This window comes from Equus quagga, chromosome 7 (assembly GCF_021613505.1).
Source record: "Equus quagga isolate Etosha38 chromosome 7, UCLA_HA_Equagga_1.0, whole genome shotgun sequence".
Classification (NCBI taxonomy): Eukaryota; Metazoa; Chordata; class Mammalia; order Perissodactyla; family Equidae; genus Equus; species Equus quagga.
Genome location: NC_060273.1, coordinates 69,268,077 through 69,412,255, shown reverse-complemented (window position 1 = coordinate 69,412,255; position 144,179 = coordinate 69,268,077). Strand labels below are relative to the sequence as shown.

Here is a 144,179-nt window from a genome sequence, read left to right as displayed (position 1 = left end):
GTGAATAAAACATTGTCCATCTCATTATGGACTTACGTTCCAGTGCATGAGCGTGGGGAGGATAAAGCATGGAAAGCAGAAACAGTAGCTACATATATGGTACAACTATGAATCAGGTACTATGCTTGTTACTTTTGGTGCATTATCCCTAAGCTTTACTGCAACTCTGAGATGTGATTTTTGTCCACATTTGAGTAATAAAGGCTGGAATAGGGCTGGGCAAGCTGGACTGTTCTAGGTAAAATAGGGTAGTTCTTCCTAGTAGGAGGGGAGTTTGACCTGGATACCAATGGGGGAGGTTTGGTGAGGAAAACAGAAGGGTAATTAAGCCATGATTTAAATTCTGGCTCCACAGCCCGGCCCTGTGGCTGAGTGGTTAAGTTCACGTGCTCCGCTTTGGCTGCCCAGGGTTTCGCTGGTTCAGATCCTGGGCTCAGACATGTCACCGCTCATCAGGCCATGCTGAGGTGGCATCCCACATAGCAGAGCCAGAAGGACCTACAACTAGAATATACAATTATGTACTGGGGGACTTTGAGGGGAAGAAGAAAAAGAAAAAAAAAGATTGGCAACAGATGTTAGCTCAGGTGCCAATCATAAAATAAAATAAAATAAAATAAATTCTGGCTCCAAAAAAAGCCTGTGTGTGACTCTCCAGTGCAAGAAAGGGAAAAAAGCACAGAGTGCAAGCTGCAGACAATTTCACCACACACCCCTCAGAATGGCTATAACTACCAAGACAAGAAATAACAAGTGTTGGAGAGGATGTGGAGAAATTTTCACTTCAAAAGCCATCAGAGTCGATTTTATATTGTTTGTGAAAGGTAATCTCTTTGAAAAATGTTTCCATTTTTTTCTGCCCAGAATCAGAGTAAATGAGTAGTCAAAAAATAATTGTATGTATGGTTAAGTTAGGGCACAATAAACTAATGTTTGCATCTTCTCATGTCCAAAATACCACTATTATGATGCAGAAATAAAAAAATATTAATAAATCCTTAGAAGGGCTAGAGAAGAGAGAAAATATTCCATAGAGATTATAAAATTCATAAGAAGATATTAGGAACTACTTTGACAATAAATTTGACAACTTGGGTGACATGTACTAATTCCTAGAAAACACAATTTGCCAAAACCAATTCATGAAAGAAATAGAAAATCTGAACAGGTCTATGTATTAAAGCAATTAAGTGAAAAATTAAAAATCATCCCACAAAGAAAGCTACAGGTCCAGATGACTTTTATGAAGAATTCTTCTAAACATTTAAAATGGAAGAAATAAAAATCTCCCACAAACTCTTCTAGAGAATAGAAAAAGATGGTACACTCCCCACTTCATTTTATAAGGGCGGCATAACTTTGATACCCAAACTTGATAAGGACATTACAAGCAATGAAAATTGTAGGATATCATGTTAATCGACTGAATCAATTCGTCTATCTGTGTATCACACCATATCAAGTTCATTTTCAGAATGCAATGTTTACGTTTGAAAATAAATTGTTTGAAAACCACCACACCGTAAGACACAAAGGAGAAAAAGCATATGATCATATCAATGGGTGCAGAAAGAGCATCTGAGAAAGACGTGGGTGCAAGTACTCATTTGGAAGATGATCCCAGGAAACACAGTGAGGAAACTGGGAAAGTGAGACAAAAGTGGAGGAGAAGCTGAAGAGAACGCACTACTGAGTGGGTGAACACTGTGGAAACCGGGACCACCTAACTAGGAACTCTCTGACGCCTCCGAACCACACTAGCAGAGGATGGGGATGCTGGGCCATTTATCCACCGATTGTCATTCCCGGCACTTCTGGGTGCTCTTCCCAGCAGCTGAGCAAGCTTTCATGGTGCTTGAGAAAGCTCTCAGGCGGACAAGAGAGGTCGAGGCTCCAGATGTGGAAGGGGAAATATCTACTGTGGTTACTGCTGAACTCAGGTGGGCTCAGGGGATGTGGGGCAGAGCATCGAGAACACACGCTACAGAATCCAAGAGGATAATGGAAGAGACAAGAAAAAGTCATGCACGAAAATTTGGTAAAATTTTTAAGAGCTAACTAATTCTTCCTTGTCAAAAATAAATACAAATGTGAATCTAAATTGTCAGAAAACATTGATATGGAAGATGGCAGGGCCTGGCAGATGCAGCTCCTACTTTTTTTGTCAGCATTTAGCTATGAAAATGTATTAGCTTTAGAAATTATGTTTATTGTGAACAAAATAATAGGTAAGATTAATATGAAGGATACAATATAAGCATTACTATTGTTTTTTACCTGTGACTTTTAAAAACTAGTTCTCACAACCATCCCATCAGGTAGTTATAATAATTGCTATTATTACCCCACTTTACAGTTAAGAAAATGAAGCTTACAGAGGTTCAGAAACATGCCTAGGGTCACCTCAGGAAGTAGTTGAACTAGAAATGCTCCCGCACAGCCTGTCTCCAGAACCAATGCTTTTATCCACAATGCGATCTTAGGGTTTGATGTTTAAAAATTAAGTGTAACTACACAACAGATAAGTGAAATAGGAAACAAAGATTAAGATGATAAAGCTAAACCAAAATATACCATTGATTCCATTGAGTGTAAACAGACAATTCTAATTAAAAGATGAAAATTGTTAGGTTGGATAAAATACTGAGCTACATGATCCTTATATGAGACACAACTTAAATATAAAGACAACTAAAAGATGAAATTAAAAAGTCTGGGGAAAAGCACCATAAAAATCTAACAAAAGGAAAGCTATGCTAAAATTAGTCAAGTAGACTTTACAGAACAAAGAATAACTACACATAGGTAGGACCACTTTAGAATTATAAAAGTTCAATTCACCAGGAATATATAATAATTATTTCAGCAACAGGTGAATAGTGGCATGTTTCTCTGTTGTATAACAATACGCTCATTTTCATTTCTACTATAAAAAAGAGAAAATATCCCCGATTGGGGAAAGATGTCTTCGTGTCTTGAAGCAAGGTGTTCTATCACGCAAACTCTCTTCTCTCGCTTGAGTTCTATGGCTCCATGATTCTGCGTTTCCATGGTGTCTGAGTCTCGAATTCTAATCCACAAGTCAGTTGCTGGGGCAGCTAATGTCATTCTCACTGTCCTGTCTGGGAATTCCTATAGCAGGAATGGACTCGTATGGGCGTCACTGCGGGAGAATTCATCACCCTAACAGTTGGAGACAACGCACCTGTAGCGTGCCAGGATGACCAATGTGGAAAAAGAAGAAGATCTGCCAGCATATCTGTTTTCTCCAGAGCACTGCCATATCCTGATTTAAGGCACAAAATTAAAACAGGCTTTGAGAAGTTTTAGAAGATTGGAATGTGTCCCTGTGGCTTAACTCAGGTAACCTTGCGGTGAGGGATGCAATTATGGGTGAATTGAATAATGGTAAACTTTGAAGATGAGGCACGATTGTCTTTTTTGTTAATCAAATTTGATTTTAAAAAAAAAAGAGCTTGACAAAGATACTGCTGATAAACCAATGGAAGCTTTATACAGCTCTTTACAATCAGTCTGTTGGAGAGACTGTGGCCAGGCTCAGACTGAAGTCGGCTTTAGAGACGGAGGGTTTAGCGTGGCCATCAGGTTTCAAGGGCAGGGCTTTGGCTGAGCAACGCTGATCAGACCTGACATCTGACTCCTTGCACGGCGCCCCCCACGCCCTCCAGACTCACCCCTTTGCATCCCTTCTGTTTTCCCTTCTGCTCTCTTTTCTCCCCCTTCCTCACTTTTGCATCTCTGTTCCTCTTCACCCATTTCCCTCACCCGTTTTGGCTGCTAAGTTTCCGTCATCTGGGGCCTGGGGAGTGAGGGCACAGCAAGCAGTTTGGGGTCTTGTTTCACTTAGTCTGTCCTGCTTCTCCCAGAACCCTGAATGGAAGGTTCTGAGAGCTTTTCATCAGGGTAGCAGGTTCCAGCCCTGCCTTTGCCATTTATTGGCTGTTTGACTGTCTCATCAAGGAACCTCATTTCCACATGTATGGGGCCCCAAGGGACCCAGAATAGTCAGAGCAATCTTGAGAAAGAACAAAGCTGGAGGCATCACACTCCCTGATTTCAAACTACATTACAAAGTTATAGTAATCAAAAGTATGGTACTGGCATAAAAACAGACATATGGATCAATGGAACAGAAAAGAGAGCCCAGAAATAAACCTACACACATATGGTCTGTTAATTATGACAAAGGAGCCAAGAATATACCATGGGGTAAGGAGAGTCTCTTCAATAAATGGTGTTGGGCAAAACTGGACAGCCACATGCAAAAGAATGAAACTGGATCACTATCTTACACCACACACAAAAATTAACTCAAAATGGATTAAAGACTTGAAGGTGAGACCTGAAACCATAAAACTCCTAGAAGAAAACATAAGCAGTACGCCCCTTCACATTGGTCTTGGTCATGACTTTTTGGATTTCACACGAAAAGCAAAGGCAATAAAAGCTAAAATAAACAAGTGAGACTACATCAAACTGAAAAGCTTCTGCACAGCAAAGGAAACCATCAACAAAATGAAAAGACAACCAAACTGAATGGGAGAAAATATTTGCAAATCATATATCTGATAAGGCATTAATATCCTATTCACTCTTTGTCCTTCTTCTCTTAGAAACTTACAAAAAATTCTGTGCATACACTGGTACATCTAATTTATATCATAGGAAGCATTATACTTCAGGCAGAACATAGATTCTGGAGCTGCATTGCTCAATTTGGAATCCTGACACCGTCACTAATTGTGTGAACTTGAGTAAGTACCAGGCTCCACTGGGCCCCTCTTTCTGTGGTAGGCAGGCTGTAAGATGGCCCCCAGTGATTGCTACCTTCTGCTATTCACAGTCTTATGTAGTCCCATCCTTTTGAGTAAGTTGCTTCTAACCAATAGAAGCAATGATGAGGAGATATCACTTCCATGATTAAGTTCCAAAATTCTGTGACTTTTATCTGGCTAGCAAATTCTCTCTTTTTCTGGCTTTGAGGAAACAAGATGATGTGTTGACTAGGCCCATGTGGCAAGTAGCTGAGGGTGGCGGCCAGCCAACAACCAGCAAGGAATGGAAGCCCACAGTCCAACAGCCCTTGAGGAACTGAATCCAGCAACCACATATGTGAGCTTGGAAGCGGATCCTTCCTCATCACATCTTCAGGTGACTCCTTGGAACTGGCTGACACCTTGATTGCAGCCCTGGGTGACACTGTGAGCCAGAGGATCCAAGGGAGCCAGGCCCAGATTCCTAAGCCTAAAAACTGTGAGATAAAAATGTGTGTCCTCTAAAGCTGGTAAATTTGGGGATAATCTGCTATACAGGAATAGATTACCAATAACATTTCTCTCCTACATAAAAAAGAGACAGCACTAGTTACCTACCTCATAGACTGGTTATGATGATTAAAGACAATATTTTAAAGGGTATAAAACAGTGACTGGAACATAGTAAGCATTATGTAAGTGCTTGTTAAATAATTTATATGTACATCAAAAAGAGAGAAAAAAAATGTAATTCTTCCCCATCCAATTCCATGGGCTCCCTGAATTCTACCCACAGACTCTCCGAGGGCCCAGTGAACCCAGGTTAAGAATTCTTGTGTCGAGAACAAATGGAGGACATTAGATGAAGGCTTCCTCCCTTGTTAACCTCCAAATTGTTTTTGCTCACACTATTCCTTCTTCCTGTATCAGAAGAAGAAAACTCCTCTTTAGACCTCACTGTCCCTCTGTTCTGGATCCCAGGCCGTCCCACTTCACTGCGGACTTGGTGCAGTTGAGCACCCTCCGATTCTTGTCCACAGCTGTGCTCCAAGACACAGAGCCCTCAAAACCTTCCCATACAGCACGTACTCATCAGTTTGTGTCCACGCATCATGGAGACACCAGGACCTAAGTGGGGAAACGGGCTGGCAGGGGCACCACCACCAGTAACAACTAGCATTACTTCATGACGACGAGGTGGACTTTGGCCTGACCCAGAGATGAAAGGAAAACAAAGGTGATCCCCAACACTGGGAGGGAAACCCCATAGTGAGCTAACCCATTTTCCCTCATGGATGCCTGCACCTACCTCTGCACTGGCCTGGGCTGACTCTGAGGTGACAGTGGCAAATAGAAAGGGCCCCGAGTGATAAACATGGAAGATAGCCATTGTGTGTCCACAATTTCAGAGTCAGCCAGGGCACCAGCAAATAAAACGGTTTAAACTTTGAAGGAGACAAGGAAGACATGAGAATGACTGTGAGCGATCACCTAAATGTGAGCCATTTGAATACAAGCGGCTGACATCTGGATGATGCTGGGTGATGTCAGCCTGGGGTCACTGTGACTTTGGCATTGCCAAAATTGAGGCTATTTTTTCAGCTCTTGTGTATTTAGAACTTTCTTGCTGTGTTTGATGTGGCTGATCACTTTCTCCTTCTAGAAACTCCTCCTTGGTACCCATGACAACACACTCCCCTAGTTTCCTCCATTCTTCCTTAACTGTTCCTTCTCTGTTTCCTTCCTGAGTTCTATTTCTTCTCCCCCATCTCTAGTGAACTCATCTGTCTCCCGGTTTCACCTACCTCTATTCTGAGAACTTCCCAGTCTCTACCACCAGCCCAGCTTCTCCACAGGTCTTCAGACACAGCCAATCATCTGCACATTTGGCCACCTCCACCCAACGTGCCTCAGTACTTCCAACTCAGCATGTCCTAAACTGAGCTCAGCCTTTGCCCCACAAACCTGTTCTTCCCCATTGTCTGTCTTGGAAGGCAACAACACCATTCTCCAAGAAGCTCAGGCCCCAGGATCCACGCTCTCCTCACCCCACCTAATCCTCACCATGTCCTATTGATTTAATTCCCTCATGATTCTTGAATGTGGAACCTCTTTTCTGTCTCCCAACAATTAACATCCCACATCAGGCCACCACCTCTTGCCCAGACAGCCTCCTCAGGAGTCACGCTCCACAGATGTTCTTCTTAAAGTCATCCTCCAAGAAACTACTCGAACTCTCTTCTTAAAACCTAACTATCATTTATCATAGCCTTGCTTTAAATTTCTTCCGTGGTACCCTTTTGCCTCTAAAAGTCCTCTGTGGCTTGACACCGCTGACTCCATCCTCCGCATATCCTCCAGCCTGTGGAACATGGTAATTTCTAGCAACATCGCACAACTTTGCCTCTGGCCCCACAGCCGCCGGGGTAGTGAGGAAGTGTGCCTCCTCAAACCCCTCCAGCCCCGTGCTCACCTCAACCAACCCTGACCTAACTGATGGATGTGTGACTGGCAGTAAGCCTGCTTCTCGTGGTGGACCCCAGTATGTGACACATCTACGAGTTTCCTTTATATCCACCTCCTCTTACAGCCTTGGCAGAATTGACTCAGGGCTCACAAATCCCTCCGCAGCGTCGCCGGTCTGCGGCGGGGCGGTGTAGCGTTTGGCAGGAAGATGGCGTCCTTGGCCCGCGAGGGAGGCTATTGGGGAACAAGGACAAAGGAATGTGTGATGGTGACAGGTCACAATGGCCTGGAGAGGATTAAAAGCAGCCAGGCAGGGTGGCGTAGGCCGAGGTGGAGGGAGGCTCCTGAGAGAGCTTAGCAGGTGTAAGATTGCTGTTGGCTGTTCATGTTGCAGCAGCAAAATGCAGAGGCTGAAGGGAACTGGCGTGTCGGGCGCCGGAGGCCCTTCAGCGTCCTGACGTCTCCGAGTCCTCCGCAGGGGCGGTTTGCGTCCAGGGGCCAGATCATCTCAGGTACGACAGGCTGAGCAGTCGGTAATCGGTGACCCCACGGCATCCTCAGTCCCTCTGGAACTGTCCCTCAGTCCGGGGGTACTGAGGCAGAAAGGGGCCTGTGGAGGACGGCAGTGGTAGAAGGTGCCTGGGAGCCTCCAGGAGGTGAGTGCAGAAGGGGGCGGTCTTAGAAGGACCCAGACCCGAACTGGGAGGAACAGAATGGATTAGGGGGATCCTGGACGGTGGAGGGAAGGTGGAGGAAGTTCCAGCTTCCTTTGCCTCTGGCGCAGATCCGTAGACACTCAGGGATCTGATATCAAGTCCCCCATGTGCTTCCAATAAAGTAAGATGCTGAAGCCCACTCCTATTTACTTATCATTTGGGTCTGCCCATCTCGGAGCTGTGTGTGTCAACTCGACTAATCTGCACAACGACTACCATCTCCATCTTACACCTGAGTGAAGCGAGGTTCCCAAGGTTACAAGGCTATAAAGGAGGGAAGCTGGACCTCACACCAAGTAGTCTAGCCCCCAGAGCTGTGTCTTAATGAGCACAGGTTCTTGCATGGGTAGTTTGGAGGGAAAAACAGGGACCAACAATAAACAAATAGGTTCTCAGGGATAATCTCAAAAACATGGCAACGTTGGGGACTATTTTGGTGAACTGAGATCCAGACATTCAAAGATTTAGGACTGAGTGGGCAAACTTTTTCTGTAACGGGCAAGATAATATTTTAGTCTTTGTGAAACCACGTGGTCTCTGTCACAGCTACTCAACTCTGCCGTAGTGGCACACAAGCAGCCACAGACAACATGTGAAAGAATGAATGCAGCTGTTCTCCAGGCAAGCAGTGGGCTGGATGTAGCCCATGGTTGGCTGACCTCTGGTCTACAGGGAAAAGCTGCTCGGGGGCATGAGCAAGTGAACGGCAATAGGCCTGGGCAGGGAGAAGTGGGAAAATTCAAGTCTGAGGTCTGTGAGACGGTCTGGGGCCAGCAAGGCTGTCCCATCAGATGGTACAGGTTCATGCACAAGACCATCTGGCTGGCAGGTGAGGGTGAGAGTTGGAGAGCCCAGCCTGCATTCCTCCACCCAGCCGTGCACTCAGCCTGGTGCTGGTTTGCCTCTCACTGAAGGGAAGAGCATCTGTCTACTAGCCAAACTGGGTTAACTGTCTGTACCGGGTGCTGGGCTTGTAGTTGCCAGGGTAACAGACCCTTATGAGGTTATTGAGGAAACTAGGACAAGAGATAATGTCTTTCCAGCTGTCTTCATAAAAGATATCCTTAGGCGGTGGGTCTATGATACCGTGTTACCTGGTTCAAACATCTCAAGGTTACAAAGACCTTAGAGCTGACCAGGTGAGCCCAGGTGTTTCAGTCCCTCCCTTTAAGAAGTGTGCAGCAGGAACAAGACAGTGATGCCAATTATACACTCCAACATGGAACCCAAGCTGTCAGGGGCCTCCATGGCAGGACTCCCAAATATGGCATGGATTCAAAGGAAACAGCGCAGTGACTCAGCCCCAGAGGTTCACAGAGGCTTTGTGGGGGAAGAGACCTTAGGCCTAGAACATGAGGAGGGCTATGGGAAGTCAGACAGACAGGGAAGTTGGGGAGGTATAGTGGGCCTTGCGTGCCAGAGGGAGGGAGGGATTTGTACATACTTTTTTTGGTAGGTGGTATGGAGCCATTAAGGGATTTTGAACTGAGGCATGACGAGGTCAGTGATGTACTCTATTCATCTGAATTAGGGCTGGACCTCTCAATAAGAGTTGGAAGTAGAATTGAGGAAGAATGGACAGGACTTGGTAACTCATAACAAAGGGAGTGGAACGTGGCTGGGCCAGGGGGCTAACAGGGGCCATTTTCTTCCAGTATTTCTCCACCCAATCTCCCACTCCTTGCTTCCTGGTAGGATACTGTCCTTGAACTTAATAAAGATGTCAATTTATAGTCCTAGAAAAATGACATCTCCATCTGAAGCTTGCCACTAGCTAATCTTTTTGTCTTCAGCTATGCTGCCCTATAGGTGCTAGAGATCTTTTTGTTTATTAGGAAAACCTTGTTCACCTCCTGAGACCCCCAGTGGAGAGTTCTAGCAGTGCTCAGGGCATCCTAGTGGGGAGAGAGTGGACATAGCTATCTTTGAGGCAGAGGACAAGAGGAGCCCAGAGGCAAGACTTAGCAGAAACCCTAGAAAATGGGACCAGGGTGCTTTGTTTCCTGCAAAGCAGTTGGTGCTCTGAGGGTCATTTGAAAAATGAACTGCATGTGGAAGGGCTCAGGGCCAAATGAGCCACCATCTGGAGGCCCTGCCGCAAGAAGGAGGTTCCTGGTGCTTCTCCAAAGTGTTTCCTAAGGATGAGTTTCAGAGATTCCTTAGATGCCAGCTCCTCTCTTCTCATACCCAACATTGTGATGTCCTGTAAAGCATAGTGACCATCCAATCCATTCTTGGACGCTTACAGTCCCAAAACAGGCAGTCTGATCTGTTGTGGGGCATTTTTAACTAATACAAAGTCCTTCTTTTATTTGAGCAATAGTCCATCTCTCTGTGACTGTCACACACCGATCTTTGTATCCATCAGAGCCAGTACAACAGGCTGTGTGCACGTGCACAGTTTGTGAACAGCTATCAAAATGTCAAATGTGCATACTCGCTGGCCAGCAGACTCACTTCTAGGAATCTATTCTGCAGATATATCAACAAAAGTGTATAAAATAAAGCCGTATGAGGAAGTTCACTGGTGAATTGAAGCAGTGCTCTGACACTGGAACCCTTCAAGCAGAACTTGAATCACCATGATGTGGATGCTATCAAGGGGATTCCTGCATTAAACAGGAGGTTGGACTTGATGACTTCAAAGTTTCTTCTAATTACAAGCGCTCGAGTTATTCATCTATAGGAAGAAGGGGAGCAGATCTTTCTAGTCTCATTCATTTCCCCTTTTTCTTTCTTTTCCTTTTCAGCACAGATCATGAAGATCCATGGAGAAAGGCACCAAAATCAGGTCAGAATCAGGAGACCCCACATCATCCCTGAGATCTTTAAGGTCATCTCTTCTGATTATGCTTAGGGGGCTGAGGACGAATCCAGCAGTCCTCGCAGATGTACTGTACACACTCTTGCAGTCACGAAACCTACAGTGCCTGACAAAGGGGCAGCAGCAGGGGTGGCAGAGATAACAATAGGAGCCACAGCAGGTGCTGTGGATACTCAGGACAGATCGACTTGACACCGGCAGGAGCAGCCTTCATGGATCCAGGAGGAAGCAGAGCCAGCATGCCCAGGGCGGGTGCTTCCGGCGTGTCCCCACCATGAGGTGAGGACTTAACATGTTTGTAGCAAGTAATTCCCGCATGTCAGCAGGAGCTGCCAGTCTCTCTCCAGAGGGCAGCATGAGTGTGGTGCTCGCAGGAGCAGAGTCGACTGACAAGCCTGTTTCAGAAACCGCTGAAGTTCCAGTAGCGGGACCACTCATCTCAAGTGTGCAGACTGAAAGCTGCATTATTAAACAGGAAGGAAGCCAGAAGGTCTCCAAACCAGTGCTGAAGCCTAGAGGGAAAGAAAGGAAAATGACAGAACTCCCGAGAGAGGGCATTCCCATCACCATCCCGTCCAATGGAGAGGACAAATCAACCCTAACATCGTCCTTCTGCTGGTCTGTAGCCTGCTGTGGAACCACTAGGGGTGGAAAAGAAGGAAAAAGTCTGGAGCAGCCCAGGAAGCAGAGGACACCGCTCCTCCTTCCATGGGAAAGAAACACATCAGCTTTCGCTCCACCGCAGAGGAGTCTGGGTGGGTGGTCAGATTTTTCTTCTCCTCTTACTTTCTATTGATGTCAATACAATTCTGAAAGGCCGTGGACTCAGGTGTGGGTGGTGAATCAAGAGCAATGAAAGCACTAACCTTCTCAAGGAGCTCACAGTGCATTAGAGCGGATTGTGCACTTTTCTCTTTTTTTTCTTTGCCTGCTCATGAGAATCCCAAATGCTGAATCACAGAGAGTGCAAGGCAGATTGATGAGTGTCATAGGAGAAGAATCACGTAAACTTGAAATGATCTGAATGTTTTTTTCACTGTAAGGGTAGAGACGTGGCACACAGGTCAACTCAATCGTGCAGTGAACTGAATGGGAAGAGAAACTTAGTCTTGCTGCTTATATTACAGAATAAGAATAATGCATCTTTTTTCTCTTTCGGGATTTTAGATTTTCCCTTTTTCACTGGATTTAAGCTGTTTGATTATGGTGCGACTTTGTGTAGTTTTCTTCAGGATTCTTATGCTGTGGGTTCGTTGAGCTTTTTAGATCTGTGAGTTTGTACTATTCATCAAATCTGGGAAGTTTTCAGCCAGAATTTTTTCAAAAAAATCTTAGCGCTATCTCAATACAATGCACAACAGCTAATCTACAAGCAAAGTCAAAGATGGGTGGGCAATGCTGATGAATACAAGGCATTTAATTTGCTCACTTAAGACGCATCACTCAGACTGATGCAACAATGGTGATTCATCACCATGAACTGCGAATCCTGATTACTGACAGCCGTGGTCTGGGAAAAACCAGAGACAGTGACTAAAGAAGCAGATGATTTATGCTGCATTGTTTTGATATTAAAAAGTGTATTGCTTTCAGACCTATTTTTTGAGCTGCTGTATTGGTTTTATAGTTTTCCTCCAAACTTCTGCACCCTTTATAGAAAACTGGGAGTTTTTGCATCATGAAAAGGGGTTTCTTGGGACACATGACTTTCATTACTAAAACCAGGCTAATCCCATATAAACTGGGATGATTTATTGCCCCACGGCCAGCTCTCTTGAAGCCTTCCTGGAGAGCACCAAGGCTACCACAGTATGTTTTCACCCACCTCCCGAAGTGGAGCTGGTCCAGCTAAGGTGAGCATATGGATGTGGATAGCAGGAATCGGGGGCCTCACAGGCAGTGGGAGGAGATCAGTGAAAGAATCCAGTAAAGGAAGGAGAGAGAGAAGCAGCTAGGACTAGACTCAATGGTGATGAAATTTTGACCATAGTAGTGGTTTCCATTGTGATTCTGAAAATATGATGACCCTTTCCGTGGAATTTATTACTACAGTGACATGGAAAACGGTCAATATCAATTCTATTCTCAAGCAGACTTGTAGCCTTCATAGACTTCTAGGAAAAAAAAATAATAAAGATAAAAAAATTTAAAAACAAATGAAAAGAATCTATATTTTTCAACAACAAGAGAGACAGAGTTTGAATGGGAAGATCAGAAAGCATCCAGAGGTTCAAATCATATTTCTACCAATGTTGGCCATATAAACTGTTATGGGTGATAAGACTATGCAAATATGATAACAGGAGGCCAAAGACTATAACAAAAAAGGTCTGTCAGAATTTACCGTTTCAGATCATCAAAACATGGTAGAAACTCATTGTACCGAAATGTCTGTAATTTTACTTTAATTAAAAATAACCATATTACAAAGATTGATGAAGAGTAAGAAGATGAAGTTACCAATTTTCAGACCAAAGTCAACTGTGATGATGACATTTCTAGCAAAGACCATGGAACTTCAGAAGACACAGAGAAGGAAGAGACAGAAAAAAAAACTTGGCACACAAGTGTGAATAATTACTAGATCTCTGCTACTACAGTCAGCAAGGAAAGGAGAGCACACTCTGTGAATTCTTGGAAGTGGTCTCAGGAAGTTCCATGGAGAAATCTATTTTGACTATGTCTTAAAAGTTATAAAATTGTGAATCCAGGCATCAAAATGGTAACACTGTTCATGAGAAACAGATGATTATATCATGAATTAAATGTGATATGTATTCAACTGAGTATGAGATTAAAGGGGAAATTGGCTCTTTCATATTGACCCAGGCTGTGATGCCCGGGATGGCAGTGGATGAGAACAGGTGAGAGGAAGGAAGGAAGGGAGGGAGGCAAGAAGGGAGGGGAAAAATGTTTTTTAAAAATGTTCTCTATAGTTTACATGAGATAGACTATGAAAACAAAGCATTTGAATAATCTAAAATATGAAGGCCGTAGGAAAAATGTAAAGAAAATATTGGAAGTGAAGAAACTTTTCAAGTGTTGGTTCTGAAATCACTGATAGCAAAAAAAAAGGTTGGAAAATTTTGGAGACTGTGTGTTGGATAAAAGGAGAAGCTTAGAGAGGGTGGGGGAAAATAAATGCTCTAATCCATTTGGAGCTTTCCAAACACATCCGGCCTTGGGGTCAGGCAACCCGCTCCATGGAAGATGTTCATGTCCTCCAAAATGGAAGAAAAAGAACTAGGGCAAAGCCAGAGAGAGATTTGCCCCAAACTTCCCAGAAATCAAACTTTAGGAAGATGCTACGGAAGATCTGCTTTGGGTAAAAGGATCAATCTCAGAACAAACATTACAACTTTTAAAGAGTTTTGAGTCTTTCATTTATTGCAGAAATTTTTCTCCCTATAGAAATAAGTGTGATAGGGAAACAATCGCTATTTACTCCATCACTATTCTAAAATATGTAATAAGTTTTGCTTGATATGAATTATTTAGCCATATTGGACAAATTAAATATATGAAGCCTCCCTCAGTGGGTGATGAGTGCCAATGCTAAGCCATGTCCCCCTGGGTGACTATTGAGTATGACTTCACCTATTTTCTAGTTGTCACTCTAGACAACCAAATCAGTCCTTTCAAGTGTATGGGTCCACGGCAGGTGCATTGGATTGAGGAGGAAGTGGGATTAGGAAAATGCAGCAGCATTTTGAGGGCAGGTTTACTTAGATCAAGGAAAGAAGAGAGTCCCAACTGGCACTTGTTGTACACAAATATTGCCAACATGGTATTTTAACTCAGAATTGTCCCTGCCTGGGACAGACATCAGGGCAGAGTCAGGAAGTACAAGACTGGAAGTTGGATGTTCAGGGTCGCCATCTCAAGTCTGTCACTAGGACTAAGTTATCCTCAGAATGCCTCCTGACCTCAGTTTTCTCACATGCAAAACGAGGGATTGGGTTCAATATGTAACGCAATGCAACATTAATCAAATGCCTTTTATGCTCCAGGAATTTTACCAGAATAAGAAATTGTTAGGATTCCTACCATTTGGGGACTCCTCCTATGATTCTGTGACAAGAAGATGGACTGTTGTTTGTTGCTTTATTCACTCATTGGGTGAAAAGACTGTAAATCTAGCTCCCCGTGCATGCTACCATTCTTTGGTTTCCATGCTATAGACTTTAATTGCAGAGGAAGTGGTCCGGGATAGGAAAAGGCAATGTACTGGCCACTGCTGGTCATGTGAAACAACTGGACCAAACCACAGGAGAGAAACAGGTCTGTCTTGAGGAGAGGGGCTTCTGTCCTTCCCCATCCACACCTTGCCCTCCCAGTGTTCCCAGGTGATCCTTCCCGGTGGGTCTCCTCAAAGGAAGGAGAAGGCAGGGACCCAGCAAGGAGGTCAGAGTCTGTAGAGAAGCGTGGCCCAGCAGAACATCCATTAAATGATGTTTGGCTTGCAAGTGATCCACCATTTTCCTTAAAGGGGGATCCTCACCTTACATCTGATTAAGTGATGAGCATGGAAAGGATGACTGGAGAAAAATCAGAAGACTATTTTTTCTAAACTTTTTTTTCAGACTATTATACATTCTTATTATGGAAATTGGGAAGATTAGAAACACACATAAAACAAAACAAAGACCATCCATGGAAATTTTTTAAAACCCTCTAATTCATTCCATTTTATTTTTTCAAACCGTAATTTACTTTATAAAATTTGGACATTTATATATTTTTAATTTAATATTTTCTGAAATATTCTTCCTTGAAATTAAATGCTTTTAGACATTCATAATTCATATTACCATTTAACATCTCTGTTAATATTTTAAGTAAAAAAATTTTAACTTTATTTAATCTAGTATTTCCCAAACCTCTCCTAATTAACCTCTGGGGAAACTGTGGAGAATGTTTAAGAAAGTTTAAATTAAATTATCTTTAAGTTATCCCCTTATTCTAAAATGGGTTATTTCCGTACTTTGCCTTCTTTCTAATAAACTTATTTTGATAATTTGTTCTTCTTTTGCTGCAGTGCACGTGGTGAGGTCCCACATTTTGCTGTTGGACCTTTCACCTGCTCCGTTATGGGAACCAGGTTCCTCTGGGCAGTAGACCCGAGAGTAAGAGCCCTAAATCATTCCTCGCTGAAGCCACACTGAGGGGGGCTGAAGGGTGAGGGTCCATGAGGGCTTCTATTGTGTTGAGCAAATAACATCTTTTCCCCAACAGAAGGGCTGAGAATCACACTCCATTCAGTACCAAGATAAAACCAAGATTCCCAACTGAAATAACGCTACCAAACAATGGTCCTTCCTTCGCATTCCTGCTTCCCAAGCTTTCAGTCTCTTTTCTGTACAGATCATTTAACTCTTCTAGACAACCATCTTACTCTTCCAGGTCACCATCTTTCTCCACCAGGTCGCAACAATGGACAAACTCAAATGACAGCCTTCACATCGCTCCAACCCACTTACTTTTAGATTTTCCTTGCACCGTGATGAAGAAAACAATCACGGGAATGCAGACCACAGTTAAAATAATACTCAAAATTACCCACATAATATTTCTGTTGAAGAAGGAAAATATTGACATCAGTTCGGGTAAGTGGCAATGTCTGTCAGTACATATTCCATTTCGAAAAAGAGCCAGTATCTAGTTCATGCTGACCTTAAAGCATCTCACCATTTCTCTGTGTCTTTTTTCTGATAACATTTAAATTCTCCTCTCTTGTAGCCCCTGTCTACCATAGAGGGCGTAGGTTCATCCTAATCTCATCACTCCACACACGCCTACACAGTTTTTAAAGCAACCAGTAAAATAATACAAATCACTTCCCTGGTGTCCTACAGACAAAGCCATCATTTCAATGATTTTAATGTAATTCAACTATTCATTCTGTCATTGCATAAATATTATGAATAAAAGAACCTCTTAAGGATAAAGGAAAAACTGCAACTTCACTGTGCTTCCAGTCAATTTGCTGTTGACAATTATTATATTCATTATCTAAAAATCAGATTCTGCTAAGAAACCTAAGCTCAAGAAAGAATATTGTGAATTTTGAATTTCGCGTCACACTTCACCTAGCAAAGAAATGTTGGCAGCTCTAGTCCAAGTAGGAGCCTTGAACACCACAACTCATTTTGGTGTTAGAATGTTGCCTAAAAAGTACAGTGCAGAGACTCAAAATGATTTTCCTTTCTATTAGAAATTCAACAATATACAAGAAACACAGCTTTTAAAACACTTCTCAAGGCGATGCGACGTAGTAATATAGAAACTACCCTGCCAACAGAAATAGTTATTTCCTCCTTCTGGTTGAGCCGGAGGTTGAGGAACAGAGTGCAGCTTTTTTAGTTTAGTTACTAGGACTGAAGATGAAGTGGAGAACAGGCTGTTTCCATCTGTTCTGCTGTTTTCAGAGTGTGGCTTTAAATTCTGTCCGTTAGGCATCTCACCAGCTTGCCTCAGGCTCTGGGTACCACCTTGCAGCCTCACACACCAGATGGTCCACTCTGGCATCACTGTTCTTGAAGAGAACACGCGGGGAACTTCATAATCCTGTGAAATGTAAAGGGGACAAGGAGCTTAGTTAAGAAATCAACATCTAAAAATTGTTTTGATCCTAAGTTTTAGTATGTTTAACCAAATAGAATGACTGTCCATCTTTTGTGCAACTTAAGTAGGAAAAAAAAAGATTCTGTGAATGATTTCATCAGAATGATTACCCTAAGAGATCAAAGGTAGCAGGAAAGGGCAAGAACAAGATATCTTGAAGGAATGAGATATTAACAAATAGTCAAGAAAGGAAGGTAATAAGGAGAAGACAAGCGTTAGGACTTATAGTACGCTCGGAGGCTTGTTGAAGGGCACAGTTCTGATTAAGTCATTACTCTCCCACAAATGTTGAATTGTCAAAGAGGATTCATAGCAATCACACACTTTACCTACCAAACTTTACCGTTATTACTGAAAGATAGAAAAAGTAAGGACAGAGTCAGCAGCATCCACCTCTGAAATGGTTCAAAACCATCAGAGGTACTTTTCCAAAAAAGTTATTTTTCCACCATGGGATGTATTTTGGTTTTAGATTAAGAAATGAGTGCTAACAATGTGTATAACACACGTGATTTAAAAGTTAGTCTGAGGGAGTCATTTTAGATTCTTAGTTTTTACACTCCATCAGTCACATAAGTAGAGAAACTACATGACTAACTTTCACTTTCCAGTTGAGCCCTATAAACCATAAACCCCAGTTTTATGTACAATAAGCAATGTAGAAAGACCAAGTATACAGAGAAGCTGTTCACTCTTTCTTTCCAAGTTATGTGCGGGTGGGTCAATACTGCACCTGCCTTTTGTGGGACGTGCATGAGTCGCAGCCCTAGCAGTGGCAGGGCATTGAATCTGCACACGGAAGATCATCACCCATTCCCTGGACACTCTGTTGTGCATCGGGGAGCCTGGCTTCTCTCAGGACTCCTGATGGAAGACAGTGACAGATTTCTGAGCATCTATGAGACAGACCTTGGGCTCCAATGTGAGTGTCTCTAGCCCTCTAGTCTAACTCTCTCCTGATCTTAGAATTATTCAGTTTAGCCCTTCTTTTTATACATTTTCCAGGTCTGCATCTCTGATTCACCTTGAGGGCATACAATGCTAAGTAGGGAGCAAGGCTACAGGCAGCAGGAGAGAGTGTGAATGAAGGAACGAGTACATTGGAAACAGTAGACTGATTCTTGGGATGCTCTACTTGGAATCGTGGTGGAGCTGCCCACTAATCAATGCCCAGTGGTTTGGCAGACTAAAAGGTAGTGGACTTTTCTATATCTCAACACAGTCTTGAAAGCACACAACACACAGAAGCACCCTTCGTGGTTAATGTTTTTGGTGAAATCAAGTATTCTGTATCTGGAGTAACATTTTGCAAACTAGTGAAAGCTCCTGAGGAAAAACAAATTGACCATCATACTGAGCTCATACTAAAATCCAGATGCAAGTAGCAAATTTGAGCTTTAGTTTGTAAACATGGACGTATTTGGGGGAGGCTGTCGGACTTTCATATGTATTTTGGACCAGAGGTTCAGGGCATTGTTTATCGTAAATGTCAAGGTGATTGCTGCTGATATACCAAGGCTAGATAATAGTCATCAGCAGCATTTACTGTGCACTTACTATATACCATGCAGTGCACTAACTTCTCTGCACTCATTTTTATTATTTTAATTACATAATACCTCAATGAATTACACACTAGTATTTTCCTCATATTTGTTTAAATAATGAAAATTTAAAAAGTCAAGTAACTTGCATAAACGTATATTTCTAAAAAATAGTAAAGCATGGACTTCTTCCCAACTCTTTTTTGTTTATTTTCTTCTTAGTTACAAAATAAGGAATGAATGTTGTCTTCTCAGAGGTGACTTCATGTGAGTCTGTCTGTGTTAATTCTTTTCCCTGCTCCATCCGGAAGGCACGAAATTTCACCTTGAAATGGTAAATAACATAATCTTAGAGAATTTAATCCCCGGAACTATATATTTTGGGCCTGTGTCCAGTTGTTCAGCCCTACTAAAATCCTCTGTGCTGACTAGGAAGAGACGTTGTGCTACTTCCTACTCCCTTGTGACAGGCTCCTGCAGTGTTTTCAGGATATGCATTTATTGATTGGAATCATTAGTTAAGCAGGAATGAAAATAAGAAATGTAAAGTAAATCACTTTGATATAGATATTTGATTTGAGAGTGAATTCATGAAAACATTTTTGGAAAGATAATTGTAGACTCTGAGAAAAGTAAACTAAAGACAGACAGATGAGTTACATAACATTTCAATGGCCCAATATAGTGCGTTTGTTTATGGGGCTATCATCTTGACTTGAGGCAGGGGTAGGGGCACTGTGGTACAAGAAAATTGCATAGAATGGAGATACATGGTGCAAAACCTACCAGGAGCAGATGAAATTCCATTTTCTCTAACCAGTTCTCTTTGTATGTGAGTAGAGCTGTCATGTGCAGAAATGACAGGTCTCATCCTAGAACTCAGCCACACAGACTCCTACCCCAGGGACTCACCTGCCACATACACTTGGAAGTAACATTGCTGTGACGGGACAAATCCTCAAAGTTGCATCTGTGCTGCCCTTCACCGGAAGGGTGTTATCTTGCAACCCGAGATGAACACTCCCCATGGTGACGTTCTTCAGGAACTCAGTCCTCCTTCTGAATTGTGTTCCCTGATGATCAGACATAAAAACTGTCTTAGCTAAGGGGCGATCTTGAGTCCACTCACTCCATGGATTGGGCATCCAGCGGGGGTCTGAGGTGACAGGAGAGTGTAGCTTTCGGCCCCATCAGGGCAATGACTGGCTCAGTTGGCCCCATCACTGAGAACTTCCTGGGGAAAAAGAGCTTTGCCAAGAAAAAAGAAAAAAGAGCTGATTACTGGAAATCTCTTAGTATGGCTAAGACTTAGATAAAAATTCACTCAAGCGAAACAAGATTGTATTTCCTACCAATCACACTGAGAGGGGGATGAGAGCAATGCCACTTTTTCATGGTTATTTGAATAGCCTGTGGTATTTTTCATAGAAAAGGTACTCGGAAAGTAAAATTGTGTTTGAGGACGCTTTATGTAATAGATATGAACCCCTGTTGTTACTCTTCAGCTATAACTCATACAGTCATGACTTTAATTGGCCATTTTGAAAATGTTTAAAATAGTCTAAGTATGGATTCCACCACAACTTTATTAAAATCAGCATCCCTCTTCTACTATGGGTATCACAAAATTTCACAGGGGTTTTGGTTGTACAGCATTAAAGCAAGGGTAATTTCCTTTAAGCCACGTGATGCTACGGTTAGAGACGTTACAGTTAGTGTGAGAGAGTGAGTCTTGTGTTCTAAGAAGCTCTATTTGTCAGAGAAGAGGTATTTATCTTGTGATCTATTATCATTCAATAAAGGTCCCTCCCTTGCAACTATCGCAGGGAGTATTAAGCCATCTCATGCTTAATCAAGACATGTTCCCACTCACAACTTAGGGGCTTTCACCGGATCTGCAAAGAGAAAGTTCAGAATTGCTCTGAAAATTTTTGTTAAGATAAACTTTGTGAAGGACTCTGAGCCTGTGCTTTAAGAAGGGTCATAATTTGAGCTCACATATTTGATGAAAATAGAAGTAGATAAAACTCACCAATTAGTTGCTGATGTTTTTCTGTTAAGTAAGCAGAACACACAGGTATTACAGGAACTCCAAATAAAATTATTCTCAACAATTTCCTTCAATACCCAAGACAGAGTTAGCTAATAAGATTTTGGAAAGATCTGAATAAACAAATACAAAAATCTTATATAAGTATTTCTATAAATCCCTATCTGTAGTAGGGGACGTGGTGAGTGAATTCTGTCAAATAGTTGCCAATTTTGAATGTAGTTAATTCATGACTGCCTTCTGAACACAATCCAAATGCCTGGTCATTAATAAATATATTCAGTTTGTGGAGAAGCTTAAATCAAAGTTGGTAAATAGGAATGACCAAGCAATGGACCACATATTCCTAACTGAGAAAGTTGACAAATACTTTTCCATGAGGTGATTATTGCTGGGAGATATGTAAGAATTCAGAGACATTGATTAGATGTCTTGAATAACTCTCCAGCTAATAAGCTTTGCTCAAAACTTATAACTGAGGCAATTTTCCAAAATGACCCCATGGGGTGGGGGAGTGAATGTCTTTAGAAGTAGAGGACGTTGACGTGGGAAGGATGGGATCAAAGGATCCCGGCACGTGAATTCCTCTTCAGTGTCCTAATAAAACCTGTGGGGAAACATTAGAGGAATAACACTTTTTTCCTCTTTTCAGAGTGGACATCAGCTGCAGAAAAAGAAGCAAGGCAAAACAAAATCTGTTAGTCCATTCCTTTGTCTTTTTCCCATGTATGAATCCCTTGGATTAAATCTAACTACAAATTTCCACAGTAAAACCTTAGAAATAGTGCCACAAACTAATTTTAATTGTTACTTCCCAGCTCAAAAACTTTCAGTGGCTTGGCATTCATGATAAACGCCAAGCCTCCAACTCTTTTCCAAGACCATTCCAGTTTTCATAAATTCCACCCAGAACCTGTTGTCTCATCGTGACATCTAAGCTCCTCCTTGAGTTGTCTTCTAGTTGTTGCTTCCTCAAATCCTTGCCTATCCTTAATAATTCATTTTCTAAACAGCAATTAAATACAAATTCTTTCTTGAATACTTTGGTGAGTTCAACATGCCACACATGTAAACACACACACACATGCGAAAAAGAGAGGATATTTTTATTTTTGTTTATTTCAGGCCAATACTTTCAAAGAGTCATCCACAGAATATGTGAACCCTACCCCTGGTGTCGGCGTGGCCCATAAATCTTTGTTCATTCAGCATATATACAGAAGTTAGTAAACCGTAGTTCTAAGTGCAAATCTGAATTAAAGATAATATTCAAATAGAGTTACTTACTCTTGTTTATAAACTAGAAATTTCCAAATGCCAAGTCATGTAACTTGGCTTAGTTTAATTTCCACATAAGATACTCCTAGCATATTTAATTGTTATGTGATGATATTTTACTTTTGCAATCTAAAATCTTGACGATATTTATATTTAGAAGTATTTGTACCAAGTAAAATAACTCCATATAAAGTAAACAAAACTTGAGAAAAAATAGTCACGTGGATTATTGGGAACTCTACATAAACCTTAATAATTTCAAAGAGAAATGAATTATCCTATAACAATACAGGTTCAAATTACTGGATGAAAGTCACTGGGGAAGTCAGCGCTAAAGGATTAGGAAGTTAGTTACGCTCACCTCCATTTTCCTTATTATTCATTAAATTCTGACGTTAGATCCTGGAACTTAACCTGAGCCACTTTCCTGGGTTGTGTAGCTGAATCTGAGTAAAGGAAACAAGTCACCTGCCAGGCCTGTTAGGAACTTTGACGATTTACAATGGGAGAGAAACACGTTGTGCGAATATTGCACTTTCCTGAGCCAGGGCAGCACCAGAGGAGGGCAAGGAGCACAGCGGAGCCGGAGCCCAGCACAGGGGGCTTTGCCTCCAGCTCCCGGAGGCCCCAGGTCATGTCAACACCATCAGAACCAGCCAACATGTGGAGAGAAGTTTACAGGACACAACGACCTTGAGAAAGAGAGAAAATTATAAGAAATATAATGCAATAGGGGTGATTATGTTGACAGACCCTGCATTTATACACATTGACAAATTAGAATTATGTGCTCACAGAGGTGAATATATATAAGACAAGCAAACTTCCATTGGAGTGAATTAAATTCTAACTGTGCCTAAATTTTAACTATTGTGTGAGCGCTTCTTATATCAAACACCTTTCCTAAGCTACTTAAAATACTCATTCTACTACTCAAAGGGACAAGGTGGCTGGATAACAATCTTTTAGGAGGGCCATTTGCAAAGAAGTAGGAAGAATAAGATGGAAGGCTTTTTCCTCTAGTCTTGAAATTGCCCGCTTCCCATTAAGTGAGTACGGTAGCTTTCAATCAAGATTGTAAGTAAAGGAGCACTTTTTACTATTCAAAAAAAAAGAGGGTTTCTGTCGGGCTTCTTCACTCTAAAGTTAATATATTGCCCTTTGTAGTTAACAAATATTTTGGAGGAGATAGTACAAGTCTCTGCCAATATATTTCTCCCCAAATTTTCACCTATTACATTTAGCATCCATCAGTGGATCTTGTCTGGTTATTCCTGTGGTATGGGTCTAATGGTGATTTTCTATTTTTGTCATTCCTTTTACATTCGTTAATTGGAATTCTACAAGGAAGAGCTATCCCTTCTCCCTCATTTATTTATTCAAGTTTTTATATCAGTATGGACTCATAGATAAGAATCTGAAATTAGACTGAATCCAGATTGTCAAAGGTCTCACATACTACGTTAAGAGTTTGCCCTTCATCCATAGGGCAATGGGGAGCCATTGTGGCTTCTTTTTTTTAAGCAGAGGAATTATATGGACATTATTAGGCTTTTGAGTCAGAATCCACCAGTGAATTAGTTGAGGATCAAAGAAAGAACACCTTCCTTCCCTTGTCGTCCTTGTAGCGCCATCATTGCTTATGGCTCTGCCTCTTTTTTTCCAGGGCTTCAAGTAAAAGCACCACACAATTGGTTCTCTCTTTTTTTAAATAAATTTTAAAGCCTACCATACTGCATAAACAGTAGTCCCAGGCTCTGCAAGTAAGAGATCCAGCAGTTTTGGCTCATTGCTAAAGAATCTCAAAGCCCACACTACCACACAGTGGCCCCAGGTTCTGATAATAAGAGACTCAGCAGGACTGCCTCTGCTGAAAGCTCAAAGCTGACCCTATTGCAATGACAGTAATTTGGGTTCAAAGCAAGTAAGAGACCCAGCAGGATCGGTTCTTTATTAAAGAACCTCAAAGCCTGCTGTCCTTCACGTGATACAGAGGTGGGCATCATCAGGTCTAAAGCTGTGGAGGAAAGCAGCAGGGAACTGATCATGCAAACAACAGAGGGTAGGGAAGGGCTGGTGATCACTGCTGCCATCATATCTGAGATCAAGGAGACAATGACTTTTTCTAAAGCCCATCAGAAGAGCCAGAGCATGAGACAAAGCTGATTTCAGCTTAGCTTCCCCTCATTTTAAATAAATAAAACCATACTTTTTCAGAATGAATTGCTGTCTTCTTCTTTCACAGCACAGGAGTGACCTCACAGTGGATTCTGTGACATCAAACAAGCTATAGCCTGAGACCCTAGTCTCCAGTCAAGTGGAGCCCCACCTCACCCCCATGCTCAATGGAGCCAAGAGAAGTGCTCCATCTTGCATCAACCACTGCCTGCCTTTGGTTCCCCAAGGTTATGGAGGAAAGTCATCTCCTGTGGGCTGGGGAGCACCACAACCTTCTTCTCTTCTTGCTGTTCTTCTCTCTGAAGGCCCTGAACGTAGATACAGTACTAAGTCTGGTCTGTAGATTAAGCAAGAACAGGACTCATGTTTCCTCGGGATATTCATTGGCGGGGAGGAGGGGAATGGCAGTGTTTGTCAGGCTATGATCTAGACTTAGCAGTGTCACTTCTAAGTATGTACCCGAGAGAAACTCTCACACATCTGTTCCGGGAGACAACTATAAGAATGTAGCACAATGTAAGAGCAAAACATTGGAAATAGCCCCAAATGTCCATCAACCGGGGAACTGATACATTATGGAATATGTATACTGTGAGATACAACGGGGGCAGCTATGCACATCGGCATGGATGAATCTCATCTACGTTAAAGTCAAAACAGTCACAGAACACATGCGCTTGAGCTCAATGTACAAAACAGTTAATCGCAATACCAAACTATGAATTATTTAGGGTAGATATTTGGCAAAATTAGAAAAACAGCAGGTAACTGTCAGGCGTAAAGGAGGGAGATGTCATCAGGGAAATTTACTCGAGCTTCAATAGTGTTGGCAATTGTTCTATTTCATAAACAAGGTGGTGGGTACACAGATGTTTATTTTTGAATATATTCACGTTTCTGAGAGCTGGATGGTCTTAAGATGTGGTTATCATTGTCATGGATATATCTTAACCAATTTCTCTTAGTACATTTTACTTTTTATGTGTTCACAAGGGTGAAAAATGTCAAAATCAAATCTGAAAGATTTTTTTAATGAGTATAAAACATTCAAATAAACAAGAAATCATTGTATCAGTTTAAGTAGTATCATTTTTTCTGTCTTAGTGGTAAGTAAAATATAATATGTATTATACTTGATGACATCTTATATTTAATGGAATACTGAATTTTTCTTTAACCCATATATATACAATGTATACACAGTATTGCAAGTATAGTATATTTTATAACGAAAATCTCTTGTCTGTCATCACATCTCCATCTTACACGGGAGCAAGAAAAGCCTCAGATACCTCTCATTTAAGGGTATGTAATTGGGGAATATGGCAGATACTGCTATTTGACTACCCAATATCCGTTCTTGTCTTCCTTACTAACAGAACTAATTTCGTTGGGACCAGGGAGGGCCCTCATAGCTTTGGCTTCTTAGAGTACTGGGGCAATTAGAGAAGAAAGCTGGCATAGTTTGTTGACATTATTGCTGAATGGCCCTTAATCTTTTTTTATTTTTTTGCTGGACCTTTTTTATTTGGATTACCATGTTTAATTTTTTTGAATTTACATACATCAAAAATGACCTTTTTGGTGGTATGATTTTATGAGTTTTGACACCTGTATAGATTAATGTAGATACTGGCACAATCAGAATACAGAACCGCTCCATCACTGCATAAAATTTCTCTTGTGAGGTCTCTTTTTAGTCCAACTTCCCCCCAGTCCTAAACCCTGGTAACCACTGTTATGTTCTCTGCTGTTCTAGTTCTGTCTTTTACAGACGTCACGTAAAGGAAATCACAGAGTATGTAACCTTTGGAAACTGGTTCTCTGACTCAGCATAACATCCTTTCATGCATCCTTCGCTGTGTGTCAATAGTTCCTTCCTTCTTATTAGAGTAGTCCCACACATTGTTTATTTAGTCAGTAGTTGAAGGACATTGGGATTGTTTCCAATTTTTGACTATTATGGATAAAGCTGCTATAAATATGTGTGTGCAGGTTTTTATTACAAACAAAAGTTTCCATGGGAATGCTGGGTCATATGGTATGTTTATGAGACCACCAGACTATCTTCTAGAGGGGCACAACATTTTTGCATTCCTGTCAGTGATCTATAAGAGTACCACTTGCTCAGAATCCCCATCAGCAGTTGGAATTGTCATTTTTTCCCAGTTCTAATAAGTATGTGGTGATATCAGTTGTGGTTTTAATTTGGTTTTCCTTAATGGCTAATAATAATGATCATCTTTTCATGTGCTTATTTGGCATCTGTATACCTTCTTGGTGAAGTGTCTAAGTCTTCTGCCCATTTTTAAACTGAGTTGTTTGTTTTCTTACTGTTGAATTTTAAGAGTTCTTTATATATTATGGATAAAAGTCCATTTTCTCTATGCGATTTGCAAACATTATTTCCCAATCTGTAGCTTGTATTTTAATTTTACTAGCAACATCTTTCTCAGAGCAAAATTTTTAATATTGATGAATATATTGATTCTTTTCCCTTGTAAGACATCAAGATTTCCCTGGTTCTTCATATGTTGGGTAATGTTGAACCATTCTCTGGACATTTTGATAGTATGAGCCTCTAAGTCGTGTATAAATCCTATGAGAACGTTGATTTCTTTGTTTAGCATGCATTTGACCTGATTAGATGCAGCCAAGGTTTACATTTGGTTCCAATGTCAGTTTAGTTTTCAACATTTTGCTGTGCAATTTGAACCTATCCCACATGTGCACCTCTCATGGACAGTTGGGAATAGGGTGCTGGCCTACCCCATGGGTCTGCTCTCAAAGCCTTTGGGAGGCTCTTTACAGATTCACGCATCTGCAGCTCAAGGATGGGCCCAGGAATTCCCGTCTAACTTTGTGGGATTGTTTTCTTGGGCTCTCTTCTCTCAGCTAACTCCTCAACGCTTTCCTACTCCCACCCGCCCTCTTCCCTGGTCTTCTAAAAATCAGGACTTTCGTTTGTCCATGCTGCTGTGCACTGCCTCCTACACTAAGGAATGAGAGGATGCCTGACCCCACACTCTGAGGATTACGATTATTCTGGTCAAAGAGAAAGGTTCCCTTTTCTCCACATTTTAGCTGCCTGCCTCACCACTGCTATCACTGCGCTACTGCAAGGTTACTGCAGGCTGGGCAGGAGAGAAAGCACAATAGTGGCATTTCCCCACTCTCTTTGGCTATGGAGTGGGTCCTTTCCCCACTTCTCACTCCAGAAGTAGCTGACATCTCTCGGGACTCTTTCTGTCAACACTCAGTGCAAAGGTCTAGGTTTTGAGCTGCGTTTGAGTCTAGGCTGGGAGAAAGTGTAAGGAAAAAAAACTGAATGTATGCCTCTTTGGTGATGTTTTGAGAGAGATCTATTTTCCTTCCCAATTCTCACGCTACCATTTATTTTTTAGAGCGCTCAGATTACTGTCCCAGGAATCCTGTCCATGGTGTTCAATTGTATTAAATACCTGCAGAGACAGGCTGGAACATCCTTACTCCATCTGATCCAGAACTCTAACCATAACTCTTAAAATTTTTAAACATATGTTATAAAAATTTAAAACATACGAAAAAGTAAAGAGACCAGTACGAGGAAGACCATGAACTTATCAGCCAGCTTCAACAATGTTCAACTCTGGCTAATCTGGTTTCATCTACACTGCCACTCAGCCCCAAACTGAGCAATTTTAAAGCAAATCCAATACATAGTATCATTTCATCTATAAATATTTCATTATGATATAACTTTTACAAACCACAGTCACAATACCATTACTGGCAAAAGTTAACAAACATTCCTTAATATCATCATTTCAGTAGCTATTTACATTTCTTCAATATCTCGATTTTTTTTCAGTGGGTTCGTGCCAACCAGCATACAAATAAGGTCTACACCGTGTATTTGGTTGGTATAACTCTTAATTTTATGGCACAGATTAGGGGCTATCTTTGTAAATGATCTGTGTACACTTGAAAAATGTGTATTCAGCTGTTTTGTGAAGTGTCCTATAAGTGTGTTAGATCAAGTCAATTGCAAGTTTTGTTAAAGTTTAATATATCTTCACTGATTTTCTGCCTAGTCTTTCTATCACACATTGTGTTAATTACTTAGAAATTGGTACTGAAATTTCTGACTACTACTGTAGCTTTGTCTGCTTCTCCTTGCAAGTATCAGGTTTTGCTTCATTTATTTGTGTTTATTTATTTATTTATTTTTGAGGAAGATTAGCCCTGAGCTAAGATCTGCCGCCAATCCTCTTTTTTGCTGAGGAAGACTGGCCCTGAGCCAACATCTGTGCCCATCTTTCCCTACTTTATATGTGGGACACCTGCCACAGCATGGCTTGCCAAGCGGTGAGTAGGTCCACACTCAGGATCCAAACCAGTGAACCCTGGGTTACCGAAGCAGAACATGCGAACTTAACCACTGTCCCACAGGGCCAGCCCCTGCTTCATGTATTTTGGATCTCTGTTATTTTGGTGTGTACACATTTAGGATTATTTCACCTTCTTTACAAATTGATCTCTTTACCATTATGAAACTATCCTCTTTGTCCCTGGTAGTATGCTATACTCTGAAATCTAATTTGCCTGATGTTAACACAGTCACTCCAGCTTTCTTTGGGTTAATGTTAGCATGGTATTTTTTTTTCCATCCTTTTCCTTTAATCAAATTGTTTCTTTATATTTATAAAGAGTTTCTTATAGATAGCATATAGTTGGGTAAGTCTTGCTTTTTTTATCCCATTTGATAATATCGGTTTTTTATTTGGTCCAACCATTTATATTTAATGTTACTATTGATATGTTTGCATTTAACTCTACTTCCTCGCTGTTTGTCTATTTGGCCTATCCATTCTTTGTTTCCTTTTTACCTCTTTTTTGCCTATTTTGGATTTATTATTATTATTATTTTTGTGTGTGAGAGGAAGATTGGCCTGAGCTAACATCTGTTGCCAATCTTCTTCTTTTTTTTTTTTCGCTTGAGGAAGATTGACACTAAACTAACATCTGTGCCAGTCTTCCTCTATTTTTTTATGGGATGCTCCCACAGTGTGGCTTGATGAGCAGTGCTAGGTCCACGCTTTGGATCCGAACCTGCAAACCCTGCGCCGCTGAAGCAGAGCACGTGAACTTAACCACTAGATCACCAAGCTAGCCTCTGGATTAATTATTTTTTGTGATTATATTTTATGTCCTGGTATATTCTTAGCTTAATATTTATAGCACATACTTTAAACTTATCACAGACTAACATCAAGTAATATTATATCACTTCCTGTGCAGTTTAAGAACCATGCAGTAATACTTTCATTTACCCTTCCTGGCATTTGTACTATTTTTGTTACACATATTACTTCTACATATGCTATAAAACCCATATTACATTCTTATTATGTTTGCTGTAAACAGTCAATTCCCTTCTGAAGGGATATAAGTATTAAGGTAAAAATGTTATACGTTTCTACATATTTACCATTTTACGTGCTTTTCATTCCTTGTGTAGATCCAGGTTTCCATATTCCCCTTGTGATTGTAGGAATGCGTTTAATATTTCTTATAGTTCAAGTTTGTTGGTAATGAATTATTTTGGCTTTTGTGGGTTTGAATGAGTCTTTATTTTACCTTTATTTTTGAAATATGTTTCCACTGGGTAAAGAATTCTAGACTGACATTTGTTTGGTTTTCCTTTTCTTTTTTTTTAATGTCAGGTTTTTTGTGGTTTGTTGCCTTCCTTTTCCCTCTGTATGTAATGCATCCTTTTTTCTCCTTCTGGAATTTTAGGTTTTCCCTTTATCACTGATTTTACGCTATTTGGATACGATATGCCTGGTATAGTTCTCCTCATGATTCTTACGCTTGGGGTTCATTGAGTTGGATCTGTTGGTTCATACTTTGTCAAATTTGGAAACTTTTCAGGCAGAATGTTTTCAAATATTTTTTCTCGCTCTATCTTGATGCAAAACACAACAATTAATCCACGTGCAAAGTCAAAGATGATGGGTAATGCTCACAATTACAATGTACTTAACTATACACATGTCCCATTATTCAAAGTGATGCGACAACAGAGTATTCATTCTTGTGAACTGAAAATCCTGATTACCAACGTCAGCGGTCGAGGGGAAAAACAGCGACAGAGACCATTAGACATATAATCTATGCTGTATCTATTTGACATTAAAAATGTATTGCTTTCAACCACTGTTTTTCTGGTCACTATATTGGTTTTATATTTTTCCCCCAAACTTCCACATCCATCACTGAAAACTGAGACTTTTGGTATCACAGGTGGGTCTTCCTGGGACACAGGAATTTCATTACAAAAACTGAGACAGTCCTGGACAAAGTAGCAAGATTGGTCACTCCATGGCCAAGCTGTTAGAACACCTTCTCATTCACCTCCCCAAGCCAGACATGGTCTGGCTGAGGTGAACCCGTGGATGGTGGCAAGCAGGTGCTCTGCAGATGGGGGAGGAGCTCAGTAACACAGCCCATGCAGCAGAGTGTGTGTGTGTGTGTGTGTGTGTGTGTGTGTCTGTGTAACAGAGAGAAACAGATGCAGAAGCAGCTGCATCACTGACTGGATTCAATGTTGATCAAAATACTCATTATGTACATTCAAAGTTAGGTTTCTATTGCAATTCTGAAAATCAACTATATGATGCCCCTCCCATTGGAATTTATTGCTACAATGACATGGAAAGCTAGCAATGTCGATTCCATCATCCAGTAAAGTTTGCAGCTTTAACAGACTTTTAACAACAATAAGAGCATCAACAGCTGAGTTGCTGCATCAATAAAACTGAGCAAAGATAAGAGATTTTAAAAGAAATTAAAAGGATCCACACTTTTCGTCAGGAAGTGAAAGGATTTGAGTGGGAAGACCAGAAAGCATCCAGTAGTTTTGGTCACCTTCTCACCAGTGTTGAACATAGAAATCCTTGAACATGTAAACCTTGGGGTCAGAGTTGTTCAAATGGGAAAAAAGGGGGACAGAGTCCATAGCAAAGTAGTCTGTCAAAATTCACTGTTGCAGATGGCCGAGACTTAGTAGAATCTCATAAAAAACATATACAAGACTGATGGAGAACAAGAAGGTAAAGTTACAGATTTCAGACCAAGGTCAGCCGTGATAAAGATTTTCAGTGAAAATCATGAAAATTCAGAAAACATTGAGAGACAGAAAAAAACAACTTGATTATGAGTGTAATGATTAGATCTCTGCTACTACAAGAGCAAGAAAAAGAAGTGGAGCATGCTCTGTAAGTTCCTGAAAGTGGGCTCAGTAACCTCTATGGAGATGTTTCTTTTTTTTTTTTTTTTTAAAGATTTTATTTTTTCCTTTTTCTCCCCAAAGCCACCTGGTACATAGTTGTGTATTCTTCGTTGTGGGTTCTTCTAGTTGTGGCATGTGGGACGCTGCCTCAGCGTGGTCTGACGAGCAGTGCCATGTCCGCGCCCAGGATTCGAACTAGCGAAACACTGGGCCGCCTGCAGCGGAGCGCGCGAACTTAACCACTCGGCCATGGGGCCAGCCCCGGAGATGTTTCTTTTGACTGTGTCTTTAAAAGTTCTGGTCTTGTGAAAGTAGGCATTGAATAGGTACCGTGGGTCATGGAAAGCACATGATTTGACCCTGAATTGAGCGTTCTATGCATTCCGCTGAGTATGCAGACGAAGGGAAAATTGGAGCGGCAGTGTTGCCCTACATAGTCACCTAGACAGTGAGGCGAGGGATGTCTGTGCACAGGGGCAGCTGAGAGCTCACCTGTCTGAGGAGAAAAAAGTGGAGCTTTGACTTGTCCCTGATCAAACAAGGAAGAAAAAGAGTAGGAAAAAAACAAATGTCCCAAAATTAGTTTAAACAATAAATTACATCATATGGACTATTAAAAGAAGTCTTTGAAAAATCTAAAATATAAAGGCAATAATCATGGGGCCGGTCAGGTGGCGCAGTGGTTAAGTGCACACGTTCTGCTTCAGCGGCCCAGGGTTCATCCCTTGGGATCCCGGGTGCGGACATGGCACTGCTTGGCAAGCCATGCTGTGGTAGGTGTCCCACATATAAAGTAGAGGAAGAAGGGCACGGATGTTAGCTCAGGGCCAGGCTTCCTCAGCAAAAAGAGGAGGATTGGCAGCAGTTAGCTCAGGGCTAATCTTCCTTAAAAAAAAAAAAAAAGCAATAATCAGAATAATTCAATTAGGAGTAATCATCTGTATCTATATATACCTAATTATAGTGATTTTGTAAACATTTTAGAAAAGTGCATTTCAAATTTCTAACTCACATAAATACTTTTAAAATAGTATGAAGCAACATATATCCAGAAAATTAACTCAAATGTAGAAGAAAGAATGTGCTTATATTATTTAAATTTTTCTTGCCAGTCTTTAACCTCAAGCCACATGGTTACTGTAGTTTTTGAGAGCTGTGATGTCTGTTTGTTTTTCAAAGCATTCAGTCCAGTGTCTTCATAATGGCAATGACAACTTAAGAACTTCTCTGAACTTTTCTCTATAGACTGTCTCTTGAATCATATGCCAGATAAATCCTCTCATAATCCCACTCCGTGGAATATGGCTGCCAATGTCACAAGAGCCACCATACTCAGCCCAGCAGCAGCAGGTCAGATCCACGGAGCTTTCTGGTCAATAATGGTGGGAAGGGGGTAGGTACCATGAACACAAAGAAGTCATCATACATCATACAGATACACTCACCTCTCCTAATTACTGGTTGATTTAGTCCTCACACAGTTGCTGCTAGCTTATCATAGAATCCACCTCATTGCTCCCAACCTCACCTGATGCTCACCAACTCTTACATTACTCTCTCTGAGCTTCCAAGCCAACCTTTCCTCCAACAACCACCTTGTCAGCTCCAGGCAATCCTGTGTCATATTCTCTGCCCCTACAGAATATGTGTTAAGTAGCACTTAATAAGCTGAAGAGCTGCAGCTAATAAATCTCCATTTTTCCATGCACAGAATCAAGAAATTTTTTATTCAATTCATCCAGCAAATATTTATTTATTGCACATCTACTCTGTGGCAGACATTGTTCTAAGCTTTTGGGACATTTCCATAAACAGCAATGAGGCCAGAGTGGCTGGAGCAGTGGGATCAAAACCAGGGTAGTGGTATTGCTGTTACTTTTCCTTCGAATAATACAAATCACTGTCACTGTTCCTTCAGGTACAGCTAAGATACAGCTGTAGTCCACCTAAGCGTAATGTTAAATATTAGGATTCTTCTTAAAGGTATGCAATTGTATAAAATGCATCATCATGCAAACCAACTGAAAGGATATTAAAACAAACTACATATGGCATACGAATGAAAATTTAATCATAAAACAAAAATAATTGAATAAATAGGAGTGTGTGTAACATATTTTATTACCTTAGGTCCCATTGCAAAATGAAAATATGGGGACCCTTGTTCAAATTGAAAAGAAAGGACTACTAAAGATACTAAAATATAAACATTTTACCTTTACAAATATTTTATTACTTATAAAATAGAGCAAATAGCTATTTATATATAAAAACATAAATTACAAAATTGCAAAAATATATTATTTTGGTGTTGTAATTTATATAAAATAATGAATAAAATATTATATTATTGTGATATCTTGATTGATTATAGGGTTTTTTGGCTTACCTTTCTCCAAATTTATTTATTATTTCATCAAAATTTACACTTTTAGCAATTTCATTTTCAAATTAAGATATTGAAAGCAAAATGAGTTGCCTTGGCAAATGCAAGATTGCAGCCAATTTTTGATAATTTTTAATTTTGAGAAGAATGTTTCTGCTGATGCAATGGTTACAGGAGCCGTTAAGAGTATTTTATAGACTGTGACAACACTGGGACATATTTCTGACAAATTATTTAGCAGTATAAATTAGAGTACATGTAAAGTTAATGAGTCTCACTTAACACTTTTTCTAAAAAGATTTAACTCTTCATACAAATGAGTCTCCTGCCTGAATTTAATTTTAAACGTCATGCAAGGGCAATTATACAATGGCAATTTAAGCTTCATATAAAAATAGTGGGTTTTTCTGTTGAATTTAATTTCTATTTATAAACCTGTGGGTATTTGCTTTGCAATGACCCAGCAATTTTCAAAACCAGAGATTCTGAACGCTTTGAAGAATTCTAATAACTTCCTGATATGCTTTATTGCAATGTCGATGTATATGCTGTTGTTTAGTAATAATTTACTGACAATATTTACTACCTGGCCGCCTGCAGTACCTGTCCCAGTGCTCAGGCCAGAGAGTTAATAATTACTGTAATTATTAGGGTCTAAAGATGGTCAGGAGGCTGGCCTCCCACCCAGGTTCCTGTGCTGTCCCACATGGAGTCCCTCTTCTCTCCTGGGGCTGTGCCCACTGTCTCTTCTGCTGCTGCCTTGGGGCCTCCCACCTTAGCACCCCTGCATGCATCCAGACACAGCCACTAGGCCAATTGCTCAGGGCCTATGCTACCTGCCTTTCTCACCGGCTTCAATCAGCAACAACCATTTATCGCTGCTCACGAGTCTGTGGGTTGGTTGGGTTCACCCGGGTAGTTCACCTGATATAAGGGTCATCTGATATCAAATCTGAAGTTAGTTCACTCGCCAGTTACACAGTAGTAAGCCAATCTCTGACATTGGGTATAGTGGAAAAAAGTAGGAATTTTATTGCAAAGCACTGAGCAAGGAGAAGAGGCAGCTAACACTATAATCCCAAACTCCTCAAAAAGGTACAATCAAGGGTTTTTATTTAGGGTTTTAGGTAGGAGTTGGGGAGCATGTCGCCTTGGGGGCAGAAGTTCTAAGAGTCCTCTGCACAGGCATGACTGTCTGTTCTATGTGTTGCATGGTGGATTTTTAGTCTTTGATGTGTAAAGTTGACAGTCTTTTTAGCTTCTCAATGTTCCTGCAAGATGCTTACTCAGGAGGAGGCCTGTCAGCAAATTCCTCTCTTATCAGCCGTCCTCCTGCTGTTCTGCAAGGCAAGCTCAGAAGCTTTGGTTATTTTGTTTCCCACGTTAACCTTGTGGGTCAAAGGCACAGTTTCACCCTAATCCAGGGAAATTTTAACTCCTTCATCCTCAGTGTCAGTTCTTCTCCATGTGGTGTGAGCTGTGGCTGCCGTCATCTGAAGTCTCAACCAGTTTGGAATGTCCAAGATGGCTCATTGGAGGTTCAACCGATTTGGAATGTCCAACATTCCAAACTGGGATCTCATGCGGGGCTGTCACTTGGACACTTCAGTTCTCTTCCCTGTAGCCTCTCCAGGTGACTCGCTTAGGCTTCCTTAAAAGTATTGTCGTTTCAGGATAATCATACCTCTTCTCCATGGTGGTTGGATCCTAGGAGTACAAAATTGGAAACCGTCCTTTTAAAGGCTTAGGACAGGAATTAGCACAAACTTACTTCTGCAGCATTCTCCTGTTTAAATAAGTCACAAGGCCAGCTTAAATTCAAGAGGAGGGCACTAAATGAGGGGAACACCAGAAGGAGTTGATTATTAGTGGCCATCGACATCAGAGATCACCACAGCCTCCTATTCCTTCTCTTTCCAGATGGAAAAGTTAGTTGTGGTTATCCTGTCTCTGTTCTCTCACTGAATGTTGGTGTGGAGGGCAGATAACTTGTGATTTTTAGTTTACAGGTCTCTGAATTAAGAGAAGGTACAGCTGAAACTTACATAGAAACTATCAGGAGATCTTGGATTTTGAGTGTTAGACCAAAGTGTTAGAAACTTTGGTTGCCTCTTTTTGGGAGGGGGTGAGGATATTTCACATGCTAAGTTAAAAGAGGTAAATATCTGTGGGCAGAAAAGTAGACTATGACAGATTGAATTATTTTTCAAAAATATTTTCTATGCTTTCGTATCAGAACCCTCAAATATGGGCATATTAGTTAACTATTGTTGCATAACAAATTACCACAAACTAGTGGCTTAAAAAAATACACGTTTATTATCTTATAGATTTTGTGGATCAGGGGTCCAGGCATAATTTAACTGGGTGTTTTGCTTCAGTGTCTCTCACAGGCTATAATGAAGTTGTTGGCCAGGGCTGGGGTCTCATCTGAATGTTCAGCTGGAAGAGGATGTGCTTCCAAGCTCACTCAGGGTATTGACAGAATTTATTTTCCAATGGGCTTTTCTCCTCGCCAGCGTCAGCTGGAGCCACCCTCGTGTTCCTTGTCATGTGACACTCTCTCCATAACAGAGCTGTCAACATGAGTAGAATTCTTCATCAAAATCAGCAAGGAAGAACATCCACTATTAAGAGACTTTCATCTTCCATTACATAATAACAGAAGTGACACCCTGTCATCTGTGCCATAGTCTATAGGTTAAAGGCAAGTCATGGGTCCTGTCTACACTCAAGGGAATTACACATGGGGTGAATATCAAGATGTGGGTTTAATTGGGGACTATCAGTCTGTCTGCCACTCCAGGCCCCTCACTGAGGGATAATCAGACTTTTTGAACCATACATTTCAGACCTGAACATGTGACTTATTTAAGCCAATGGAATGTGAGTGAAAGTGATATGTGCTCCTTTTAAGAAGGAGCTTTAAGAATTAGGGGCTGGCCCGGTGGCGCAGTGGTCAATTGTGCACATTACACCTTGGTGGCCCGGGTTTTGCCGGCTCGGATCCCGGGTGCAGACATGGCACCACTCGACAGGCCATGCTGTGGTAGGCGTCCCACATATAAAGTAGAGGAAGATGGGCACGGATATTAGCTCAGGGCCAGTCTTCCTCAGCAAAAAGAGGAGGACTGGCAGCAGATGTTAGCTCAGGGCTAATCTTCCTGAAAAAAAAAAAAAAGAATCCTCATGCGGTCTGCCACCTTCTCTTTTTTTCTCTCCACAAGACTAGCACTATTCCAGATATTGATCAGCCTGAATCCTGGAGCTGACTCACTCTAGGTATGTAAAAGGAGTAAGAAATAAACTCTGTTTGTTGAAAGTCACTAAGATTGTGGGAAGGTTTTTAACTGCAGCATAACTTAGCTGAAGCTGCCCGCTACAGCTGATCCGGGAGATACACCCTGGGGTGAAGCATCCTGGAGCTAGCAATAGTGGAGAGCCATTACTTCCCTAGACCAGGAGGGATGGGGGAGGAGGTAAGGAACCTAAGGAGTGAACCAGCTGGTCTCACTCTCCACTCTCTGATCTTGAACTGCTGCGGCCCACTGGCAGAGAGGAGAGGACTGAAAGGCAGGTCCTAGAAAACGCTAGCCTTTCTGGGACAGACGAAGGAAGGAAGAATAGCTTACAGGGGAATAAAGGGAAATGGTCAGAGAGGAAAAAGGAAAACAAAACAGTGGCGAGGTGGAATAGAGTGATAATGGATTGAACAAGTGGCCACATTGAAAGATTCTTCTCAGGGTTGCACTAATTTAAGGTTAGTGTCTATTAAATTTGGAAAATAAAATTTCATATGTGACTTAGAAAGAGAGATGTGCAATCGGCACAGACAGAGCATGAGAGTACAGTCATGAGCTGCATAATGATGTTCCGGTCAACAATGGACCACCTTTATGACGGTGGTCCCATAAGATTAGTACCAAACAGCCTAGGTGTGGAGTGGACTATACGATCTAGGTTTATGTATGTACACTCTATAATGTTCGCACAACGGCAAAATTGCCTAATAATGCATTTCTCAGAACGTATTTCCACCATTAAGTAATGCAGGTCTGGTATAACACAAAGAAATGACTAGTCAATAGAAAGTAAAATTGTAGAAAGAAGTTCTAGACTACCTTTCAAAGAGGCTTGGTTCTGCAGGAGAGATAAGTAATAAGAAAGTAGTTAAGGAAGAGGTGGGCTCAGAAGGGTGCTTGTTTTAACATATAAGAGTGTAGAAATATTTTTTATAAGTTCAATGGAAATGTTCTACTGGGGACTGATGATGCCAGAGAGAAGTGGATTTGTATACAAAATTAGGTCCACAACAGTATGGGATGAGATGTAATGATTACCTTTGGGTAATTTTGAGACTAGAGAGCAAAGTAAATCATTGGTTTCAGACAATTTTGCAAGTTAGAAGTCAGGAAGTTGATGAATTTCATACCTGAACACTTCCATTTTCTTCCTGAAGAAACAAAGTAGACCATCTGCTGGATGAGGTAGAAATGATATCTCAGAAACTAAATTGAAGAGGAAGTATGTGGGAGTGAGTTATTGTGACAGGTGGAAAGTTAGAAAGATGTGCTCAGAAAATACGATGCCGGGGCAGGCCCCGCGGCCTAGTGGCTAAGTTCCCGTGCTCCGTTTCGGCGGCTCAGGGTTTCAGTGGTTCAAATCCTGGGCACGGACACGGAACTGCTCATCAGGTGATGTTGAGGCAGTGTCCCACATGCCACAACTAGAAGGACCCACAGCTAAAAATACACAACTATGTACCAGGGGACTTTGGGGAGAAAAAGGGAAAATAAAATCTTAAAAAAAAATGATGCCATAATTTAAGATGACAGATGTGGAGCAGTGGGGTGACTGATAATATTTAGAGCGTGGCCATGAGAGTGGGTGGTTCAAGGTGAGTTGAGACAAAGATCATTGAAATTGAGAAGAAAGATAAGGACTCGGGTACACTTTCAACAACACTGATATTAGTCATGCTAGTATTTTTAATGGTAATGCTAGTATTAATAGTAAATAATGCTAGTATTATTAATGATAATATCCAACCCTGTTGAATGCTGCTTCTGGCACTAGGCACTGTACAAACAGATTAACATTTATTATTCAATTAAGTCTTCATAATGTCCATAAAATTAGTATTATCCCCATTTTACAAATGAATACATTGAGATTCAGAGACATGACAAATATACCCAAAGCCTTATAGCTAAGATAGAAATAGAAAATACTAGAAATAGAAAATAGAAATAGAAATAGAAAAGCTAGCATTTAAGACAGACATGTCTGTCTGATTATAGAGCTTAGGATATAAGTGCTAAACTAGCCTTCTTTCTAACACTGACATTTGATTTGCCTTGGGTGATGTTGAGCCTACCAGGCTAGTTGAAAATGTCACCAGGTAATGTGGTGACATAATTTGGAGACTGGTGGATGGCTGACAAAGTGTAATATAGGATACAGAGCTAGGCTGCGTACGCTGATGCAGAAAGAAAGTTTCTGTGTGAGTCTGGAAGACAAATATCCTGAAAAGAGTTGAGGAAAGAAAGGAGAATGCAGACACTTCTTCCCTCTTTCTGGTACATGGAAAATGGGTGCAATTCTAGTATCCATTTTAGGTGAGAAGCCACAAGAAAAGGTTTCTCCTGTTGGAACCACCTAGGTTTCAGGTAAAGTAAGATGAGGTTTTCTGATCTCAGAAATTCTGCCGTAAACCAAGAGGAAACCCAATTTATCAACAAGAGGCTTAGATATATAGGTTTCTTTTGGCTTCTGTGTTCCAAGCTGACTGCTAGTGAAAAGTTGTTTTCCTTTCTCTGCAAGGTCCAGTTGTAGATAATAGCTGTGGGGTGGTCAGAAGCTGAATCCTTTCGGTCCTGGTGGAATCTGATTAAATCTATTTATCTCCCACAATGGAAGACTGTTCTTCTGGCAGGCTAACCTTTGTTACCATGCAAACAACAGATAGGTTCTGGATGGATTCTTAGATGATTATTCTTTGTAAAACTACCACATTGTGATTTTTGAGGAGTAGATGTGATCATGGGCTGCATGTGTGATGCTGTGATCCTCTGGGGAGGTCAGGAAGCAATAGCAAGGTTCAAACGAGTATTCTTCATGCAAAGAATAACAAATCCCAATTCTGAAGCTCCTGATAGGTGTGAATATATAGGCTTATAAATTTTTAAAAATATGCATTACTAAGAATTTTAAATGAATAATGATAACTTCTCATACTACCTAAATGTGCCAGTTTGGAATTTATAAAGGACATTCACACTCATTTTCTCATTTGGTATTCACAACAGGGCATGGAGTTGGCATTATGGAGCCCATTGTACCATGCAAGAAATAAGATTCAGAAAGCTCGTAATTGCAGAGACTACACCTAAACCCATGTTTTCTGTTCCCAGGTGCAGTGCAATTCTCAGTTAGTCTAATCTTCTATTATTTTCTAAATGTTCTTGACAAGTAATGAATAATCAGGCACTGCTTTGGGAAGGCTAGTTTTGAAAGGTTCTTTATTTTGAGGAGAATTATGATTTGAGGAGGAGATCTGGAGATGCTTCGTACCAAGCAGCCTGTTGAGGACCTCACAGTGCTCAGGTTGCACAGCACACTCTGAGTGTCTCTTCAACTTCATCTTCAGCCCATAGGTAACATCGAGGACCTGGTTTCTCTTAGCCTCTGGCACTACCTCCTACACGAATGCTAACATCCATTCCTTTTCCAGTTGTAGATCTCAGGGGCTGGAATCTAACTAGGGTCCTGAGTAAACAAAGAGGGCTACAGCACAAAATGCTACATTGGGGCTTTTAGCCGTAGATCACTCTAGCCCTGACAAACCACTGACCTTCTGCTCCGGCCAGCCAGATGCCTGACCTTCCTCCAGAACCTTATCTTGCCATCTTTTACCCTTACGGATACATCTTCCACTATCCATTTTTCTATTATTACATTTCTCTGTATTCACCCTCCTCATTAAAGTTAATTTCTCTAATTACAGAAAAGAGAATGATTTGCTTCTCAAGTTTTCCTTCCACGTGGATTTCCTTCTCTCCAGTTCCTGCACCTCTTCTTTCCAAAGTCTTGCATTTCTGATTTCTCCTTTCTTTTGCACATACCAGACTCCTTCCTAACTTCTGTTTAATCTCTTCCTTGTTACAAGTCAACCCTTTCAAATCTCTTTTCACTTTAGTCTCCCACCTGAAGGTCCCGGGCTTTCTTTCTTCACCATCATGTCCAGAGCACACCCTTGGGGCTAAGCTGAGGGCTCTGGTTCACAGACTAGGCAAATAGCAGACAGCAGATCATGTTATCTGCCAGTCTGCTCTTCTCCCATCACAGCTGGGCCTGCTCAGAGAGCTGTCGTGATCCATCTAAACTCCTATTCTGTACATTGGCTCAGCCCATCCCTGGCATATTTTCTCGAGAATGGAAACCATTATTGTAAACACAGTTTCAATGGTTGTTTGGTGGAGGAGGCAGGTTAGTGTGCGGGATGGCCGATGATAAGCATGGAGCAGAGGAAACAGAGCGGCAGGGACATGAGAAAAATGTGGATGAGAGACCAATTACTGATTTTTACTATGGGAGTGTCCCAATGCTTCACAAAAACCAAAGGAACCAGAGCAGTAAGGAGTCATAGGAATAAAGTTGCACAGATCATTTCTCTCCCGTATATATACATATATATAGCGTATATACATATATGACACTATAAATACACAGCAACATTAGAACATAAACTGATTTCATAATGCATAAAAATATCATATCACTATGTTGTCACCTGAAACTAATATAATATTGTATGTCAATTATAATTCAATAAAAAAATTTTTTAAGAGGACATAAATTGGAAGGGGAATAAACAGAGTTCAATTGTTCTAAGTATCTACATTTGACGAATAAATGGAAACAGCATTAACATATATTAGAGCTGAATATTAGAACTGAATACGTACAAATTTCACGTTCTGTTGTCTAGGGTAACCACAAAAAGATTAGTAGAGAACTGTATAACTAATAAACTAAGAGGAAGGAAAAAAGGAATATTAAAAAATATTCAGCCAATTCAAACATATATAAGAAATAAGGAACAAAAAACAGGCAAGAGAAATGGACAAGTTGTAAGATATCAAATCTATACACAAATATGGCAACATTTCATTAACTGTTAATAGACTAAATATTATGCAAAAGGCAAAGATTGGTAGAGTTTTTAAAAAACAATACGCTTATACCAGATATACAATTTAAATATAAGGATACAGAAATATTGAAAGTAAAGGAATGAAAAAAATATATATCACTCGAATGCTAATGGAAAGAAAGCCGCCATAGCTTTGTAGTTCTGGCTCTACTAACCCTGGACAAAATAGACTTGGGGAGTGGCTAACAGCAATAAGGAGGGAAAATCCACCAATTATTTTAATTTATATATCAGTAACAAATATTGACGTTTGTCCTTTATATGAAAATGCAGTCCTCCATATTTCTAAACTAAGGATATATATGAAATAAAGTATTCTCCATTATCAGAAAAGAACATCTTTTTAACATCAAAATAAGAAATTACACTATGTCGGCTCCACTGTGCTCTCAGTTCCAAGACTCCATGGTTCTGTGATTCTGAGTTTCCATGGTTTTGCAAGCCGCTGATTCCAATCCAAGACAGTCCAGATTCTGGAGGATATGAAGCCATTTTCACTGTTCTGACTGGGAATTCCTGTGGCGATCTTTTGGTGATACTGGTGTGGGTCCTGGTAAAGGAAAGAAAGGTGACTTTCAAAGGAAAAGTAGCAAACAGTGAGCCAGCCCTGATGGCCTAGTAGTTTAAAGTTCGGTGCTCTCACCACTTCAGCGGCCCAGGTTCATTTCCCAGTTGCGGAACCACGCCATCCATCTGTCAGTTGCATACTGTGGCAGCAGCTCACACAGAAGAACAAATGGACGTAAAACTAGGATGTACAACCATGCACTGGGGCTTCGGGGAGAGAAAAAAAAAAAAGAGGAAGATTGGCAACAGATGTTAGCTCAGGGTGAATCGTTCCCTGCAAAAGAAAAAAAAAGTAGCAAGCAGCACATCTGAGACATGTGAGAGAGACCAGATTTAGGGAGAACAGAAAGAAGAATCAGCACAATTGTTTAGTCCAGGCACTGGCATATTCAAATTTAAAATAAAATTAAAACAGCCTTTGGGAAGTTTTTGGAGAAGATTGGAAACTTCCCTTGTTGCTTGGCTTGGGTACCACTGCAGTGACAGATGTCATGGATGGATGAGATGGCCTCAAATTATAAAGATTATGAAGCAGGAAAATCCAATGCATCCTTTTGGGGGAAAAATCAATGCCTTAATTCAAAGGACTTAAGAAAATATGTCAGTATAATTCAGTTGAACAAACTTGTCAACCTTCAAAATTTGAATGAAACCACCATCTGAGTTTCTTATTTGACATGAAATGATAATGTTGATTAATAGAATTGTGATTATTTGACCAAATCTCTTAACTACGGAAAAAAAATCCTGAAATATGTAACACAGAAAAGAAAAAAATAATTGACTCTGAGCAAGGTCAATGATGAAAGACAAGACACCAGAATAAAGTGGGGTAAAAACTGAGAAAGAGTAGAGAAGGGGAAACAAGCACTGTGGCACCTGGAGAATCAAAGTAAAGAAAAGAGATGTCAACAGAGGAGGAATCGTAGAATGGAAACATCAGGAAATGATATTAGGAAATATTTTTATCATAATTGGAGCCATTGACACAAATTTAAATTTCAGTTTTATGTGGACCAAAAAAACCGTTACGGTAGCAACAGATTGGAATAAAAATATTATAGCACCTATAAAGGAGAGTGTGGCAATATTTAGCAAAATTACATATGCAATTACTCTCCTGAAGCCGTAGTCTCACCTTTTGGAATCTATCCCCCCAAAACACTGGCCTATAGATGAAAAGATGTATGAATAAGTTTGCCATTGTTACAAAATTTATAACAGTAAAAATATGGAAATAACCCAGATGTCAACCAAAAGAGGCCTTGCTGAAAACAATTATGGTATGTCCACACAATTATGCATTGACAAAACAGAAGGACATCATCTATATACTATTCTAGAGTGACCTCCAGCAAAAAATTAAGTGAAGAAGTGCAAGGCAAAAAGAGAATCTATGATACAAAGGCTTTCGTGCAAGAGATACATACAAACACATTCAAAAGACTGTTTATATTTGCAAGATGAAACACTAGAAGGACAGACCAGAACCTATAGCAAAGAGAGAGAGCAGGTTGGAGGCAACAGGGATAAAGTGAGGTTACAGTTTTCATTAATCCAGAGTTATTAGAACAGTGGAAAAAGTCCTAAGAGCCTAAAAGCACTGTAATAAGGGACAAGGGAATATACTGACAATATTATAATGTTGTAAAATAGCATAAAATAGGCTAAAGGAGAAATATTACTTATGAATAATATAATAGTTGAAGTTAAAGAAAAAACCAGATTGGTTAAATAGTAAAATGGACGCATCCGCAGTGAATTAGCAAATTAGAAGACCACAGAGTTAGGAACTGTTCCGTGTGGGCACAGGGAAGAAAACTGTGGAAAAAGACTTTTTGAAGTTAAAGAATATGGAGAATAGAGGAGGAAACGCTGACATCAATAAGAGAATTCTCAAAAGAACTGGAAAAATTGGAAATGAGGAGACTTCTCAAGGAATAACGGAAACATATTTGCCAGAATTAAAGAAAGACGACTCAAGATTTAAATGGTAAAATAGGAAAAGAGGAGTGAGAAGGAAAAGTTCACACCTAGACATTTTAGAATGAACTTTAATAAGATTAGTGACAACAAAAAGATTCTAAAGCTGCTAGAGAGGAATAGCAGATCACAAAAAGAAGACGAATCAGAATGCCATCAGACATTTCAATAGCAACACTGGATTCAAGACAATGGAATACTATTTTCAAAGCAGTAAAGGGAAAGAAGTTTGAACTATACTTTTGTTTCCGCCTGTCACTCAAAGGACACGATAAAGTTATTCCAAGACACTCAAGTCCTCAGAGAATTTAACACACAAATATCTCATTACAAACACACTCAGAAAAAGTACTTAAATTTGAAGAGAGAAATGCCATGAAAGTCTAAAATTCTCTTTCAGAATGGTAATCAAATATGTAAGAAGATTTTCAGAGAGAGGAATAAATGAAAGCTCAGAATTAAATTTTTAAATAGTTAAGAGGAACTTGGGGGGAGAGGAACCCAGAGAATATTATAACTTTTATCTGGTTAGGAGAAGATATAGATAATTTTAATGATTTCAATGAATGCAAACAGATTAAACTCACTGGTTAAAAGACAAAGATTGTTAGTTTAGATAATCAAACAAAATCTAGCTATAAATCATTTACTAGAAATGCCTTCAAATGTGATAGAAGCATAGGAAAATCTTACTAGACAGGTGCTCTCAAACGAAGTTAGTGTAACTATAGTCACATCATTTAAAAACTAGGCTTTAGGGGGGCTGGCCCCGTGGCCGAGTGGTTGGGTTCCCACGCTCCGCTGCAGGTGGCCCAGTGTTTCATTGGTTCGAATCCTGGGTGCGGACATGGCACTGTTCATCGAACCATGCTGAGGCAGCGTCCCGCATGCCATGGCTAGAGGGACCCACAATGAAGAATCTACAGCTACGTGCCGGGGGGCTTTGGGGAGAAAAAGGAAAAAGAAAAGAAAATCTTTAAAAAAAATTTCTAAAAAAACTAGGCTTTAGGGCCAAAGCATTGGTGGGATATATAGTGTCATTACCTAATGATAGTATATTGAATTGATCAAGAAGATATAGCAATTCTAAACGTTTGTATACATAATTTATAGTTCAATGATTTAATAAAAAAAGAATGACACTAATTCTTTCCCCAGCTTCAAGAAGATGAGAGGTTAAATGAGGCTGCTTATTAATAAGTGGTAAGGAGGACGTTACGGGAATCTGGTTGTGCAGAGGAAGTGTGCCATTTGACCTCGTCCAATGCCCAGCTTATGTGAAGGGTGTGAGAAGGTCCCCTACAAGATACATCATTCCCAAGCCCATTGCCTTGGTTGGCTCTCCCAAATGTGAGCATCCTGCTGAAGTGTCATTTCTTTATCTTAGCAAAGGATGCCACTGACTCTGGAATACAGTTGAGAAAACAGCATCAATAACTTTTCTAGGAAGCAGCTTGAGTGCAGTTACCGTCTTGGCCTGGAAGTAGAATCAGGCTTAGGAATTTACATTTCAGTTAATGGCCCAGTAAATCAGCTCAGACCTGCTCACTGCAAACAACAATGAATACAGCCAATTGATTCTTTAGGAATGGGACAGTCTCTGTGGAAATGAAGTCCTTCTTTTCCTAGCCAAACTTCTCTTCCCACCCAGCCAAGATGAATCTAAATACAGAGAAGGGAGAGAAAATGGGATGGTTATCTCTGGAATCTGGAGTATTAGTCCTGGGGCAATAATAAGATTGTATCTCTCTTCCTATGTATTATATTTTCTCCAGTTTAGAGTGAGGTAATTGATTTATGTGAATAATAGGGCTCTTGGGGCAATACGGTATAGTACAATTGTTCTTAACACTGGCTTCACTTAATAATCATCAGGGGAGCTTTGTTTATTTCTTAAATCTTTTTTAAGGTACGCTTTTTGGTGAGGAAGATTGGTCCTGAGCTAACATCTGTTGCCAATCTTCCTCTTTTCTTTTTCTCCCCAAAGCCCCAGTACATAGTTGTATATTCTAGTTGTGAGTCCTTCCAGTTCTTCTATGTGGGACGCCACCACAGCATGGCTTGATGAGCAGTGTATAGATCCATACCCAGGATCCAAACCAGCAAATCCCAGGCCACCGAAGTGGAGTGTGCAAACTTAACTGTTACACCACTGGGCCAGCCCCAGGGAGCTTTTAAAAATAAAATTGCCAGTGCCACATTCCAAAGGAATTCTCAAAAGTTTGTTGAAAATTTATATTTAAAATATAGTAATATTATGTGGTGATTCTGGATATCAGATTCTCCAGGGCTTGTTGTTGTTGTTGAAGTTTAGTGCCTTTGAACTAATTTTAGATAATGAAGGCAAAAACACAACATACCAAAACTTACAGACTGCAGGTAAAGCAGCACTTAGATGGAAATTTATAGCTATAAAAACCCACATCAAAAAAGACAGATGTTAAATCAATAATCTTCCACCTTAAACAGCAGAGGAAAAAGAATAAACTAAACCCAGTGCAAGCAAAACACAGGCTATAATAAAGATTACAGTAGAAATAGAGAACAGAAAAACGTTAAAGTCAATGAAACCAAAAGTTGGTTCTTAAAAAGATCAACAAAATTGAGAAAATTTTAACTAAACTGACAAGAACAAAAAAGAGAAGACTCACATTACTAAAATCAGGAATGAAAGTAGGGATATTACTACTGACTTTACAAAAATAAAAATGATTATAAGGGGATTCTATGAGCTACTGTATGCCAACAAATTAGATAACCTAGATGAAATGGAAAAAAATCTTAGAAACATGCAAACTACTGAAACTGACTAAAAAACAAAGAGAAAATTTGAATAGAATTATAACAAGTAAAGAAATTGAATTAGTAATAAAAAAAATCCGCATAGAATAGTTTAGGCTCTGATGGTTTCATTGGTGAGTTCTACCAAATGTTTAAAGAATTAATACCAATCCTTCTCAAGTTCTTCTAAAAATAAAACAGGAGAGAACATTTCCTAACCCATTCTATAAGGCCAGTAGTACCCTGATACCAAAACCAGATAAAGACAGCACAATGAAAGGAAACAGACCAGTATCTCTTATGAATATAGATGCAAAATCCTAACAAAACACTAGCAAACTGAATCCAGCAACATATAAAAAGGATTATACACCATGATCAAGCGGGATTTAACTTAGGAAGGCAAGCTTATCTCAACATAGGAAAATCAATCAATGTAACACATCATATTAATAGAATAAATGATAAAAATCAAATGATCATATCAATAGATGCAGAAAAAGCATTTAAAAATTCAACTCCTTTTCATGATAAAAATACTCAACACACTAAAAATAGGAGGGAGCTTCCTTAACCTGATAAACGGCCTCTAGGAGAACCCCACAGCTGCCATGATGCTTAACCATGAAAGAATGAAAGTTTTGCCCCTAAGATCAGGAACAAGGCAAGAATGTCTGCTTTCACTACTTCTATTCAACACTATAGTTAGGGTTCTTGCTAGGGCAAAATACTAGCAAACGAAGATATAGGACCTTTCCAATCATAAATATTTCACTATATATCTCTAAAAGATTTAGAGGGCTTTTAAAAAAAGTGACCACAATACCATTATTGAAAAAGTTAACAATCATTACTTAATATCAGGGTTTTAGTACCTATTTATCTTTTTTTACTTTTATTTTTTATTTATTTTTATTTAATTTATTTTTTTTAAATTTTTTTTTTTGAGGAAAATTAGCCCTGAGCTAACATCTGCCAATCCTCCTCTTTTTGCTGAGGAAGACTGGCCCTGAGCTAACATCCATGCCCATCTTCCTCTACTTTATATGTGGGATGCCGACCACAGCATGGCATGCCAAGCGGTGCCATGTCCGCACCGGGATCCAAACCGGCGAACCCCGGGCCACCGAGAAGCGGTACGTATGTGCTTAACCTCTGTGTCACCAGGCCGGCCCCTAGTACCTATTTAAATTTCCTCATTTGCCTCTTGATTTTTTTTTCAGTAGGTTCATGCTAATCAGGATACACATAAGGTCCACACCTTGTATTTAGATCTCTCTGTTAATCTTATGACACAAAAAGTGATTTGTCTTCGTAAATGTTCCATGCACACATGATAAAAATGAGTATTTTGGCACGGTTTTGTAGAGTGTCCTATAACTGTCAGTTACATTAAGATGGTTGAGTGCTTTGTTTAATTCTACTATATTCTCACAGAATTTCTTTCTACTTGTTCTATCAATTACTGAGATATGGGTATTGAAATATCTAAATATAATTGGGGATTTGTCTATTTCTCCTTGCAGGTCTATCAGTTTTGTGTCATGTACTTAGAAGCTCTTATATTTGTGTGTAAAAATTCAGTATTGTTTCATCTTCTTGATAAATTGACCCCTTTGTCAGTATGAAATGACCCTTTTTATCCTTGGTTACATTTTATGCTCTGAAGTATAATTTGCCTGATATTAATACAGCCACTCCTTTTTTGGATTAGTATTTGCATGGTATATCTTTTCGTTCCGTTATCTTTAATCAATCTGTTCTTCTAAAATATTTATAATGAATTTCTTATAGACACATAAAATTGGATATTGCTTTTTATCCAGTTTGAAAATCTCTGACTTTTAACTGGGTCATTTGGACCATTTATATTTAATGTTATACTAATGATATGTCTGTGTTTAAATCTACCAACTTGCTATTTATTTTCTTTTTGGCCCTTCTATTTTTTTCTCTTACTTGGCCTTACTTTGGAATAATTCAATAGTTTTTATGATTCTGTTTTATTTCTTGAAGCACATATAGCGTGCATGTTTAACTTATTTCAAACTATGTCAAGTAATACTATACTACTTTAAGCAGAGTTTGAGAACCATACAATAATATGCTTCCATTTATCTCCCCCTTGCCTTTGTACTATTCTTGTTATGCACATTACTGACACAGATACTAGAAAATCTTCACTACATTGTTATTGTTTTTGCCTTAAAGTCAATTATCTTCTGAAGAGATTTTTTTAAATAAAGGGGAAAAGTCTTGTATTTATCTATATGCTTTTCATTCCACATATAGATCCAGATTTCCACCTGCTGTATTTTCTTTGTGATTGCAGGACTTGAACCTTTCTTGTAGTGCACATCTGTTGGTGATAAATTCTTTCAACTTCTGTAGGTCTAAAGACATCTTCATATCACAGCTGTTTTCTAAATATATTTCTGATGGATCAAGAATTCTAGATGAGGGGCCAGCCTGGTTGCCGAGTGGTTAAGTTCGTGCACTCTGCTTCAGCGGCCCAGGGTTTTGCTGGTTCGGATGCTGGGCATGGACATGACACCATTCATCAGGCCACGCTGAGGCGGCATCCCACATGCCACAACTAGAAGGACCCACAACTAAAATATACAACTATGTACTGGGGGGATTTGGAGGGAAAAAGCAGAAAAAAATTCTAGATGAACAGTTTTTCTTCCTTTTTTTAAATTTCAGTACTGTAAAAAGTTACTCCATTGTCTTCTGGCTTACATTATTTCCATTGGCAAGTTTTCTGTCTTTCTTACCCTTGCTCATCAGTACGTAATACATCTTCTTTTTCTCTTTCACAGTTGTTCTGCTTGTGTATCCAACGTTATTTTCTCACCATTAAATATATCTAAGTTGGCCTTGTCGACAGTCATGCAAGATTGATGAAACCACCCAACACTAAGAAAGCATTCAAAGAAAGATTGTCTCAAAACTCATCAAGTTGTATACTTTAAATATGTACAGGTTTTTGTACATCAATCATACTTCAATAAAGTGGTCTTAAAAAAACATTATTTTTCATTTCATTTATCTTTTGCAAGGGAGTAAGAAAGAGCTCACTGATATCCTAAATCAGTATCAAGGGAAGAGAGTTCAACAAAGACAGTACATAGGGAAGAGAAACAGAATGTATTGATGGCACCTTTTGTGCCAGCTGTAAGGCAAATAATAAGATGACCTTATTTAACCCAACTGTCATTTTGATGAGCAGTCATATTATCAACACTATTTCACAAATGAAGAAGGCAGGGCCCTGAGAGATGAAGTGATCCATCCAGGCTGTGCAACTAGTGAATTGCAGAGCTAGGATTTGAACCCAGGTGTGCTGATGGAAACCCTTATGTCTCACAGCACTAAGTGGATGCCATTCACTCCTGCCCAAAGGTGGCTGTAGGATGTAAGGACAAGTCAAGTATCCACGAGTCACTTCTACTAGACCCCCAAATTTACAGAGAGCCTCTGCCCTGCTGATCCTTTGCCTCACTCATCTCCCTAATTCTCGTCTCATTTTCCTACAGCATCTCCCTAATTCTCCTCTCATCTTCCTACAGCATCCTCTCATCTTCCTACAGCAATCTGGGAAAATCTCCTATCACCTGCATGAGTGCTGTCGAGAACCCAGACTCCCCCAAGAAGTCTGAAGAGTCAAGTTTCATCTAAATATTCAGTCCAGAGACAAAGACTAATGAGGACTTTGTACAAGTTTAGCAACAACCACATGCAGAGTGCTGAGCTGGACCAGCTGGAGACAGGGCACTGTTACTCATTTAACCTCTCCTGACCTCAGTTTCCTCCTGTCCTCTGAGAAATGGAGAAGAAAATAATGTACCCTAATCTGTTGTGAGCTCAAATCTGTCTCTGCTTTTATCAGTTGTGACCCTTGGGCAAGTCCCTCCTCTCAGAGCCTCACACCTTCCCACAGAGTTCTGAACCACAAGTGAAAGGATATCTGTTAGAAGAGTAGTTCAAAATCACGTGCAAAGTGATAAATGCAGGTAAGTGGTAAGTCTTCAACACATCCAATTGTATTGCTTCGGACTGTTGATCCAGCCTGGCGTGATAGTTTACACAGCACAGTTTGGTGGTAAAGAATATGATTTTGGAGCTAGAGTTTCCAGGTTGGATACTGGCTCTGCTATTTACTATCAGTGTAACCTTGGCAAATAGATCTTATGCTCCCTAGTTTCCTCATATGTAATATGATATGTAATATCATAGGATTATTGTGAGGATTAAGTGAGCACATACACGCAAAAGGCATAAAAGCATACCTGGCAAAAGTAATCAGTTCTGTTAGAATGCACAAGAGTGGCCACCTTTGGAGCACAACAGGAGAGGCGATCAGAGGAGTGACTGGAAGGGAGCACCAGGGAAGATTCTAGATCCTGGGGGAAAGTCTGCCTCTTGACACGGGTGCTAGTTTCACAGTCTATTCAGTGTATGAAAATTCATCGTACTGTCTGCTGAAAACATTTGCCATTTCTCTCTTTGTATTATACTTCTTAAAAGGTTGTTGTTTTAAATAGTGCCTGGGAATTTGTACAAATTCCTAGGAGGCCTTCAGACCTCCAAAGGCTGCGAAATTGGTAGAGTCCAAGCCTATATCTCCAGAGAGGAAAGGGAAACAGCTAATTTCTGGGTTGCAGATAGGAGTAAAGAGAAACTTGCCCTGAGGTATATATATAGACACACACACATATATACATAGGATAAGCTGAAAGGTTGTAAATAGGAAATGGAAGAACCAGGAGGGATCTAGAGGCCATGAAGGGTGATGGGATCTGCTAGGCTGGATAGTGGGGAATGGGGATCGGGTTCACCTTCCTCATTTCCCCCCACCCCCACACACCAGAACCCTTTGTGACTGTTCCGTAGCTCTGTGATGCAGGTCTGGAGCTCTAAACTGGAGTGGGTATTCTCTGTGCTCAGTTCCCTGAGGTAGCAGTGCACTTTAGAGGATAGAGAACTTTGGCTGGTTACTTCTGCTTTTCGGTGAGTCCTGGGATATTGGTTCCATCTTTTACTTTTGTTCAGAGTTGGGGTCACCTTTCTGTCTTGTTACTGCCTTCATTGGTGTACATATTCATCAGTGTTTGAAGAGAAGAGACATCAGGCAGGTAACAGAACTCCAGGCTCAGCCTACAAAAGAGATTGACTTGATTATTATTTTTCCTTTTCCTACTCCCACTATTCTAAATCAATTATCAAAATGGAGACAAAACAGGAATGGGAATTCTCAAGAGAGTAGTACATCATTTGTCTAGGAGTACAGGTTGAGCCGGCAAGTGGTAAAGTGGAGACTCAGTTATCTATCCAAAGTTCACAGACCATCGATCTGGATGTGGTAAAGAGTTCCAGGGTAAAATCCCAAACACAGTGATTCATGGCCCGTGGACTGGTTAACAAAGAGAGTTCAGGGCACCTGAGGAGAAGAGGTCTTCAGTGCTTGTTCAGCAGCTGCCTTCCCATTGTGAATGTCTGCAGGCCAAGCCCCTCCTTTGTGTTATGGTCAACCTGGAGAGCAATGCTGAGCCTCTGGTACAGATTCTATTCATGGAGCAGAATCCTGTAGAATGGAGCATACAAGTTCCAGAAAATGTGAGTTTCTGTGCCCCTTTATAGTAGAGGACTACTGTCTGAAACATCAATTGAGGACCTTGGGCAGTAAAACTTTTCTTTGAGTTTGACAAAAAAGAATCAGTAGAAGATATATCTGCTTTTAAGATGAATAACACGGAAGCAAAACAGAACTCAAACCAACACAGAACGTCGCTTTACTCATTAATAACGAATGTCTGCTTCTTGCTTAGAATGAGGAGCATGAGAAATGGGTCCCACCTCTCATTGTTTTCTTGTCTTTCAGCATCAACTCAGTGACAGGAAGAGAAACAGACTGGGGACTTTAAGATTTTGCTTTCAACCAAGGCCTCTCTCAGGGATAACCTTTTTTCTCCTTTCATGAGGTCTCAGATCCACAATTGCTGGGACAACAGTTCCTAAAGCCAGTTCTCAAAAAACACAGCCCTCTGAGGAGAGCCCATTGGAAGTAAATCGGAATCTGGGATCTTTCCAATCCCTTCTCTGTCGCTCCATGGGAGTTAAACACTGATGGAGCTGGGCCGTGGGTTGTGCCTGTGGGGTGGTGTCATGTGATGTAGCAGAAGCAAGATTGGTTGTTTTGGAGGCAACGTTTTGGCGCCTGACTTTGTTCAAGTTGTTAATTTCCCCAATATTCAGACTCAGCCTTTGAGAGAGCATCTGGCTTGCCAAGCTCCCTAAGATGTTGCGATAATCAGCGAGGACAAGGTGCACGGAAGCATTTTGGAAATGACACAGCATTGTACCTACATTAGCCTTACTGTTTTGTCATTGACCTTTTGACATTAAGTCCTGATTTCTGGGCTCTCAGGGTCAAATTTTGACGTAGTCTTTCCCCAGTTGAACGTTCTACAAAGCCTCCTATTAGACCCCTTGCTTCCTCCTTCAACTGATAAGCTCTTCTCCTAACTTGAGAGCTTGCCTGAAAGGCACCAAAGTGGCAGCAGGCCAGCTCTCTCTTTGGAAATTATTAATCTCTTCCATTTTTCCACATCTCCCTCTTCCTGGCTTGTCCCTTGGAATTCCAGGATCCCATAGCAGGATGGGAACAGTATGAAAAGGAACCCATGGAGAATGAGATGTGAAAGGAAGCCTTAGGTTGAGAGCTAAGAGGGGCATCATGAAAAAGGAACGTGGAGAAACATGATCCTTGCCAGGCCTGCTGGCTTAGCCCATCCCCATTCTGCTCCTGGATGACCTTTTTAACCTCTTGTCTCTTACAGGTACCTGTACAGGCTCTCTTTTGAGGGCAGCTTTCCAGAGCAGTTAGAGCAAGATCTGAGCTCTGAGGAGTGTAATAGCACAACCACGGAAGCAGACATTCTGTTGTGGGAGGAGATGGGGGAAAATGCTGTTTGACTCCATCACCTTTGGGATTTGCTGAGTCATTCATTCTGGCCTCCAACTTCCCATTGAATTGAGCCACTTTTTCACTTTCCTTGTTTTCACCATCAACACTGGGTGCCCTTCTTAACAGAATCCAACATTGTTCATGTACCTTCTTTCATACCACCTCTTCCCTTTTCCTTCTACCCCTAGAGAACACTCAGATACTAGGCCCTATTTCCCAACTAGACCCACTTTATCTTTGGACCCTAACTCCTCACCTGACCCCACACTTCTGAATACACCTTTCCCTCTTCAGCCACCCATGTTGGGCTGACTCCATAACTGAAGCTGCAAAGCCCCTTGGAGGAAACCCTCAATCAGATTAAGGAGAAGAAAAATTCAGTCACTGGCCTGGATACCTCTTTTCCTGCATGATCACCTGTAGGTACAGAAGGCCAGATGGCTATGAAGCCAGCCCCCTAAAATTTTTCTAATAGCTTCATGGGCTCAGGATGAGGAGGAGCAAACAGGACAAGAATCTATTACCAACTTAGGAAAGAAAAGAGCCTAAGAATCCTAGGAGACCCTTAGCTGGAGAAGATCGAATAAAGAATGCAGGATTGAAGACCATCTACCCCAGGGAGGACATCTATCCACTTAGAACATCCTCTTAGCAGAGTCTCCTGGGAACAAGCCATCCTTTTGACTACCACAGGATCCACCAAAGAGGACTTAGAAAACAGGAATAAGTGTGTACTCCAGGGGTTTCATCTACCAGATAGAAGAGACAAAAAAAGATCAGTGGCACAAAACCAAGACAGTGTCAGCTTCTGTGCAGAGCCCAAAGCCACTAGAAATCAGAGCTGCCTCTGTGGGCAAAGGGGATATTGAAACTCAGAAGACCAAGTCAGTCATTGGCTAGATCCTAAAAAAAAAAAAAGGTGGTATGTACAGAATTAATGCAAGGAAAGGAAGTCCACCTAAGGAGGAACTCAAGGCCCAGGGTGAGTTCAAAGATGTTTTCCTGTGATTACAAGGCTCCCTGCATTCCTGAGGAAACGAAAGGGCTGAGGACCACATCTCGAGGCCTTCAGATAGACTCTAGTTGATGACTGCTCCAAACAACAATAAGCAGGTCACAGTTAGAATCATAAAACTCATGACAAATGTGAGGTTCTAGAATGAGCCAATGTGTTTGATGCTCCTGAGGGAGCCTGGACCAAGGACGCCAGGCCCAGCAGGCCACCCTGACACCTGTCTCTGGGGGTGGGGGGGGGTTTCTTCTGATCAATCATATGGTCCTCCTGCATCCCAGCTGCCAGCAAAATTTCTCTCAAAGAAATGTTTCCATACAATTAGACAAGATGAATTCGTTCTCTCCTAGTAAATACTACATCCTCTGAAGAGAATAGGTTGTTTTTCATAATCAGAAGTATTCTTCTCAAATATATTTGTTTCTTCTAAAAGAGAATGGTGTCTTTCATCTCTGCTGCATTTTGGGGAAGTTTAGAGTATCCCAGGAACTGGGGTTTAAAGAGGAGGTCAGTTTTATCTCTTATTGAGAACTGGCTTTGACTTCTTGAAGCTGTTCAGGTTTAGGGAGGGCCAATGATAGAGGCATTGCACCCCACGACCATCTCAAGTTGCTCCATTTATCTCTCTAAGGATATCCTATTTAAACTTATTATAATATTGCCCTTATAAAAACCAACAAACAAAAACATTCAGAAGCTTTAAAAAATGAGAGAAGCCATTAATACCATGCCCCGGGACCTGGACTTCTCAGCACTCCCCTGTTCTATCATTATTTTGGACCGTACACTGCCATGGTTGGAATGGTGGGGGTCACACAGGCATCATAGGGCCAAAATTTCCCACTGAGCCTCCAGGAATAATGAGACAAGAAATTTCATACATTCCAAAGAGAGTGAGCACTGCTCCCCACTTCTTAGCTTGTCCTTAAAGAAACTGTGCAACGGACCACCAACTTCCCTTTCCTCTCTCCATGGGATAGGCTCCAGAGCCACAGACACAAAACCCCTGGATGTGTTTTAGTGAATGGGAGATAGGAGGAAGGCAGAGCAGGGTTAACGTCTTAACAAACCTGAGAGTTGAAGGAGAACATATTTTTATCAGGCTTGGGAAAGAAATCTTCATATGCCTTCAAGCGGCACTCAGCTTACTCTCCAGCCAGTGGAAGAGAGCTGGATTCAAAGTGAGAGACATAAAAATTGACGCGTATCCTGGGTCACCTTCTCCCATCCAGCGGAAGTCAGTCCCACTCTGAAAGTGTTTGGGAACGAGACTGTTTTCCAGAAAATGGTGGCTTCTTGAATGTTAGAGAAATGAGTCCCTAGTCCAGTGGACACAGAGCAGGATGAGCTGGAAGGTGGCAGATGTTTGGGGGTTATGTTGAGATGGATCATCAGATGGATGTGACAAGGCGAAGGAACAAAGTGAGTGCTGCTTAAGGACCTGCTGAATCTGTGGAGTTCATTGGTCTCAAAACAAACTTTGAACTCAACAATGAATTCCCCCTGCTCAGTGGGTGTCCTGGGGAAGGGGAGTCCCTCTCTCTGGTGCTTGACTTGGTGACATCATTGCAGGGCAAAGGGATCTCACAGCCTTCAGTTGTGGGATGGTTCATGGGGCATGAACCATGGGGCATATAGCACCTACAGAATAATGAGGGCAAGAGTGGGAAAGGAGGAAAACCAGCGAAGAGGAGGAAAAATTACTCAGCTGGTGGGAAGGAATGGGAATGCGTTCGTCATCACTGATCATGACACTCCCTACCCCACCACCAAACAACACACAAGTGCATGCACACTCACACACACACACACACACACTCTGGCCTGTTTGTGTTTCAGATGCCACAGAGCGTGCCTTAGAGCTTGGAGTTAGTGTATCACAGAAGGTTGGGCAGGGAATTTAGGTTTTTCACAAGGAAACAAGCATTTTTCTCTCTCTATGTTAAGTTTAGAACAGCAAACTTCTAAGCACTCCATTTTATTAGGTTCCAAAGATACATTTTAATTTAATCCTTAATGTGATGATCACATTAAAATTATAAATGTAAAAATTACACAATAGACTCACCTGGAAAAGAAAAGCAGTGCCCAGCAGTGTGCACAAAGACCAGGTACTGTCACAGCAACAGGGGAACCAATGAAACTGGTGGTAATTGTTCACAATGCCCACTTCAAAACAGTAACACGGAAAGGGCACAGTGAAGTGAGCTGGTCTCCACCGCTCTGGGCAGGAAGGCTCCTAGCATTGAAGCTGAGCGGCAGTCAGATGTGACAGCAGCCCCTCCTTGGGGTTCCGCTGGGTCTTTGCGCACAGACAGCTGTAGCACGTTATTTTTCAGGTTCTTCGTCTTCATTCATTCCAACCCAGTGGTGGTGACTTGGAGAAAAACTTTGTGCCACCCACTTCCTTCCCTGTGGGGCTGATGCACATTTTCCGCGTGAGTTTCTCACGGATTCACACTGGAAAACGACAGGCCGTTGTGTGGATCGACAATGTACTCGGTGCTCCCTTGAACCTGGGGGCCGAGGCAGAGGCTCACGGGTTTGAAGATCTCAATGAGCTGAGTTGCAGCCCTCCCGGTGGCGCGTGGTCCACGTGTCGGTGGCGATGCCGCCGGAGCTGTTGTAAGCGCTGCCCCCGCTGGTGACGTTTTCTCTGGGCTGCCTGCTCCCCAGCCGCCGTTGTTTGGCTCGTTCTGGGTCCCTCATCGCCAGGAATCCTCTCGCTGCCACCCGGCGATGCCAGCAGGTGAACCTGCCCATCTTTATCAAGCTGTGGCATTGGCACCTAGAGCCTGGCCCTTACTTTTCCTCTGGTGACGGCGTTTGTGACCTGTACCCAGAGAAGGCACGTTCATTTTCAACCTGCTGTGCTTGAGAGGCAGATTCTCATTCGTGTCAAACTCGTCGGCACAGTCAGATTGCCCTTCCTCAAAGACCTGGTTGAGAACAGGGGCGCTTGTCCTAGATGTCAGGTCACAGTGGGCTAGTGGCGCAAAACCACTTGTGTTGAGAGGGACATGGGTTTCTTGTCCTCCTCATCTTCCTCTTCCTCTTCTTCCACCCGAACAGGCACTTCCGCCCACCGGCCGTGGGTTTCAAGTTTGCGGACCGTGCACAGCGCTGGCCTGGCCAGCTCAGGCAGGTCTGACATTCTCAAGACAGGACACAACCATTGCCTTTGTTTTTGTAATTGTGTGTGATCTAAGAAAGCTGGAGGAGAAACTTTTGATACACACCAATGGAAAGGACACTAAGTTTACAGAGATAAGTGGGAATTCTAAAAAGGAGGAAATACGGAAATATCCAACAAATACAATACTAAAGCAGGCTTTCCAAATAATGTCATTGCTTTATAACTATAGTTAATAACATAAAGATATTTTTCCAAGAGACCAGGACCTCCGAACACTTTGAAAACTATTATTTAAAAATATAAAGTATGTTGCACCTTTCATATTCTGTTCTCTCACTGAAATAATTTTTATTTCTAATACTACATTTTTTGGGGTTTGCTTTATTTACAATGCGATTTCTTGTTGTCTCGTTTCTTCCATTGTGGTATAATTAACACACAGTAAAGTGCAAAAATTTTAAGTGCATTGTTTGATGAGTTTTAAGAAATGCATAGCCATATCAGAATACAGAACATAGCCGTCAAATGAGAAATTTCCTTCATGTCCCTTCCCGGTTAGGCCACTCATTGAGACAACCACTACTCTGATTTCTTACACCATAGATTAATTTACCTATTCCAGAACATCATATAAATGGGGTCATATAGATTTTACTAACTTTAGGCGAATACCACAGTCTTGATACTGTAACTTTACAGAAAGTATTGGAATTATGTCATAAGTTCTCCAAGGTTATATTTCCTTTTCAAGAATTGTTTCGCTATTTTAGGTCTTTTGCATTTCCATATGAATTTTAGAATCAGTCTGTCCAATTCTCTAAAGAAAAAATAGCCTGCTGAAATTTGGATAGGGAGAGTGTGTTGAGAATGTATAGCCCAATTTAGGGAGAATTGATAACAATATTGAGTCTTCCAACTAACAAACCAGATATATTTTTCCATTTATTTTAGTCCTTTTTATTTCTCTCAAGAGTGTTTTATAGTTTTCAGTGTATAGGTCTTGCCCATATTTTATTAGGTGTATCCATATTTCATATTTTTAATGTTATTGTATATAGCTTTTAAAAAAATTCCAATTTCTGATTGTTTGTTGATAGTATGTAGATATAAATTTGATTTTTGTATTTTGATCTTGTACACTATGACTTTGCTAGACTCACTTTTTAGTTCTAGCAGCTTTTTTGTAGATTTTTTGGGATTTTCTACATAGATGAACACATCATCTGAAAATAAGGAGAGTTTTATAAATTGGATGTCATTTCCTTTTCTTGGATTATTGTACTAGCTAAGGCTTCCAGTGCATTGTTTAATAAAACTAATGGAAGAAAACATCCTTTCCTTGTTCTTTATCTTAGAGGGAAAATGCTCAGTCTGTTACCGTTAAGTATAATGCTAGCTCTTGGTTTTTCACTTGTTCTTATCTGATTGAAGAAGTTAAATTTTTCCAAGTACTTTTTCTACATCTATTGAGATAATCGTATGGTTTTTCTTTTTTAGTTTGTTAACCTGCTGACTTATGTTGACTGGTTTTCAAATGATAACCCAACCTTGTGTTTCTGGGATAAAACCTACTCGGTCTTGATGTATTATCCTTTTTATACAATGCAGGAATAAATTTGTTAAAATTCTGTTTAGACTTTTTGAATCTATATTAATGAGGGATATTGGTCTGTAGTTTTATTTTCTTGTAGTATCTTTGGTTTTATATCAGGGTAATGTAGGCCTAATGGAATGAGTTGGGAACTATTCCCTCCCTTCAATTTTCTGGAAGAGTTTTTGTAGAATCAGTATTATTTCTTCTTTAAATTTGGTTTGGTTCAGTACAGCTCACCAGTGAAGCTATCTGGACCTGGAGTTTTGTTGTTGTTGTTGTTGTTTGTTTTTTGTAGTGAGGTTTTAAACTACAAGTCCAATCTCTTTAATTGATAAATGGCTATTTATATTATCTATTTCTTCTTGAGCGAGCTTTGGTAGTTTGTATCTTTCAATGGATTTGTCCATTTCATTTAAGTTATCAAGTTTAGTAGCATTAAGATGTTCATAATATTCCCTTATTATCATTCAGATGTCTGCAAAATCTGTAATGATGTCATTTCTCTCATTTCTGATTCAGATCGTTTGTCTTCTTTTATCCTGATGAGCCTGACTTACATCAATCTTCTCAGAAAGCTAGTGGTTTCATTTATTTTCTCTATTTTTCCATTTAACTTCTTATCTGAACTTGATTATTTCCTTTCTTCTGTTTATAATTTTTCCCCTTTTTTCCCTTTTTTCCTTTTTCTAGTTTCTTAAGGTGGAAACTGAGTCATTGATTTACAGCCTTTCATTTTTTCCAGTATAGGCATTTAGTGCTTTACATTTCCCTCCAAATACTGCTTTAGAGGCATCACACAAATTTAGATATGCTGTGTTTCCATTTTCATTCCATTCACAATGCTTCATTTCCTTTTTAAATTTTTTTTTGACCAATGCATTATTTAGAAGGATGTCATTTAGTTTCCAAATATTTGGGAATTTGTCCAAATAGTTTTCTGTTATTGATTTCTAACAATTTTGTTGTGACGGATAACACACCTTACCATTTAAATTTATTGAGACTTGTTTTATGACCCCAGAATATGATCTACCCTGATAAATGTTCCGTGTGCTCTTAAAAAGAATGTGTATTCTGCCCTTTTTGGGTGGAATGTTCTACACCAATGTCAATTACATCAAGTTGGTAGATAGTGATGTTAAGTCTACCATATCCTTGCTGATCATTTATGTCTTTGTTCTATTAAATCTTAAGAGAGGCGATTGAAATTTCCAACTACAATTGTGAATTTGTCTATTTTTCCTTGCAGTTTTTGCTACATGCATTTTGAAGCTCAGCTATTAGGTGCATAAACTTTTAGGATTACATCCTCTTGATAGACTGATGCCTTATCATTATGAAATGGTCTTCTTTATCTCTCATAATTATTCCTTGTTCTGAAATGTATTTCGTCTGATATTAATAACCTCCTTCAGCTTTGTTTTGACTTGTGTTAGCCTGGTATATCTTTTTCCATGCTTTTACTTTTAACCTATTCCTGTCTTTATATTTAAAGTGTGCTTCTTCTAGGCTGTTTTATCCAATATGTCGATCTCTTCCTTTACTTGGCATATTTAGATCATTTACATTTAATGCAATAATTTATATTGTTAGATTAAGTGTGTCATCTCAATTTTGTTTTCTGTTTGTCCTATCTATTCTTTGTTCTCTTTTTCCTTTTTCTGCCTTCTGTTGGATTAATTGACTATTTGTTATGATTTCTGTTTATCTCCTTTTTGGATTATTAGCTATAACTCTCTCTTGTTTAGTGCTTTACTTAGCATTTTTACTATATACCTTTAGCTTATCCCTATCTATCTGCAAGTAATATACCACTTCATGTATAGTATAAGAACCTTACAATATGTTCATGGTCATGTTCTGCCATTCTATGACCATATGGCCCCTCCAATGACTGTCTTGGACTACCTCTGACAGGTATAATTGTGGATGGTGTGACCCTCTTCAGACGGCCATATCTAGGAGCTATGCAAGAATTTCCTTAGATAAGGAATCCCAAAGCAATCAAAGGCATTAAATCAGACTTCCTCAATCATCTCAACAAAATGCAGAGCCTGCGTCTGCTGGTAATTTTTTGGCACCACCTGCAACCATCGTCAATCAGTACACACCTCCCAAGGGACTATATTTTTACATGATCCAATCTTAGAGAGCCAGAGCTTAGGGGGTTCACTGAATGTGTAGCATCAATGATCTCCCCAATGTTCTTTACACACTGATTCTCTTAGCTCATTTAAAAATCCAACCTGATTTACAACAAGCTATCTCATCACTAGGACCTAGGAGAGGTTGTTTTTGAACACCAAAACATAAGGATTAAGATGAAATTTTTTAACTAATTAAAATAGTGATTTAAAAAGTTCTTTAGGGGCCGGCCTGGTGGCACAGCAGTTAAGTGCCCATGTTCTGCTTCAGCAGCCCGGGGTTCGCCGGTTTGGATCCAGGGTGCAGACATGGCACCACTTGGCAAAAGCCATGCTGTGGCAGGCATCCCACATATAAAGCAGAGGAAGATGGGCATGGATGTTAGCTCAGGGCCAGTCTTCCTCAGCAAAAAGAGGAGGATTGGCAGTAGTTAGCTTAGGGCTAATCTTCCTCAAAAAAAAGTTTTTTAATGGGGAATTTTTTCAATAATAAAGGTTGGCTAAATAGAAGGAGCACATTTGTTCAGGTATCACATATTATGAACAGTTCAAAGAACAGTCTAGAAGGGAGAGCGAGGTAGGAGGGGCAGCATAGCATAGTGGTTAAGAGTGTGGACTCTGGAATCAGAAAAACTAGGTTGGAATTATGACTTCTGATGAATGGAAACTAAATTGCTCTTTGTTTTTTTGTTTTTTGATATCTTGATTTTCTTCTGGGTATAAAGGAAAGGAGTTAAAGACAGTTTTGTGTTTTGTTTTGATGATGCAAAATGTGTGCTGACCTTAAAAGCAGCTTTCTGGCTTTAAAATATGGATATCAGCCTTTGTGTGAAGATGCTCTCTTGTTTAGTCTGGTGAAAAGATTCCAAGAGGAGGGTATGGTGACATGAGCATTGATATGCTGAAGAGATAGGCCGTATTGGGTGTGCTGCCTATTACAAACAAGGTTATGAAGCTCCTAGTGGTGTGAAAGAGATATAGTCCTTTAGGAGACCAGAGAAGATTCGAGAAAACCATCTCAAAGACTACCTGAGATCTCTCACAGCTCCAGGTTTGCAAGACTAGTTGCTGGAAAGTAACCAAATGACTTCCTAGAAAATTCTGTGACCTTTCAGTCTCCTCATCAAGTCAGAGAAACAATATTTCCCTGTGGCAGGAATGTATCAAAACCTCTCTAATCCAGTTAAAGCATAAGTCATTAGAATGTAGAATCTTCAATTTGCATCACAATATGATGCACAGGAAGTCCTCATTAAGATGACTGAATGGGTTCCTCTGGGGCTACTGCTTATAAGAACCCAAACATCAAGACTTTCAGTGGCACAAGAGAAAGGTGAAATTCCTAACTATAACTACATGAATAGAAGTGATGTTGGGGCTGGCCCCATGGCTGAGCAGTTAAGTTTGTGCACTCCACTTCAGCGGCCCGGGGTTTCGCTGGTTCAGATCTCGGGTGTGGACGTGGCACCACTCATCAAGCTATGCTGAGGCGGCGTCCCACATAGCACAACCTGAAGGACCTACAACTAGAATATACAACTGTGTCCTGGGGGTCTTTGGGGAGAAGAAGAAAAGAAAAAAACCAGAAGATTGGCAACAGATGTTAGCTCAGGTGCCAATCTTTAAAAAAAAAAAAAGAGAAATGATGCTAACTCGGCTATGCCTGGTGTATAAGCATTATAATATAGACCTGGCAATGAGAAAACAAAAATGACACCTAGAATATGAAATTAAGAATCAACATGGGGATGAATATGCAGGATGAATCTGGGCTATTGTAACTAGGGCATTTTCTTAACAGTGCATTTCAAAGAGCAAAAGTTATCATTATAATGAACTCTAACTTAGAAGTTTTTAAGTTTATGCTTTGTGTTTTTTGTATCTTGTCTGAAAAACCTTTGCATAACAAAAGTCACAGGTATTTTCTGTTTTCTTCTGGAACTTTATATTTTCTACTTTTACATTTATGTCCATGACCTATTTCAAGTTAATTTTTGTATATGGTGTGAGCTACAGATCAAGTTTCTTTTTTTTGCAAATGGATTTCCAATTGTTCCAGCATTATTTGTTGAAAAGACTACCTTTTGTCCATTGAGTTACCTTGACAAATTGTTAAAAATCTGTTGTCCATATGTGTGGTTTGATTCCTATATTCTATCCTGTTCCATTGACCTGTCTATTCTTATTCCAATACCATAGCCTTGATTTCTCTAGCTTTTTAATTAGCCTTGAAATCAGGTAACATGAGTCTTCTTGGTTTTTTTCCAAAGGTGTTTTGTTTATTTTAGGTCTTTTGCATTTCCATGTAAATTTTCAAATCAGCTTGTCAATTTCTACAAAAATGCCTTCTGGGATTTTTTTTGTGGGTGACTGCACTGAACATAAAGATCAGTTTGAGGGGAACTGATATCTTAGCAATACTGAATCTTGGGCCAGCCCTAGTGGCCTAGTGGTTAAGTTTGGCACACTCTGCTTTGGCAGCCTGGGTTCAGTTCCCAGGTGTGGGCCTACACTGTTCTGTTAGCAACCATGCTGTGCTGGTGGACCACATACTAAAAAAGAAATAGAGGAAGATTGGCATGGATGTTAGCTCAGGGCAAATCTTCCTCAGCAAAAAAAAATATATAAAAATAAATACTTAATCTTTCCATCTGTAAACACATTTATTTAGATATTTTTCAAAATCCACTTACTAGGTCTAGTAGATATTTGGTAGTTTTGAGGTCTTCTATGTGGAAGACATGTTGTCTGCAAATAAAGACAACTTTATGTCTTCCTTTCCTGACTGTATGCTCCATTACCACCAGCACCACCCTTTTTGTGTTTTCCCTACTACACTGACTAAGATCACCAGTACACTGTTTGCTAGGAAGAGCAGAGCAGACATCTTTGGCTTTTTCCCAATCTTGGGTAAGAATTTAGTCTTTTGCCAGTAAATATGATAACTGTAGATTTTCTATAGATGACATTTAACAATTTGAGGAAGCTGCCATTTATTCCTAGTTTGCTGAGGTTTTATTCTAAATGGATGCAGAATTTTTGTCAAATAATTTTCCTGCATCTACTGAAATGATCATATGCTTTTCAGGCTATTCATACAATGAATTACACCAATTGGTTTTTGTATACTGGCTCAATCATGCATTCTTAACCTCTGCTTGGCCATGATGTACTTTCCTTTTAAAATATTGCTATATTTGTTTTGCAAATATATCCTGTTAAGGATGGTTGTGTCTACGTTCAGCAGAAATATTGGCCACTAATTGTTTTTCTTGTAATGTCTGTGGCTTTAGCATCTGGATAATGCTAGCCTCATAAAATATGTCCAGGATCCTTCCTCTTCTTTCTCGACTAGATATTGTAGAATTGACATGATTTTTTTACTTATTTAGTTGTATTCAAATCTTTTAAATATCTTTTAAGTATCTGTAGTTTCTGAAGTGATGCTGTTCCCTTTTGTTGCTTATAATGAGTATTCATGCCTTCTTTATCTGTACTGTCATGGGATTACTGATGGCATTAGTCTTTTCAATCAACAATGTTTCTGTTTTGTTGTTCCTCCCAATTTTCTCCCCTTATTTTTCATCTTTTTTTTATCATTTCCTTTTTACTTTCTTGTTTAATTTACACTGTTTTTTTATTCTAACCTATTGAGATGGATGCTTACATATTTTCAGGCTCTTTTCTTGCCTGATCTGTATATATATATACATACATATATATTTCCCTTTCTTACAGGTTTAGGTGGAATCGATTTTGTGAATGGTATGTGGTAACTTTAAGTTTTCATTTTTCGTTTTACCCATATGGATAATTGAGCCAGAAACATTGAAATACCACTTTTCCTCTGTTGCTCTACAATGCCACCTTTGTCATAATTCACATGTCTATATGTCATTCGTTTCTAGATTCTCTTTTACCATTGGCCTATTGGACTACCCATGTGCAATATCACGTTGGCTTAATTACTATTGGTTTATAGGAAGCCTGAGTCTGGGAAATTCTCTAAATTTGCCCTTCATAAGTTACATGTCTATTCTTGCCTTTTAGCATCTCCATATGTAATTTTAGAACTAAATTGTGAGATGTCAAAAAAAAAGCTTATTGGGGTTTTGATATGGAATATATTGAATATTGTGGGGAACTGATCTAACTTTATCGAGGAATGTTGAAGGATGTGGCTAATCATATGTACTAGAAACAGTGCCATGAGCAACCATCGGAGGTACTGATAGAGAATTATGAAGAACAGAGTATCAGAGTCAGCCTGATAAAGAATTATGCATAACAGGACATCAGAGCAACCTCAATTTAACTACTGATGAACATTGACTATATGCTAACAAGAGGATGATTTACAACAACTATAGCTGACTTCCATATAAATAGAGCTAAAAATCCATTAGAAATTTTTAGCCAATTGCTGGCTGTCTGCATATGGTATTTTGTTGTTGTTCAATGATAAAATGAACTAACTCAATATTAATGAATGGGTTGTTCCCTTGAATTTCAATTTCTTTCCTCATCTACCCAACAATATATAAATCACTTTGGGGAAAATTGGCATCTTAAATATTGAGTCTTCCATCCAACAAACTTGACAAGTCCCTTAATTTATTAAACCCTTAATTTTATTCAGTAATGTTGTATAATTTTCTATGTAGAGGTCCTGCCCTTCATGATTAGATTTATTTTAGGTGTGTTGTATTTTTGATGCCAATGTAAATATCTTTAAATGTTCACTCTTTGCTGGTATGTAGAATGAGGTTTTTAAATATTAAAATTGTATAAAGTAACTAAACTCCTTTATTTCTAATACTTAGTATATATTTTTTCTTTATACACAATTATATCATCTGAAAATAGGGTCCACTTTACTTTTTCCTTTCTAATCCTTATGCCTATTATTTTTTTCTTTCCTCATTGCACTAGTTAGCTCCTCTAGTAAAATGCAAAAAAAGTGATGAACTGTTAAGCAAGTGCTATATTTGAAGAGGGATTTTTATAGAAACCCATGATCAGATCAGTTAGGTTGCCTGGGGGCTGCAACAGTGGAAGGACCATTTGGGAGGCCTGTAAGGTGGGAACTGTGAATCTTTGTTATATCTGCACCAGTTTCACAGCTGTCACTATATAGAACTCCTTCTTCGCTAAATTTCTGTGTTCCCAGTATGATCTCTTGTCCTTCTCGTGCTTTCCTAAGGGCCAGCTGTAACATCTTCCATGAGAAACCCTCAGAATAGCTCAATCCATAAGATGTACCCCTGGGCCTTCTTTCTCAGGTCTGAATGGTCAATAATATCTGATGTCAGTGTTCTCAGTTCACTCTTCATAATGAAAACAGGAATTTGCCCACACAGGTTCCCACATCCGTCAGGTGTGGCCTCTGCCCTCCAGAAGTTCTCACCTAGAGGGGACCCATCTTTTCACAGTAGACAGTTCAGCCATGCAGGAAGGGGCTCTGGAGGGCAGGAAATGTGAAGGAATCAAGTGGGAACTATGTGAACATGGGTAAACCATGTTTATCCACACAGACACCCTCACCCCTGCAGGTATGCTCTCCTGCAGGGCAGCTCCAGCAGGAGGGTTCATCTAGAGCTGCTCACGGAGGAATAGGTGAAATCACAGGAAGGAGGGCAGAAGATATTTTAGCAATATCAAGTTCTAAAATCTATGGCCAGCAAGACTTCTCACCCCAAGAGTTTTCCTCTGTAAGGGTCCTTAGTTCCCAAGGAAGGCACCTGGGGCTACAGGGCAGGGTTCAGAAAAGAAGTGAAGAGACATTAGACAGGGTCCTTATGTGCAATCACCACAGTTTATATAAGTGTCTGTAAAAAATAATGAAAGTTTAATAAAATGTCACTTTAACATACCAAGAATCAAGGCCATGAGGGTCAAAAACGGTAAAATGAAACAGTCATAGGAATGGGATATCAAAGTGGGAACCAATCACAGGAATGGGAGGTCAAAGCAGAGTGTCTGGAGTACAAAGCAAGTGCAGATGTGGCTTTTAACCATGAGTCTCAGCATCCTGTTGCAGGAGGATACAGAGGAAAGATAAAAAGAACTAATATTACCTGAAAATGTGCTCTACATTGTACTTTTATTTACCAATAAGTAAAAATATTCAGATAGGTGAAGTAGGTTTGCCTGAAGTCACACAATCTGTACGAGCCAGGATTAAACCCAAGATCATCTGGTTCAGTACCAAAGTCTTTCCACCATACCAAATTCTCAGTGAGGGCAAGTAAAGGGGAGACCTGGTCAAGAAGCATCAATTTCAAGGTCCAGGATCTTTCCATAGAGACAGGTCAACTTATGATGCTTGAAATGGGAAAACACATAAACATCACTTTTACTGAATCTGATCAGCCTATCTTTCCATCTTTGTACAAGAATTTTACATGTATCTTTAGGGGTCACGCTAAGCTCCTCCTTATAATGCAGTTTCTAAGAACTGATTTTTTTTACTCAAGCTTTCTTCATGTCCTTTATAGGGAACTACTGTATGGTCAAAATTATGCCAAGCTAATATTAACAATTTCACAACGTCTGGTTGTTATATGGTATAATAAGGAATACATAACTTGACAATAGTCTATATAAATGATTTCTTCTACTGACCATTCAGTTCATAACTTTAAGAGCTTTACATGCCATGTTGAAAGTATCCTTCACTTATATAATTATTTTCCATCGTCTTTACTGAAAGAATTAGGTATCACCACACTACAGACATGAATTCTCTTGTAAAATTCTATCTATAAAGATGTGTTTCACAAACTTATTAGGTTTCTAGTATTTATTAAGGCTTCAGCTAATATTGAAGGCTTTTCTGTGTTCAGTTCATTCTGATTTTACACTGCTATGAATTCTCTGATGTACAGTGAGTTGTGATTTCTGGATGAAGGCTTTCCCACATACAGCACACTGATAGGGTCTTTCCCCAGTATGAATTCTCTGATGTAAAACAAGGTCTGATTTCTGGGAAAAGGCTTTTCCACATTCAGCACATATGTAAGGTTTCTCTCCTGTATGAATTCGCTGATGTCCTGGGAGGTGGGACTTCTGAGAGAAGGCTTTCCCACATTCAGTGCATACATAAGGTTTTTCTCCTGTGTGAATTCTCTGATGTCCAATGAGATGTGATTTCTGACAGAAGGCTTTTCCGCATTCACTGCATTTATAGGGTTTCTCTCCAGTATGTGTTCTCTGATGGATGATGAGCTGTGACTTCCGGGAGAAGGTCTTCCCACAGTCAGTACATTCATAAGGCTTCTCCCCAGTATGAATTAACAGGTGTGTAATGAGTTCTGTTTTCCTGCTGAAGGCTTCTGCACATTGAGCACATTTGTAGGGTTTCTCCCCAGTGTGAATTCTTTTATGTATGATGAGATGGGACTTCTCACAGAAGGCTTTCCCACATTCAGTACACTCATATGGCTTCTCTCCAGTATGAGCTCTATGATGTATAATCAGCTGTGACTTCTGGGAGAAGGCCTTCCCACACTCTCTACATTCATAAGGTTTCTCTCCAGTGTGAATTCTCTGATGTATGATGAGGGGTGATTTCTGGGAGAAGGCTTTCCCACATGCACTACATTCGTATGGTTTTTCCCCAGTGTGGACTCTCTGATGTATAATGAGGGATGATTTTTGAGAGAAGGCTTTTCTACATTCAGAACATTCATAAGGTTTCTCCCCAGTATGGGTTCTCTGATGTACAACGAGATGAAACTTCTCGCTGAAGGCTTTGCCACACGCACCACAATCATATGGTTTCTTTCCAGTATGAATTCGTTGATGTACAATGAGTTGTGACTTCTTAGCAAAAGCTTTTCCACATGTCATACATATACAGGTTTTCTCCTTAGTTTCAACATTCGGAAGTTGAACAAGGGACAGTTTATTGCTGAAAATGTTTCCACATGGATTATCATCACAGGGTATTACTCCATTGTGAATTTTCCCAAGACTGGAATTGGACACACCATGGCTAGATGATTTTTCATATCCAAAACTCTCATCAGGGTTTTTTCTTGCATTGCCCTTATTACAACTAGGAAGGTCAATATTAGATTTCAAGGGTTTTTTTAGTGCATGATAGTTATGGGGTCTTTGTCTTGAAATATCTGGCTCTATGCACTCTTGAAATATTTTTCCTAATGCATTGTATTTATGGTCTGACTCCATAGTCATTGTTTTGTTGTTGATGACAGTTACTTGCCTGAAAAGTTTGTCTTGGTTTTCTTGATATCTCTGCAGCTGGCCATCACCTTGATAGAATTTTAAAATGGAGTACAATGAATCATCCTTTGTGACTCCTTTCAGTATCTTATTATGGAAGGAAACAGACCCCAAAATACATGATTCAGGGTTCTCAAGGTTACTCTTCCTGTCTAGAGGAAAGAAAGATAAAAGTCATAAAGAACAATTAACAGAATGCAGAAGAATGGAACAAATGATTGATCCAACGTAGCTGATGAACTCAGAAAACAGGGATGGAGACAGGTCATCTTCTAAGACAGTACAGCATATAGTATGATCAGCTGAATGAAGAGACAAGGATGTTAAAGAGAAATATTCATAGAAAAACTAGACCTGAAAGAGGTAGAAAAAAGTGCCTGGGTTGCTCTAATCTTGGATCATTCCTCTAGAATCTTCCCAATTCCCCTGTTTTCTGAACAGAGATGCTTTTCACCTTTTGAATTCACTTATTTTATAAACCATTTGCTATATATTTACTTAACTAGTATTATCCCATCTCTTCTGTAACTCAAAATACTTTAACTCTCCTCAGTCTGCTTTCCTAATTAACAACTAACACAAACGACAGAAAAATCCAAGATCCCACTATGGATTCAGTATTAGATTCACAGCAGGAATCCAAGCTTGAATTCCACTCCTCCCTATACTTTCTATACCTATCAAACAAAACTAGCAAAGCTCTCCTGGAAAAGCCCTATTTCCCTAAATACAAGGTTTTGTTCATATACTTTCTCTTCAGCCAACAGTCTGCCTTCACCCTCCTCCTTCAGCATCATCAACACTTAATATAACTTTCAAAGCAGCTACAGCTGCATGCTCAGAAAAATGCCTTCTCAAATGCTGTTGCATCTCTTTAGACTCTAATTTTCTCTGAACTTTTAAAAACAGTAACTGTATTTGACATTTAATTTTGTACAGCCATATATCTGGAGGTTTTACCTTCTATGTTCTTGGAAGGAATCCGCCTTCTATTGCCTATTAGGCCTTTTCATAAAAGGCATTTTATATATATATATATATAAACATGTATAGAGAGAGTATACATATATATTTGTGTGTATGTGTGTGTATAGAGAGAGAGAGAAGATGAATAAGAAATAGCTCTCCCCTATAAAGGCCCACAATATTTAATTGATTATTTCCTGAATACCTACTAAATTTTCAACATACGAACAAAGAACAAGAAATTTCAATAAGGATAGAAACATAAGCCTCAGGCACCAATCAATTAAAAAAACAAAACAAACAAACTGATATTTCACTTCCCTTGTCTCCCATCTGCCTGATTTTCATCTGGATAGATCCAATTTGATATGTCTCTCTTTATGATCCATGGATCTTCTCCTTGTTCCAACTTGGAGATGACATCTGGTTTGGAAACTGGATGTCCTATTAAATGGAAATCAGAGGAATTGGGATTGACTGCACTGAAGGAAGAAAAGATGGTCAGTTTAAGGAGGTCTAAAAAGAAGCAGTCTAGCTGACCCTCAGCAAAGTAAAGACCTCCATTTGGGAAGGTATAAAGATCACTACACATGGCAGGAACCATCTAACCATAGCAACTGATAAGGAAAGGTACCTGATGGGACAAGTCTGAGTTACGCAGGGAGCCATCCTTACCCATTGAGACCAGGTGGCTGTAGTTCTCCAGCATCACATCCCTGTACAGGGTCCTCTGAGCAGGATCCAGTTGCTGCCACTCCTCCTGGGTGAAATCCACAGCCACATCCTTGAATGATACTATCCCCTGCAACAGTATATTCCTGTTCAATCTGAAGTGATTATGCTCATCATCTCTACTATACTATGCAAAACTATACCTACACCTCATTTTGTATCATAGTATTTGGGAGAAACAATGTAAAATCCTGTCTTTAGCAAGAAGAATCCAATAGATCAGCAAAATAGCAGAGGTAAATCATAAAATGCCTATCTAATACAAATAGGAATTTAATAAATGATAAGGCTAGCAATCAAATAACTGGAAGGAAGAGAGATTATTCAATGAATAGTATTGAAACAACTGGATGGTCAACTGGAAAAGAATAACATTGAATCCATGTTATAGGCTGAATTGTATCCCTGAAAATTCCTATGTTGAAGTCTTAACCCCCAAGACCTCAGAATGTGACCTTATTTGGAAAGAGGGTCATTGCAGATGTAATTAGTTATCTGAGGCCATTAGGGAGGACCCTAATCCAACATGACTGATGTCCATATCAAAAGGAGAAACCTGAACAGAGAGGCAGACACACATAGAGGAAAGATGATATGAAGAGACATGGGGATAAGACGGTCATCTAGAAGCCAAGGAGAAAGGCCTGCAATAGGCCCCTCCCTCACAGCCCTCAGAAGGAACCAACCCTGCTGACACCTTGAGTTTTGACTTCTAGCCTCCAGAACTGTGAGAAAATAAATTTCTGTTGTTTTATCCATCTTGTTTGTGGTACTTTGTTACAGCAGTCCTAGCAAAGTAAAATACTATATCTTATGTCTTGGAAAACAGAAAACATACATTCTGGAAGGAGCAAAAATTTAAACTCTAAAAAATATCCAAGACCATAAAAGTAACAAAACAAAACATGGGAGTATTTTTATTAATAATTATAGAGCAGAAAAGGCCTTTCAAAGACAACATTAAAAAAGAGAGAGGGGCTGGCGAGGTGGCATAGCAGTTAAGTTTGCTTTGGCAGCCTGGGGTTAACCAGCTCGGATCCCAGGCACAGACCGATGCACTGATCATCAAGCCATGCTGTGCCAGGCGTCCCACATATAAAACAGATAGGCATGGATGTTAGCTTCCTAAAAAAATAAATAAATAAAAAGACAAAATGTGGGGCTGGCCCCGTGGCCGAGTGGTTAAAGTTCACGTGCTCTGCTGCAGGTGGCTCAGTGTTTCGTTGGTTCGAATCCTGGGCGCGGACACGGCACTACTCATCAAACCATGCTGAGGCAGTGTCCCACATGCCACAACTAGAAGGACCCACAACAAAGAATATACAACTATGTACCGGGGGGCTTTGGGGAGAAAAATAAAAAAATCTTAAAAAAAAAAGACAAAATGTATTTTCTTAAAAAAAGAGAGAGAGAAAAGCCACATTTGGAGAATCACAGAACATCAGAGTTCTTTAAAATCATAATCTAATCCTGTCATTTTAAAGGAAATAATCTTAGCTTCTCCTAAATCTAACAGTTCTCTCATATATGTCATAGCTAGTAATATAATGAAATTCAACAATTACAATAGTAATACCGAAGAACAGACTTAACAAGAAATGTGCAGGAAACATTCACAAAAAAAATCACAACAAATTATTGACATGGTATTAAAATAAAAGACTTGGGTAAGTGAAGAGTCATAAGATGTTTCTGGAGGGAAAACTATTTTAATTATGTCAGCATTATGTTCACAATAGTTGTCATCTAATAGTGGAATCTGAGTGATTAATATTATTCTAAACTATTCCTCAGGTTTTTTCCTAAACATTCCATTATTACCAAATATTCCTTTGAGAAAAAAAGAAATTAAATACTGTTTCAAATTTCAACATTCCCCTGCTTAAAAGCCTCCTTTGGCCCCCTCCTTGCATACTCAGTCTCGTCTCAGTCATCTCAATCTTAAGGGTTCTCTCATCCCACACCAAGTGTCATATTCACACCATCAAGCCTTATTAATTTTCCCACTTTACATATGAGAAAACGGAGGGTTACAGTGCTTTAGGAACTACCTGCCAGAGCTTACACACTGAAATATGACTGACTGACTCTCAGATTTAAAAGTAGGTGTTCTGACTTGACAGCTTGGGTTCTTGACTACTGCACTCCACACTGCCTCCCTGATCCCGTTGACAAGATCGTTTAGATTTTATTGCTTATTACCACCCTTAGTCACACTTTCCATCAAACACTCTCCACTTTAGTTTCCCTCAGTTCTCAGCCGTCCAAAATAGAAATTTTTACAAATGCTGTTTCCCACCTCACCCTACTTCCCTCATGATCCAAAGTTTGATAAACTTTTAAGCATTTTCTCAACTTCCTTATAAAGCTGGCTGCTCCCCCTTCTCTGCTATATCTCCTTGCTCCATGTCTATTATGGAGCTTTTTTGTGCCAATGTTGGTTTCCACATCTGTTTACCCCATTTCTCTCTGTATTCTTCCCAGGAAAGAACCGTGACTAAATTTTGAGACATTTCACAGCCAGCCAGTGCCTGTGACGTATATTGTGTACTCAAGAAATGATTGCTAAAAAGGAATGAAGACTATAGAAATTAAAAGTTCATGTTTAATTAAAAAGTTTTGTGTATTAGTCAATTACATTCTTCTGATCTAAAGAACATGAGAAAGATAATAAATGTGGAATATATAGGAAATCCATTCTGATAAGAAAATATGTGTAATTCTAACAATCTGACTTTATTAATGATAACTGAATACTTCAATATACTAAATATGTATACATTTTGTTAATGTTGAGTAAAATAAGTGCATAATCAGTAAAAAATATTGTACTTTTATCAGCTATATACAACTTTTACAGATTGGGTGACTGTGAGGATGGAAGAGACGGAGGTGATGGAAGGGGAGTAGGTGTTAGAGGGAGAAAAGAAGAATAGACATTTGTGAAAATGATGAATGCACTTCTGGACAATGTAGAGAAAATACAAATCCCTTTTCCTGAAGGAAAAAGCATCTAATTGGTTAATTAGCATGGTAGTTGGATTTATTGGGCTAATAAAAAACCCATTTTCATTCTCTAAAGCAGCTCTAACAGAAATATAAAGCAAATCAGGTAATTTTAAATTCCTAGAAGTTGCATTCAAAAAATTATCTTCAATAATATATACTTATCCCAATAGATCCAAAATATCATCTTAACATGTAATCAATCTTCAAAAATTATGACTGAGTCGTTGGAATTCTATCTTCAAAATCCAGTATGTACTTCACACTTAGAACACATTTCAATTCAGACTAGCCAATGTCAAGTGCTCAGTACCCACATGTGGCTGGTGGCTCTATATTGGACAGCACAGCCTAAAGACACTGACATCCGACAAGGAAAAATACTTATCTTTTCACAACAGAACTCATTTGTTAAGTGCTACTGTAAAATATACATAAGAACTCCTAATGCAAAAGCTGACTTCAAGATTCCACTATAATAATAACAGCTAACACGTAAATAGAGAACAAACCATCCCTAGTTACCGTTCTAAGCATGGTTTTTACTCATTCAATTCTCACAACAACCCTACGAGGATTATAATCTCCATTTTAAAGATGAGGAAACAATGCCAGTCAACCAGGCCACAGGGAAATATTATGTATCTGCTAAAATGATAAAGGAGAATTCTATGTACTGGCATGGGAAGATATTCAAAATGTATACAAAAGTCTCTATGCTGGACGATAAAGTTAAAAGTCAAGTTGCAGAACAGAATGTTTACTGTAACATTATGTTTTCAAATGAGAAGCACAAGAAAACAAGAGACACTTACAGATTTTTTTCTTTCACATATATACACTTAATCGCAGTTAAACTTACATTCAAAAAGGCTTGGAAAATTAGAAAACGGTTAACACTGATAAACTTAGGAGGAGGGAACTTTAAATTAAAAGCTCTCTCAGTTTTTAAACTTTTATCGTTTTATAGTTTAAAATTTTTATACCATGTATATAGTGAACATTGGCAGGGGAAAAAAATAATATAGACTGTTAAAAATGGAAGAGTGGGGAAGGAACTGGCCTTGAGTTGGATGGTAATCCTACAAACTCTGAAACCACAGCAAAGGGTACAGAGCATCAGGAACCCTTGTTCTCCAAAGCTTTGCCAGATAAGTCTAACTTAGGAACTGCCTTTTGAGAGAAATACATCTTTCGGAAGACCATTGAAAATGTACCCAGAACTATCTTATCTAGATTTTATCAGTGGATAAACCTGGACAATAGGAAGCCTCTGTAATCAATTTGGTCCTCTAAAGCAGAGGTCAGCAAACTTGTTCAATAAAGTATATATTTTCAGCATCACAGGCCAAATGGTCTCTGTTGTACTTACCCAACCCTGCTGTTGTAGCATGAAAACAGCCATAGGCAGCAGTGAACAAATGGCAAGGCTGTACTGCCAATAAAACTTTATTTATAAAAACAGTTGGAGAACTGGATTGGCCCACAGACAACAGTTTGATGACAGCAGCTGAAAGGATAAAGTTCAAGGAGTTTGGCTATGACGTTATGATACCTTCTCTCTAAAAGAGATCATTTTATGATACAGCTAGAACAAATCTATTGCATTTACCACAGGAGTGCTTACTGAGAACACTGTGTATTCCACCACCTAGAGAAAGACCCAAAAAGGATGTCTGTTTTAGACTCATATGGCAAGAAATAATTCTTTCCCATGGGAAATTTATCTACTTTCTCTTTAGAGAATTGCAAATCACGTAACTGATGATGTCTGCAAGAAAGATCAGAAAAATTAGTACAGCAATTTTTAAAGATGATTTCAGGCCAGGTTATCTACATATTCCCTAGAAACTCCTTCTAGGTTTTGATCTTTATTTCGGCTACCTTTTCCCTAATCGAAATTTTAGCTATTTGCACTTCTCCATTTGTAGAGAAAATTTTAAAAATTAAATATTAAAAATAAAAGCAACTCACCTGGGACTTCATCATTTTCTGCTCTTTTCTAAAAGGGCAGATGCCTAAAAAGGCCAAACTGGTGATCAGAAGGACATTTTCACAGACCAGACCCAGATGGCAGCTTCCACATTCACCAGCCTGGAAACAAGGACCACCAGAAGTCAGGTAGATCACGGGCCAGCCTGTGGGAGAAGGTTGCTCAGTCCTTCCAGAAGGGTCAGCAAGCACTATGTGAAGGAAGTCCTCTCGTGACTATACTATGATCACACAGAACTTGGACAAAGTTTTTGAATTGTATAGATGTGAAGACATGTGTCATGCTGATTTACTAGCAACTTATTTTTCCTCTATGAACCAGCAATTCTATGTAGAATGTTTTCATAAGGCAGTAAACATGGATAGATACATACAAGATTCAACTGCAGACAGAGTTCCCCGGCAATAAGAATGGCAATGACCAAATGGAAAACTGAGGAATGTATTCCCTTATTCCCCAGAAACAACCAGCTGAACTCTAATCATCTCCCAAGAGCTCTCTCATATTTTCCCTCAACTCAGCAAACTCTCCTGCCAATCAGTATTTATGGACCAAAATGTTAAATTTTAAGATGTTTTCTGTTCAAATTCTTATTGCTGATTTTCGATAGTGCACTTGTCTGCATCTAAAAATGGTGACAGGTTAGAAGCCCTGATTCAAGGGAAGACAGTGCAATGCATGAAGGTACATACCCGGTAAATTTTCCTCAGTTCCAGGAGGAGTCAGGCAGACAAGGCTGTCCGGGTTCAGAGGAAGTGAGCGCTCCCTTCACAGGGAGACTGTTTTACACGGGATATTCCAGGTTTTGTCAAAGCAGATCCCGAAGGAAACAATCAGAAGAAATCATCTTACTCATCTGTGGGCACCCAGCAGGTGCTCAGTAAATGTTTCTTGAATAAAACATAAAATTACTTCAATTCACTTAGAAAGAGGTAGGACTAAAGTCACACTTTTCATAATAATCCTATCCTTTTCGATTTGTTTGGTCTTGTTTTAAAGTGACCATTTCTTTGGGGGGCATCAGGCTAAGGGCACAATGGTGGCTGGAGAAGGGATTTGACCTTCAAGAACTCAACGTTTGCCTCCGGTCTGTGTAAAGTTTAATGTATATAAAAGCCTTTCCCAGCAAATTGGGAAAATTTGGGCTGATTGTAATGACGCCCTGATCCCATCAGTGCTCCCTCCAATCTCTGAGTCCTCGTGCCTGGCAATCACGAACCCCACAGAACTCCCTCATGCCCATCACACCAGGGACCACCACGCGGAGGCCCCGGTCATTTAGTCCACAGGCCCCTCGCCGATCACTGCTTCCCCAGGGGCTCCTAAATCACTGACCCCAATCATCCCCACCAGTCAGTCCCCCTACCCGCCATTTCTGCTCCCACAGACAACTCCATCACTGACACCTGATTCCCCAATTACTAATCTCATAGCTCACTCCATCCCTGACTCCCAAATAAACCCAACACTAATACCACAAACCTCCCCCACCAGCGACCTCATAAACCCCCAATCACGGACCCTCACGGACCCCTCCCTTCCCATTCCAATCCAACAGACTCACTCATGCTGCACATATCCGGTCTCTGACCTGCGGCGCAGTTATCCGGTCCCGCAAGGCACATCACGGCTTAACTTGGGACGGCCGTCGCATCCATACCGGCGGACTCTCCCGCTTCCTGCCTGGATGAGCAAAACGCGGGGCTCCGAGCCTGCGCGGTTCCGCACCAGGCGGTTTCGCCCGCTCCGCATCCTCGGCGGCTTTGTTCAGGAGGAGCATGGCCGCCCCCTGCACCGAGCCTGACGGGAGCCGCCATCTTGAGAGCCGGATCAGTTCCGTACGGGCGGAAGAATTCCGTTTAATCCAAGCCTGAGGTTAGGCTGTACCACCGCAGCAGGGAGGAGGAGGGGAGGGGGAAGAAGATGACGGAAAGAAGGAGTATATAAACCAGTAAGGTGCCCACTTTTGCAGAGAACTTTCACAAGATTGGAGAAGACGTTTGAGTAATACGTCCTCTATTAGAGGACTGCATTAAGTGAAAGAGGAAGAATTTGGAATGGTAAAATATTCTTATCCACGACTCTACTTAAACGTGTTTGTAAATGGCACAGTCCTATGCCGGGAGATTCTACTTGCTGAGGGGGTGAAAAAGCGGAATGGTACAGTCCTCCCCGGGCGGTTCCACTAAGGGAAAGAGGGGCTAAAGTGATGGGAGAGTTCAGGAGGGGCGGAGAAAAGGAATACAGAGTAATAATGAACTTTATGCTAAAAATGACTGTAAAGAGTTCTCTAGGGGAAAGTACTACTACAGTCATAAGTGACGAAGGCCGACTGAAGGAAAAAGGAAAAATTGAGAGACAGGAATGAAAGACCGGCACAGAGAGAGGGATGATGGAAGGAAATCAGAGACTAGGAGAAAGCAGGAATAATGGGGGCAAAGGAGAGGCTGTGTAGGCAGAGAGATGGGAGACTGAAGTCTATACCTTACATCAAGCTTTTATACTTTGTTAAAAATGTGTGTTAACAAACTGTTTCACATGCCTATGTCGACGAAAATAATCCATACCCAATCTATAAATGAAAATTTGGGTGAGTTTATTCTGAGCTGAAATCTGAGGACCATGGTCCAGGGCCTTTCTTCCCGAAGGAAGAAAGGGCACCAAGGAAGTGGGGTGCACAGAGTGGTTATATACCCCCAGACAGGATGTTTCACATACGATTGAAATGGCCCTTTTACAATAGTCGCGAGACTGCTCTGTCGGCACAGTGATTGATGGAAATAGCAGGTAGGTCTGCTGTCTCAGTGAACACAGCAGAATGGCAGGTCTGTTGTCTCCAGCTGAGTGGTCACAGGTGAGCTCCGCAATCAGTTCCTAGCCTAAGGAAAGGTGCTTAATCTTTAAGGAAATGCCAACGTTGGGAGGGGGAGGGAAGTTGCACCTTTATCTCAAGGGCCTTTGTTCTTGCCATAGGAAATGTATATACAATGCATGCTCAATGGCCACAGTCAGGCCCTTTTGGAAAAAACAAAGTCAGGCCGAATTAGGTTTATACCAAATGGCTTCCTCATATACTCCAATATATATTGCTTGCCATTTCTATTTGTCACCTAAATAGATACAATCTTGAATCATCATAGTTTTCACTGGAGCCATGATTTGTGGTTTATGTAATTAAATGAGCAGCAATTTTATGTTTAGCAGTTTTATTTTCTCATGTGAAATTAAAACAAATCCAGACTTAGATAAGGAGAGATGTTATTCAGAAAGATTATTGCAACAGGGAGAATGCGCCAATCTCAGAAATCTGCAAGCATCTCAAAATCAAATGGAAAAAGGCTTTTCTTTTTACAGGGAGGGCTAAGAAAGGTCAGCAGGAACTTTCAAGAGGTGGGGGTGTGCAAGTGGCAAATGATGAGGATTTTAGGCTGGTTACTTTTAAAACTGCACATGAGAAGCAGGCTCCAAGGACTGGAATTTTGCTTGCCCTTTTGAGAGACATTTGCGTTTGTGAAGGAAGGGGGGATGACCTTGTAGGGACCTGAAATTGGCCACCCCAGGATATGTCTCTTTGGCATCGGGACTGTTTGGGGCTGATTGCTTTTGATAAACTGGGACAGGGAAGGAGGCTCTTGGGAATGGAACTTGCCCTTGTTGGGACACATTTACATTTGTAAGGTAAATCTCTATCTGTAAAAGGTGCCTCCCTCTCTGTACCAGGAAGAAGAAGAGAGATGACCTTATCCCTAGAAACTCTTAATGGGGAAGGCAAGAACTTAAGTTGGTTGCTGTCTGGCAATCTCATGTAACTGATTTAGGGTGGTGGCTTCTGACCTTTACTTAATCCGATTTGATTCTTGTCTAAAAGTCATGGGATCACCCAACGACCAGACCCCACCTGCACTGATACCATTTTAACTTTTTTTCATGTTCTTTCCTTTGTCTTCGTAAAGAGATGACTCACATACCTATGCCTTAAATTTAGCCCTAACCCTCAACTCGGGGCAGCAGCAGGAGCTCTGACTGCCCGTGGGTCCTGTCCCCACGCACCAACTCTGCCTGCCCATGGGTCCTGTCCCCATGCCAGCGGGGGCAGCAGCAGCGGCCCTGCCTGCCCATGGGCTCTGTCCCCATGCCAGTGCGGGCAGCAGAAGCAGCGGCAGCAGAAGCTCTGACTGCCCATGGGTCCTGTCCCCATGCTATTCTATTCTCTAAATAAAAGAGCACTACTGCCAGATCTTGAGAGTCCAAGAAATCTTTCTTTCGACTCCTCGGCTCACCGACCCCGCATCAGCAAACAAGGGCACTTCAAGAGGAAATGTTTCTGCGGTCCTTAGATTCTGGGAATAAGCTATTAAGGGAGGATGTTCTGCACATCCTTAGTGTTTTAGTGTATGTTTAAACTTGTGGGCAAGCCAAAGTTTAGGAGCCTGTGGGGAGGAAAGAGGCATGACTAATGGCTGGTCAAGACAAAGAAGAGGGTAAGAACTAGGCAGTTGTGATCACTCACTTCAATGTAAACTTCCGCAATTACATGAATATTTACTGCATGGCTTGTGCTTAAGACAGTGTAGCCACTGTGTTAGGCACTAAGGGTACAGTGATGATTATTTCAGAATCCTCAAAGAGTGATGCCAGTGGACACTGTAGGTTTAGGAAGGGGCCAGACCACGGACAGACTTGTAGGAGCTGTGAAAACTTCAGCTTTTGGTGCTAAGAGTGATGAGAAGCTGTCCTTATGTTGTATTGATGTGGGGTCGGTGAGCCGAGGAGTTGAAAGAAAGATTTCTTAGACTCTTAAGATCTGGCAGTAGTGCTCTTTTATTTAGAGAATAGTATGGAATAGCATGGGGACAGGACCCATGGGCAGTCAGAGCTGCTGCGTGGGGACAGGACCCACGGTCAGTCAGAGATGCTGCTGGCATGGGGAGCTGCTGCTGCCGCCGCTGGCATGGGGACAGGACCCATGGGCAGGCAGAGCTGCTGCTGGCATGTTGCTGCTGCCGCCTCTGCTGCAAACATGGGTGGAGAGTAAGGCTAAATTTAAGGCATAGGTATGTGAGTTATCGCTTTACAAGACAAAAAAAAAGTTAAAATGGTACCAGTGCCGACAGGGTCCGGCCATTGGGTGGTCCCACAACTTTTAGATAAGAATCAAACCGGATTGAGTAAATGGCAGAAGTCACCGCTTAAATATTATCTTCAGCCAAAGACAAAGGAGGATTTGGTGGGGGGGGGGGGGGCATCAGTTACATGAGGTTGCCAGACAGTAAACAACTTAAGTTCTTGCCTTCCCCATTAAGAGTTTCCAGAGGTAAGGTCATCCCCCCTTCCTTCACAAATGCAAATATCTCTCATCAAAGAGCAAGCAAATTCCAGTCCTCGGAGCCTGCTTCTCCTCTGCAGTTTTAAAATTAACTAGCCTAAAATCCTCATCAGTATCTCCTTAAAAAAGAAGTTGAAGGAGGAGAACTCCCTCATAATGAAAGAAATAAAAATTAAATCTGCATTAAGATACTATTTCTCATCCATTAGCTTGTAAAAAGAAAAAGTATTCTAAGTTTGGAAACATATGGTGTTGGTAAGACCATGGGAATCAGGAATTCTCATATATTACTGGTTGGACAGAAAACTGGTCTAGCTATATAGAGGGTTTGGCAATAGCTAGGAAAACTACGTGTCAGTTATCTATTGCTGTGTAACAAATTACCTGAAATTTAGCAATTTGAAACTATAAACATTTATTGTCTCATAGTTTCTGTGAGTCAAGAATCTGGGAGCAGCTTAGCTGGGCGGTTCAGGTTTAGTCTCTCAGGAGGTTTCAGTCAAGCTGTTGGGCAGGGCTGCAGTTATTTCCAGGCTCATTGGAAGAAGATATGCTTCCAGATTCAATCAAGTGGCTGATAAGAAGCCTCAGAGTATCAGTTTCCCAGCTCAGTTCCCACTGTGTGGGCCTTTCTTAGACTACTTGATTATCCTCACAACATGGCAGTGGCCTTCCCTCTCCTGCAGCCTGGCTTCTACCAAGATGAAGTGAGTCAGTGGAGAAAGAGAGCAAGAGAGCACACACAAGACAGAAGCCATGTCTTTTTATGACCTAAACTGGAAGTGGTATGTCATTACTTCTTCTGTGTTCTGTTTGCTAAAAGTGAGTCATAAAGGCCTGCCCAGTATCAAAGGAATGGGAACAGAGCTCCACCTCTGAAGGGGAGGATTATCAAAGAATATGTGGATATCTCTCTACAACTGCAACACTACATAGCTTTTCCCCTTTGATCTAGAAACCCCATTTCCAGGAATGCATCCCTAAGATACACTGGCAAAAAAAGACAAAAAAAATAAGGTCAGAAGGTTATTCATTGCAGTACTATTTTTAATACCAAAAGGCCGCAGTCAAGCCAAAGATCTACCAACAGAGGTCTGGTTGTATAAATTATGGTATACACACAAAACAGTACTATTCAGCTGTAGGAAAGAGACAGAGCAAAATATCTTTATGTACTAATACGGAGTGAACTTCAGGATATGATGTTATGTAAAAAAATGAAAATAGTGTGTTATCACCCTTTAGTTTTTTAAAATGTGAAAATGAATGAATATATGCAGTCAATTCTCATTATTCATGGTAGGTATGTTCTATAAAGTTGCTGCAAACACAGAATTAGTGAATAATGAACATTGCTCCTAGAGAAATACATAAATATATATATACACACACACTTATACACATATATACATGTATACATATATGTATGTATATATGTATAGATATACATAATGCATGCATATCAATAGATTATAATCTTAAATTACAACTTTGTGAATTTTACAACTTTGTGTAATTAAGATTATAATCTTAAAATCAACTTATCCTGGTAGAGTCTATTTTCTTTGTTTTACAAAAGAGAAAATGAGGTTCAGAAGCATTAAGTGACTTACCTGAGTTCACTCCACTAACAGGTGCCAGAGTTGGATTCAAATGCCATCCAACTGGCTGCAGAACTGAAGTGTCTTGTGCAACAATGCACTACCCCTACTGCCTCCATGCCCTGGCCATCTCTGTTTGAGGGCTGGAACAAGAGAGAGAGCATCCCCTTGTTCAACCTCAGCTGGAAATGTGTGCATGGGGCAACTCAAAATTTTCACTGCTCTGTGCATGTCTGCTAATGACTGCAAAAGCACCATGAGTATTGATTTTGGGGTTACAACCAAATTTTAGCAAATAGGTGAACTTGCAGTCACGGAATCTGTGAATAATGAAGATAAGTGTTTATATGTTTACCTTAAAAATAAAAAGCAAATAATGGAAGAATAAATGATCAAATGAAGTATTATCTATAAAGAGTACTTATCTATTGAAATGTAGCAACTTATCTCAAAACTTAGTGGCTTAAAGCAACACACATTTATTGTCCCACAGTTTCTGTGGGTCAGGAATCTGGACATATATTATCTGGGTCACCTGCTTCAGGGTCTCCCACAAATCTACCATCAAGGTACTAGCCCAGGCTGGGATCTCATCTGAAGGCTTGACTGGGGAAAGATCCACTTCCAAGCTCAATTACATGATTGCTGACAGAATTCAACACCTTAAGGATTGTTGGACTAAGGGCATTTATGTCCTTGCTGGCTGTTGGATGGAAGCCACCCACAGTACCTTGCCATGCAGGACTCTCCAACTTGCAACTTGCTTATTTAATGAGGCAGAAGAAAGAGTCTGTAAGTAAGATGGAAGTCACAATCTTTTATAACCTAATCACCAAAATGGCATCCCCTCAACGTTGCCACATTCTATTGATTATAAGCTACTTACTCATATGGAGGGTATTACAAAGGCCATGAATACCATGAGGTGGGACTCACTGGTGGCCATTTTAGACACTTCCCACCCCGGGGAAGAAGGAAGTAAGATAGAGGGGACAAAGATAGTACATAATCTTCCTTGAATGTACATCATTCTGTGGATATGACTTTGGAACCTGAAAAAGTTTACATAATTATAAAACAAAATTAAATTTTATAATATGGTTTCAAACTTAGCATATTTAAGAGGAAAAATTACAACAGATATCACAGAAATACAAAAGATTATAAGAGCATACTATGAAAAACTATCTGCTAACAAATTGGACAATCTAGAAGAAATGGATAAATTCTTAGACTCATACAACCTCCCAAAACTTAATCAAGAAGAAATAGAGAATCTGAATAGACCAGTCACAAGGAAAGAGATTGAAAGAATAATCAAAAACCTCCAAAAAAATAAAATTCCAGGGCCAGATGTCTTCTTTGGAAAACTCTACCAAACATTCAAAGAAAATTCAAACACTTCCAGAAAGTTGAAGAAGACAGAACACTTCCAAACACATTTTCTGAGGCCAACATCAGACTGACCCCAAAGCCAGACAAGGACAACACAAAGAAGCAAAATTACAGGCCAAGATTGCTAATGAATATAGATGCAAAAATCCTCAACAAAATACTGGCAACTGAATACAGCAATACATCAAAAGGATCACACACCATGATCAAGTGAGATTTATATCAGGGAAACAGGGATGGTGCAACATCCACACCTCAATGTGATACACCACATTAACAAAATGAGGAATAAAAACCACATGATCATCTCAATAGATGCTGAGAGAGCATTTGATAAGATCCAACATCCATTTATGATTTTAAAAAAGTCTCAATAAAATGGGTATAGAAAGAAAGCACCTCAGTATAATAAAGGTCATATATGACAAACCCACAGCCAACATCATACTCAATGGGGAAAAACTGAAAGCCATTCCTCTCAGAACAGGCACAAAACAAGGATGCCCACTCTTGCCACTCTTATTCGACATAGTACCAGAGGTTTTGGCTAGGGCAATTAGGCAAGAAAAAGAAATAAAAGAAATCCAAATAGGCAATGAAGAAGTGAAACTTCTGCTGTTTGCAGATGACATGACTTTATATTTAGAAAACCCTAAAGAATCCATCAGAAAACTGTTACAAATAATCGACAACTACAGCAAAGTTGCAGGGTACAAAATCAACTTACAAAAATCAGTTGCATTTCTATACTCTAATAACATATTAACAGAACTCAAGAATACAATCTCATTTACAATTGCAAAAAAAAAGAATAAAATATCTAGGAACAGATTTAACCAATGAGGTGAAAGATCTATACAATGAAAACTATAAGACGCAATTGAAAGAAATCAATGATGATGTAAAGAAATGGAAAGATATTCCACGTACATGGATTGGAAGAATAAATATAGGTAAAATGTCCATACTACCTAAAGCAATCTACAGATTCAATGCAATCCCAATCAGAATCCCAATGACATTCTTCACAGAAATAGAACAAAAAATCCTAAAATTCATATGGGGCAACTAATAGACCCTAAATAGCTAAAGCAATCCTGAGAAAAAAAAGAAAGCTGGAGGCATCACAATCCCTGACTTCAAAATATACTACAAAGCTATAGTAATCAAAACAGCATGGTACTGGTACAAAAACAGGCACACAGATCAATGGAACAGAATTGAAAGCCCAGAAATAAAACAGCACATCTACAGACAGCTAATCTTCGACAAAGGAGCTAAGGACATACAACGGAGAAATGAAAGTATCTTCAACAAATGGTGCTGGGAAAACTGGACAGCCACATGCAAAAATATGAAAGTAATGCATTATCTTTCACCATACACAAAAATTAACTCAAAATGGATAAAAGACTTGAAGGTAAGACCTGAAACCATGAAACTCTTAGAATAAATATAGGCAGTACACTCTTTGATGTTGGTCTCAAAAGGATCTTTTTGAATACCATGTCTGCTCAGGCAAGGAAAACAAAAGAAAAATAAACAAGTGAGACTTCATCAGACTAAAGAGCTTCTGCAAGGCAAAGGAAACCAGGAACAAACGAAAAGACAACCCACCAACTAGGAGAAAATATTTGCAAATCATATATCTGACAAGGGGTTAATCTTCAAAATATATAAAGAACTCACACAACTCAACAACAACAAAAAACAATAAAAAATGGGCAGAGGATATGAACAGACATTTTTCCAAAGGAGATATACCAATGGCCAATTGGCACATGAAAAGATGTTCAACATCACTAGTCATCAGGGAAATGCAAATCAAAACCACACTGAGATATCACCTTACACCTGTTAGAAGCTATAATCACCAAGACAAAAGTTAACAAATGTTGGAGAGAATATAGAGATAAGGGAACCTTCATACACTGCTGGCGGGAATGCAAACTGGTGCAGCCACTAGGGAAAAGTATGGAGATTTCTCAAAAAATTAAAAATAGAAATACAATACAACCCAGCTATCCCACTACTGTGTATTTACCCAAAGAACTTGAAATCAACAATTCAAAGTCTTACACACCCCTATATTCATTGCAGCATTATTCACAATAGCCAAAAAATGGAAGCAACCCAAGTGCCCATCAACTGATGATTGGATAAAGAAGCTGTGGTGATATATACAATGGAATACCACTCAGCCAAAAAAAGGACAAAATCGTCTCATTTGTAACCACATGGATGGACCTTGAGGGTATTACGTTAAGGAAAATAAGCCAGACAGAGAAAGACAAACACTGTGTAATTTCACTTATATGTGGAAGATAAACTAACACATGGACAAAGAGAACAGATTAGTGGTCACCAGAGGGGATGGAGGTTAGGGGGTGGGCATAAGACGTAAAGGGGCACATTTATATGGTGACTGACAAGGAATAACGTACAACTGAAATTTCACAATGTTATAAACTATTATGACCTCAATAAAATAATTTTTTTAAAAACCTACCAAAAAGAAAAACCCAGGACCACGTGGTTTCATTGGTGAATTCTACCAAACATTTAAAGAAGAATTAACAACTCTTCTTAAACTCTTCCAAAAACTTGAAGGAGGGAACACTCTCAAAATTTATGAGGCCAACATTATGCGGACACCAAAGCCAGATAAGGACATTACAAGAAAACTATAAGCCAATACCCTTGATGAATATAGATGCAAAAATCCTCAACAAAATACTAACAAACAGAATTTAACAGCACATTAAAAGGGCCATACACCATGACCAACTGGGATTTAGACTTGGGATGTAAGGATGTAACAAGATACACAAATCAATAAATGTGATAGACCACATTAACAGAATGAAGGACAAAAAAATCATGTGATCATCTCAATACATGCAGAAAAGCATGTGACAAAATTCAACATCCTTTCATTATAAAAACCCTCAACAAATTAGGTACAGAAGAAATGTCCCTCCACATAATAAAGGCCATATATGACATGTTCATAGTTAACATCCTTATAAATGGTGAAAAGCTAAAAGCTTTTTCTCTAAAATCAGGAACAACAAAAGGATGCCCACTCTTGCCACTTCTGATCAGCATAATACTGCAAATACACATATTTCTAGGCATGTGGTATTTTTCATGCCACTGTAATTGACATCTTTAAATTTTCATTTTATATCTATTGCTAGCATATAGAAACTTTATTTTTTAAAATACTTTACATACACAAACCTTGCTAAACTTCCTACTTCTAATAATCTATATATTTTTATTCTCTACACATATAATTTTATAACCTGCAAATGTTTTGTTTGTTGCTTTCCAACCATTATACCATTTTTTTTCTTGCCTGATTTCCCTGACTGGGTCCTCCAACCATGTTGAATAAATCTGGTGAAAGTAGACATTGTCTTTTTTCCAGACCTCAAAGGGAAAATTTTCTATACTTTACCAATGTGTTAAGCTTTGCTATATTTTATAGCAATACATAGTATATATCATGATCAGATTAATGAGGTTCTCTGGAAGCTAAAAGGGCAAAATGGAAGGCCTGTAAATAGGAACTCTGGAGTCTTTATTTTCCTTAATTTCTGTAACTGTCACTGTATTATCATTTCCTCCTTGCAAGATTTCTGTATGTTCCTAATATGAGAACTTGACTTCCCCACACCTCCATGAGGGCCATTGGGGGCCCCCTTCCATGAAGACCCCTCAAAGCAGATCACTCCATGGGACATACCTGAAAGTTTCATTTCCCAGCTGCAAATGGCCAGTTATATCTGATACCACTGTTCACAACGACAGAAAGAATGTTCTCATACAGGTTTGCACATCTTTTTGTGGTGTGCCATCTCCTCTGCAGACGTTCTCATGCAGTCTTACTTCTCAGAGTAAACACTGGAGACCTGCAGAGAAAGGGTCAGCCAGACAGGAAATGTGGAGGAATCAGGTAGAAACTTTACACGCAGACACCATATTTAGCCATACATGTCACTACATCCCTGCCACATGTGCCCTCTCCCCATCAGGGGTGTTTACCGGAAGATTCTCATGGGACAAGAGTTAGGGCCACAACAAAGAACACATTAGCATTTTAGAGTTAACAGGTGAGGTTTTTATGTCCTGACATTATACTTGCCTGTGTAAGCTATCGGGGCATGTCTTCTCTACTCTCTAAGGGTTTTTCTCCGAGGGTCACTCAATTCTCATGAAAAAGAGTTGGTGCTTCAGGGAGCAGGACAAACAAGAGCTGCAGAGGTATCACACAGGGTCTTTATGTGCAAACACCATAATTTATGTGTTTGCAAAATAAAATAAACGAAAAGTAACTGAAGTCTCCTTAGCATAGCAAGAGCTAGGCCGCCAGACACAAGGGCAATGAAATGGACAGAGGAGAGGACAGGAAATCAGGAGAGTGTCTGGAGTGCAAATAAGTTTAAACATGTACACGTTAGTATTAGCAACCTATGGCAAGAAAACAGAGGGAAGATAAAGGGGACAAATATTAGCTAAAAATGTGCTGTCTGCCAGGATTTCACATACAGATGAGGGAAGGAACACTGAGGGTTAAAAAAGGCTTCCCTGAAGTCATGCAACCTGTGAGTAATGGAACAAGGGTTAAAAACCTATGACGACCTGGGTTTAAAACCAATGCCTTTCCTCCACATCAAGCTCCTAGAGGGGCAGGGTAAAAGGGAGAAATGAGCAAGAAGTGTCAATTCCAAGACCCTGGGTCCATCCACAGAATCAGATCAACTTATATATGTATTTTTTGGAGGAAGATTGGCCCTGAGCTAATATCCGTGCCCATCTTGCTCTACTTTATATGTGGGATGCCTACCACAGCATGGCTTGCCAAGTAGTGATATGTCTACACCCAAGATCTGAACCAGCGAACGTTGGGCCACCAAAGCAGAATGTACGAACTTAACTGCTACACCACCAGGCCAGCCCCCAACTTATATTCTTGAAATGGAAAAACACAAAAAGACCACATTTATTAGACTTAACTCATCTTTCCATCTTTCTACAATAAGAGTTTTACATACAACTTTAGGGGTGATACTCCACTCCCTTCCTCCAAGTACAGTTTCTAGGTCTTGGCATTTTTTGCCTCAAACTTTCTTCATGTGCTTTATGGGGATTTGCTGCATGGCCACAATTATGCTAGGCTAACATTAACAACATTACTACGTCTGATTCTTCTTATGTAGTATAGTGAGAAACATGTAACTTCAAAGTAGTCTATAGATGTAAGTTGTTCTGTTATACTCACCATTCAGCTCACAATATTAAAAGTTTTACTGCCATAGTGAAAATGCCTATCATTTATATAATTAAGGCTTTTGTATTATCTTTCATAAAAAATTAACTACATTAAACTTGATTTCACTTGTAAAATTTTATCAACAAAGATGTCTCAAAACTCATCAAATCTATGGGGTTTGTGGTATTTATTAAGGCTGGAACAGATACTGTAGGCTTTTCTGTGCTCAGTCCATTCCTATGATTTTACCACTGTATGAATTCTCTGATGTATGGTGGTAACTTCTGGATGAAGGCTTTTCACATACAGCACATCAATAGGGATTCCCCCCAGTATGAATTCTCTGATGTACAACAAGGTCTGACTTCTGAGAAAAGGCTTTTTTTCCACATTCAGCACATATGTAAGGTTTCTCTCCTGTATGAATTCGCTGATGTCCTGGGAGGTGGGACTTCTGAGAGAAGGCTTTCCCACATTCAGTGCATACATAAGGTTTCTCTCCTGTGTGAATTCTCTGATGTCCAATGAGATGTGATTTCTGACAGAAGGCTTTTCCGCATTCACTGCATTTATAGGGTTTCTCTCCAGTATGTGTTCTCTGATGGATGATGAGCTGTGACTTCCGGGAGAAGGTCTTCCCACAGTCAGTACATTCATAAGGCTTCTCCCCAGTATGAATTAACAGGTGTGTAATGAGTTCTGTTTTCCTGCCGAAGGCTTCTGCACATTGAGCACATTTGTAGGGTTTCTCCCCAGTGTGAATTCTTTTATGTATGATGAGATGGGACTTCTCACAGAAGGCTTTCCTATATTCAGTACATTTGTACAGCTTCTCTCCAGTATGAGCTCTATGATGTATAATCAGCTGTGACTTCTGGGAGAAGGCCTTCCCACACCGATTACATTCATAAGGTTTCTCTCCAGTGTGAATTCTCTTATGTATGATGAGAGGTGATTTCAGGAAGAAGGCTTTCCCACATTCACTACACTCATATGGTTTTTCCCCAGAATGAACCCTCTGATGTATAATGAGGGATGATTTTTGAGAGAAGGCTTTTCCACATTCAGAGCATTCATAAGGTTTCTCCCCAGTATGAGTTCTCTGATGTACAATGAGCTGAAGGCTTTCCCACACGCACCACAATCATCTGGTTTCTTTCCAGTATGAATTCATTGACGTATAATGAGCTGTGACTTTTTGAGAAAAGATTTTCCACATTCAATACATATACAGGTCTTTTCCCCATTCACATATTGAATAAGAGACTGTTTATTGCTGATAATCTTTCCACATTGATTATCTTCACAGTGTTTCATTCCATTATGAAGTTTTTCATGCTTAGAATAGGAAAAATTAGGTGTTCTCCCACATGCAAAATTCTCATCAGTGTTTTTTCTTCCATAATCCCTATTACAACTGAATAGGTTTATATTGGGTTTCAAGATCTTTCCAAATGAATCACATTTACACAGCCTTTGTCTTAAAGTATCTAGGTCTGTGCAGTCGTGAAATATTTTTCCAAATGCATTATATGTATGGCCTGACTCATCAATAACTTTTGTTGTTGATGACCATGACTTGCCCAAGAAGACTGTCTTGATTTTCCTGATCCCTCTCCAGCTGGTTATCACTTTGCCAGACCTTTAAAATAGAGTGCAGTGAATGATGCCCTCTGTCACTTTCCAGTATCTCCTTATGGAAGGAAATATCTCCAAGTACATCCAATTGAAGGGTGTCAAGTCCAGTCTCCCTGTCTGAAACAATAAAGAGAAAAAATCAAACAGATATAAAGATACAGTAGAGGGCAGAAGAAGTAAAACAGAGAACTGGGAGGGTAACAGGCCATTTAAAACACAATAAAACACGTAAGTTTATCAGGTGAGTAATTGAACACGGACCTTACTTCTAATAGTGGTGGCATGAAGTAGTCATGGAATTCCCCTCCTCAGTAAATGAACATAAAACTGAATAAAATAATTTTTAAAACAATGAATTCAGGGCTTTGGAAAAGTACTAAAGGCAGATCACAAGTTGAAAAGTGTTTACTTATCAAAAAATTCTACTTCATTAGCTAAGAATGGGGAGCGTGTGTCATTCTTTCTTAGGGTTTTCTTATTTCCCATCCCTAGTTTATGGAGAACTGAGAGAGAATGCAAATCAACAGGATACAGTTTAATGCTGATAGCAGAGCAGCCAGAAATTTAACAGGGAGAATTTGGGAGAAAAAGAGTCACAGAAAATTTGCAGTAATAAACTCTCCCTACATCCCTGCCTGACTGCCAAAATATTTGTGCAGAGAGACCCTAGAGGGCCCAGCAGTGAGTGAAAGTCTACAAAGACTTGCAAATTTGCTATATTTTTAAAGCATTCTGACATATTCACAACTCAGGCAGCAGAGTAGACGGCATAGTGTCTTTAGATGTCTAATATAACCTCTGTTCAAATCACTAGCTCACCTCCAATTTATGCAGGTGCAGAAGAGTCCTTTCGAGCTCTAGGCATAAAAAACAAAACAAAATAAAAACACTAAGCAGAGACATCAATGATGGCACTCTATGGGAGAAACAGATGTCAGAGTTTGAGCCCAAGCAAGTGCCTCTGAAACAAAAACAAAACCCTCAGAAAGACCAGAAGAATCCAGAGACTCTACAACATACAGTTTACAATGTAGCATTTTCAACCAAAAATTACTAGACACATAAAGAAATGGAGAAATGAGCCCCATACTAAGGAACAAAATCAGTCAATAGAAACTGACTCCACATGGGCGTAAACATTGGATTTAGCAGACAAAGATCTCAAAGAAGCTATTATAAAGACATTCAAAAAATTAAAGGAAAAGATGCTAAGGAATGAGTGAACAAACAGGCAATTTCAAAAGAGAAAAAACATATATAAAAGAAGCAGTTTGACTATAAAGAGGCAGAAAGAGGAAATTTTGAGAGTAACAGAACTTTTTTGTATCATGGTTGTGGTGGTATTTAACTTACTCTATGCCTTCATCAAAATTTAAAGAAAGAGTAATATTTACTTTACGTAAATTTTTACATTTTTAAAGTGAAAATTCTAAGGCTGAAGTGAAAATTTCTCCAGATGGGCTCATCAGTATATTTGAGAAAGCAGATGGCAAAACCAGAATCAGTAACCTTGAAGATATATCACTAGAAATTATCCAACCCAAAGAACAAAAAATACATTTTAAAAAACTAAACAGAACCTCAGAGACCTGTGGATCAATATTAGGCATTCCAGCATATGTGTATTTGTAGTGCTAGAAAGAAGGGAGAGAAAGAGATGAAAAAAATATTTGGAGAAATGTCTTAACAAAATTAATGAAAAACATTAATTTACACATCCAAGAAGCTCAGCAAACCACAAATAGGATAGCTAGGAAACTAGCCACATCATAATTAAACTGCTGAAAAATAAAGAGAAAAATCTTGAAAGCAGCAATAAAAGACACAACATGCATAGGAGAATAATAGTATTGTTCGTAGAAATTTCAATACACACAAAAAACTGAGGCCAGGAAATACTGGAAAGACATACTCAAAGTACTAAAAGAAAGCAACCTGTCAACCAAGAACTCTCTATTCAGTGAAACTTTCCTTTAAAAATGGCAAAATGGAGACATTTCCAGATAAAATATTTGCTAGCAGAACTGACCTCCAAGAAAGACTAAAGAAAGTCTTTCTGGCTGAAGAAATAATACCAGATGATAAATCCATGGGACACTAGACATTTTTTAAAGTATGTAGGTAAATATAAAAGATCTAGACACATATACTTTTTTTCTCTTTCCTTCTAATTTCTTTAAAATACTTTTTAAAGCAAAAATGTAACATCATATTGTCAAATTTATGACAAACATAAGTGTAACGTACATGACTAAAAGAAGAAAATCAGCCTGGAATAGTTGGGGAGGCTAAAAAATGGAGCTATGCTAGTACAAAGTGTCTATATTTTACCAGAAAAAAAGAGCAGTATCAACGTGAAGCAGGCTATAAGAAGTTAAACATCATATTGTAATCCCTATAGCAATATCACATACACACACGAAGAACTACAGCTAACAATTCAACAGGAGAATTAAAATGGTGTACTGATAAATATTCTTCTTACACACACACACACACAAACAGCAGAAGAAGAGCAGGAACCAAAAGAGAGATAAAATGAATAGAAAACAAACAGCAAAATGGTAAACATTAATCAAAGCAAATCAATAATTACATTAACTGGGAATAGAATAATACTCCCATCAGAAACTGTCAGACTGGATAAAACAATAAGAACCAACTATACGTTGTCTAAAAGAGATTCACTTTAAATTCAAAGACAAACACATTGATAATAAAAAGATGGGAAAAAATACCAAGCAAATTATAAGCATAAGAGAGCTGGAGTAGCTATTTATTAATATCAGACAATACAGACTTCAACGTAACAAATATTATTAGAAACAAATAGGTATATTTCAAAATTGCAAAAGGATCAAAATACAGCAAGAAGACATAACAATTATAAATGTACATGCACCTAACAACAGAGCCACACGACACATGAACCCAAACTGACAAAAATGCAAGGAAAAATAGATAAATTAACAATTACAGCTAGAGATTTCAACATCCCTCTCACAATGATTTATAAAACAAGCAGAAAAAAAAATCAGTAAGTATCAATGAACCTGACCTAATGAATACCTACAGACATCCCACACAACAACAAAAGAAGATACATTCATTTCAAGAACACATGAATCAAACATCAGAAGAGACTATATACTGGGCTTCAAAACAAGTGGTAATAATTTTATAAGGATGGAAATCATACAGAGTATGTTCTCCAACCATAAGGAAATTAAATTAGAAATAAATAACAAAAAGAAACCTCAGAAACTCCTCCAAATATTGGAAATTAAACAACATACTTGTAAATAACCTACGTGTCTAAGTCCAAAGAGAAATTAGAAAACAACTTGACTTGAATGAAAATGAAAACACAAAATATCAAAATTTGTGGGACACAGCTAAAGCAGTGCTTAGAGGAAAAAATTATATGCAGGTTGTCCTCACTTTCCATGATTCTGACATGCATGAATTTCCGTTACCACAGTTTAGTTAAATAACACCAGTCCACCAACATCACAGTTCAAAGTTTAATTGCTACAGTACCTTATCTGTGACTAATAGCATAAACTACAAACTTCACTGCTAATTCTTCAGTCCACAAATCACTGTGTAAATAACAGATACACATCATGATAAGTGATGAATTCACTTCTTTCAAAGTTTGTTGGTGATTATTAACAGCACATCTGTTTTCCAACAGCTATACAGACAGCAAAGTGTATAGCTGTGTTGTCTCCCATTGACAAACCCACATGACATTTTACACAAGTGGATAACTGAAAGAAGGAATTGGCCAACAAAGACGAAAATGCAGCAAAGAAACAACACTAACAACACTAGATGTGATCAGAAGATAGCTGACCTTGGAAATGGCATTGCTACTATTCATGAGACTTTAGATATGCAACCAGAGGAACTTAGTGAAGGCAAACTTATCGATATAAATTCCTGGGTCATGATGAAAAGGATAAAGATATTCCAGAGGAAGTGATGCTGGCAAAACTCTTCACACGATCTTGGACATGTTTCCCAACATTGAAAGCACAAAGGATAAAATGTTGGAAGCTGCTCCAACCTTAGAAAAGAGTATGAAAATTCACTAACGCATAGAAAACAAGCTCACTCCATATCTGAAGTTATACAATGATAAGAAGGCAAGCACTGTTCAAACTACTCTACATAGGGTTTTTGAAAAGAAAGAAACACATTTTCAATGCTGTCAATGCTTTAAATTGCAGGATAGTAAATATTAGTTTTACCATATTTTCATTTCTCTATATAGGTATAACAGTAGCATAGTTTTTAATGTGTTGACAAAAAATGTTGAAAGGTCACAAAACAATTACAATTTTTCCCATTGATTATGAAGATTACTTTGCAAAGTTTTGGCTTCCATGGAAATTTTTATGATCCCTCACTATCATACAAAGTGAGAACTATCTCTATGTAAATGCTCATGGTAGAAAATAAAACAGGTCTCAAATCAATGGTCTAAGCTTCCACCTTAAGCAGCTAGAAAAAGAGCAAATTAAGCCCAAAATAAGTAGAAGGCAGGAAAAAATAAAAATCAGAGTGGAAATAAATGAAATAGAAAATAGACAAAAAATTTTAAAAATCAATGAAATCAAAATCTGATTATTTGAAAAAATTAATGAAATTGATTATGTGTTAGCTAGAGATGAGGAAAAGAGAGAGAAGATAAAAAGTAGCAATACCAGGAAAGAATGACAGAACATCTCTAGACTAGATCCTGTAAAAGACTAGGTCCTATAAAAGAATGACACGGGAATATTATGAAAAATTTTATGCAAATGAATTTGACAATTTAGATGAAATGGAAAAATTCCTTGAAAGACATGAATTACCAAAACTGATACAAGAAAAAGTAGGTAATCTAAATAGGTGAACGTCAAGGAAAGAAACTTAGTAAATCAAAATCTTCCCACAGAGAAAGTCCAGACGTAGACTGGTAAATTCTATTACTGTAATAAACCATAGCCATGAGCATAACAGCTTCTCGAGGTCTGAGAGTCCTTGTAGCAAATCATCAAACCTGAGGGTGGTCGTGCTGACCCTCAGCACAACTAGCAAACCAAATCCAGCAAGATATAAAAAAGTATACACCATCCCCAAGTGGAACTTGTCTAGGAATGTAAGGCTGGCTTACTATCGAAAAACCTATTAATTCAAATTCAGTAATATATCACACAAACAGATCATCTCAATAGATACAGAAAATGCATTTGCCACAATCCAACACATTTTCATGTTAAAAACACTCAACAAACTACAAATAGAAGGGAATTCTATTCCTGACAAAGAGCATGACAACCTACAGCTAACATTCTTAATGGTGAAAGACTGGATTTTCCCCTTAAGATCAAAAACAAGACAAGGATGTCCACTCACTATTCTATTCAACACTGTACTGGAGGTTCTAACCAGGCAATTAAGCAAGAAACAGTAATAAAGGCATCTAATGCGTAAAGGAATGTTTACAATTATCTCTATTTGTAGATGACAAAATCATTTATATAGAAAATCCTAAGGAATCAACCAAAAAACTATTAGAACTAATAAATGAGTTCGGCAAGTCTGCAGGATACCAGACCAATATACAAAAGTCAATTGTATTTCTATACACTTGCAACAGACAATCCAAAAATGAAATTAATGAAACACTTCTATGTACAGCATCAAATAGAACAAAATATGAAGAAATAAATTTAACAAAGAAGTACAAAATTTATACTCTGAAAACTGCAAAACACTGTTGAAAGCAATTAAAGAAAATCTAAATAAATGGCAAAACATTTCATGTTCCGTGGTTCACAAGACTTAACATTGTGAAGACGGCAATACTCCTCAAATTGATCTATAGAGTCAACCAATTCCTATCAGAATCCTAAGAGGTTTATTTGTAGAGATTGATACTCTGATTCTAAAGCTCATATGAACACCGAAGAGCCAAAATAATACTGAAAAAGAAAAACAGTGTTGGAAGAATGACACTTCCCAATTTCAAAACTTACTACACACAACAGTAGTCAAGAGAGTGTGATACTGGCATAAGGATAGATATATAGATCAGTAGAACAGTATAGACGGCCCAGAAAGAAATCCTTTCATTTACAGCCAATTAATTTTTGGCAAGGAAGCCAAGACCACTCAATGGAAAAAGAATAGTCTTTTCAATAAATGGTGCTGGAACAACTGGTTAACCACATACAAAAGAATGAAGTTAGACCCTTACCTCACATCATATGCAATAATTAACTCAAAAGGGTTCAATGACCTAAATGCAAGAGCTAAAAGCACAAAGCTCTTAGAAAAAAAAATAGGGATAAATCTTCATGACCTCAGATTTGGCAATGGATTCTTGGTATGACACCAAAAGCACAAGCAACAAAAGAAAAATAGATAAACTGGACTTCATCACAATTAAAAACTCTTGTGCTTCAAAGGACACTTTCAAGAAAGTGAAAAGGCAACCCACAGAATGGGAGGAAGTATTTGCAAATCATATACCTGATACAAGACATATAAATAAAACTTCTGTACAAAGAACTCTATCGATACAAAGAAACTGATACAAAAGTTCCGTATAAGTTCTACATAAGAACCTTATTTATATAAAGAACTCGTACAACTCAATAATAAAAAGACAACTCAATGCAAAAGTGGACACATGATCTGAATAGACTATTTTCCAAAGAAGATATATAAATAGCCGATAAGCACATGAAACAATGCTCAACATAATTAGTCATCAAGGACCATTTTGGCTAAACATAGCGTTGCTATATGACCCAGCAATTCCACTCCTAGATACATACCAAGGAACAAATAAAACACATCTACACAAAAATTTGTACATGAATGTTTAAAGTAGCATTACTCATGCAGTCAAAGGTGGAAACAGCCCAAATGTCCATCAACTGATGAATGGACAACAAAATGTAGTATAGCCATATAACAGAATATTATCCAGTCAAAAAAGGAATGAAGTATTGACACATGCTATAATGTGGATGAGTCTCAAAAACATTATACTAAGTGAAAGAAGCCAGTCACAAAAGACCACATTTATATGAAATATCAAGAGTAGGCAAATGAATAAATAGATATGGAAAGTAGATTAGTGGTTACTTAGGGCTGGGGAGTTGGGGAATAGGGATGGATAGCTAGAGGGTACAGAGTTTCTTTTGGAGGTGACAAAAATGTTTCTAAATTGACTACAGCAATGGCTGCACATATCTGTGAATATGCTAAAAAAAAAAAACACTGAATTTTTTACTTTAAATGAGTGAATTGTATGGCCTGTGAGTTATATCTCAAAGTTGCTTAAAAAAATAATAACAAAATTTCAGGGTACAGCTAACGAAATATTAACTGTCTGTACTCACACTGTGTATCCAAACTTATATTCCACTATTTGATAAATATCTTTTATTGAAATCAAATAAGCCTAGTAAATTTCCACCAGAAAAGCCACACTGATGTCTAACTTCAAGAGGTACTACATGTCCTTTCCTAGAGATTGTCCTTGCCCTCCTTCTCCTGCCTAACTTCAGATATACTTCAGATATACCTCATAGTAGCTGGTTCACGCTTTGAAAAATCCCCTCTTAAATTATGCCACATCCTTTAGACTATGATTTTCACTGTACTCCTAAAGCAGTAACTATATTGGACATGCAATTTTCTACAGCCACGAATCTTGACGCCATCTTTCCATGTACAACCTCTGTTCCTGAAAAGCATTTGCCTTCTATTGCCTTTGAATTTCTTTCAGAAAGGCACTAGAAATATGATGGTTGAGTGGATCAATGAGATATTTCTCTTCTGTACATGGCTATTACTTAAGTATTCATTGAATACCTACTACATGCTCAGCACAGGAGCAAGAAGGAATAGGAGCTACCAATCTGGGTGCCATCAGTCAATTAAAACAAAAATAAAGGCTGCCGGCCTGGTGGTATAGTGGTTAAGTTTGCACGCTCTGCTTTGGCAGCCCAGGGTTCACAGGTTTAGATCCCAGGTGTGGACCTACACACCGCTCATCAAGCCATGCTGCAGCAGCATCCCGTGTACAAAATAGAAGACTGGCACAGATGTTAGCTCACTGACAATCTTCCTCAAGCAAAAAGAGGAGGACTGGCAACAGACGTTATCTCAGGGCCAATCTTCCTCACTAAAACAAAAACAAAAACAAAGAAACTGAGATTTCACTTCCTTTGTCTCCCATCTGCCAGATTTTCACCTGGATAAATCCAACTTGATATGTATCTCTTTATGATCCATGGATCTCTCCTTGTTCCAACCCGAGGATGACATCTGCTTTGGAAACTTGCTGCCCTACTATACAGAAATCATCGAGGAACTGGGTTTACTACGCTAAAGAAAGAAGAAACGGTGCCATTTTAGGAGCCCCACAACGAAGCTGTCCAGCTGACCCTCAGCAAAGTAATGACCTTTCACTGGAGAGAGGAAAGAGAGCACAAAGGCACTATATATGTCAGGAACCCACCCAACTCAATCACATGAGAAGGAACAGGTGCTGGAGTGGATAATGCTGAGTTACAGAGAGGAGCCATCCTTACCCACTGAGACCAGGTGGCTGTAGTGCTCCAGCATCACATCCCTGTACAGGGTCCTCTGAGCAGGGTCTAGCTGGTGCCACTCCTCGTGGGTGAAATCTACGGCCACATCCTCGAATGACACTGGACCCTATAGTAGCATGTTCCTGTTCAATCTGAAGTGATCATTCTTGCCATTTTTACCATAGCATAAAACCTGTATGCCCAGTTCTACATCATGCCCATTGAGAAAAACGATGTAAAATTTTGTCTTTAGCAAAAAGAACCAAATGCATCAGGAGAACAAAAGCGCAAAAGAGATCTATCACAAACGGGAATTCAATAAACGCAGCATTTCAAATAAGTGAATTATTCAACTAATGGTGCTGGGAGAACTGGATAGTCAATCAGTTAAATAATAAAGTTGAGATTTTATGTTTTAAAAACAATAGAATCAATAATTTCCAGATGGAGAAAAAAATCAAAATATCACAAATTATTAATACTAGTCATGCCAGGAGGAAGAGAATGTTAAATGAGAGGCCCTTTCACTTTATAATTTTTACTTTTTTTGCATTTTTTTAAATGTTTATACCAAGTAGAGATAACTTGGACCAGGAAAAAAAATAGCAAAATGACTTTATAAATTGAAAAATAGAGAAAGAACTGACATTGAATTAGGGAGTCACCTCATCAATCCTGAGACCCAGGAAAGGCTACAGAGAATCAGAGACTCCTGCTCTCTAGGCATCTGACACTGAATTATAACTAAAGAACTGCCTGTTTGAGAGAAATATTTACTCTGGAGACAGACAGACACTCATCATTCCATCCTCTCTAGGTTTTGTCCCTGGATAAACTGTACCATAATTCCCTAAAGAAGAATGCTTACGGAGTTCAGCTCTAACATTATAACTGCCCTCTAAAAGAAATATTTCAAGACTACCACAAAAATTTACTGATACATTTATACAGGAGTATAGGTCAGGGTACCGCCTATAGAAAGACCTAAAAAATTAATTGCTTTTAGTCCTAATGGCAAGATTATTTTCATTAAAAATTCAGCTGAGAGGCCGGCCTGGTGGCTGAATGGCTAAGTTCGTCAGTCTGCTTCGGGGGCCCAGGGTTTCACCGGTTTGGATTCTGGCTGCAGACATGGCACTTCTCATCAAGCCACGCTGAGGCGGCACGATGAGAAACAGAGACATTTCTATCACTGGGGAAATCCCAAGGATTTAGAGGCCACCTTCCAGTAACCAAGGACAAATCTTTACTTCTCCAGCCAAATTCTTTATTCAAAGGTTTGGAAATCACTTCCCAGGAACCTAGAACAAAGGCCAGCCAAATTCTTTATTACACTATAGTAAATGCTGTATACGTATTTCCTTTTGTTGTAACTTTGAAGCCATATGGAACTTGGCAGAACATGTAAGGTGATTATCCATTATTATTTTTCCCAAATAACCATATTCTCTAGAACTGTGGATACCTATCAGATAGGGCACTGATTAACGTTGCACTAGATCATTTTGGAACAGCTGCATCTTCATAAGATTGAACTGCCCTGAAAAGCAAAACTGTCTCCAGGACTTTTCAAGTTTTCCTTCGTAAATACTACTCAGACAAATTAGCTATTGGTCTTCATATCGGTGTGATCAATGTAAATTTGTATGTTAGGAAATATCCCACGTGGTGACAGGATACTGATGTAAACCATTGTTAGGTCGATTTGCAGGCATTTTCATGAAATCTCTGAGATGTATTTCCCCTTCGCCATAATTATACTCACAGGCGTACTCAGGGAAATGGAAAGGCTGACCGCAAGAAATAGGAAAAGCCCTGGTCTCAAACTCAAATTCCTGAGTTAAGTCCTCAAACTTGTAGTGAAATGTGATCCTGCCTTGGAGAATTCTTGAAACGAACTAGGTCTGGTCGCTATCGCTAGGCTCGTCGCCAAGCGCGCCTCTGCGTCCCTCCATCTGGGTCTTTTTTCGGGACTGGAGCGGGGAACACAGCCCTGAAATCAGGCGGAACACACCTGACGCCTCACGCGCATGTGCAGCGCCGCAGCGCGGGCATTCTGGGAGATGTAGTTTACAATCGGAGGGAACACACTCCGGCGAGCATCGCGCGGCGCCCTCTCCTGCGCGTGTGTACCTTTCTTGTCTTCATAGCGCTGCCGCCCGGCGGTGGTGAGTCCCACGCGGCCAAGTCCCGCTCCTGGCTGGCGTTGGTTCGGACTGGAGGTGTGCCGAGGAGGACGGCGCGGGCTCGGGCGAGGTGGGGGAAGAACAATAGGGCTCAGCGGGACGTTGGGGTAGGCGTGGACTGGCGTGTGTCAAAAGCTGCAGTGACCCTGCCCAGCCAGGGTCCGTGAGCCCTGGGCAGGCGGGCTCCCGGGGCTGCGTTCTTGCTGGTCTGGGGACTCGGCGCGCTGCGCGGGCCCTGCAGGTGTCCCGCCCCAGAGTGCATCCAGCGGTGCCTGTGTCCTCAAGTGGCGGACGCCACGGTGAGGAGCGCCTTCCGGGGTGTGGAAAGAGAACCAAGCTTTACTGCAGGTCCTAAATGTTCCGGGTGAGTATGGGTGGTGAAAGCTGCTTAGTGAGTCAAGACTGGTTTATTTGCCAGTACTTTTTTAAAGTTGGGATACAATTTACACAGGATAATTTGCACATCATTTACAGAGAATAAAAGTGTAAAATTTGTTGTATACACCCGTGTAACTACCACGCCCATCAAAATATAGAACATTTTAATCCCCCAGAAAGTTCTGCTCCTTTTCTGTCAACCCCTCCCCCCACGTGTCCAAGAAACAACCAGTTTTCCAATTTCTGTCTTTATAGGTTAACTTTGCCCTTCTAGAACATCGTATACATGGAATCCGACAGTAGATACTCTTGTATGCAAGCATTTTAAAGAAATTAAATAAAATACTGTAAAATAATACATATGGATCCCATGTGATATTATGGATTGTTTTATGAAACTTACTACAGGTATATGTATATATAGCTTATTACTATTTATTGAGCATCTATGAGCCAGACTCTGTTCCTGGTGCTGTGACTACTTATAACATTGAATCAGACAAAAATTCCTGCCTTCATGAAATTTTAGTTTTACTTATGTCAAGAGATTTTCACATATTGAGGTATATGGGGTAACTGTTCAGGTTCAAAACTGATTTGGCTTGAACTAAAGAAGCCTGACTTAGGGGCCTGTCAAACCTGCAGTGTGCATCTGCTTACCTATTAAAGAATCCACTCTTAGGGAATGCGTACTTCCCCTCCTGTGCCCTGTTGGTCAGCCCTATTGGTAACACCGGTATTAGTCCCTTTCCCGACATCAGGGTGGTTGTTGACCTGCTAATTTTTAACTAAATACCTCTCTAAAACTTTGAAAATGTATCCAAGGCATGTTTCATGTATGTTCTTTGTTCTAAAAAGATAGAAGACTGCACTGAAAACCATGCTTCTCTGGAACGCTGTCTAAGGCCTTCCCGGCTTATAATCCTCACTCTGGCCCAAGTCAAACTCACCTTATTTCTCTTATCTATAGAATATATTATTGATTATTGGTGTTGATAGCAAGTAGAGATAATAAACAATAAGCATAATAAATCAGTAAATTATATAGTGTATTAGAAGATGTGTTATACACAAGAAAATGTAGATCAAGGTAAGGGAGATGGGGAGGGTTAGATTTAAGTAGACAGGAGAGGCCTCCTTGATGATATTTGTGTGAAGACTTGAAGAAATAGTGGAAGAGTGTGCTGAGCAGAAGGAACAGCCAGCATGGCCACACACAAACATTAACATTAGGTTGTTTTCTAAAATAGATTTGTTACCTTAGTCAAAAAAAAAACAGTGAAAGCCGCTGGTACAACACAGGTATTATTTCTGGTTTTACAGAGGCTCAGAAAGGTGAAGTGACTTGCCCAAGGTCAAATAGCCAGCAGGCAAATTGAAGCCCAAGTGTTTGCCTTACCATCTCCTACTCTTTACAACGCCTCCCAACCTAAAAGACGGCATTTGATTGAACTCTGCTCCTCCTCAGCTTCAAGCACAGGGACCTGCACCTCAGCTCCCTTGGAGAAGATTCCAGAGAGAGTGTTGAATGAATCTCACCAGATGGACGTTATATTTTCAGGGTCTCTTGATGTCTCTGCCCAGTTCCTGGGTCCCACTGAGAACCCAGTGCTGCTCCATCCTACCTTCAGACGCCAGCCCATCCCTGCCCCCCAGCCCTGCTTAGAGTCCACAGAAGGCATGACTAGAGGGTCAGAGAAGAGTGCACACCAACTACCTTTTAACGTTTTGATAAAGATTTGACAACAGCATTTTGGATGACTGCAAATTTATGTTTGGGGTATATATCTACTTGTCTAACCAGTTCCTTAATTTGTTCTAACTTTTCATATGTTAAAAAATGCTACAACAGATATCCTTGTAGCTAAATCTTAATGCAAATCTGTGATTTTCTCACAATGAATTTTGGAAGGGCCAGGGGACGTTTTCCCACAGGATGGCATCCTCCACCCAACTACTGTGTAGCGGTTTGTTACGCCAGTGGTTCTGGGATCCTCAAGTCATACCTGGTTTCTCATGGCTTCGTCTCCTACCCTACCTCTGTCTTCATAGATCTCTGCCTTCACCCAAGGGCTACAGAAAATGACCAAGTCCCAGGTGAGTTAGTTTGTTTTGCTGTATAGGAACCATAGTGCAGGACTGTGAAAATGACCATGTGAGCTGAAATCATGCAAAGCGATCTTAATAATCAATGGGGTTTTCCCATTGATTACAGTTGCTCTGTGACCTTTAAAAATTTTTGTCAAAACATTGAATCCTCTCTTACTGTTGGCTATACAAGTATGGGGAAATGAAGTATAGTAAAAGAAATGTTTAGTACACTGTAATTTGAAACATTGAGAATTAAAGTGTTTGATTTCTTTGTTAAAAAGAAAACTCATCAGGGGGCTGGCCCCGTGGCCGAGTGGTTAAGTCTGTGCGCTCTGCTGCAGGCGGCCCAGTGTTTCGTTGGTTCGAATCCTGGGCACGGACATGGCACTGCTCATCAAACCACGCTGAGGCAGCATCCCACATGCTACAACTAGAAGGACCCACAATGAAGAATATACAACTATGTACTGGGGGGCTTTGGGGAGAAAAAGGAAAAAAAAAAAAAGAAAACTCATCAAGAGCAATTTGAACAGTGCCTTCTTATTGTATAACTTTTGATACCAAGTGAGCATATTTTCTATGCTTTGGCAAATTGGATCAGCTTCCAATATTTGATCCTTTGCACCTAGGGCAGTCAGTTCTGGACATGTCATGGGTGCTCAGTAAATGTTTAATGTTAATAAATGAATCACCTAATGAATAATTAACACATAACTATAAAATATTTCAAGTGTGAATTTTGTATCACTCACAAAATCTAACATAAACTAGACAAATGAACATCAAAACACAGGGCTAGAGGAACAGAATGAGACCAATTTGGTGTAATATTGCCCAAAGTGAAGTGGGACTAAATTTCAGGAAACATTATCAAATAATGAACATGCTTAGAACAAGTTGCTGTGCATTTTTTTCCTGTCTTATGCAATAGTGATCACTTCAGTTGGAATAGTAATGTTGTTACAGGGACCAGTATCATTCAAGGACGTGGCTGTGGATTTCACCCGGGAGGAGTGGCAGTATCTGGACCCTCCCCAGAGAGATCTGTACAAGGATGTGATGCTGGAGAACTATATCAACCTCATCTCAGTGGGTGAGGACCATTTCTCAGTGTTGATTGGCATGGGCCTGGTTGACTACTTTTCCTTTCTCTGTTGCTCCAAATTGCCAACCCTTTGAGGTACTTTTACAGTTGTGGCCCTGAGGTTATTAGACTAACATTGACAATCTTTTGGGAGATATGGCTACAAGTTTGTTTAAAGACCTCTCTTTTTCAGGTACAAGTGGGCACCTTCATCAGTTGGTCCCTGATGAAGTTCAGAGTTCAAAGCACCTGAAGCCCAGGTAGCTAGGTCCAAATCCCACATCCTTTCCCATTGACAGGATTTCAGAGCGCCAAGCCAGCTGTGGTCCACAAGTTGGAGCAAGGAGAAGAACCCTGGATAGTGGAGAGAAAAATCCCAAGTTGGAGCTATCCAGGTGAGTTAGGTGAAGAGGTGTGCGGATGGAAGTGAAGGAAGTTAGGATCACAATTGGTCAATGCGGGTTGGCATCTTTGAAAAATATGCTTCAGGACTCTCTTCTTAAAGGCCTTGGACCTTTGGAAATAACTGGGGCGAGTTGACATAAGTTCCTTATTTACCTGAATACCATTTCCGTGTATCACCTTCTCACATTAAAGCTCTTCTTTGCATGGGTTTTAGAAAGTGACATTTTCCCCCTCAAGTGTATTCCACTTGTGGTTCTTATCAACTGCATTAGGACTTTGAGGAGATCTTTCTTTCTTTTTTTAATTTTGTCAAAGTATACATAACGTAGAATTTACTATTTTAACCATTTTTAAGTGTACAGTGGCATTAAGTATATCCCATTGTTGTGCAACCATTACCACCATTCATCTCCAGAACTCTTTTATCATTCCAAACTGAAACTCTCTACCCGTTAAACAGTAACTCCTCCTGCTTCCCCCCAGCCACTGGTAACCACTATGTTACTTTCTGTTGCTATGAATTTGACTAGTCTAGATACCTGGATATCTAGATACTTCATATAAGTGGAATCAGACCATATGTGTCCTTTTGGATCTGACTCATTTTGCTTAGCATGATATCTTCAAAGTTCATCATGTCGTAGCATGTGTCAGAATGTCCTTCCTTTTTATGGCTGAATAATATTCCATTGTATGTATATACCACATTTTGTTTATCCATTCATCTGCCAGTGAACATTTGAGCTGTTTCTACCTTTTGGCTATTCCATCTACTGGCTAGTGTGAATAATGCTTCTGTGGACATTGGTGTACAAATAATCTGTTTGAGTCCCTGCTTTCAGTTCTTTTAGGTATACACCCATAAGTGAAATTGCTGGATCATTTGGTAATTCTGTGTTTATGTTTTTAAGGAATTGCCATGAAGTTTTCCCCAGCTACTATGCAATTTTACATTCCCACCAGCAGTGCATAAGGTTTCCAATTTCTCCACATCCTCACCAACAACTTGTTATTTTCTGTTTTGGGTTTTCTTATAATAGCCATCCCAATGGGTATGAATCACAATCCCGTTGTGATTTTGATTTGCATTTCCATAATGACTAGTGATGTTGAGCATGTTTTCATGTGCTTATTAGGCATTGGTATACCTTTCTTGGAGAAGTGTCTCTTCAAGTTCTTTGCCCATTTTTAAGTTGGGTTGTTTGTTTTCCTTTTGCTGATTTGTAGGAGTTTTGAAAAATATATTCTGGATATTAATCTCTTACGAAATATGTTATTTGCAAATATTTTGTCCTATTCTTGGGGTTGTCTTTTTACTCTCTTAATGCACAAAAGGTTTTAACTTTGATAAAGTGCACTTTACTTACTTTTTCTTCTGTTGCCTGTGCTTTTGGTGTCATATCCAAGAAATCATTGCCAAATCCAGTGTCGTGACGCTTTTCCCCCATGTTTTCTTCTAAGTGTTTTATAATTTTAGCTCTTAAGTTTAGGTCTTTGATCCACTTTCAGTTAATTTTTGCATGTGCTGTAAAGTGAGGATCCAACTTCTTTCCTTTGCCTGTGGATATCCAGTTTTCCCAGTGCCATTTGTTGAAAAGACTGTCCTTTTCCCATTGAGTGGTCTTGGTACACTTGTAAAACATCATTTAATGATATATATGAGGGTTTCTTTCTAGACTTCCTATTCTATTCCATTGGTCTCTCTGTCTGTCTTTAGGTCAGGACCACAGTGGTTTGATTCCTGTAGCTTTGTAGTAAGTTTTGAAATCAGGAAGTCTGAGTTATCCAACTTTGTTCTTCTTTTTCAAGATTGTTTTGAATGTATGGAGTCCCTTGAGATTCTATATGAATTTTAAGGTGCGTTTCTCTATTTCCGCACAAAAGCATCATTAGGATTGGACTTAGAGTTTTTGATCTTCATTTCTCTAGCATTCTAGCCTCCCCACCGCCACCCTTGCATTGTCATAGAATCTTTTTGTTTTTTAACATTGTGTTAGTTTCCTAGAGCTGTAATAAAACAAAATTGCCACAAACCAGGTGCTTAAAACAACAGAAAGTTATTGTTTCACAGTTCTGGAGGCCAGAAGTTCAAATGCAAGGAGTTGGCGGGCCGTGCTCCCTCTGAAAGCTCTGAGGAAGAAGCTGCTTCTTCCAGCTTCTGGTGGGCCCAGGCGTTCCTTGTCTTGTAACTGGGTAATTCCAACCTCTGCCTCACTCTTTGTATGGTCTTCTCTGTCTCTACATCTTCTCCTCTTCTTAGAAGGACACCAGTTATTGGATTTAGGGCCCACCCTAGGTCCAGGATTTCGTCTCAAGATCCTGAACTAATTACATCTGCCAAGACCCTATTTTCAAATAAGGTCACGTTCTGAGGTTTCAAATATAAATGAATATTTGGGGGAGACTGTTCAACCTACTACATACATTCTAGAAAATTTCAAACATTTGCCAAAGTGTACAAAGTAGTATAACAAACCCATGTGTACCCGTCACCCTGTTTCAACAATTATCAACATGAGGCCAATATTATTTCATCTATACTCCATTCACTCACCTTCATCCCACATCATTTTGAAGCAAATTCCGGAGACCATATTCCATCAATAAATATTAGTTTGTTTCACTAATAGGTAGTGGTATCTTAAAAGAAAGTACTTATTACCCTAAAACAGTTTAACATTTATTATTTAATATCATCAAATGCCCAGTAAACATTCTATTTATGACTCTTAGGACCTTTTACTATGTATTGAAGCTTCACCTTTCATTCTCCTTAGCTATCTTCTATTTCGTTGATTTTATTTCTTATAAAATGCTTCAGATCTGTATCTTCTCCTCACCTGGCACTTCCCATTCTCTCCTTAATCCCTGCAGAAAGGATTCTGCCCACTCCCTGCCACTGATCTTGACCAAAACCAACCCTTCTAAGTAATTGCCTACATGCTGGTGTGCTTTTCTGCTCATTAGAGAAGTGCATTGCGTAATGGTCAAGAACACAGGCTCAAAGCAGAATGCCTGGTTGAAATATCAGCTCCACTGCTTAACAGATGTGCAAATTTAGCCAACTTACTAAACCTCTTTGTGTCTCAGTTTCCTCATCTGTAAAATGAAAATAATAGCTGTACCTCACTCATAAGGTTGCAATGAGGTTTAAAAGAGTTAATATATATAAAATACTGATGTGCCAGGCACATAATTAGCACCATGTTCATTATTACATTAATGACTTTTTTTTTTAATTTGCCTGCACCTCAGCTTGGATAACCTCACACTCACATGGTCTCAATTTTAATTTCTTACTTTTAAAAAATTTCACTAGGGGCCGGCCTGGTGGCACAGTGGTTAAAGTTCACATGTTCCGCTTCGGCAGCCCGGGGTTCACCAGTTCGGATCCCAGGTGCTGACATGGCACTGCTTGGCAAGCTGTGCTGTGGCAGGCATCCCACATATAAAGTAGAGGAAGATGGGCACGGATGTTAGCTCAGGGCCAGTCTTCCTCAGCAAAAAGAGGAAGACTGGCAGCAGATGTTAGCTCAGGGCTAATCTTCCAAAAAAAAAATTTCACTAGATTGTCTCATTTTTCTCTGTATGGTGTCACTCCCTCAACAGGTTCATTAAGCTCCTTACCATGGAGGTCTCAATGATATACCCTCTGTATGACTACTGTTCACTTCGAAAGCTTCCACCCAGTCCAAACCATCACTGACTCTTGTATGGATGAGCACAGTAGGTTCCTCACTGGCCTCCCTGCATCCAGACCTGTCCCCCAACAACCTGTTTATCACATAGCAGCTAGAAGGACCCTGTTAAATTTTGGGTTAGGTCATGTCATTGCCCTAGGTAAAACAAATTAAAATCTTTCAATAGCTTGTTTCTCCCTAGTTTCTTTTTTTTTCGCCTTTAAAAAATGTCTTTTAGGGGCCTGCCCAGTGGCGCAGCAGTTAAGTTTGCATGTTCTGCTTCAGCAGCCCAGGGTTTGCCGGTTCAGATCCCGGGTGCAGACATAGCACCGCTTGGCAAGCCATGCCATGTAGGCATCCCACATATAAAAAAAATGTAGAAGAAGATGAGCACAGATGTGAGCTCAGGGCCAGTCTTCCTCAGCAAAAAGAGGAGGATTGGCAGCAGATGTTAGCGGAGGGCTAATCTTCCTCAAAAAAAAAAAAGTCTTTTATATCCCCCTTTTTCTCTGTATAGGATAAGCCTGATAAAAGGAATCTTGAGTTGTTCCATATTACCTAACATATGATATTTAAATTCTTAAGTCCTTCAGCTCTGGCCTCCCTAATGTTAATTTTTCCTTCTTCCCCCAAACTTAGCTTTATTCCTGTTGAAAATCTAATTAATGACCTAAGTAGGTAATGATTCTGGCCACCATTACAGTGTGTGTGGTGGGGGGGGGGGGGTTTCCCCACACCACCAAGGAATTTTCCAAGACCAGCTGGGTGTCTGAGAATTCAACTCAATTCGGACACTATCTACTCAGAGATAGCATCAGATTCCACAGGTTAAGGGCTCAGTCCCACAAGACCACCCTCCACGTCACATGCCAATTGCAAGCCCACATTGTTACCTGTGCTTCTCACTGACTGGCTATAAGTCAGAGGTTGCCACATTCCCCGCTCCCTCCAGGTTCAATTAATTTGCTAGACAGGCTCACAGATCTCAGGAAACCCATTTACTTGATTACTGATTTATTACAAATGATATTAAAGGATGTGAATCAACAGCCAGATGAAGACATACATAGGACAAGGTCCTGAACTAAGGAACTTCTATCCTGGTAGAGTTGGGACCTGACATGGTGGTACATGAAAGCATTCTGGTTCCCCAACCTTGAATCTCTCTGAACCCCCTGCTTTTGGGTTTTTATGGAGGCTTCATTTGATTGATTAAGTCATTTGCCATTGGTGACTGGTTCAACCTCCAGCCCTCTCCCCTCCCCAGGGGGACAGGGGGGTGGGACTGAAAGTTCCTAGCCTCTAATCACATGATCAGCTCCACTGGCAGGGAGCCCCCATCCTTAGGTGCTTTCCAAAGTCGCCTCATAACAACAAAAGACACCTTTCTCTCTCTCAACACTTAGGAAATTCCAAGGGTTTTAGTAGCTCTGTGCCAGAAACTAGGATGAAGACCACATATTTATTTGTTATTATAAATCACAATATCACACTGGGCCAAAAGTTACGTTTTGGAGCTTCTGAGGTACCAATGTTGGATACAGAATGGAAATCTACTCTCTTTAAAGATTTGACTTATATATTGGGAACTGGGCCAGGAAGCTCAGTAGTGCTGTCAAATTCTGAGCTAAGGAGTGACTTTTGTTGACCAATTATAGGGTAGACTCTGATAGACTTAAACAAAACAAAGTTTATTCAGGGCTTATTAGGACTGTAGCCTGGGAAAAACACAAATTCAAGTAGCCCTCGAATTGTGTTTCCCACACTGAAAGGGAGAAGGAAGGTATTCTAGTGCTCACTAACAAGGGCAAAGGAAAAAAAGGGAAGGAATGTCCTTTGACAAATTCCAGGCACAAGGTAATCATTCAGGTGAGGGTTGGTTGACACAAGCCATTAAACTTAGGAATGAGGGAGATGACTCTAATAGGAAGAGGTCTCTGTCCCAATAATCTTATTGTCTTTGGGAATGAGGTCTTTGTCTTGATAATGTATCGTCCTTGAGAAGACTTTCAGATGCATTTCAGGCATCTAAAGAGTTCAAGAGTTCGTCCTGAAGGAGGAATTTGTTCCTCTCCTCCTCATGTCCACCTGACTCCATTTTACCAGCTTAACGTGAGAGACTTCATCTTTTTTCAATTCCACACTTTATTGCTCTGGATGCAGGTAGCATAATTGTAACAGTACCCAGGTACTGCTGGAGGTTTATAAAGCAGATGAAAATTAAGATTGATAGGAATTTAGATCCAGGGTAGAAATCTGCTTCTTAAGGTCTCCACATTAATAGAATCCACAAGTTTGGAAAGCATGATATAAAGCAGAAAGTGCCAAGCACATAGTTGTATAAGAATAAGTAATAATACATATAAGAATAATATCTAACTAGTAAAACTTATTGTGTACCAGGCAGTATTCTGAGTAGTTTACATGTATTGACTCATTTAATGTTCACAACAACCCTACAAGGAAGGTGCTGTTATTATCCTTTTTTAATGAGAAGGGGAAATTGAGGCCCAAAGAGATCAAGTAACTTGACCCGTGCCACACATCTAATTAGTGACTGAGCTAGGATTGAAACACTAGTAATCTGGATTTAGAGCCCACGTGGGTAACTGCAATTCCTCTGCCATATGTTGTAGGTAGAGAGCAAGGTGGGGAGAGTATTTAAAAGTCAGGGTTGATGCAGTATCTGTGAATTATTACAGAATTAGGTGATACACTCAGCAATCAGAATTCAGTAGTGAATCTAATCCCAAGGCAAATAGGATTTGGCTTATCCTATGGCCCATTTTTCTCTTACTGGACATATGAATTCCTGGGCCCTCACACCCACACAAGAATGAATTACTGTGGTATGGCTTTTTGAAGCACTGGCTACAAAGATGTTTCTGTTTACAGGTGGAATTGATGGTTTTGTAAAATCAGTTTCATGTTGATGGGTAAATAGACAGGAGCTCAAAGACACTGGAAACAAAGACACAAGTGAAGATTAAACTATAGTGATCCAGCAATGAGTTGATGAAGCACTAGCTCACATCCCTCTGTTCCTCGTCCAGTCCTTCCTTTATTCCCTCTAATCGCCATTTCACCCTAGTCATTTAATTCTCATAGATGGGCTCTCCCAAATGGCCCTCAAGCAGCTGTCCTTCTTTGTTCCTTTTACTACTCCTTGGGATTATTTCCATTTTTCTCCCCAGTTTGCAAAGTCCTGTTTACGTATAGCTAGATATATTTGTGCTCTTTCTATAGTCTCTGTTTCTGTGTCTACTATTAGAATTTTTTTTTTAAGTTGTGGTTTTCTTGTAAAACTCCGGGGTACAGATTCCGTGTGGCCTTAGTATTTCTTTTAGATATGGATATTAGGCCTGAAAGTAAAGATTCAATCTCACAATAGGGCGAAGAGTTATGAGGCATAATACTTTAGCAGAAATATTCACCAACATGTAGTTTATTGTGCTTCCTTCTAGACGAAGTCTTGCAAGTTGATGACCATGTGGAGAGGCAGCAGGAGAACCCAAAAACACTTTCGAGGCATGTTGCATTCACTGACCAGGAAACTGTGACTGAGGAGAAGGGTCACAAGTGTAATGCACTTGGAAATATATTTCCTCTGAGCACAGACTTTGTTTCTTCAAAACAAAGATTCCAAAAACATGACTCTGATGGTAGGAGTTTGAACTATTTAGACTCATTTAGCAGTCATAGAAGATATGAAAGAAAGAATGAATGTAGTGAATGTGGGAAACCCTTCTTCCAGAGGTCAGACCTCATTATACACAAGAGAATTCATACAGGAGAAAAGCCCTTTGTATGTACTGAGTGTGGGAAAGCCTTCAGGAAGAAATCAAATCTCATTATGCATCTGAGAATCCATACTCGAGAGAAACCTTATGAGTGTACTGAATGTAGAAAAGCCTTCTCCCATAAGTCACACCTCGTTGAACATCAGAGAATTCACACTGGGGAAAAGCCCTATGAATGTAATGAATGTGGGAAAGCCTTTTTCCAAAAATCGCACCTCAACATTCACAAGAGAACTCATACTGGAGAGAAACCCTTTGTGTGTGAAGAATGTGGGAGAGCCTTCAGCATGAATTCGCATCTCTTTGTACATCAGAGAATACACACAGGAGAGAAACCTTATGTATGCACCAAGTGTGAGAGAGCATTCAGTAAAGTGTCATGCCTTATTAGACATCAGAAAATTCATACTGGGGAGAAACCTTATGAATGTAATGAATGTAAAAAAACATTTTCTGAGAAGTCTGACCTCATTATACATCACAGAACTCACACAGGAGAAAAACCCTATGAATGCAATCATTGTGGGAAAGCCTTCAGACATAGCTCGGCCTTTGGTCGACATAAGAGGACGCATAAGGAAAAAGTCCCTTAAAGAGAAACTAATGTGGGCATATCTTCAACTAAAAATTACAGTGACAGAAAGCCTTCAGTAGAAATCAAACTTTATTATGTATCAAAAAGTCTAAGGAGAAGCCCGTTAATTCAAAGTATTTAGAAAAGTATGTAGCTATGTTTCTGTGGAAATCATATCCAGATGTAATGCCAAAGTATTTCTAGGAGATATTACAAAAAGTACACCTCCTTGCTAAAGGATAAATGCTCACTGTGGACTATAAAGGCTTCTGAAATTTTAATAAACATACTACTCAGAACAAAATTTAAAAACCATAGATGGACAATCCTCAAAATATGAAAGCATTATATTCCTAGTTGTACTACATTATGTTATGCACCACACAACATAAATCATATGTGTTGGAATTGCATATGTGAAGCTAACATAATTATGCATATAAAATATGTATTATATATACAATGTCATCTACCAAAATTTTCCACATTAAAATCATTTTTTATTTTATTAGATTATGAATTATAACAAAAAATATGACATTCAATAAGAATTCTAAAGTGTAAGATAATCTTTTTTTCCTGTTGCTTGCTGGTGTATATAAAAGACTTATGCTACTTTTTGATCAGTGATAGAGTATATAAAGATGTTGTTATTTATGGTAAATATATAAATATGAGATAGGTACATGACAATGAGCAAAAGAAAATCGCCATGGCCTCCTATAACACACTACAATTTAAATAGTGGTTTTTGCTGAGTAAATTACCCCGTTCTTATATACTCTTATTGTCCCCCCAACCAAATTCATATGTTGAAGCTCTGATGCTCAGTACCTCAAAAATGTGACTAATTGGAGATAGGGCCTTTAAAGTGTAGTTAAGTTAAAATGAGGCCATTAGGGTGGGCTCTAATCTAATCTGACTGGTGTCCTTATAAAGAGGAGATTGGGATGCAAAGGATGTGAGTGCACAGAGGAAAGAGCACATAAAGAGGAAGCAGGAGGGCAGACTCAGAGGAAACTGACACTGCCTGCCCCTTGATCTGGGGCTTATAACCTCCAGAACTGTGAGAAAACAAATTTCTCTTTAAGCCAACCATTCTATGGTATTTTGTTATGGCAGCACTAGCAAATGATATACATACTACTGCTCTTTTTCACTGGATTACTTCAAAATATGAATATACAAATTATGAGTACTTACATAATTCAACAATATGATTAGGGGCTGCTTGTACTGTGCACCATTTCTATATATTTGGCATTTTCTAATTTACCTTGTGGTAGAATCATAAGAAATACTTTCATAAGGATTCTACAATTCAGAAATATAAGGATTTTTTTCAGGGAGAATTGTTCACTTTAAAAAATAGAATCCATTCAATGGTAGGTATCCTGTAAATTTCCATGTGAATATCTGTGACATTAGAAATCAACTTGGTTCCACTCCTGGAACATTTAGACTGGTGATGAGAGGGGAGCACATTGCTGGGCTTCATAAGGCATCTCTTACATAAGGCCACTTCTTCAAGATTGGGAGATGTAGCTGATGTACCTAATACATAGATGTAAATATAGAGAAATAGGCAAAATGAGGAGACAGAGGACCATGTTCCAAATACAGGAACAGTACAAATCCTCAGAAAAAGAACTAAGCAAAACAGAAGTAAACAATATACCTGATAAAGATTATAAACTAATAGTCATAAGGATGCTCTCTAATATTGGGAGAAGAATACATGAAGACAATAAGAACTTCAACAAAGAAATGGAAAATATAAAAAACCAATCAGAACTGAAGCATACAATAATGGAAATGAAAAATTCACTACAGGGACTCAATAGAGTAGATGATACAGAAGAACAGATCAGTGAGCTGGACAAAAGGCTACAGGAAATTAAACAAGCTGAACAGAAAAAAATCTAAAAGAATGAGGACAGTCTAAGGCACCTCTAGGACAACATCACGTGCACTAACATCTGTATCATAGGTGTCCCAGAAGGAGAAGAGAGAGACAAAAGGGCAGAGAATCTATTTGAAGAAATAATAGCTGAAAACTTTCCTAACCTAAGGGAGGAAACAGACATCTAGGTATAGGAAGCACAGAGAGCACCAAAGAAGATGAACCCAAAGAGATGTCTTCACACCAAGATATGTTATAATTAAAATGTCAAGAATTAAAAATAAAGAGAGAATCCCAAAAGCTGCAAGAGAAAGGCAACAAGTTACATACAAAGGAAACCCTGGATGGCTATCAGCTGACTCCTCAGCAGAAACATTACAGGCTAGCAGGGATTGGCATGATATATTTAAAGTGCTGAAAGGAAAAAACCTGCAGCCGAGAATACTCTACCCAGCAAGGTTATCATTCAGAATGGAAGGAGAAATAAAGAGTTTTCCAGACAAGCAAAAACTAAAGGAGTATATCACCAGTAAATCAGTCTCACAAGAAATATTAAAGGGATTTAAGTGGAAAAGAGAAGACTACAAATAGGAATAATAAAGTTATCAAAATAAAATCACTGGTAAAGGGAAATATACAGTAAAGGTAGCAGATCAACCACCTATGAAGCTAATATGAAGGTCAAAAGAAAAAAGTACTAAAATTATTTCCATGATAAGAGGTTAACAAATACACTCAGAAAAGGTGTTAAATATAATGTCAAGAACATAAAATGTGGGAGGAGGGGAGTAAAAGAGTAGAGCTTTTAGCAAGAGGTTAAACTTAAGAGACTATCAACTTGATATAGATTGCTATTTATGTACGTTATTATATATGAACCTCAGGGTAATCACAAACCAGAAACCTATAAAAAATACACAAAAAAAATTAGGAGAAAGGAACCCAAACACAATACTAAAGAAAGCCATCAAACCATAAGGGAAGAGAGCAAGAGAAGAAGAAAGGAACAGAGAAGAACTACTAAGACATCCAGGAAAAAAGTAACAAAAGGGCAGTAAGTACATACTTATTAGCTACTCTAAATGTCAATGGACTAATGCTCCAATCAAAAGGCATAGGGTGGCCAATTGGATTAAAAAAAAAAACAAGACCCATATATATGCTGCATACAGGAGATGCACTTCAGACCTAAAGACACTCACAAACTGAAAGTGAAGGGATGGAAAAAGATACTGCATGTAAATGGCAATGAAAAGAATGCTGGGGTACTTATATCAGACAAAATAGACTTTAAAACAAAAACTGTAACAAGAGACAAAGAAGGGCACTACATAATGATAAAGGGAATAATCCAACACGAGGATATAACACTTATAAATATCTATGCACCCAACATTGGAGCACCTAAATATATAAAGCAATCATTAACAGACATAAAGGGAGAAATAGACAGTAATGCAATAATAGTAGGGAACTTTAACACTCCACTTATACCAATAGATCATCCAAACAGAAGATCAATAACGAAACATTGGCCTTAAATGACACATCAGACCAGATGGACTTAGTAGATACATAGAAAACTTTTCATCCAAAAACAATGGAATACACATTCTTTTTGAATGCATGTGGAACATTCTCCAGGATTGATCACATATTAGGCCGCAAAACAAGTCTCAATAAATTTAAGAAGACTGAAATAATACCAAGCATCTTTTCTGACCACAAATGTATGAAACTAGAAATCAACTACAGGAAGAAAATCAGAAAAGCCACAAATACATGGAGAGTAAACAAAATCCTACACAAGAACTATTGGGTCAATGAAGAAATGAAAGGAGAAATCAAAAAGTACCTGGAGACAAATGAAAATACAACATGCCAAAATTTATGAGATATAGCAAAAGCAGTTCTAAGAGGGAAGTTTATAGCAATACAGGCCTACCTCAACAAGCAAGAAAAATCTCAGATAAACAAGACCACAGAGCACTTAAAGGAACTAGAAAAAGCAAGAACAAACAAATCCTAAAATCAGTAGAAGGAAGAAAATATAAAAATCAGAGCAGAAATAAAGAGAGACTAAAAAAAAGCAGAAAAAATCTATGAAACTAAGAACTGGTTCCTTGAAAAGATAAACAAAATTGACAAAATTTAGCTAGACTCACCAAGAAAAATAAAGTGCTCAAATAAAATCATAAACAAAGGAGAAATTACAAAAGAAACCTCAGAAATACAAAAGATTATAAAAGAATACTATGAAAAGCTATATGCCAACAAATTGGATAATCTAGAAGAAATGGATAAATTCTTAGAATCATATAAGCTTCCTGAATCAAAACCGAATCAAGAAGAAATAGAGAATTTGAATAAACCAATCACCAGTAAGGAGATTGAAACAGCAATCAAAAACCTCCCCAAAAATGAAAGTCCAGGACCAGATGGCTTCCCTGGTGAATTCTACCAAACATTCAAAGAAGACTTAATATTGATCCTTTTCAAACTCTTCTTAAAAAATTAAAGAGAAAGGGAAGCTTCCTAATTTATACTATGAGGCAAACATTAGCCTGATACCAAAACCAGACAAAGACAACACAAAAAAAGAAAATTACAGGCCAATATCGCTGATGAACATTGATGCAAAAATCCTCAACAAAATACTAGTAAATCAAATACAAGAATACATTAAAAAGATCATACACCATGATCAAGTGGGATTTATTCCAGGAATGCAGGGATGGTTCAACATCTGAAAATCAATCAATGTGATACACCACATTTACAAGATGAAAAATAACAATCACATGATCATCTCACTAGATGCGGAGAAAGCATTTGACAAGATACAGCATCAATTTATGATAAAAAAAAAACTCTGAATAAAATGGGTAAGAAGGAAAGTACTTCAACATAATAAAAGCCATATATGAGAAACCCACAGCTAATATCATATTCAATGGAGAAAAACTGAAAGCCATTCCTTTAAGAATTGGAATCAGACAGGAATGCCCACTTTTGCCACTCTTATTTAATTTAACATAGTATTGGAAGTCCTAGCCAGAGCAATCAGGGAAGAAAAAGAAATAAAAGGGATCCAAAATGGAAAGGAAGAAGTGAAATTGTCATTATTTGTAGATGAGATGATTTTATGTATAGAAAACCCTACAGAATACACCAAAAAACTTTCAGAAATAATAAATGAATACAATAAAGTTGCAGGATACAAAATCAACATGCAAAAATCGGTTGTGTTTCTATATACTAACAATGAAGTTCCAAAAAGAAATTAATACAATCCCATTTATAATTGCAACAAAAAGAATAAAATACTTAGGAATAAATTTAACTAAAGAGGTGAAAGACTATACAACATTGTTGAAAGAAATTAAAGAACACAAAGAAATGCAAAGGTATTCTGTGCTCTCGGATTGGGAGAATTAACATAGTTTAAAATGTTCACACTTCCTAAAGCAATCTATAGATTCAATGCAATCCCTATTAAAGTTCCAACAACATTTCTCACAGAAATAGAAGAAAGAATCCTAAAATTTATATGGAACAACAGAAGACCCTGAATAGCCAAAGGAATCCTGAGAAAAAAGAACAAAGTTGGAAGCATCACACTCCCTGATTTCAAAATATACTACAAAGCTATAGTAATCAAAACAGCATGGTACCGGCACAAAAACAGACATACAGATCAATGGAAAAGAATCAAGAGCCCAGAAATAAACCCACACATCTATGGAAAGTTAATTTTCAACAAGGAAGCCAAGAACATACAATGGAAAAAGGAGACTTCTTCAACAAATGGTATTGGGAAAGCAGGGCAGCCACACACAAAAGAGTGAAAGTAGACCATTATCTTACACCACACACAAAAATTAACTCAAAATAGATTAAAGGCTTGAGTATAAGACCTGAAACCATAAAACTTCTAGAAGAAAACATAGGCAGTATGATCTTCGAAATTAGTCTTAGCATATTTTCAAATACAATGTCTGACCAGGCAAGGGAAACAAAAGAAAAAATAAACAAATGGGACTACATCAGACCAAAAAGCTTCTGCACAGCAAAGGAAACCATCAACAAAATGAAAAGACAACCTAATAATTGGGAGAAGATATTTGCAAACTATATATCTGATGAGAGGTTAATATCCAAAATGCATTTCCAAAATATAAAGAACTCATACATCTCAACAACGAAAAAACAAACAACCCAATTAAAAAATGGGCAAAAGATCTGAAGAGATATTTTTCCCAAGAAGATATACAGATGGCCCTTGGGCATGTGAAAAGATGTTCAGCATCACTAATTATCAGGGAAATGCAAACCAAAACTACAATGAGATATCACCTCAAAACCGTCAGAATGGCTACAATTAACAAAGCAAGAAACAACAAGTGTTCGAGAGAATGTGGAGAAAAGGGAACTCTCATACACTGCTGGTGGGAATGCAAACTGGCGCAGCCACTATGGAAAACAGGATGGAGATTCTTCAAAAAATTAAAAATAGAACTACCATATGACCCAGCTATTCCAGTTCTGGGTATTTATCCAAAGAACATGAAAACACAAATGCATATAGATGTATGCCCATCTGTTCATTGCAACATTATTCATAATAGACAAGACTTGGAAATGCCCTAAGTGCTCATCAAGGGATGAATGGGTAAGGAAGATGTGGTATATGTACACAGTAGAATACTACTCAGCTATATAAAAAAATGAAGTCTTACCATTTGTGACAACACGGATGTGGCTTGAGGATATCGTGCTGAGTGAAATAAGTCAGATGGACAAAGTCAAATACCATATGATCTCACTCATAAATAGATAACAACAACAACAAACAAACACATAGATACAGAGATTAGATTGTTGGTTACCAGAGGGGAAGGGGGAGGGAGGAGGGCAAAAGGGGTGACTGGGCACAAGTGTGTATGGTGATGGGTTGTGGTTAGTCTTTGGGTGGTGAGCATGATGTAATCTACACAGAAATCGAAATATAATGATGTACACCTGAAATTTATATAATGTTGTAAACCAATTTTACCTCAATAAAAAATAATAAAATAAAAATTAAACAAACGTGAACTCTGGACAAACTAAAAAATAAAGAAATAAACTTGTTCCTAGATTAACTAAAAATGGAACCTCAATGTCCTAAAGTGAGTTTTAACAGAGAACTCGGAAAACAGAGAGGAAATGTACAAGAGGCAGAGTAAGAGCTCATTCTGGAGCCAGTCGATCCAGATTCTGCTGCTTTGAACCTCATTTTCTCTTCTGTGAATTAGAAGTAATGGCACCAGAATTTGTTGGATTATTGCAAGGATTATACGAGATAGTATATGTATGGTGTTCTTAAGATGTTAGCTGTTTTATTATTTTTTTTCCTTTTTCTCCCAAAGTCCCCTGGTGTATAGTTGTGTACTTTTAGTTGTGGGTCCTTCTAGTTGTGGCATGTGGGATGCCGCCTCAGCATGGCCTGATGAGCGGTGCCGTGTCTGCACCCAGGATCCAGACCGGTGAAACCCTGGGCCGCCGCAGTGGAGTGAGCGAACTTAACCACTGGGCCCCTGGGCCGGCCCCTGTTTTATATTTTTCAAGGATGTAATTGAACTCCCCTTCTAATTAGACAGAAAAGAGGCTGACCTGGTGGCGTAGTGGTTAAGTTGGCACACTCCACTTCGGGGCCTGGGGTTCACAGGTTCGGACCCCAAGTGCAGACCATTGCCCCTGTATTGAGTCACTGAGTTTAGGGGTTTGTCCTCGCGGTGTTCTGCTAATGTAACAAAAACTAAAATTTGAGGCATTGGTTAGCACTCAGGCAGTGAGAAAACTGATGTCAGAAGCTGGAAAGATGGTGACAAACTGGCAAAACATTTGGTAAAATTGTCTTTTCTACATACAACTGTGCCGACAGCCCTAGGAGATATTAGAAAACAGAATATTAGTGATATTTACTGATTGATATTAGCTGCATTTGGCAAGCTATTAACAAGAAAGAGATCAACTCAGGACAAATTAGTGATTGACAAACCAACATAAAAACAAATGAGAGAGTCCAGAAATTTGGGGCCTTACAGAGTTAAAAAACAAAGAAACTATTTCTAGACTTCCAATAGTAAGAGAATGGTTTTAAAGGCTTTGAAAATCAACAATCTAATAAACCTTTTCAGTGAAATAAAGTGACTCAGAAGAAAGATCTTGTTAAGGGGCTGAAATCTTGTCATTCAAGCTGGGTATCCTCAAAGTAGTGTCTCATCCATCCGCCCCAGCGACATGTTCCAGAAGCTCAGTTTTAGTCCGCTGCAGCTGAGAAGACAGGGGCTCCCATTCCTAACCCAGCTCCTGCATGTACGGCAGAGGCTCTAAAGGCAAGGTGGGCCAAGAATGCTGGGGCCCCAATCTCCCAGCCCCATGCTTTTGTTTGTAGAGCTGATGTTCCATGCCAGAGAGGACAAGCTGAAAGGACAACGGGCGATCATTCTCCCAGCTCCCGATTATACAGCAGAGGTTCCATACTAGGAGGAGTAAATAAAAAAAGGTCTTGGGCTACCATTTCTCCTCCAAAATCTCACTTGTAAGGAGGAGTTTCCATGCCAAGAGGAGAAGCCAAGAAACTTCCTCTACTCCACTTGTAGGGCAGAAGTGCCATTCCAGGGAAAACAGGCTGCCCCCTCCCCCTCAGCTCTAATGCAATAGTGTAGACATCTGTCCAAGGGGAAAGGCAAGAAGGGAGGCCCGGAAGCTTCCCAGCTCCACAGAGGGAGCTGACTTGATTTGGTACCTAGTACAGAGGAACGCATGACTTGAGGCGCTGCTGAAAATAGAGATCTTGGTGGCAAGCAATTAGAATTCTAATGGTTCCATAAAACAAGTAGCAGCAGATGAAACAGCAGGCCACCCAGAAGTTTAACAGAAAGAACCAGTGAAATAATTTAAAAGTGCCCTGTAAGGCTGTGCTCATGTCGAGGTTTCACACATTCAGACCATCCAGAGCAGGCACTTGAAGGTACTAGTCACTATGAACGTAGGGCAGACTTGAAAGAATTCTCCAAGTCACACACATATCCACAAGCACAGAGTGGAAGACTTGCTGGCTTAAGGGGCTTAAGCACAACTTCTGACCAGTTACTGGCTGACCCAGGAGTGACTTCTAGGCTATTGGGAGCAGAAGTCCTCCAGTGGAGCCAGGATTAGGAGAAACACTTACATTGTAATTGATGAATTTCTGGAGACTCAATGTGAACTAGCATGAGAGTTAAAAACTCTAGGAGTTCAGGGGCCGGCCCCATGGCTGAGTGGTTGAGTTCATGCACGTTGCTTTGGTGGCCCAGGGTTTCGCCAATTCGAATCCTGGGCGCAGACATGGCACTGCTCATCAAGCTATGCTGAGACAGCATCCCACATGCCACAACTAGAAGGACCCACAACTAAAAATACACAACTATGTACCAGGGGGCTTTGGGGAGAAAAAGGAAAAATAAAATCATTAAAAAAAAAAGCTCTATGGGTTCAGTCTTAGGGATGCCCCCACACTCTCATGAGTTTTGCCTCCAGGAGCCCCACCAGGTTCTCAGGGTGAAGATGAGAAAAAAGTTCCCTCCTGCTTCTGGAAAAGAGATCAGGAAAGTAACCATTTTGAAATACACCCAGAGCATTCTGTTCTTTTTAAGAAAGGACTTGCATTGCAAGAAAATATTTTACCTGAGCCTAACTGACTTGAGGGAAGGAAAATACCCAACTCGAACCCCTTCTAGCCTTTAAAGAGGAGGGAAGAAAATAGCCCACTCCAGCCCCTTTAACCTTCATGTCTCCCATGGGTGGGGAGGCAGGAGAAACTGAGAGCACTTATAAAAGTCACAGCCCAGAAGCATAGGTATAGAATGCTCCCCTCCCTCCACATCTTACTGTCGTGTCAATCAACCTGTATAATAACAGTGTATAATAAGAGCTAAAATAACCGCGAAGCTCAGATGCTGTTTAAGCAGGAGTCCCAGCGAAAACTAAACATAACAGAAGCACAACCTCTGACCAATTACTGGCTGAAGATTAAGATATTTTGACCCAGGGGTGACGTCTAGGAAGCCAGGCTTGGGGTGGGGGGTGGGGGAACTGAGCAGTGACATCAGAGGCTACACACTGTGTGGGAAAGTAGACTTCACAAAATTAGTCCAGGCAAACCACCTAACAAACTTTGTTAAAGTTAACAAAACAAAGCAACATCAACAAGGCCAAGGGGTGATGTATCAGAATCCAAAGTTGCTACAATATATTATCTCAAAAACTATGAGAGATGCAAAGAAACAGAATAGTATAACCCTTGTACAGGAAAAACAGTGGCAACAGAAACTGCCTTTGAGGAGGCCCAAATGTTGCACTAATAAGGCAAAGACTCCAAAGAAACTGTTATAAATATGTTCAAAAAGCTAGGGGAAACTATGTTTATGACAGTAACTCTTCAAATAGAGAGTATCAATAGATGAAAATTATTTGAAAGAAGAAAATAGAAATTCTTGAGTTAAAAAGTACAATACCTGAAATGAAGACTCACTTTAGGGGCTCAAGAGTAGCTTTAACTTGGGAACAGAAGATAAAAAAACAAGGACACCAGAGGAAATTTTAGCCTCTCACACCTACAGCCGCAGCAAATAAACTCAGCCTAACTCCTAGCCAGGTAAATGTAAAACTCTACAGTAAAGGCCTATTTACCTCATTTCCTTTTGCCTAATATATCGTGTCCAGGTTTCAACAAAAAATTATGAGGCATGCAACGCATAACATGCAAGGACAGGTGGGTAATGTAAGCAGAGAGATAGAAACTCCATGAAAGAAACGAAAGTAAATGCTAGAAAACAACAACACTAACAGAAATGAAGAATGTGTTCAATGGGATTATCAGCAGATTGGAGATGGACAAGGAGAGAATCTGTGAGCTAGAAGGTATGCCAATAGAAACTTCCCAAAATGAAAAGCAGAGAGAAAAAAGAATGAAAAATGAGAGAACAGAATATCTAAGAACTGTGGGACAATTTTGGAAGTGTAATGTATGCATAATGGAAACACCAGAAGGAGAAGAATGGGAGAAAGGAAAGGAAGAAATGTTTGAAGTAATAATGGCTGAAAATTTTTAAAAACAAACCACAGATCCAGGAATCTCAGAGAATGACAAGCATAATAAATACCGTGAAATGACATCAGACATATCATGTTTAAACTGCAGAAAATCAAAGACAAAGAGAAAATCTTGAAAGAAGTCAAAGGAAAAGAAAAATGCTTTACCTATAGAGGAACAAAGATAGGAATTACATTGGTTTCTCTTCAGAACTCACGGAAACCAGAGGAGAGTGGAGTGAAATATTTAAACTGTTGAAAGGAAAAACCCTTAGCAACTTAGAATTCTGTAGCCAGATAAATTATTCTTTGTGGTGTCAACTTAGAAAAAGGAGGCAACTGCAAAACAAAAGGAGAACGTTTATTTGGGGTCTTAGAATTGTAATTTTTGGAACCCAGGTTCTGACAGAAGCCAGAAAAGTGTCCCCCTGAGGAATAAAAGTCATGAGTTTTATTAGCAACAAGGAGGGCCCAGAATGATCACCTCAGTTGTTTACTATAGAGGATAAATTTATGTTACAGTTCACTGGCTCACTCAAGGACATCTTGTTGTTACAAGAAATAGTATATTTTTGCACAGTCCTTCAGAAAGTCCTTTCTCAGCAAATAACTCCCTTTTGGCAAGTCAGCAAGGTCATCAGTTTCACATTTTTAACAAGATGGAGTCCAGGGTACAAAATGGAGTCACTCTTAATTTATTTCACAGTGGTATGCTAAAAAATATATTTGGTCTTTGTCCCCAGTTCCTGGAACAGAGCTCCTAAAACTCTTGGAATTTTCTGAGTGATGGAAGCATATTCTGTTATTTGTAACAAGACCCTTTCCCCACGCTGTTTATGCTAATGAGGTGACTCAGGGTGGGGCCCTTGGACAGCTTCAGGATGAGGGCTGGTCACCAGAAACACCAAACGAGTGATTAGACGTTGGGAACTTTCAGACCCACCACTCAACCTCCAGAGAGGGAAGGGGGCGAGAGGTTAGATTATGAAAACTCTTAACAATGAGATTCAGGGAGCTTCCAGGTTAACGAACACACTGAAGTGCCTGAAGAGCGGTGCACCCAGAGGGGGCACTCAAGGTCCACACACTCCCCACCCCTTACTTTGCCCTATGTATCTCTTCCATTTGGCTGTTCCTGAATTGTATCCTTTGTAGTAAAATGTAAAGTAAACACAAGGAAAGTGTTTTCCTGAGTTCTGTGAGTCATTCTAGTGAATTTTCAAACCTGAGGAGGGCTTATGGGAAATCCTGCATTTGTAGTTGGCTGGGCAGAAGTGTGGGTGCCCTGAGCACCCTGTTGGCAGCTGGTGTCTGAAGTAGGGGTAGTCTTGTGGGACTAAGCCCTTAACCAATGGTCTCTGTGCTAACTCTAGGGTTTAGTGTCAAAATTTAGCTGAATTTTTGGACACCCAGTTAGTATTAGAGAATTGTAGAAAAACCCTACACATCTGGTGTCAGAAAAAAAATTGACACTGCAACCTTCAAAAGTTGAGGAGAAGTATTTTCTTAGATAAACAAAATTGAGGGAATTTGTCTTCAGTAGACCTTCCTGCAAGAAATGTTAAAAGAAGATCTTTAGAAAGAAGGAAAATAATACAGGCCAGAAACTCAGATCTACATAAAAAAGGAAGAGTGACACAGAAGGAATAAATGAAGGCAAAAGAAAATCTTTTATTTGTCTTACTCTTAATTGATGGAACTAAGTTTGTTCAACATAATAATGGCAATATATTGGTTAATTATAGGCTATGGATAAGTGAAATTAATGATAGCAATGTCACAAGGGATGGGGGGGAATTAATCTGCATCTTTAAGTGAGTTTCCTGGAGACAACATACACTGCTGATGGGGATGTAAAAGGATGCAGCCACTTTGGAAAACACTCTGGAAGTTCCTCAAATGACTAAACATAGAGTCACCACAGGACTCAGCAACTCCAGTCCTAGGCATACACCCAGGAGAAGTGAAAACATATGTCCATGCAAAAACTTGTACACATAATTCATAGCACCCCTATTGATAATAGGTAAAAGGTGGAAGAAACCCAAATGTCCATCAACTGATGAATGGATAAGCAAATGTCATCTATCTATGCAATGGAATATTATTCAGCCATAAAAAAGAATGAAGTACGTGATACAGTATGGATGAACCTTGAAAACATTATGCTCAGTGAAAGAAGCAGTCACAAAAGACCACATATCATATGATTCCATTTATATGAAATGTCCAGAATAGGCAATTCTGCACAGACAGAGAGTAGACTAGTGATTGCTTAGGTCTGGAGGAGGGGATAAGGGGCTGGGGGGGGATCATGGCTAAAGGGTATAGAATGTGTTTCTGACATGATGAAAATGTTCTAATATTGACTGTGGTAATGTTTGCACGTATCTGTGAATATACTGAAACCATTGAATTGTACACTTTAAATGGGTGAATTGTGTGGAATCTGAACTATATCTCCATAAATCTGTCTTTAAAAACTAAATTGTTGGGCCTGTAACAAATAGAGATATAATATATTTTACAGTGCAAAGAAGGGGAGAAAGAAAGATGTTTATAGGGGAGTAAGGAAGTGACATCAGAGGGTAACTTAAAACCACAGAAAAAGTTGAAGAGCACCAGAAATGGTAAATTTAAAAAAAATTTTATATATGTGTCCTTTCTTCTCTTTGTTTCTTCAAAAGACATAAAATTATATAAAGCAACAATTATAACCCTATATTGTTGGGTTTTAACATACGTAGACATAATAAATATGACAATAATAGCACAAAGGGGGTCAGAGTGGAGCAAATGTTCTATATATCACTGGAATTAATTAGTATTAATCTGAACGAGATTATGATAAATTAAGAGAGATTGCCTCAGCCCTAGAGCAACCCTGAGAAAATAACAAATAGTTTAAAACTCAACATATGCTCTTTCTTCAAGAATGGAGAACATAACTTCTCAGCCTTTGAGTGTGTGGGCTGCATAGTGACTTCCAAAGTGGATAGTATGGAAAGAGAGGGAAAAGAGTAATGTTACAGTGGAGAAACATGACACACACTATCTCTGATGATCAATGTCGACATCAGCACTGGTAAGTCCTGTTGACAGCATGGGCCCTTGATATAATATGATGAAATGGCATTTTACCTCTGTGGTCTTCCTCCCCCAGACACATAACTACAGTCTAAGTATAAGAAAAACATCAGGAAAATCCTGGGGCCAGCACAGTGGCACAGCGGTTAAGTTCACACATTCCACTTCGGTGGCCCGGGGTTTGCTGGTTGGGATGCCGGGTACGGACCTACGAACCACTTGTCAAGCCATGCTGTGGCAGGTGTCCCACATTTAAGTAGAGGAAGATGGGTACAGATGTAAGCACAGGGCCAGTCTTCCTCAGCAAAAAAAAAAAAAAGAGGAAGATTGTCCACAGATGTTAGCTCAGGGCGAATCTTCCTCAAAAAATATAAAATAAAATAAAGAAAAATCCCAATAGGGGGACATTCCACAAAATACCTGACCAGTACTTCTCAAAACTTTCAAGATTATAAAAACAAGGAAAGTCAGAGAAACTGCCTAAGCCAAGAGGAGCCTGAGAAGACATGATGGCTAAATGTAATGCAGTATCCTGCATGGAATCCTGGAACAGAAAAAGGACATCAGATAGAAACTAATGAAATCTTAATGACGTATAGTCCTTAGGTAATAATAATGTATCAACATTGGTTCATTTATTGTAACAAATGCACCATAGTAATGTAATATGTTAATAATAGGGAAACTACTTCAAATAATGAGCTCAACAGTATATAAAGTCTTGACTATCGATCTGCATGCTGGAGAATCCATAAATGCTATCCTCCACAAATGGAACCATCTTCTAGAAGTTCAGGAGAAAGCCCTATGGAGTGAAACAAAATCTACAACCAAAGAGGCAGGGAAGGAGGTTGCTGGCCCTCTTCCTTTTTGCTTTAACAGAAATTACTTGGGAAGCATCATGACACCTCCCCAGACAAGGGGCTTCATTGAAAAAGACAGAGTTGGCAGGATTGGGAAGACCTAACCATATGAAGATTTAAGCATGATGCACCTGGAGAAGAAGGTGTGAAGAATGGCATGAAGTCTGAGTAACATTCTGAAGGAGACACATGAGGTTTTCTATGATGTGTTTCTAAGTTAGCAAATGGAATGCACACGTGAATATGGTGGGGGTGGGGTGGGGCAGGGGAAACGTGGCAGAGTGGTGCCAGGAGTCTGGAATTAGAGTAATTTTAGAAACAGTTTTAAGTCCAGGGTCTTACTCTCTGCTCACCTCATAGAACCGCAAAGTCCTTTGGGTAAAACAAACCCTGATGAAAGCCCCAGACCTCCGTCTCTTTCTCTCCCAGGTGATCAATTTTCCTTCTGGCCCTGGGCTCTGCAGGGCAGAATTCTACTAGGTCTTCTCCTCTTCCAGGGAATTACATCCAGCCTTGGCCCTTGGAAAGAGTCATCATCTTGTATTCTAAGATGTGTCCCTCGTAAGGCCATATTGACCACTACATCCATACTTGCATCTCTCCCCACAAAGGCATCTGAGTCTAGTGGCCAATCGACTATTTCTCTTTCTAAAAAGCCTTGCCCAGGGTATATCTTCTCGTGTCCTCTCTCCTCACCGGAACTTGCCTGCCTTATGGAGCCAGAACGGTTCTGTGGTTGTCTTCTCCTTACAAGGTAGGTCACGTAGATCCGCAGGTGGCTGTGTTTACTTTAAGATGTCACTTGGCTTGGGAATACCAGCCAGCCATGTATGAAATCCCAGACACAGGAGACCCCAGAGAAGAGGGTGAGGCTGCCTATAACTGCCTTGACAACCAAACCACCTGTGGATTAGAATTTTAAAATCACAGCACCATGGAAGCAGAATCATGGAGTTTTGGAACTGGTAGCACTAGAGAGCTCGCATAATATAACACCTTAACAAAAAAATCCTCACTGATTAGAAATTTTTACCCAGGGGCCAGCCTGGTAGTGCAGCGGTTAAGTGCGCACGTTCCACTTTGGCGGCCTGGGGTTCGCTGGTTCAGATCCCGGGTGCGGACATGGCACTGTTTGGCAAGCCATGCTGTGGCAGGCATCCCACATGTAAAGTAGAGGAAGATGGGCATGGATGTTAGCTCAGGGCCAGTCTTTCTCAGCAAAAAGAAGAGGATTGGCAGCAGATGTTAGCTCAGGGCTAATCTTCCTCAAGAAAAAAAAAAGAAAGAAAGTGAAGAGGGGCTGGCCGAGTAACGTAGTGGTTAAATGCACGTGCTCCACTTCAGTGGCCAGGGTTGGCCAGTTCAGATCCCGGGCACAGACCTGTACACCGCTCATCAAGCCATGCTATGGCAGGCGTCCCACATATGAAATAGAGGAAGATGGGCACAGATGTTAGCTCAGGGCCAATCTTCCTCAGGAAAAAGAGGAGGATTGGCAGTGGATGTTAGCTCAGGGCTGATCTTCCTCAAAAGAAAAAGTGAAGAGATATGGGAGAAAAATGTTGCCAATTATATAGATGATAAAGGACTTTTATCTAGAATATATAAAGGACTCCCATTGAAAAGAAAAATCACCCAATTTAAAAGTAGATATAGGATCTAAATTAGATGTTTTTCCAAAGAAGATATACAAATGACCAATGATGAACATTATTAGCCATCAGGGAAATACAAACCCAAACCACAATGAGATACCAACTTACACCCACTAGGATGGCTATAAGTGAAAAGACAGACAACAGCAAATGTTGGAGAGGATGTATAGAAATTGGAACCCTCATACACTACTTTGCTGATGGAAATGTAAAATGGCGCAGCTGCTTCGGAAAACAGTCTGACAGTTCCTCAAAAAGATTGATTTCACGCCTAGGTATATACCCAAGAGAAATGAACACACATGTCCACACAGAAAACTTGTACAGGAATGTTCATAGCAGCATTATTCAAAATAGCCAAAAGTGGAAAGAACTTAATTGTCCATAAACTGAGTAGATAAATATGAATAGCTAAATAAAATCTGGCATATTCATACTATGGAACACTATTTGGTCATTAGAAGTGAAGTATTACAACATGGATGAAGCTTGAAAACATTATGCTAAGTGAAACAAGCCAGTCACAAGGACAACATATTGCAATATTTATTTACATGAAATGTCTAGATTAGGCAAATCCAGTGTCTAAGTATATTGGTGGTTGCCTGGGGTTGGGAGGGTTGGGGAGATATGGAAAGTGACTGCTAATGGGTACAGAGTTTCTTGGGAGGGATGAAAAAGTTCTAAAAATGATTATGTGATAGTTGTACCACGATATACTAAAACTGTTGAAATGTACACTTTAAATGGTGAATTGTACACGTGTGAATTATATCTCAATACAGCTGTTATATAAAAATGAAACCAAGATCTGGGTGCTGAGTGTAATTGTTGCTACTGCAGCGTCACAGCTTCTAGGCACTCTCAGCAGAGAAAGAAAAGAAATACAGCTGTTTATACCAACCCATGTATGTGTATACATACCTATAAACATCTCTATATGTATCCATCTGTATCTACCTTAAGCTAAACATGATTTCATACTGATGTCTCCAACTCTGATCGGATATCACGTAGATCATTCCAGACTTTCTCACTTGTTTATCTCTAACCTCTCACTCCAACAGTGAGAAACCTGGCTCACACCATCTGCCATTTATTTAATTGTTCAATCCCAGTATACATATGTAGTGGCTTCAGGATTATTAACCTGTAGCCTGTGGAAAAGGACATCAGCAGCTAGGGCACAGTGCTTATGGACAGCTCATGTGTCTTCTCCACTCACTTCCCAAGTTAATTAGGTCAACACCTTTTCCCCTCACCTCCATCAGTGAGGTTATTTCATGGATGTGTAATACAGTTAGATTCTTCGGTCGAAGTCTAAATTTCATCCTGAGATCCCTCTACTGCCTAAATTATTTTTCCATTGATTATATTAAGGTTCATGGCTTGTGCTGTAAAGCTCTCTGGGCAATTTCACAGTGTCATGTGTATCCATCATTATATATCACACAGAATAGTTTCACAACCTAAAAATCACCTGGGCTTCACCTGTTCAACCCTCCTCTTCCCCTAAATCCCTGAAAACCACTGATAATTTTACTGTCTATATAGTTTTTCCTTTTCCAGAATGTCATACAAATGGAATCATACAGTATGTAGCCTTTTCAGATTGGTTTATATCACTTAGCAATATGCATTTATGATCCATCCATGTTTTTGTGCAGCTTGATAGCTCATTTCTTTTTGTTGCTGGATAATATTCCATTGTATGGATGTACCAGTTATTTTTAATAGACTTTATCCCTTAGAGCAATTTTAGGTTCACAGCAAAACTGAGCAGAAAGTACAGAGAGTTCCCACACACTCGCAGCCTCCGCTACTGTTAACATCCTATACCAGAATGGTATATTTGTTATAATTGTTGAACCTAAATGAACATATCATAAGCACTCAAAGTTCATAGGTTATGTTAGGATTCCCTCTTGATGCTGTACATTCTATGGGTTTTTAAAAATGTATAATGGCATGTAACCACCATTATAGTATCATACAAAATAGTTTCTCTGCCCTAAAAAATCCTCTGTGCTCTGCCAATTCATCCCTCCCTCCCTCTAATCCCTAGGAACCACCGATCATTTTACTGTCTCCATACTTTTGCTTTCCCCAGAATGTCATATAGTTGGAATCATCCAGTATATAGCCTTTTCAGATTGGCATCTTTCACTTAGTAATATGCATTTAAGGTTCCTGTGGGTCTTTTCATGGCTTGATAGCTCATTTCTTTTTAGTGCTGAATAATACTCCATTGTCTGGACATAACACTTCTCTTCTGTTCCCAGTTTTTTAGAGTGTCTATCATATGTAAATGTTGAATTTTGTTGAGTGCATTTTCTGCATCTACAGATATGATCACATGGTTTTTCTGATCCAGTCTGTTAATAAGATGAATTACATTGATTTATGAATGTTGAACCAGCCTTGCATTCCTGGAATGAACTCTACTTGATCATGATATGTTATCCTTTTTATGTCTTGTTTGGTTGAATTCACTAATATTTTCATAAAGATTTTTTTGTGTGTGTGTTCATAATGAATATTGATATGCAGTTTTATTTTCTTGTAATGCCTTATCTGGCTTTGGTATAGCATAACAGTGGCTCCATAAAATGAGTTAGGAGGTTCCCTTTGTGCTTCTGTCTTCCAGAAGATATTATGAAGAATTGGCATTATTCATTCCTTAAATGTTTTCTGTAATTCACCAGTGAAATCATCTAGGCATGGCACTTTCTTTTCCAGAAGGTTTTAAACTATTGATTCAATGCCAGAATTCACGTTACAAATAACTCATAAATGTTGTCAAAATAGTTCCAAAGTTTACCCAGTCCTCTCCCAACCTGTTCAACCATTTCCATTTCTTATACCGTTATCCTTATCTTGTGTCTTCAGTTTTCAATATAACATCGTGTTTCAGGGTCTGAAGTCTCGGGGGAGAATTCAGCATTCCCAATCATAGCCTTTCCCTGAAGTGAGAGAAAGAAAAAGAAAAATCTTGTGAGACCCAGGAATGAGACATGCCCTGATACTTGAGATATTCATTAAAAGTTTATCCTTTTCAGAGAATGAGTATCTAGGTAGAAGAAGAAGAAGCTGATGGTCCAAGACACAAAAACCTCACTTTCCAAGCCCTGGATGACCACGTGCTTTCAAAACTGAGTGGTGACACTGACTCCTGTTAAGACTGAAATTCAAAAAAGGAACAAGATTAGGGCCAGCCCGGTGGCACAGCAGTTAAGTTCACGCCTTCTGCTTCAGCAGCCCAGCGTTCACAGGTTCGGATCCTGAACACAAACCTAACACCACTCATCAAGACATGCTGTGGTAGGCATCCCACATATAAAATGGAGGAAGATGGGCACACGTGTTAGCTCAGGGCCAATCTTCCTCAGCAAAAAGAGGAGCGTTGGTGGCAGATGTCAGCTCAGGGCTAATCTTCCTCAAAAAAAAAAAAAAGCCACCAGATGAAAGAATAGAAGTGCCTATCTTTCCACGTCAGTGCAAGGCACCATCAATAAAGTACTAGGAACCTGGGCTCCTGTTATTCAAAGTGAAGGAAAGTACACGAGAGCCATAAGAGCAGAGACATGAGAATGTAATGGGAGGAAAGCAAGTGGGCTTGATGTCTTACTGATGCCTGAAAGAATATCTTAAGTTGTGTTCATTTTGATCATCATCTAATAGGTTCCAGAATTCAGGCTTTGGAGGCATGTGGGTGGACAGCCTGGAACGATACCTACCAGGCCTCTGTGGTATATCCATGGACAAGTGTTCTGAAGGCCCAGTGGCCAATTTGTTCTCCAGCCCAGAACCTCTCTGCCATACAGCAGAAGGTAACCCATATGCACTTTCTCCACAGGGTTTACTCATCTTCTGAACCCGGGCAGAAGATACCCAACAAGCACTGAATTTCTCCAGAATTTTGTCCCCATCTGGAGACTGTCAACTAGGAAAGTACACTGCCCAACAGTCTGGTTTAAACGGAGGTTCTTGTACTGGCCTAGTCTAGTCCTCTCATTCTTCCACACCAGTGCTCCAGTGGTTTGGGGATCCCCACGTGAGAGCTTACCAATGCCCCATGCCCAGGGAGCTGTTGCAGTCCCGGCCCCCTTCAGAACACTTGGGAAGGAGCACAAGGAGAGCCTCATTCCCCAGCAAACAGGGAGTGTGATCTCAGAGTTCTTGGACAAGCAGCAGAGTTCGCCTACACTCCAGAGTTTATGACGGTGTCCTCTTGCCCTTTCCTTCTGTCAGGACATTGAGAAATCAAGATAATATCGGCAAGCCATGGAAATCTCGTAAATTCATAATTCTGCGTGTAGTGAAGGCACCAAGCACCTGCTCTTAAGCTTGCCCCATATATTCATGGCTCTATAAATGGCTCTTTTCCCCAGAACCGCTGAATATGACACCATTTATGACATTCACTTGCTCTCTGGTATTAATGAGACCAGCTTTTGTTATTCAAGTTAAAACTTTTCAAAAAGCTCTCCGGACACCTGGGGAGGTACAGCTCAGTGGTTAACAGAACAAATTTATTTCCCTGCTTCCAGTTTCTTTAGATGTATACCTGGAAGTGGGATGGCTGGATCATACGGTAATTCTATGTTTAATTTTTTGAGGAAACACTATACTGTTTTCCATAGCAACTGATGGCCTAGAGTTTTAAGTTCAGACTTTCCAACATAGGAGAAAGTGAAAGAAAAGACAACGGCTGGAAGTAGAACTGACCCTTCTTCCTGGAGCCACATATATGAACCCTGGATAAAGACTCAAAACAATGTCATCCCTCTCACTGATATGAGAGTATTACGTGTTTATTATTTATTTATTTTGAGGAAGATTAGCCCTGAGCTAACATCCACCGCCAATCCTCCTCTTTTTGCTGAGGAAGACCAGCCCTGAGCTAACATCCGTGCCCATCTTCCTCTACTTTACATGGGACGCCTGCCACAGCATGGCTTGACAAGCAGTGTGTAAATCCGCAGCCGGGATCCGAACCGGTGAACTCTGGGCCACCGAAGTGGAACATGTGAACTTAACTGCTGTGCCACTGGGCCGGCCCCATGCTTTTATAATTTAAATATCACTTTAAGTAGTGATTAATAAAACACTTAAAATGTGTAGTCTTCATATGCTCTGGATGTCCTTTAAGTGGCCCTTGGCTGCTGAAGCTTTGAGAAGTGCTAAGTAAACACTGAACAAATGTGTATCCACCTTATTTGCCACCTCCTCCAGGGACTTTCCCAAGCCCCTGACCCAGGAGGCTCTTTCTGTCCCTTGAGCTTCACAGTGCTCCTAGTTTTCAACACTTACCACGGTTGGCCTCTTCACACTTAGGTGCTCCCCAGTCTAGACCGTGAGCTTGGAGGACAGACTGTTTCTCACCTGTCCTCGTCTCCAGTTGGGCCTGTGATGGTTCTAGGATTTTGTCTAGGCTGCGAGTCTGACAGGCTGGAAACAAAGCATCAGATTCAGGACTTCAGATGGGTCTGGCCAAAATCAGTGGACACACTGCCCCCATTGGCCCACTTCTGAGATGCTCCCAGAACTCCAGTCTGGGATACTTTATTCTCCTTGGCTTGCTGTACCCAACTTCTCCTGCCCAGGGCTCTCTGTATGGACCACGGCCCAGCAGCAAAGTGACTGCAGACGCTGCCTCTCCACATGGTCCACACATCTCGGGTTGACTTCAACATTATTTTATTGTATATGAGCACGCGTTGTACTAGAGCATGAAACATTTTTTTTTTTTTTTTATTAATGTTATGATGGATTACAAGCTTGTGAAATTTCAGTTGTACATTTTTGTTAGTCATGTTGTGGGTACACCACTTCCCCCTCCGTACCCTCCCCCCACCCCCCCTTTTCCCTGGTAACCACCGATCAGATCTCCTTCTCAATATACTAATTTCCACCTATGAGTGGAGTCATATAGAGTTCGTCTTTCTCTGACTGACTTATTTCACTTAACATAATGCCCTCGAGGTCCATCCACATTGTTGTGAATGGGCCAATTTCGTCTTTTTTTATGGCTGAGTAGTATTCCATTGTGTATATATACCACATCTTCTTTATCCAATCATCAGTTTCTGGGCATGTAGGCTGGTTCCACGTCTTGGCTATTGTAAATAATGCTGCGATGAACATAGGGGTGCAACGGACTCTTGAGATATCTGATATCAGGTTCTTAGGATAGATACCCAGTAATGGGATGGCTGGGTCATAGGGTATTTCTATTTTTAACTTTTTGAGAAATCTCCATACTGTTTTCCATAGTGGCTGTACCAGTTTGCATTCCCACCAACAGTGTATGAGGGTTCCTCTTTCTCCACAACCTCTCCAACATTTGTCGTTCTTGGTTTTGGATGTTTTTGCCAATCTAACGGGGGTAAGGTGATATCTTAGTGTAGTTTTGATTTGCATTTCCCTGATGATTAGCGATGATGAACATCTTTTCATGTGTCTATTGGCCATATTCATATCTTCTTTTGAGAAATGTCTGTTCATGTCCTCTGCCCATTTTTTGATCGGGTTGTTTGTTTTTTTGTTGTTAAGCAGTGTGAGTTCTTTGTATATTATGGAGATTAACCCTTTGTCGGATAAGTGGCTTGTAAATATTTTTTCCCAATTAGTGAGCTGTTTTTTTGTTTCAATTCTGTTTTCCCTTGCCTTGAAGAAGCTCTTTAGTCTGATGAAGTCCCATTTGTTTATTCTTTCTATTGTTTCCCTCAACTGAGGAGTTACAGTGTCCGAAAAGATTCTTTTGAAACTGATGTCAAAGAGTGTACTGCCTATATTCTCTTCCAAAAGACTTATTGTCTCAGGCCTAATCTTTAGGTCTTTGATCCATTTTGAGTTTATTTTGGTGTGTGGTGAAAAAGAATGGTCGATTTTCAGTCTTTTGCATGTGGCTGTCCAGTTTTCCCAGCACCATTTGTTGAAGAGACTTTCTTTTCTCCATTGTAGGCCCTCTGCTCCTTTGTCGAAGATTAGCTGTCCATAGATGTGTGGTTTTATCTCTGGGCTTTCAATTCTGTTCCATTGATCTGTGGACCTGTTTTTGTACCAGTACCATGCTGTTTTGATCACTGTAGCTTTGTAGTATGTTTTGAAATCGGGGATTGTGATTCCGCCGGCTTTGTTTTTCTTGCTCAAGATTGCTTTAGCAATTCGTGGTCTTTTGTTCCCCCATATGAATTTTAGGATTGTTTGTTCAATTTCTGTGAAGAATGTTCTGGGGATTCTGATTGGGATAGCATTGAATCTGTATATTGCTTTAGGTAGTATGGACATTTTAACTATGTTTATTCTTCCAATCCATGTGCAAGGAATGTCTTTCCATCTCTTTATGTCATCGTCAATTTCTTTCAAGAAAGTCTTGTAGTTTTCATTGTATAGATCCTTCACTTCCTTGGTTAAGTTTATCCCAAGGTATTTTATTCTTTTCGTTGCGATTGTGAATGGGATAGAGTTCTTGAGTTCTTTTTCTGTTAGTTTATTGTTAGTGTATAGAAATGCTACTGATTTATGCACGTTAATTTTATACCCTGCTACTTTGCTGTAGTTGTTGATTATTTCTAATAGTTTTTCTGTGGATTCTTTGGGCTTTTCTATGTATAAGATCATGTCGTCTGCAAACAACGCGAGTTTTACTTCTTCGTTACCTATTTGGATTCCTTTTATTTTTTTTTCCTGCCGAATTGCTCTGGCCAGCACCTCCAGTACTATGTTGAATAGGAGTGGTGAAAGTGGGCACCCTTGTCTTGTTCCTGTCCTCAGAGGGATGGCTTTCAGCTTTTGTCCATTGAGTATGATGTTGGCTGTGGGTCTATCATATATGGCCTTTATTATGTTGAGGTACTTTCCTTCTATACCCATTTTACTGAGGGTTTTTATCATAAATGGGTGTTGGATCTTGTCGAATGCTTTCTCTGCATCTATTGAGATGATCATGTGGTTTTTGTTTTTCATTTTGTTGATGTAGTGTATCACGTTGATTGACTTGCGGATGTTGAACCATCCCTGTGTCCCTGGTATAAATCCCACTTGATCATGGTGTATAATCTTTTTGATGTATTGAAACATTTTTTTAAATATATGACTCAGAGGACTCCCTGACTCAGATTAGCCTGTTACAACAGGTCACTGATGGGTTTCTTGTTTTACTGATAAGTTCCCTCACAATTAAAGGAGCTAGATTTTTCAAATAGCAACAATGCATGCTCGTTGTTAAAAACTCAGACATACAACTATAAAGAGGAAAGTGAAAATCAACTGAATTTTACCACCCAACATAAAACACTATTAACATTTAATGTATTATCCTTTCATATGTGTATAGATATTTACAAAAATGGAGTACAGTTTATAACCAGGGTTTTACGGAGTGGTACACCATAAACATCTATTTTCTTATATTCAAATGGCTTAATAATATTCCCCTGTGTGGATGGATCATATATATTTAGCCAAACTCCTATTTGGAAGTCTGGTTTGTTTTCAATTTTTCAGTAATATAAACAATGCTGAGATAAACCTCTGGCTCCTAGATTGTTTATACTGATATTAACATGCGACTTGAATTTTATCCACAAGGGGGAAGCAGGCTACTGTGAGAAGACATGTTAAGCTCTAACAAATAACAACTAGAAAGTTCTCTGGCGTTCCTAAGCTCACCCCAACCTTGAGACGGGTATTAGTATTTTCCCCATTTCATGGATAAGGAAAGTGGCTATGGGGAGAAGAAGTGACGCGTACAGATTCTCAGCAACCAGTGAGTGCCAAGGGGGAATTCAGAGCTGTCGTCTGCTTCCGTGCAGCTGGCTCACTTCATTTTGCTGCTCTTCCAAAGTTGACAGCAGTACGACATTCTGCCAAGGTTCAATCCAGTTCTAGGCACTGTGCTGGGACACTGTGCAGAAATAAATAAGAGGATCCCTACCCCTCAGGGGGTCATTATCAGGTGTGAGGACAGACATATAGAAATAATTGAATGACTAAATGCCCGCCAGAATAGAAAGAGCCGGAGAAGGCAGGAGAGTCACTTTGGCAGTGACGTTGGGCCCGGCTTTATCAAAGAGGCGTGATACCAATCAGAGCTAAGCTTTATTTAGCATTTACTCTGTAAGAGGCACTGTCCTCAGTGCTTTATGTGCATAATTTCATTAAATCTTCCTCATAGACCTGGAAGGCATTATGTCCTTTGTACAGAGAAGAAAATCGATGGTCTCAGAGAGGTTAAACTGGCTGCTTGTGGCAGAATACTGGATCCCACATCCTTAATGTCCATTGGCAGGACTATCGAGGGATGGTAGACCAGCAGGCAGAGCTCGGAGAGAGACCTCTAGGAGAGGAAACACAGAAACAAGATCTTGGAGGCAAACTCCGGGCACATTTGGGAATGCAAGGGGATCAGCATGCCTGGAGTGTAAAACAGGTGGAATCTGAAGAGATAAAAACTAGAGGGGGAAAACTCAGGCAGATTGGAGAAGTCTGTGAATAGCAAGCCAAGGAGATCCTACTGTATTTTGTATTCAGGAGGAACCAACCAAAGAGAATGACATCACCTGTGCTTTATGAAGATTAATCTAGTGCATTGCATAAGGGAAGGAGGACACCAGGTGGGGGATTATCAGAATAATCCTGGCCAAAGATAACCAGAGAAGGAATGAGAACGGAAAGACATTACCAAGATAAGATCCACAAGATTTGGCATCTCCTTAGATGCTGGAGAGAGAGAGGAGAGAATTAGGATGAAGTTTTCCCCCTCTGGCAACTGGGAGAACGTGAGTGTGTACACTAGGAGAAGGGGTGCGGGGAGGGAAGAGATGGGGTCACTTCTCTTACATGAGACTAAAGACCCTGAGGGACCTCTGGGTGGAGATGTTCAGTGGGGAGTGAAAAGCCGGAAACAGATGATTTAGATGTGGTACCTGAAAATCAGAAGAAATGCTCCCAAGAGCTGGCCAGGGAGAATCTATACTTAAAATTCAGCAGGGGATGTTCACACCCTGATAACCTATCATTCCACTGCCAGATTTCTGTCATAGAGAAATAAAATCACACACACACAAGAAGGTGTACAAAGGATGTTCACAGCAGCATTGCATGTAGCCGTCAAAGGCTGGGTGAGGGAAAGAGCAAGTAACTAAACCATAAACAGTTCACATTGTGCAGGGGTTAAAAATTACGTAGATTAAAGGTACTGACATGGACAGATCTCCAAAAATAGTGGGTAAGAAAAGCAAGTTGTAGCACACTAACAATGTGTAATACTACTTATGAAAAAAAGAAGAAGAAAAGTCCAACAAAAAATGCTGTCACATACATATTTTAAATGTGTGGTGTGTGTGCACAGAAAGAATTCTGGAAGGATAAACACACTGCTGATTATGCTAGAGGAGAGGCGTTGTGACAAACATGGAGAGCAGAAGGGGAAAATGGGATTTTAACCTTAGTTGCCAAGTTTTAATTTTACAAAAAGAGTGTAATCAAATATTACTTATGTGAAGAAAAACTCTCAAATTATTAAAAAAATATATATAGATTCAATGAGAAGACAGAATGGAAGAGACAGGGACGTATTTCAAGATCTGGCTGGGGCAATATTATTGGGAACACTGGGAGAAGCTTCTGGAAGTTCAAGGTGGAAGGAGGATCCACCACGCTCACCAATCCTGCGGAGGAGAGGCGGCCAGCAGGATGAGCCCTGTGAACTCGGCTTGTTTTCAACATCTTTCCATTACAGCCACAAGCTCCTGTGTCCTTGAAAGGTCACCATGTCCCGCCGCTTGCCTTGGAATAAGCCAGTGTTTGTTCTGTTCTTTTTTGAGTTGTAAATATCCTAAGCGTTTTCCTCCTTGGACATGCCCTCCCTTTCCCAGAAATTCCCCAGTGTTCTTGGTGTTCTCATTCCAGTCCTTCAAGCTGCCTCTGAAATCCACTTCCTCCCATTCCAGCGCCAGCAAATACCTGCTTCATCTCTAGTCCCCCATTCAAAAATATTCCCATTCCGGGTCACTTGTAAGAGCCTTGTTGTGGGAGGCCTTGTATGGGATTTCTCAAAGGACATCCGGAATTGATGTAGCTACCACTGATTGAGCACAGAGAGGTGCCAGGCACGGGTGCTAAACTTCACAGAAAGTGTCTCATTTAATCCTTCCAACAAACTCGTAGGTCAGTACTCTTATTTCACAGCTGAGACTCATCTGGGGGGTAAGCCTGTGGTGGGTGAGTATGTGTGTGTCTCTCTCTGTGAGTTTGTGCTAAGGGACTGAACAGGGGGTATAGGGATTGGGAGTTGGGAGGGACTGGACTGGGGAACACCTTCTCAGGTGCTCAGGGGGGTTCAGTTGCTAAGCCCCTTTATAGCCATGATTTCATTTGATTTCTCCACAGTGCTCTAATGATGGAGGTCATTTGGAAAAATGAGATGAGTCAAGCTTTAATTCCTTTAAAGTGGCAAACATCGGGTCCAGAGCTTTTAGGGCCCATTAACCCTCTGTGCAGCCTCAGCAAGTCTGCAAGGGGTGGATGCACACAGGATGTGTGCTGTCTCTGGCCTGTTTTATGCCAGCTCTTTAAGGATCATTGCGTTCCCAGCAGCCACTCCTCCTAGTGTGGAAACTCTTGGCCCAACACCCCCTGCTCTCCAAGCCCACCCATCCCAGGAGATAGAGCTAAGTGGCAGAGGAACCAGTGTCCCAGGTTTAGTAAACATGCTGTTTATAGCCAGAGCAGTCACGGGGCAGGAGCAGACAGGCTGGGAGGTCATGCTCCTTCTGAATGTTGAGGTTTCCCATAAACATTCCCCCAGTGAGTCTTCTGGGATGCAAGGACAACTCTGGGCCTATTGCCCTTGCTGGGCAGAACCCCAAGGCCCCCACCCCTCCCTTCCTTCTCCCTTCCTTCTCCCTTCCTTCTGCCTTCTTCCCACTGGGGCTCTCCTCCTCTTTCCTTTCTCCTGTCACTCCTTTCCTTTTTCCTGTAATGGAAAAGGACACATTTTCATAGTAGACACACCTGGTAAGTTTGGGCAGATAATTCATCCCTCTGA

General features: G+C 39.8%; 2 protein-coding genes and 1 pseudogene across 17 annotated transcripts; 1 reads left to right on the top strand and 2 right to left on the bottom strand.

The window, feature by feature from the left end:
* Positions 1–68,312: 68,312 nt before the first annotated feature.
* LOC124242256 (zinc finger protein 300) lies at positions 68,313–79,264 on the bottom strand. 12 transcript variants are annotated; one of them, XM_046667108.1, is made up of 8 exons: positions 79,052–79,264; positions 78,153–78,350; positions 77,442–77,605; positions 77,095–77,238; positions 76,840–76,977; positions 72,405–72,531; positions 72,051–72,173; positions 68,313–70,915 (listed from the first exon to the last, which is right to left on the bottom strand). In XM_046667108.1, exons 5-8 carry the CDS (start codon positions 76,870–76,872, stop codon positions 69,363–69,365), a joined length of 1,836 nt encoding a protein of 611 aa, XP_046523064.1. In that variant the 5' UTR covers positions 76,873–76,977; positions 77,095–77,238; positions 77,442–77,605; positions 78,153–78,350; positions 79,052–79,264; the 3' UTR covers positions 68,313–69,362. The 12 variants fall into 12 exon arrangements, with proteins under 12 accessions (XP_046523064.1, XP_046523060.1, XP_046523065.1 ...); XM_046667104.1 differs by lacking the exon at positions 77,095–77,238 and having other exon boundaries at positions 79,025–79,264; XM_046667109.1 differs by lacking the exon at positions 77,095–77,238 and having other exon boundaries at positions 78,153–78,239; positions 79,025–79,264.
* Positions 79,265–91,144: 11,880 nt separating this feature from the next.
* On the bottom strand, positions 91,145–101,405 carry LOC124242257 (zinc finger protein 300-like; annotated as a pseudogene).
* A 2,041-nt stretch (positions 101,406–103,446) lies between these two features.
* On the top strand, positions 103,447–116,383 carry LOC124242258 (zinc finger protein 182-like). 5 transcript variants are annotated; one of them, XM_046667119.1, is made up of 6 exons: positions 103,564–103,848; positions 105,186–105,642; positions 105,915–105,959; positions 106,920–107,046; positions 107,337–107,432; positions 114,587–116,383. In XM_046667119.1, exons 2-6 carry the CDS (start codon positions 105,634–105,636, stop codon positions 115,513–115,515), a joined length of 1,206 nt encoding a protein of 401 aa, XP_046523075.1. In that variant the 5' UTR covers positions 103,564–103,848; positions 105,186–105,633; the 3' UTR covers positions 115,516–116,383. The 5 variants fall into 5 exon arrangements, with proteins under 5 accessions (XP_046523077.1, XP_046523075.1, XP_046523076.1 ...); XM_046667121.1 differs by lacking the exons at positions 103,564–103,848; positions 105,186–105,642 and adding an exon at positions 103,447–103,554; XM_046667120.1 differs by lacking the exon at positions 105,186–105,642.
* The last annotated feature ends 27,796 nt before the right edge of the window (positions 116,384–144,179 follow it).

What these genes read in the sequence shown, in the direction of transcription:
- LOC124242256 (XM_046667104.1), bottom strand. Translation starts at nt 76,872, where the DNA reads ATGGCTGTTTTCATGCTACAACAGCAGGGTTGG. An exon ending in TGCTACAACAGCAGGGTTGG is followed by an intron (nt 72,532 to 76,839) that starts GTAAGTACAACA and finishes ATACTGTTGCAG; the next exon opens with GGGATAGTATCATTCAAGGA. An exon ending in TCAGGCAGATGGGAGACAAG is followed by an intron (nt 70,916 to 72,050) that starts GGAAGTGAAATA and finishes TCTTTCCTCTAG; the next exon opens with ACAGGAAGAGTAACCTTGAG.
- LOC124242258 (XM_046667117.1), top strand. Translation starts at nt 105,737, where the DNA reads ATGCAAATCTGTGATTTTCTCACAATGAATTTTGGAAGGGCCAGGGGA. An exon ending in TATCAACCTCATCTCAGTGG is followed by an intron (nt 107,047 to 107,336) that starts GTGAGGACCATT and finishes TCCCATTGACAG; the next exon opens with GATTTCAGAGCGCCAAGCCA. An exon ending in CCCAAGTTGGAGCTATCCAG is followed by an intron (nt 107,433 to 114,586) that starts GTGAGTTAGGTG and finishes GCTTCCTTCTAG; the next exon opens with ACGAAGTCTTGCAAGTTGAT.